The sequence below is a fragment of the Thunnus albacares genome, chromosome 5, assembly GCF_914725855.1.
Source record: "Thunnus albacares chromosome 5, fThuAlb1.1, whole genome shotgun sequence".
Taxonomy (NCBI): Eukaryota; Metazoa; Chordata; class Actinopteri; order Scombriformes; family Scombridae; genus Thunnus; species Thunnus albacares.
Window position 1 is genome coordinate 21,048,144 of NC_058110.1, and position 144,179 is coordinate 21,192,322.

At 39.9% G+C, this 144,179-nt stretch overlaps 3 protein-coding genes and 1 long non-coding RNA gene across 5 annotated transcripts; 2 read left to right on the plus strand and 2 right to left on the minus strand.

The window, feature by feature from the left end:
* Window positions 1-35,384: 35,384 nt before the first annotated feature.
* On the plus strand, window positions 35,385-36,948 carry LOC122983015. The gene is made up of 2 exons (XR_006403578.1): window positions 35,385-36,796; window positions 36,918-36,948. It is a non-coding gene; the product is annotated as an uncharacterized LOC122983015 (long non-coding RNA).
* Window positions 36,949-45,694: 8,746 nt separating this feature from the next.
* Window positions 45,695-65,726, minus strand: slc9a8 (solute carrier family 9 member 8). 2 transcript variants are annotated; one of them, XR_006403464.1, is made up of 17 exons: window positions 65,371-65,726; window positions 64,453-64,634; window positions 62,987-63,067; window positions 61,745-61,803; window positions 56,635-56,718; window positions 55,790-55,891; window positions 55,493-55,527; window positions 53,522-53,665; window positions 50,931-51,072; window positions 50,731-50,836; window positions 50,512-50,628; window positions 50,341-50,423; window positions 50,127-50,238; window positions 48,590-48,810; window positions 47,773-47,919; window positions 46,613-47,041; window positions 45,695-46,579 (listed from the first exon to the last, which is right to left on the minus strand). XR_006403464.1 is itself a non-coding variant. In XM_044351853.1 (16 exons), the coding sequence occupies exons 1-16, from the start codon at window positions 65,607-65,609 to the stop codon at window positions 46,928-46,930; spliced, it is 1,968 nt and encodes a 655-aa protein (XP_044207788.1). In that variant the 5' UTR covers window positions 65,610-65,726; the 3' UTR covers window positions 45,695-46,927. The 2 variants fall into 2 exon arrangements, 1 of the variants encoding a protein (XP_044207788.1); XM_044351853.1 differs by having other exon boundaries at window positions 45,695-47,041.
* A 1,133-nt stretch (window positions 65,727-66,859) lies between these two features.
* On the plus strand, window positions 66,860-99,345 carry b4galt5 (UDP-Gal:betaGlcNAc beta 1,4- galactosyltransferase, polypeptide 5). Its single transcript, XM_044352183.1, has 9 exons — window positions 66,860-67,493; window positions 90,113-90,232; window positions 90,564-90,677; window positions 91,152-91,279; window positions 92,808-92,924; window positions 93,126-93,313; window positions 93,407-93,529; window positions 94,017-94,118; window positions 94,890-99,345. The coding sequence occupies exons 1-9, from the start codon at window positions 67,388-67,390 to the stop codon at window positions 95,035-95,037; spliced, it is 1,146 nt and encodes a 381-aa protein (XP_044208118.1). The 5' UTR covers window positions 66,860-67,387; the 3' UTR covers window positions 95,038-99,345.
* Window positions 99,346-104,037: 4,692 nt separating this feature from the next.
* LOC122983225 (EMILIN-3) lies at window positions 104,038-119,906 on the minus strand. The gene is made up of 6 exons (XM_044353011.1): window positions 119,252-119,906; window positions 108,989-109,111; window positions 107,735-108,057; window positions 107,171-107,517; window positions 106,693-107,043; window positions 104,038-105,973 (listed from the first exon to the last, which is right to left on the minus strand). Exons 1-6 carry the CDS (start codon window positions 119,434-119,436, stop codon window positions 104,828-104,830), a joined length of 2,475 nt encoding a protein of 824 aa, XP_044208946.1. The 5' UTR covers window positions 119,437-119,906; the 3' UTR covers window positions 104,038-104,827.
* Window positions 119,907-144,179: the final 24,273 nt, after the last annotated feature.

Genomic DNA, 144,179 nt, shown 5'->3' on the forward strand with positions numbered 1-144,179 from the left:
TTTTCCTACAGTTTTGCATCCATTCAAAAGTACACTGTCTTCTCCAGCCCTTGATTTGATTGGATATACTTTCCACTGGAAATATCAAAGATGCAGTGACTTTTTTCGGCGTGCAAGATTTAGTTTTGTTTTCTGTACATAAAATCATCCATTCCATAATTTCATTATCAGATTCATATTCGGGCGGAGATATAATGTCATCTATATTAGGATATAACTTATTCTCTGGTGTTGTCTTAATCATTTGTGTTTTCTCCCCTTGCACTTGTTCCGTATTCATTGTATCTTGTGTCATTGTAAGGTTAAATTTCTTCTTTTTCATTAACTTTTTTGTCATATTTGCTGGCCATTGACGACTCATCATTTCCCATGCTTTGAACACCTTTATCATATATTCTTTGTCCCAACTCGGATTAGGTACGGCAGTATTATCCATTATGTATGCTCGTATGAAGTCTAACTTACTCTTATCAAAACTACCGTCTCTGGGAAATTTATTATCTGTCCACTCGGAGATGTCTGTTAAGAATGGTTCAACGTAGTAAAATCCTATTTTAGTTTGCATCCACTCTCTAGGTGTCATCTGATTTACTGTTTTAGCTTTAACTTCTTTAAGGTGAGGGTTCGTCTTTAACAATTTCTTCATTGCTTTCCTTTCCTTTCTTGGTAGATCATGTTCTGTTTTGTGTTTTATCTCAATCTCCTCTTTACTCATTTTACTGGATTGTGACCCCATGATTAAATGTTGTTAGTATATAATACACCAAAGCATGCAGCGTCTCTGAAATAAGAACTTTCTTATGTCTCTTCCAGTCTCTTTTTTTTTTTCGTGCGGGCTGATACAACGATCAACTGTATGTCAGAACGCACCCAACCGTTATATAATCAAAATCACAATAACCTTTATTTACAAACAGCACAAGGCGCTAGACAGCCCTTGCCTGTGACACTCGTCCAGACCCACTTTCTCTCTCAAAGTGCTCTAACAGTGTCTCTGTCGGGACGGAGCGCTCTATAGCCTCTCGTCTGCACCCCTGCCCAGACCCGCCTTTCCCTCTTTTGAAAAGCGCTCTGACAGTGTGACTTATACTGTGTGTCCACTCCGGAGATTTCTCTTTTTTTTTTTTTTTTTATGTGTCTGGCCTCTCTTCGTCAGAACACCAAGGCGCGCGCTCGTAAGGCACACACAGTCCGACCCTAATGATAAATTATATGTTAAGTGCCCCTGACAACAGTTGCTCAAAACCAATCAACAATCACTATGAGAAGTGGTTTCAATAACCGTACCAATTTAATTAATAATTTGATTCAGTCCCATATAGCCAATAGAACAACATCACACCACATCATCCAAAAACCAGGTACTTCGCAGTGAGCAGTCAGGTAAGCAGTGAAATTCAAAATATCACAAACATCTGCTTACCTGATATCTCGTCACCGGCTGTTCGTGACGCCAAATGAAAGGAAGGATGTGTGATGATATCGTTCAAAGGAAGAGCTGGCGAAGTTCTTGTTTTGTAGACGTTTATTAGTCGATGGCCATCGGGTCCATTCCATATACAAAGATGGTCTGGGCAATGTACCACTGTCGATGCACAGCTTATATAGGGTTACACATCTGTATCTTATCATGTGAATAACATAGGTTTTCCATGGGCACTAGGTCAGTAGGGAGCCCTCCAATCAAGTGATTGACAACTACCTCACCACATATTATGTGTCACAACATACCACATCTGGAACAGTTCCAAACTTGACCATAAACCCATTATTTGTATTTAAAGGTCCCCCCAAGAAGGGCTCTATCATATTACCTAAAATGACATGCAAATTATGGGATATTTAGGTCCCATGTCCAACATCCAAAATCAGTGAAATACATGGGGTCAGATAAAAGTCATACTAACACTCAGGGACTGTGCAGTATCTCTGCTCATCTGTGCATGACTAGGCACCATTCAAACAGCTGTCAATGTGAAGAAGAATCAAAGACGTTATTAACTCCTAATTATTTTCCGTCACTTTGATTATGTTATTTGTCAGTCACGCAGACACTGGAAAAGACTATGCAATACCACGGAGTCCTGCCTCATGCTGTTTCGCATCTTGTATTATTGCCATCATTAGTTAGGGTAATCCATGTGGCAATGACAGATGTTGATTGAAATTGTGATCTGAACCAACAGGTTTCAGTATTCATTGTCAATACTGTTAATATACAATAACATATAATATTAATACAGTCAGTTACATTAAAAGCAATGTGCAGTGCCGAGATTGAAGGCATCATTATCGCACAATGTGATAGATGCAGTGATCCATCCTCTTGTGCTTTAACTGTTGGATATTAATAACTTTGCTGATGTAACTTTCATTATTAAGCCTCATGGACTGGCAAGAGAGAGGCTTGTGGCATGACTTAGGTGACAAGTACATTAATCTCAGTATTCATCAATGCTCACAACTATATGGGAAATATTCTATACAACAGCTATGTTGATAAGTGGAATTTACCATACCATAATATTGAGCCCATTATTTTGCAAAAAATAAAAAAAAATACTGTAATTATTTTGCTTTTTGAATGTTTAAATACAATTTTATTGCATATATATAGTTATATATACTGTATAGTAAATACAACTTTTCCAACACTGCAAATTAACAATAATAATAATGTAATTCCCTCCACTTAAGAGATATTGATATATTTTATATTCTGTATTCACAAATGTAAGCATTATAAACTTAAAAACTGTATCTAAGTATGCATTCTCGGTTTTTGTTAATGCTGTTATGTAATATGTCTCATGGAAAATTCACAACATTTGTGCATTAAAAAAAGAGTTTTGCATTACAAACATCACAATCTAATACCTTTTACCTTGACTTCGGAGTGGACCATCATGATGTGACTTGAATTAATACAGTTCTATCAAAGAGAAAAATGATTTCACATGCTGTGATGAGAACACATTTACGTAGTTCAGCAGAAAAGCAAAGTGAAGTAGAGGAATAGATGAAGCAAATGGAGGAAGGATTTAGTACAAACTGAATGTCAGTTGAGTTAGCTTTTGAGCGCAAAAGAGAGTAAGGTGTTAATAAAAGTATGCCTATTATTCAGCCTAAGGTTCCTGTTCTGGCCAATTTAATGAAATATGGTAATTTCATTAAAGAAAACACAACAGTATTACTTTTAACCTTAACTCCAGACCCGAGGTTATTCACATCCACCCTGTGTTCCTGTGTATATTAATGGGCTGCAGATTTAATTTCAGAAGTGAAGGTACAGCAACATCTGTAGTCATTGTGCTGGTGTTTGACCAAAAGGCATGATGCATTTTTAGCAGTATTTAAAAGGTCTTGACTGAGAGTTGAAATTGAATCAATCCTGCAACCATATACGTGTCGGCAGTGTAATGCATGTGTGACACAGTGATATTTCACAGGCTTTTTTCTTTCTCCATCCCCATAATTCCTTCACACTCGAAACATGCATACAAATACAGTATGCATGTTTATCACATGCATCTCTAGATGAATTCTGTCAGGCAGACGCTGCTCGGCGGCTAATCGCTGTAAGGCACCAGCTGCTGAGAGCGAAATATATAAAAAGCATGCTTGAATTGCGCCACAACCCTCTTGCAGCTCACAGAACCTTTTCACAGAGGACTCGATTTAATTACAGCACATTTTCTATTACAATCCAACCAGCTACATTATAGGAATGGCACCTATACCACCATGCTGGCACTGTATATACGTGCAGAGAATATGTGAAAATGTGAGTACATATGCACTCCTGTATACTATTATATTTGGGCCTTCAATATGATTATGGCTGATTGAAGTGACAGACACAGTGAGAATTTAGAAACCAGGACACTCTGAGGATGTGATGACCTTTAATGCTAATACAGCAACCAAGCTATAACCCACAGATGGATTGTGGGACTTTAATCAACATGTAAGAGGTTTAAAATGCTCTGGAGAATAAGGTGCCATAAGCCTTCTCAACTGCCTCAATCACTTACCTACTGCTACACCAAGCTCTGCACTGCCAACTAGTCAAATAGCTTAAGGGATACAGGTCAAGTACGTCAGCCTGTGTGTGTGCACGAGTGTATACTTGTGGGGATGGATTTCAATAGCCTAATACAGTGCAGTGTGTTCATAGGGTCAGGTTTTGTTTGTGTTACTGGGATGAATATGATATAAATAAGCTTGATGGCAGGAATGGATGAGTGATGCATTCAAACAACCTTTGTCAGCTTGTAAATTGGTTTTGCTATTGCCGAAAGAGTCCTGCAATCCCCTTCATATTGTGCATAGATATGTGTGCGGGAGAGTGAGAGTGTGTGAGATAGAGAGATGCTATGGTTGCAACCATAAAAAGAGGCATTTTGTTTAGCAGTTAATACAGAGTCTGCACCCGTCAGGAGGTAAGGGGGTATCAAATTCATGCTGGCAGGTCAACAATCACACATGCACACAGAATGTGAATTGAATCCTATTACACCGGAGATTGAAATCTATTCCTCTCAAAACTCATTCTGGCCAATACAAATGCAGATGTATGCACAAGCACATGCGGGCATGATTGACTTACAAGCATTACATGAACTGATGCCATAAAGTTCAATTGCTTTAATGTGTGATTAAAATGTGGTTTTATGTAGCTTTTGGTTTATTTTCATTTGTATTCATGTAAGATAGAAGAAAATCTGGCCCTGGAATATGAGCTTTGGTGTGTTTTGAATGGTAATGAGCGTGCCCATATATTCAAAAGTCTCCAGGGTTTGTTATTTTCAGTATTTATTTTATTCTATTTGCAGTGTAACTATTCTGTAGTTTTCCCATTTGTTTTACTTAATTAGAGGGACTGTAGACATTTTGTAATCAGCGGCTCTCCCCTATACTTGAAGATTTTCTGAGTTGTGCTCATCACAACAGTGCATTGTTGCTGTAAACTATGGTGGTCAGCATCTCCGTGCAGCAGGAAACACAACCTGTCTTTGTCCTTTAGGGACATAAAATGCAGATAAAAATCTGTTCAAACCTGCTTATATCAGCTCTCTCTGAAAAATCTGGGTATTTTTCTGTGAAAACTGTATTGTATGGGTATATATGTGTGTGTATCTTCCCAGAATTCATATTCCTGGGACTGAATACATATACAGTATATATTTTTAGTTAATTCCTAATGTCTAACAAACTATATATACAATTACAGCATTTGGCTAATAACATGATATACTATATGTAAGAATTAAAGCACAAAAAACATGCCAGATGGCAAATTAGGCAGCAAATGGTCTCATTTCTCAAGCAGAGGAAACAAATGATGACTGCTCTGCTTATGAATGGAAATGATGTGCATTTGGTTTAATGACTTTGGTGTGTGAATTATGAGTGAAGACTTTGAGTCATTCATTAAATCTTCTGTTTGGTCTTGCTGGTGGCATATACTCTCTGCCCATAACAACTTAATTATGACTGGATTATGCTGGGTGGTTGTGTGTGTGTGTGTTTGTGTGAAATGAGTGAGCTGGACTTTCTTCATTCTGCAAAGTTTTGTAACTATACTAACATTTCCCACTTTCTGGGTGGGAAACAGATTAGGTGGAGAAATATTTGGTTATCCTGACATCTCCCCAAGTTGCTAAATATCTATCCTGGAGGCAGTGTACGTGACTCAGCCCCTGACTGATAACTCAAATCAATAAACCAACATGGCAAAATCCCTATTGACAAACTCTCACCTCTGAAATACATGCTGACCCGTCTGTCTGTCCAAGCTATTGTGTGCCAAAGCAGGGGGGCCTAATTTGTCCAAACAACATTTGTACCAAAGCAGGACAGTCACAGGGGGTCTTTCATGGCTATTCCACACTCAAACACATTTTCTGTCCAAAAAAATGCTGTCCAAAACACAATTTCTTACAGTTTAGTGATTTGTGATGAGGTTTAGCATATAATTTATAGGAGCATGCATTTAATATATCAGTATAATAGACTGTAAAATGCATGGACATGATGATTCCCTTGCAGCTAAATATAAGATCCATTTTGCTTCAGTCTGTATTTTGTTCAATACATATTCAAAACAACGCACATTAAATTAAGCCGGCACTTAGTGAGATTGAACATACAGCTCTATTTTTTTTTTTTTTTAATTTGATTTATTGATTGGGACAGTGTGCAGTTTTCAACAGTAAAGATGCACTGCACCAGAGTTAGCTCCGAGCTAATTGCATCCATAGTCCCCCACAATCAAAATATCTGACAAGCGTAGTCACTTCTCCAGGTTTTCAAACCAAGCAGGCGAATTACCATGCAATGACCTAAAGAACGTGGAGGAAAAAGCAAACAAATGGCAACTGAATAAGCTGTTTGATCAACACAAAAATCAACAAGTTGACCTTTGGGCTTAATTATGTCCTTTCACTGCTTCGAAGATCATGATACACAATGGCTTTTATATGTCTATTCCGAGGAGAGAGGCACACTGCTACAGTGGAAAGACAGTGAGAAAAATAGTGCGCAGAGCTTAAATGATTATGGTTAATTGATCAATTAGTCCAACAGAAAATGAATATGTAACCAGTGTTAACCCCCTACCCCCTCCCCCCCAGCCGCTCCAAAGCAGTCAACCCATAGGAAACACTGATGTGTGTTCAATGTGTATTAAAATGTGATTATTTTCTGATTTCATTAGACTTCGATGATAGTAAAATGAACATCTTTGGGCTTTGAACTGTTTGGTTTAGTTGAGTGTGAAATCAGGATCTGGGGAATTGTGATGGACATGGTCACTACTAGTCAGCGGGGTTTAGGATGTTTTTACAGCAATAGCCTGGTGAACAACACAGAAATATGACAACATCAACACATGTACACAGTCCACACATCACAAACAGACCATTTGGGCACCAACACACTTGAGGTTTCAAGATTTTAAAGAATTCAGTGACTGCTAACACTGCCAAGATGGAGACATTTGATCTGCTGTAACCACCAGTGGTGAAGTACATTCACTTATTATCTCCATTTTATGCTTTATAGTTCTACCTTTCTACATTTCAGGGGTAATATTGTACATCCTTCTCCTCTAGACTAATTTGACACTTGTGGTAACTTTGCAGATTTTACATAAAAAATGATAATCTTGAAAATCGTTAGTCATTAATATAGATCAAATTAATCTACATAGTATTTCCCGCATATTCTTTCAACAGTGGTGCGGTGGTGCTTATAAAAATGATTTTATTTGTTTATATTAACTATTTCAAATAGTGTACATTTTCTGTGTTGGCGTATTTCACTCTATTTCAAAATACAGTAATCATGTATAAACTAGCTATTTCCATTTAAAATCAATAGGCTAACAGAATCACAATATATATATATATATATATATATATATATATACACACATAAAATAGGCTATTAAAATGCTATATCAGTCTATTATCTACAATTATTTACAATTCTTATCATTTCAGGTATAAAACAATTATCTCATTCCCTCATAACTTCAATCACGCAACATTTACATTACAATATAATCTCCCTCATTCATCCTCTCTGTTTACGCGTGACGAATGAACATGAACATGAATAAATCTATCTGGAACAATTTTACAGTAGTTTTAAGTTATTTCACTGCCAATGTGTACAAATATAGGTCCTGGCATTGTGGGCTCAGTGTGTACACAACAGCACTGCTGCTAAAAAAATTTCTGCAGGAAACACTGCTACACTATATAAACTAGTTTAAGTTAGCTCTGCTATTTGCTTTGCTATTTTTTGCCAATGCATATTTTTATTCTTGATACTTTATGTATCTGCTGATAATGCTTATCTTACTTTTACTGGTAAAATTTTGAATGTGGGACTAGTGGAGTATTTTTATATTGTAGTATTGTTACTTTTACTTAAGTATAAGATCTCAGTATTCCTTCCACCACTGACAACCTTTGTGTGTGTGTGTGTGTGGGTGTATAGGCTTACTGTAAATGTGTCCTGGCGTGTGTGTTTCTGTGGTAATGTCCATGTCCTCAGCAGGAAATCAGCACAAGCCTTGCAGGGGGATCAAACTTGGACTGTTATTAATGTAAAACAAGAGGAGCCATTATGACTCTTTCAGCCTGAAGAGATGAAAAAGATTCCAACAAAGACTTCATAAATAGTTTGGTGCTCCTCTGATCAGTATCATCAATACCAACCATTTATGATTTACTGAAAGCCTTACAGCAAATCGTGAGAGAATAAGAGGTATGATTTCCTTTTGAACAAGATGTGACATGAAAGCACTCTTTGTGACGCCAGGCAGATATAAAACCAACATTTTGACTCATTATTTTTCCTTTGATGACCGCAGCACCATCATTGAAGAATCTTGTTCCTGGAATTGGAGAGAGGCTCACATGTGATAACAAACAAACACACTAACTAAAGACAGAAAGAAAGATGCAGAAAGATTGATCTCTTCAAATTTTTTTAATTCAATATATGTATGTTGTCATGCAGCCCTTGCCAGATTTTTCATTTTATAATATGTATATATTATATATATATATATATATATATATATATATATATATATATTTCTCCCTCTGTGAACTCTTTGAACGTAGCCTCTAGGGGCTCCTATTAGTGCACCATGTGTGAGGAGAGATGAGGAGGAAAAGAGCATCAAGGTCTTCTGAAAATCACTCCTCCTCTGTTGGATCAAGGGATGGAGAAGGGAGGAGAAGACGAAAGTAGGCAGGAAGGGATAGGAGTATAAAGATGGAGGAGATCAGTTCAGAACTAAGAAGAAGAGGATTCACAAGCTTACTCTGACTAAAAACGGTACATTTTTAATGTCCAGATGCCGTGATTCCCACAGGACTTTGTGAGACTGTGGTGGGTGGACATACGACCCTCTAGGGGGATCCAGGTGTGTCATCCCCTGGAAGAAAACTTTAAAAACATTTTAAAGTTAAATGCATCAATCTGGTGCACGTTAAGAGCAAAATTATGAGGCCAGAGATCTATGAAGAACTTTGTGCTCTAGTAAACAATTTAATCATGAACACATGCATCATGTATAGATATGAATACTGATGACACAGCAAATATAATCAACTATTATAACTATTTTCTGACATTGTTTGTTCACTACTTATTTCTGCTGAAAACAGTAGGATAAAAAATTAGAGCTGTAATGATTAAGCTATTAGTTGACAACTATTTTGATAAACAAATAATATTTTTTTTAAGGAAAAATGCCAAAAATATTTTTGTTGTAGCTTCTCAAATATGAAGATTTTATATGAGAAAAAGTAGCTGTATTGGAAACAAACAGCTTATTTCTGTCTTTGTCTTTCTGTAATGTACCTTGGTCAGCTGGTACTGCACTAAATGTAGCTGTTTGGACAAAAGGTCAAAATATTTATTATATTAATTTACTGCCTATTGTATTATCTTTGTATTCTGCTTTTGCCTTGTTGCTGAAAATATATTATGCTTTGCACTTTTACAATAACTACTGGATTGTATGAATAGAGCTGTAAAGGCATATTTTGGTTTACATATTTTTGAGGTCAGCTGAAATGTTTGGTAACTTAATCCTTAATTTATGTTCAAAGTGTTTTTTTATAACTGGATTTTGCTTGCTGAAGATTTTACACAGGATACTGTGAAAAATCTTGATATAAGTTACAGCATGATAATGTTTGTTTTACTGTGGTCCTGTCAAGAAGCTGAGTGTCTTCACCTGCCAGATTATAAAATACTTTAACAAGCCTGTGGGCAGTGAAATATTATGTGCAAAGTTTCAATTCAACTGTTGTAATTTTGAGGAAGAACTTCAGAGTTGTTAAAATTCTTGTTAGTTTGGTCAAGCGAGAAGGAGTGCAGCCTGCTTTGGGAGGTGACCTCCTTGGAAGATAACCCATGACTAGATGTAGGTTTGCATCTAAGGCCTGCTTATCAGAGCATGCACTCCTTCAATTTTTCCTTATTCTCTCTCTATTTTTGCCTCTGTTCCCCCACCTCTCAAAGCCAACTATTCTATTTTTACCCCTTATTCATGTCTTTCTTCTCTCTCTTTGTTTTAAAATCCATTTCTTCTTTAATAATTTGACTCTAATGAACTGTCGGAGATCAATCTGATCAATTTACCACATTAGATAAGATTGTAATCTGGTTTATCACTGACCTTACAATTATAATTTATAATTTAATACTTTCAACATTTTACTGTCATTTTGTTATTCATGGTATAAGTATTGATATATAAATACATGTGATTAATAGTAACATGGACAAATTAATGATAGCATTTGTTTTCATGTGGCAAATCTGAGAAAATAACTCAAAAGAAATCTGCATCTTACCACAATAAACAAGACAACAACAATAACAACAACAATTCTTGTGTAAGATTTTTTTTGTGTTGATTTGCATTCTGATGTATGTGTTCATGTGTGTATACAGTGTGTACATATGTGTCAGTATGCCTTGACTCACACACACACACACACACATAGTATGCGTGTGTGTGTGTGTGTGTGTCTGTGCGTGCGCTTGTTGCATATTTGTGTATGTTGATGTCACTATAAGTCACATCTCTATGTTCTTGTGAACAGAGTTATATAATCAAAACCCCAGCAGAGGGATAAAAAAGAAGGGAAAAACATTACAGAAGTCATTATGAGATAAGGCTCATTCTCCTCCTGGCTCAGACCCCTGACAAGGCTATGAGTTACTTAAAATAGCCCCATGTGTTGTTATTCACATTAGACAGTCAACAACATCACACAGTGGATCGAGCTTAAGAGAGAGAGACAGAGAAATCAGTAATCTGATGTGGGACATTCAGATTAGTTCTAGGCAAGATGCCAGGTTGTATAACTGTGAGTGTTTACAGTGTGTGTGTGAAATTATGAAGGTGATTAGAGCTAGGTATCAAATCCTGATATTTTGATCAATCTGTAGCACAGAGTATCATGAACTGTCAAAAACCAAACGTATTTTCCAAAATGTTAACCATTCCTTTAAGATTCAATGTTTTATTGAATAACAAAGGACTTTAAATAAGCTAAGAGTCACGCTAACAGTTCTGTGAGGCTGTACTTGGGCAGAGCGGTGCTTTGAGCTAAACGCTAAAATCAGCATGCTAACATGGTCACAATGACAATACTAACATGGTGCTAAGCAGGTGTAATGTTTCCAATGATCACCATCTTAGTTTATCTTAGTTTTCTCATTTTCTATTTAATACAAAACACAAAGCACAGGCTTATGGGAACATCATTAGTTTTGCAAGTAGGTAGTCAAACCAGAATATTGGCCAAATTACATTTCTGACCTGATGATGGCATTGATGAAAAGTGAAGGGATACAATTAATCTTCAGGGGAATATGAATGTTTTGTACCAAAGTTTATGGTAATCCATCTAATAGCTGTTGAGATATTTCACTTAAAACCACAAATTTCAACCTCATTGCGACGCCAGAGGAAAAATCAGGAAACCTCCAAAGCCTCATCCTCTGGGAACCATAAACATAAAAAAAATACAAAATTTTATGACAATCCATCCAATAGTTGTTGAGATATTTCAGTCGGGAAGAAAGTGGTGGACTGACTGACCGACACTGACATCCATAGAGCAATGCCACATGCATGGCTAAAAATATATAATAATTGGTATTGGTTCCCAGGACTTGAGGTAAGAATTTCAAACAAGACCAAGCCCTGAATATATATGGGATGAAAAATAATGTAAGTCAATGGAAGAAATGTGTAATGCCAGTACTGGGGCACAGTAATAAAACAGAGGGGTGGGGAGGTGAAGCCACACAGAGGAGAGAGAAATCACAGAGCAGAGCAGTCCTTGTTCTGCCTGATATCCGCCTCTGTGACACCTTCTCCCTCAGGGTATTGTGACATCCAGAGGACATGTCCAAGCAACTCTTATCAGCCTTTGCAACACACACACACACACACAGACGCACACAAATACACACAGGATGATCCTTACTCAGGTCCCAGCTTGAGGAGAGTATGCACTGTGTAGGTGTGTGATGACAACAGTTCTGGGTGATTTATTTGACATCTTACCCTTTCAGTACTGATCCATTACTGTTATGGTCTTTGACATAAGCTCATAGTCTCTCTTCAATTCCAACAGACAATTAACTAAGAAAGATAATGACTGTTATGTGAGCTTTATACGACCCATGCAGACATGCATATGTGCACTGCATCATTAGGAGCCCTTTCTATCTTCAGACCTCCAGTACGCCAGGCACTGTTCATGGTTCATTTAAAGAGGGACTATTTCTGTCCTGCACATCATGCGGAAAGCCCTTCAGTAACATGTATGAGGGGACACTTCACACGTGTGGCCATCATGTGCTCGGTACATGACACTTAAATTACATGGCACTATGGGGAATGTAAGTGGCTGAAGCTGATGTGCAGATAAACGTCAGCACAGTTTTAGGCAGCCTGCCATGTGGGCCTGTAAGAGGTGAAGACAAGGTGATAAGTAAAAGGGGTGGGGTATTTCTTGTTGTTGTTGTTGTTGTTGGAAGCACTGGGGTGTTTGTGGTTAGGGGGAAGGAAGTGATTATAGTCCATAAATAGCAGCAGCAGCTCAGTGTGTGTGTGTGTGTGTGTGTGTGTGTGTGTGTGTGTGTGTGTGTGTGTGTGTGAGTGTGTGAGTGTGTGAGTGTGTGAGTGAGTCATTGCACCATCCAGAATTCTCAGAAAGTTTCATCTGAAACTGTTAATCTTGGAGACCTTTAGTGATAAGCAGGTATTTCTGTGGTGTGTAAAAGGAGAGGTCTTATTTCTGCCATGGTGAGTCATGAGTTGTTCAGGGTGACTGGATGAAGTCCCCTGTATTAAGCTTTGTGTAGAGGAAGGAAGGCTTGTCAAAAACATTGTCCCTGTTTCTGCTAGTTGGTCAGGGAACAGGAATCGTGCCAGCTTATTACATTGGAGAGCTTAAGCAGAAAGAGATTCCCACACTGCTCTGACACACTGAGATGGTCAAGTCAAAGCAGCATTACCTTAATTACCTTAATGTAAAAACACTCTGTTACAAGTCCTGCATTCAAAATCTTACTTAATTTAAAGTACATAAATATTTTAAGCAAAATTTACTTAAAGTATTAAATGCTGAGGTACTTATTATTACATTAAATTACACAGACACTTTTGTACAAAGTAACAAACAGAGAGTTTAAGTGTCAAAATGTCCAATCAAAAATAGAAATGCAACCCTCCCAAATAAACAACTGTCTTCAAAGAGCTACATTACAAGTGCTGTTTTCCTTTTCTTAAATAAATAAGACATAATCAAGTGTCAACGAGTCAAGGTAATTATGCAGGAGGGCTAATTATATATATACATATATATAGTACCAGTCAAAGGCTTGGACACACTTTCTCATTCAAGTGAATGGGAAGGTGTGTCCAAACTTTTAACTGGCACCATATATATGTACACACACACACACACAGTGAGTCATTGTATTAGTAAAATCTGAATCTGCAAAGTCATTAATAACTACTTATGTCAAATAAATGTAATGGAATAAAAAGTACAATACAGTATTTCTGAAATGCAGTGGAGCATAAGTATCAGTATAGCATGAGATGAAAACACTTGAGTAAAGTACAAGTACCGTCAAATTTCCCTTAAGCACAGTGCTTGAGAAAAGTGCTTGTAGTTTGTTGTACTGCATTTTCCTGTAGGAGTTGGGCAAGTGGACCACCATGTTTACAATAGGTACCTCTGGGGGAGATATTTCACACCTGGCACCTAACCAGCACACTGTGGTGACTTACAGCAACAGATGGGGGATATTCAGCTGTTGAAAGTCATGGAGAAGCTGTGGGCTATGAACAGTTTTCATTATCTTTTAAGTCCTTGCATGTCCCAGGCTTTGTTCTGACTTCTCTGTAGTTAGACAGAGAAGTCACTGTCCACTGGGACTTTGCTCTGAATAGTGTCACACAAAGCACAATATGCTAATGAGGATGAAAAATGACGTCTTTATGAACAACATCTATTTGCCTTTCATTTTGCTTTGATTCATTCACTTTGCATGTATGCCCACATCTGTGTTCAGCCACATTCTGCATACAGCTGCATTTCCAACTCCAACACTGCCAGACTTCATACTATGTGTGTGTTAATGCGAGTACAACAGCTGGAGGGAGCAGATGTTACATGGTGTCCCAGGGGTAGCAGAAGGCCAGTGCACCATCTTGTCCTGTCCCAGCGCTTACACAGACAAGCTGGCTTAGGGTGAGGACTAGACAGGCTGGGTGCTGCAGGGGGCCAAGGCAGAGAAACCCGCTCATCACTGACGCTAATTAATACTGAGAGAAGTACTGCTGCATACTGTAACACCAGCTTACCTCATTAAAAACGGTCAGATCCCGTGTCCTGTCTTGTTCCCTTCTGCTTGGTCTCTTTTATTTTTCTTTTCCTCTACAATTATCCACCTTTTTTTCCTTGAAACATTTAGCCTGAATTATCTGTCCCTTCACAGACGTCATGTTTCATTTCTGTACCATAATCAATTTGTCTCATTTACTGAGCAATTCTCTCTTTTTTTATATCTGCATGTGTCTCCCTTCAGTTCCAGGCATCTGCACCTAAGAATTTCTTGACAACATGATTCCAATAAATATTTTATACATTTTTACAATGTCTCATATCATGAATGAGGCTTTTAGTTAGTTTGTGATTTCATGGTTCTGAAATTAGACACAGTGTTAACATTAACATCCGAACAGAAAGCGGTAAATCACAGTCACAGAGGAGTCTGTTGCTGCACAGTTTCAAAGAATGGACTTCTCAGAAGTCCTAGTACTTGCCCTCTCTAGAGCTAAGTTTCTTTCTCTTCCTTTGTCTGCTTGTCTGCAAGGCGCTCTCATTCAAAGCCCAGAACAATAGTGAAAACTGTCCATTTCTTGGAAGTAGCTGCATGCATCTATCTTTCTGTCCATTTTCCCTTCCTGGTACTGTGTTGTGTCCTGCCCACTCATCTGTCCAGGCTGCTGGGGGGACGCCTGTCCACAGGGAGCCCAGGTGGAGGGGCTGGACACAGGAATTTTCAACAGACAATTGATTTCTCTCATCCACACTCCTTATAACATGCACCTCATGTAGAACGTGCGTAGGAGAGAAACCATCCACAACCACTGTGAACACACCATATGCCTAATCCGTCTCACACACACACACACACACATGTACGCACACACAAAAATAACTTCATGAAATCAATCACATATAGCACAAACCATCTCTGCTGAAGCCTAAGCTATCAAAACAATTAGCAAGTCCAAACACGCTGCAGCCATGAATCTCAGCAGCCAAGTCCTTAACACAGAGAGTGAATAGGGTGACGCGTTGATCTACACTATGCCCATTCCATATATTTTCATTAGACTGGATGACTAGCACACAACCCAACCTTGTAATGTATGAGCAACGGCTCATTTCACACTAATTTTCCCCGGGTGGTGTAGTTAAATTCATGAATAGTGATGGACAAGAGTGCTGTTCACAAATGTCTTTGCAAGTCTATCCATAATGCTAGATCTCACAGTATAGAGGCAGGATGCAACCACCTGACTTTCTGAGCACCTGACTTATAGCTCATTGTAAGTCACGTCACGCCTCATAGTACTTTAGCCAGCCAGCACTGCACTCATGGTCAATTATGATTCCTCTGCTGCTTTATGGGGTGCTGTTTGGTGGGAATGGAAGGGGTGTTTATTTTCAAGGGCAAGTCCCTGAAGAGTAAATGACACCAACACTCCACCCTGCTTTACTGTCCTCCCCTCTTCCCTCTTCATTGATCCAGAGTGGAGACAGTATAGTAAACAGTCTTACTGATTTCTCTGTGGGGTGTGCCAACTTCCAAATAGAATAAATCCTGTGGAGGATAATCTGACTTCAATGCACATATGGCCCTAAAGCAATATAACAGTCTTTATAGGTGATCCTTTTCATTTCATCAGAAAGCAGCCTTGTTATGGAAAACATTTCCACCCCATACTATTGTGGTTGGTCATCTCACACTCCTTTTGTGTGAAATTTTTTGAACAGAGACAAGACATTTCAAAATGGGAGAGAGCATGACGGACACATCTTATTGTCACTTTATGAAAGCAATGACGACAGCGTTTAGCACTTCACGAGTGCTACACATAAGCTGTCATAAATATTGTTTGTGCGCTCCCAAATCTGCCTTGATATGAAAAATCTGCTGGTACTTTTACAGCACTGTTTGATATGCATGAATGCATTCAAAGCTCCCTTCATGCATCATTTGCATTAAACTTGTTTTTGTACAGGGTAGTCTGCAGTGACAACCAGTATTCTAGGTTATTTTCCTCCTTTGAGAGAAATGTCTTACCACTTACTCTTAATTCTTGCCTTGCTGTGAGATCATAATACATGCTGGAGTACATATCATAGAAATTAAGATGACCTTGGGCAGAAAGGTGACCTTGTTAGTCAGAATATATTTTGTCTCGTGCCATTACCAGGTATGTGTCCTTTCAGAGCATGCTTCAGAAAGACACGGCAGCCTTTCCTGCTTTCCTTACAGGTAGTAATTAATTAGAGCCCTAAATTCTACATTCAATCTAAAACCCTTTCAATTTATTTTTTTTATTTTAAATGAAGAGTAGATTTGACACACCTCTCCATTCCCAACAAGCCCATGTTTATACCTTAAAACATTTAATTTACATTGCTCTGGGAGCACAAGATAAACAGAAGTAATCCCAGAACATGACCTTAGGAGCAGCAATCTTCATACCATTTGCTTTACATTCTTGTCATTTAATAACATGGATAAGTGTCCTCTTCATTCCAGTGTAATGTTCAGTTACCTGAACAAATAATAGAAAAATAGAAAAAATAGGATGCCATCCAGATGCAAATATATACAGATCTAAACTATCCAGAAAAGAGTTTGCTAGTTGCATTGAACATTTATAGGTTTTGATTGAATCGATCCAATCTTCATTCGTGGTCTATAATTACTTTTGAACAAAGGGTGTTATCAAGAAGCTCATTCAAACTGTTCAGCTTTTAGTGGCCTGTGTTAAATCTAACCATCTTTTTTTTACTGAACTGTTGCCTTGCAGCTAAGTAAAAGTGGTGAAATATTACATCCCAGATCTACAGATATGAGGTAATTGCAATAAGATTGAAGCAGTGAGCTTGCTAAGTCTTAGTACTGGCTGGTAAAGAACACTCAGATCGTGATTATGGATGTTGCAATATTTCTGAGACAACTGTACAGCTCATCAAGCAACAGATAATAGCTATAGTTTTTCAATAAAGGTTCCCTGCAGGAAGACAAAGCAATAGAGGGGATGTCAGGGTAAGGCTATATTAGCACTGAACAAAGCATAAGTGAATTTCTATAATTAAAGTCACTAGGTTGAAAAGCCCTTAGATCGACCCATAACCCTTCCCCAAGGGCATTTATGTCACATATACATGTTTACTATTGCTGTAATCTGCACTTTTTTCATGTTTATAATACCAAACAAATGTGAGACAATGTAATCATGCAGAGAACACATCATGTGACACATTGAATATGTAGACACTGACACCGTAGTTGACAATAAATTACTGTACGTCAACTTGTGACACTGACAGCTCAGAAAATCCTTCCAGTAATACAGAGTAAGGAGAAAGCAGAAAGGAGCTGAATAGAAAACAATGAGGCCCATGCATGGGGTCATTTTTCAGATTACTTACAGTACACACAATCATACACAATAAGGCTATGTGTACACTGTGGCAAAAAAAGATTAGGGCCCTATTTTTGAGCAGGACCACATCACAAGGTACAAAGTTACAATTTCCTGTGGCAGAAGAAAAGGGTTTTTTCACCTGAAAATAATTTGGTATTAATATCACATTGCAGATATCAGACCTAACTGCAGAAACCAAATAATCAAGTATTGTTTTTATAATATCACAAGTCATGGACAAAAGAAATCAACAAAAAAATAACTGGCCAGCAATAACAAAAGACAAAAGGAAAATCAAACAGCTGTCATGTAAAACATTCAATAAGTAGATATACGTCTGTTCAAGGCTAAACTGTGCTAAGTCTAGCAAAGAGTATAGCATAGTCTTTCAAAAAGGGTCCTGTTATGACCAGTGCAGACCAACAGTGCACAATGAAAACAGGTGCAGTCTGTAATTCACTAAAAAGCAGGTAATTATCACATGTCCCACTGTGAGATAACCAAGGATGGATGAGGTGCTGTGAATGTGGCCTTGGACTCAAAGCCAAATCAGCACCATGGACAGCAGCCAGGACAGCCCCTTGGCATAGCATAGAAACATCAATACAAAAGCCACATCTATGCACCAAAGTAGAAATAGAGGCATAGCAGGGAGTGTCATTGTCAGTTCAGCGGCATAGGGTCTAATTTTGGAATGAAAGATGACTACATTTTGCACCATACACCTCAACCTGCACTTTATATCACCTTTTTAATTGCCAGAGCCAGACCTAAACACAAATGTCCAAAACCACACCAAATAGTTTGATGTATGATATGCTTCACTTTGAGCTGCAACTTTTACTCGATTAATCGATTAGTCAGTCGCCAGAAAATGAATCAGAAACTATCTTGATTATCAAATAATCATGTTAGTCATTTCTTAAGCAAATATGCAAAAAATGTTTTTGCTTTTAGTTTCTCAAATGTGATGATTTCATGCTTTTCTTTGCCATACGTGATAGTAATCTTAATATCTTTTGGTTTTGGACTGTTGTTCAGACAAAATAAGACATTTACAAACATAACCTTGGACTTTGGGAAGTTATAACAGGCATTTTCACTGTTTTATAGACAAAATAATGAATCTATTAATCGAGAAAATAATCAGCATGTTAATTGATAATAAAATAATCATTAGTTGCAGCCATACTTCTCTTTGATCATACATTCCTTAACCACTAGATACTACACATCTAGATGCACAGCTAAGTATAATTTAAAATGATTATCTGCTTCCAAGTTTATGCAGCTTTGGAGATGATGACATAAGACACACAGTTCACAAGGTTCCAGTAGCAGTTCACCACCAGGGCAACAATGGGGCTAGCTGTCGGGCCAGTTAAATTGACTCTGACACTAAGCTCTAATTTTAGCAGTGGGGAAACCAAGTCATCAAAAAAATTAAGGTATAAACTAGGGAAATGTTGTACCATTTCATTGGGGTGTAATGTAGCAAACCACATTCAATTAGTAAACTTATAGACAAATTTATGTTCACATCAATCAGAAACAATGCACATATCATGTGCTTACTCAAGTTCCTTATTTATACTCTTAGCATACAAATATACAGCATTACAAAGCTTATACTCTGATGCAGGCACAGATCAAAGTTGAATGGTGGAAATGTCAAATATATGACTTACAGACTCTTATCTATGTGCTTGGCTTACAAAAATTTTACAATATTCTAGTTAGATATTAAAGCTAATGACTCATACAGCAGCGTAAAAACAAGACAAGAATAAAGAAATTCTCACAAGCAATAAACAGGCATTCAGCAAAAGCCCATTTACAAATCACGCACCATTCATATTGACTATGTAGACAGTACACTGTAAGACAGCTTCAGTGCCTAGACAAACAACCTACAGTAACCTACATATTATGATCTCCATGACATCAACAAGAGCACTAAAATTAGTTAAATACACACTAACATCCATGACAAGACGTTTAACCAGCAAACAAAGACACAGACAGACGTAGGGTGTATTTGACTCATGTTAGTTGATGTTGAAACCCATTTCTTTCACAGAGATAAAGTATGCTTGCCATGTAATGTCCAACTGCACTTGTTATTGTGACTGTTATTTGTTTTTTGTTGACAGAACTCTTACTAGTCTAACAAAAGCACGTTAGCCGATGTTATTAGCAACACTAGAAAACTAGCTAGCTTAATTCTCCCTCTTGTTTCGTTTAAATGTTAACTTTCTGTTGTTTGTTGTGAGGCCAATGAACAACTTTGCCAATAACTTCAGAGTTTCTTTTCCAGAGACCCGTCCATTATTGACATGAATCAAAACCAATCTTAAGGGTGTCTATTTCCCCTTTCTTTTTCCTTTAGTAGACTCAACAAGGTCGCCATTTATGTAAGGTAATGGTGGGGTCCGTTACCACATTTGACCTCACAGACTAGTTAACATTTACCAGCCATTACCAGAGAGGCGCGGTTTCACTCATTTGTGGAAACATGGTAAGGACAACAAAGAAGTGTATTATGTGACAAAGACAATTATATAATTGTGTATGTAATTGTGTGTAATGTAATGGATATTTTGACTCTCATGTTTATTGTCTTAAGATTATGTTATATTGTTTTATGTTATACTGTCTTACAGCTAAGTTAACATCATAATAGTTTGTCTTCTTTCGGCTCTCACGTGAACATGTCCCATTGCTGGCTCCCAACAGGTGTGGATCAGTTAATTAAAGCAAGCTGAGATTTGGCCTTCAACTTCTACTTCTCAGCAAACAGAGGCAGAGAAGAAAAATCCCTAAGGAAAAAACATAGATAACGCTATGAATTAGTAGAAGGAACATTATGCATTCATTAAAAGACACCTGTTGGGATGACGAATATGGGATGATCTGTGACGAGATGCCTATATGTACAATTACCACTCTTTGCATGTTTATAATACCAAGTAACTGTGAGACACTAAACTTCATATAGTACCACTTTTTTCAATTAAAATGACAGAGATATGTGATAGAGAGTGAGTCCTTGGTTCCTTAGAGAAACTGCATTTTAAAGGGGGGCTAGACGAATGTCCAGGCTTGTTGCCATGGTGATACATGGCCTCTCTTGACACCCCCAGACCCACAGCATACAATTAGATGTTTTCTCTGCTGTTGTCTCACAAATCTCCTCTCCTTATCTTCATCCTAAAACATCAGATTACTGAACTAAAGAATCCACGGGCATCTCCTTTCCAAAGCGAGTTAGTCAATTTTTAAGTCGAACACAAAACAGATAAAAACAAAACAAGAATAACAAAAAAATTAAATAAACAATAAAGCTCTACAACAAACTCAATAAGCAAATTCTAATAAACAACACAAATTAAATATTACATGTTCGAAAAGGAGTAGGAAAAGTATACACTACATATGTTTCAACTACTCATCCATAAACTCATATATATAATTTATAAACAACTATCCCAATTCTATGTACAACCCAAATATCCACCTGGTGTCAATAAAATAAAACTGGAAGAGCTAACACAACCCTCCCTCATCCATACACCTCTTAAATTTTTTTTTAATTTATATATATATCTTCTTGAACTGATTTATGTTTGCAATTTGTTTTAGCTCCACATTCAGACCAGTCCACAAATTCACCCCACAGATGTAAATATGCATCATACTCATCATAGTGGTGCGAACACAGAGTTTATTAAAATTATACTTTCCTCTCAAATTATAACCCCCCTCTCTGTCAAAGAACATTTTTTGTATATTAGGGTGCCTGGTAGTAGATTATTTCTTTCATTGTACATTATTTGTGCTGTGTTAAATTCTACCAGATCCATGAACTTCAATGTATATGACTTTAAAAACACTGTGTTGCTTTGCTATATCCTACATTGTTTACTATTCTTATGGCTATTTTTTGTAGAATGCATAATGGCTGTAGGGTGCTTTTGTAGGTGTTACCCCATACCACCACACAGTAACTCAGATATGGCAATACAAGTGAACAATATAGAGTGTACAACTCTTTGTGATCCAGAATGCGCCTTGTTTTTACTAGTATTACAATGCTGCTTGCCAGCTTTGCTCCCACATATCTTATATGAGGTTTCCAGCAGATTTTGTAGTCTAATATCACACCTAGAAATTTATTTTCATATACTCTTTCTATATTGACATTGTCTATCATCACTTGTACTTGATTGTTAATTTTACAATTTCCAAGCAACATAATCTTTGTTTTGTTCAGATTTAATGACAATTTGTCAATGATATCAAACCACCGTTTTAATTTTCTCACTTCTGTTGTGATCACCTCTAAAAGCTGCAATAAATTCTCCCCTGGAACAAAAAATACTTGTGTTGTCCACAAATGCAAGTGCAGCAAAGTAGAAGAAAAGTACACAATTGTATGTTTATAGCCGTGGAAAATTAATGTTTGTCCAAGAAGGGGTGGTTTCATGTGTCAACATGACAACATAGAGTATAACATTCAAGTGAACTGTAAAAGACAAGGGGCCATGACCTCAATTCAGTCTTAAATACTTGTGTTTTAGCTCCAGGATAATGGGGTTGTGATTTATTACAAATGTGCACGTCACTGTACGCCACATGACAGAAAAGAATATACTATCTCTTGCAGTGGATTCTGATGTATTGTTCAGAAAAAGAACAGCTCCATCTCAATAATGTCGGTCGTGAATATGACCGTGAGGGAACGTCACACTGCGGCCTTCAAACAAATCTCTCTCACACTCTGTTCCACTCTCTCAGTCTCATCGTGTTTTTCTTTATTCCTCATTCTGTCACTCTTCATATTCCTCTCTTCACCACCTCTGTCTCCCATTGACTCAAATAGCTCTGCTGCAATGCATACCATTGCACTTTGTCATCGTGTTAGGTGACGGCAATTTGTTGATGATGCAAATTCCAAGGTTACTTTACCTACAGATGCTTGTCAGAGGACATTTTAAATATTCAGTTGGGACACTAGAAAAAGTCAGGGATGCACGTATCTCTTAAGTTATTTACATTCCAGTAATGCTACGTATTTACACACACATTCTGTTTTATGCTGGAAGTGAGGGTTGACATGCAATCCCCAGCATTGTCAAATACTGTCTCCAGGGTAATGAAAGTTTAACATGTATTGTGAATGTGTGTGTATGCGTGATTACAAGTCTGTGCTCAACCACACACAGGGAGTTGCTGAAATTGTGCTGCTTTATTTATGTGCAACCATGTAAGCGTTGCAGCTTATAGCCATAGATAGGGGCCACTAACCTTAGGAATGCCCATGCATGCCAATCATGGATAAAATTGTTGTCTAATCAATGTCTTGCATGTGCTGCTCTATTCTCACAGAAGGACACAATAAGGGAATTACAGTAGAGGCTGGAGATTAGGTGGGGGCTGGATTTCAAAATAGAGAGCTGATGAATGCTTTCTGTCTGCCGATATTGTTGATATCTGATTACGTTAACAATAGTCTCCCACACTTATTCTCTTTTACTGCTGACATGTAAGGTTTGTATCTGTTATGTTTCTCGACCAGAAAATTGCTAATATATCCATAGTGAGACATTAACAGTGGACAGAAGATGCACTCCTACACTCTGCTATTAAGACACATTGACCAACCTGTCATTGCTTGTTGTTGTGACACACACAAAATTCTGGTCATTTGTTTTAATGTATTTTTTTTTCTCATTCATTTGATTATTCAATTCATGTGAAAATTATATGTAACTGTGAAGCATCTCTGGATTTGGTGAAGAAAAATATCTAACAATATCTAGCTACCTGCTGCTGGACTGGTGTCTCTCTCTGGGACTCTCTGAATGCGCACCAAGTCCCTAATTCTGGCATTATCCAGAAGATTTTGTGAAGAGCAGTCATGTTTCACTGCCTCATCATTTTGTCCTGTTTTCAGGTTAGCAGTGAGGATAAGAGATCTTAATTTGTACCACTAATTGTTTAGGGATTTAAATAATTCATTTGGTTTCAATCTGTGTTAAAGATTTTGATGTTTTGTGTTTATGTCTTGAAACAAAGCACCGACTGTCAAGTGTTTAGGGAAATGGTGGCGGCAGTACATTTCTTTGATGTAGACTACAACGGTATTAAGCTCCAGCACATTTTATCTTTCTAGAATAATACTCAAATCAGTTTGAATGTACGAAAGTAAACAGTGTGTGTGTGTGCTACAATGTCGGACAGTGAGAGGAAGAGCCTGGTGTGGGACAGTAGGAGGAGCCTACTCACCTTGTCAGCGCACAACCTCTTTCACATCGCCAAAACTGTGGGTCCAGTGCCAGGCAAAGGCCAGTCTATGCCATAGGAGGGAGATGACAAGGGTTGCTTCCAACATATCAGTGCGTTCACAGTGCAGACACTATTGATACTGTTATTCAGGCTCAGAATGTGACGCTAGTTGACAAAACTGTTGATGTTGATGTCAATGTTCATGTAAAACCACATGACAAAGAGGCACACACTCTGGCTCTATATGCATTTCAGATGATGTTTCAGTCATCAGGCCTTCTTCAACATCAACAATGATGATTGTTGATGTTGAAGAAGATCTTGAAGAGGGTATGAGGGCCGAAATGTCAATTGAATAAAAGAGAAATTCATATGGAGACAGAGTGTGCAACACTTTTTTCCTACTCTCAAGTCTACTTCCAGTGATCAGCGCCTCACTACAACCCTTGGTGTGCATTACTTTTCCATTACATATGAACCACATGACACACTCACTAATGTTCAACCCACTGACACGACTCATGCAGTTGCTACTAATTCAGCTAGGTCTACTCTGGTCAGTGACACAGCCAACACAACTGCAGTAAATACAAACCATGCTGCTCCAGTAGTTGAACACTGGTTTTGCTATGGCTACTTCAGTTGGTGCCATGCCAAATAGTGAGCTACAGAGCGAGAGTAAGAAAATTATGCAGTGTATTGCCACACCTACCACACAGCTAGTTTCCCCACAGCCCTCAATGACACAATCAGCTGCACAGAACAGAGACATTGCAAAATAGTGACCAGTCTGAGCCCAGTACTTACCAGCCATGTGAGAAGGTGGTCTCAGATCGATGAAGGAATCCAAGAGGGCTTTAGTGACTCAGAAATAGCCAGGGCTGTGCTTAGGATAATCAAACCAGGCAACTTTAAAGACATGCTGATGAATAAAGATGATGTGACTGTGGCGAAGCTCAAAGGATTTTTAGTCCCACTTGAGAGAAAAGAATGTCACTGAACTATTTCAGGAGTTGATGTGGCTAAACAGAACGATAATGAGACGCCACAACAATTCCTTTAGAGAGTAATTGGACTCAAACAGAGAACACTGTACATCCAGCCTTCCTGATGGAAGTATTAAGTACAGCAGAGCTACAGTCCAAGACGTTTTCTTACACACAGTGTATCAGGAACTGGGACACAGACATAATATCTGCATGGAACTAAAACCCCTTCTCTCCAAACCGAGGTAAAGGATGAGTCAATCCACATGGTGAGAATAACAAGTGAAGAGAATGAGAGACAACAGAGGTTAGGTCCAACACCCCGCCAAAAACAAACTAATGTGCGCAGTGCACAGCTTGAGGCAAATGGATTACAAGAACAAAGCGCTAAGCAACAGATCACCAAAAACACAGCCAGCCTTTTCCAAAGCCGTTACTCAGGGAAGTCCAGGAGTACATCCAGGACCTTCTGACAAAGAGGTGGATAGTGAAATCCAAGTCTCATTATTCTGCCCCAGTGGTGTGCATTCAGAAAAAGGACAGAATGCTTTGCTTTGCTATGCCTCTGTAGAGAATCGTCTGTTAAACCAAAAGACCATTCTTGATCAACATCCACAACCCAGAATCCAAGACCTGACTGATACCCTTGGTGGCTCTTCCTGGTTCAGCATCTTGGACCAGGGAAAAGCCTACTATCAAGGTTTCATCAACCAGGGATCCAGACATCCAGAGAAGCTGCCTCTCGGGTTTCAGTAGTAAAAGGTAAACACTGAAGAGTTTCGCTTCCCCTCCTTGACTTATATGGATGTGGTGAATGTAACATCACTGGTGATCTACCATGCTCCAACTCCTTTGCATCACTCCAGGAGTTAGTGGATAGCATGCCCTCCTCACTGATACCTGAGCTCACTACCCCAGAGGGATGGCGAAGGAGTCCATGGTCCCGCCCCAGAAAGTGCTCTGGCTTCTCAACCGACTCCTTGGCTTTAACCCCCAAAGCCGTTTGTCTTTGGAATAAGTAAAATTTCCTGTCACCTAGTGTAGCCAATCTGCTCTAAGTCTGCCTCCAGCTGCAATGACCACTGACCCCAGTCAAGTGCCACCACCTCCTGCCTTGCTGAGGTCAGCTACGTCTATCACCTGCAAACTCCCTTCCAACCTTGCAGTTTACACCAACGGGGGTAACTCTGTGCCTGAAATCTTGGTGTTGGGTGACACCATCATAAGATTTGTTTAACTCCCGTCTGCCATCACATATTAGAAAGGTTAAGGATTTTATTGAACTTAGTGAAACGCTCATTAACCCCTCAGTCCACACTGTAATAGTACACACCAGAATGAATGACATCATGTCCAAATGATAAGCCAAGCTGCACCAGGACACTGAATCACTATGCTGCAGAATTGAGAGTCTGGGAAAAATATGTGTAAGCTCTGGTCCTATCCCTACTCTCTCAAAGAGCTTTGAACACTTTAGTCATCTTTTTAGCCTCCCACAGTGGTTTCTTAATTTCTGTTCTGCAGCTGGATATGATGTTATCAGCAATTTTGACTATTTCTTGACTAAGCAGGACTTCTACAAAATGGACAGCCTCCACCCAAATAAGAAAGGAACCTAGCACCTAGTTTATAATTTTATCCATTTATAGCTTTTAATTCTCTCTGACACACACCACAGCATGACCCTTTCCATACTTTAACTTACCTCAGAAAAGCCTGTTTTACAACAGTCAGGGTCCTGCTGGGCTTTTCTGTGATTTTAATAGTTCCATTCCCATTGTGACCACGACAGAAGGAACAAGTTTTCACCAAGCCATCTCTCCCCGTGTATGGTCACTCCATCTAATCTCATTCACATTCCCTGCCGGCCTACTGTATGTCTCCTCCACTGCCCCATGACAAAATGCCAAATATATTCAAGACAGGGCCACTCAATGTAAGATCTCTGTTAAATAAATCATCTGTATGTAACATTTTCATTTTATCACAGAATCTGGACATTTATATGATAACGGAATAGTGGGTGCAACCTGAGGATTTTACTTAAATTGAATTGAAGCCTCTCCTTCTGGCTACTCATTTTTTCACCAACCTAGATGGGGAGGGGTAGCTGTTCTCTTCAGAAATAATTTCAATATTTCTTGTATTGACTTAGGACTGTTTTCCTCCTTCAAGGCACTTCCATTTGTATTTAAGGGGAATACCCAGTGTCTGTGCCTTCTAGCCTGCAGACCCCCCCAAATCTTCTCTTGGCTTTATAAATGCATTCTCAGAGCTCCTATCTATAATCCTACCCAGATATGACAGGACTTTAATTCAAGGTGATTTTAATATTCATGTCTGCTGCACCTCTAATAGTCTAAGTGCCAATTTTTTATCCCTGATTGATTCCTCTAATTTATCCCTCTCATCGACCGTGCCCACACACTGTCAGGGATATCATATTATCTGACTTACTCTGATCCTTGTATTTCTGATCATTATTGTATATGTTTTTAATTGTTTTAATTTGGTTTTACCCCCTTGTTTTAGCAGCTCATGTACACAGTTATGGTCCAGAGTTTTTAATTCTACCTCTGCCAACACTGCTTTTGTAAAGCTTTTAACACTATCCCTTGTGAGATAGAGCCCTTATTATCAGTGGATGAACATCTAACTCGATTCAATCTCCCATCCTTGATGAAATTGATCCATTTAAATGAATACTAAACACATGTTTCAGCCACGGAAAATGAAAACATTGGTACTATAAAATGTAAATGCCGTAAAGCAGAACATCAATGGAGGGCCTCTAACCTCCCTGGCCACCATCTTTTCACATCTCAGCAAATCAAATATTTCTAATCCCTTTTTAACACTGTAAGCCGTGCCACTGATGCTCCCCTTGTCCCCTCTGTAGACGCTATACTCCTGAAACCTGCAATGAGTTTTTAAACTTTTTACTCTTAACCCTCCTGTTCAAAATTGACCCGGGAGGACAACAGGTGTCATTCTGTGCTGTCATCAAAAAAATTGAAATGATTTTAAAACAGTATCTTGACTAAACTGTTACATATACCAGTTTGCCATAATCCATCAACATATTTTCCTCTGATCTCAACTATAGTTAAAATAATTCATAATTTCTTGGTCAGGATACTGTTTTGAAACCATTTCAGTTTTTTTGATGGCAGCACATAATGACACCTGTTGTCCTCCTGGATCAAAATTGATCCGAGGACAACAGGAGGGTTAAGATCTCCCTCATTTTTGTATTACCTCACCTGTAGATCCTGTATGAACCTCTCCTCCTGTCCTCTGGACTTTTTCCCCCTTCTATTTTGTAAAGAAGTTTTTAACACAATTTGTCCTTTTATACTGAACATTTAAAATAGCTCCCTTTCTTCTGGGACTGTGCCCCATTATTTAAACTTAAACTTGTTCAACCCCTGTTAAAGAAACCTGGACTCAGTTCAAATGATTTCAACAATTTTAGACCCATCTCTTAACTTCCTTTTTTAGCCAGAGTCCTGAAGAGGATTGTTGCAAATCAAATTTTTGGGCCAAATCCACAAAGAATGGATTGCGCCCGCTAATAGCACTGTGAATTGCACAGTATTTGCACCCGCAGTCTGCCCTGTTTTAAGGTCCTATTCACAAAATATTTTGTGCTAATGATATGCCGGCGCAAACGCCCATAAAGTTTTGCAGCTGAGTGCAATTGCCCCTGTTTTGCATCTGATTGAGTAAGCAGAGCTGTTTCCAGTGTTTCAGGCTTTTCTCCATATTTCAGCACACAGATTGGTCCATAACGAGAACTGCAGAGAGCACAGAAGCCTCAAATTGCATGTCTTAGATTAACCAAGGTGTGCACACATGGAGCTCTCCACAATCACAAACCAACTTTAATGTATTTTGCTTCTTTTACTTCTCAAGTATTTCGCATCTATAACATACTGAAAACTCCAAATATTACATACTGAAACATCAAATGTTAAAAGTTATACAGTGACTCAGTCAGGTCTGAAATGTGTTAGATTAACGTCTGAATCTTACAATATGTTGTCACTGAATGTACAAGATTTCACAGAAACATCAGTACTGATGTTCATTTTGCTGCCCACAGCTGGCTGTGTGTCACACTTGGCTGTAGCATCACACAATAGCTGAAGCGGTAGGTGCATCTCCAAACTGACAGAGAGGCTGTGCGCATTTACGCACGTGGCACAGCAGCAGTAACTTCATTAACACTGGATCGGTCAGAATCTGTGTTCTGCTACACACCTAGAGGTCCGCTGATCCACACAGATTCAGGTTCATATGGTGGAATTGTTTGTAATAAAGCAGGCCTTATGGATAAATCCTGAGCTCCATCAGCGCTGTTATTTGTATTTTTAAATCCGAGATAAGCCCACAACCCCACTTGATTCCCCCCATGTCTGAGGTAGATTTCACCCTTAATATCATTCAATATTAATTCAATGTCACTCAAGGCTCACAAGCTTGAAGATTTGAAGAGAGAGAGAGAGTCAGTGAGGAGTGAGTGTGCGCGCAGTTAAAACCAACTATCTGAAGACGCTAATAACTCCACTCTTATTGTATGTGGCAATTAGTGCTGGTCTTTGTGAATTAGACTATTTTTGCAACAAGGATTATTTGCATTGAAAGGGGCTAATTTTGCACTGAACGTATGACTATTACATAATTTACATACATGCAAATGGCACAGAAGCACCATGACGCTATTCGCTTGGCAGCACAGTTTGCGGTGCATTGCTTTGCGAATTACACGCTTTATCTTAATCAGCTTTTAGAGCTCACCAGAGTACAGAAACTGCCCTTCTTAAGGTCATGAATGACTTACTTTTAGCTCCTGACACTGGACATCCTTCCATTTTAGTACTCCCAGATCTCAGTGGCACAGTCCTTGAATGGTTTAAGTCATACCTTACAGACAGGACTTTCTGTGTTGGTATTGCTGAGTCTAGGTCTTCCATCTCTAGGGAGTATTGTGGGGTTCTTCAGGGTTCAGTGCTTGGCCCGATGTTGCCTTTGGAACATCTGCTGAAGGAGTCAGAATGACCCAAAGGACCTTGAGGCAGTGTTGTCTCTGAAAGCCAAGACACCAAAGACCGTAAATTATGTCATAAGGATCCTTGGTTTCCTGAGCTATTACCGATCATAGATCAAGATTTCTCGCGAGGCTTTTCTTGCAAAGGGTCTATATGGGCTGAAACATGTCAGGGATTCCAATACACAGAGGGAAATCCAAGGGACCCCAACTGTCCTGACTGACATGCTCACAAGCCCACGCGTGTTGGCATACCGGGCTTCAACTTACTGTTCATACTGCATACTGACGCATCAGAGCAAGGCCTCAGGGCCGTCTTTTACCGGCAGCAGGAGGGCAAGTTGAGTACAGCTTGAGAACTTTGATACCTGCGGAGAGAAACTACACAGATCTACACAGTGGGAAGCTGGAGTGTCTCGCCTTGAAATGGGTAGTGTGTGAGAAGTTTAGGGATTACCTGTACTATGCCTCACACTTCATGGTTTATACAAACAACAACCGCCTCACCTACATCATGAGCACAGTAAAGCTAAATGCTGTTGGAAATCGATGGGTAGGGGAACTTTCTGATTTCCGATTTGATGTGAAGTACTGGCCTGGGAAAATTAACGTAGGTGCAGACATCTTGTCTTGGATCCCGATGGATATCGACAGATACATGACAGCCTGCACCGAGGAGCTATTCCAAGATGTTGTGTGCACGAGTTGTGAGAGAGACAACGCAGCCTAGAGGAAAGATGTGGCCTGGATCGCAGATCTACACATTTCCTATATTGAGAAAACCAACAGCTATGCACACTCCTGCCAATAATAAGTCACAATGTGCTTGTTAGAGCACAGCAAGAAGACCCTGCCATTGGAGAGGTTGTGAGCTCAAGGAGATGAGTGCAGCACCTACCAATGAGACACAGAAAGTGGCAAATGTACTCACCAGGAAGCTTCTACATGAGTGGCACAAACTATAGCTGGAAAATGGGCTCCTGTATAGACGGACCAATGAGAGACAGCAGCTTGGCCTACCTGCAAAATACAAACTGGCGGCATTGAAATATCTTCAGGACGAGATGGGGCATGTTGGCACTGAGAGTCAACCGATGGGGTACACCTTACCATATCCTACTGACATATCCATCTGCACTGTAAATGCCACCAACATACATACCATACATTGCTCCTGTTTATTGATTTCAGTGGAGTTTTTGATTTTGAGAGGAATTTAGGCACTTTGAGAATGTGAATTTTGGGATATTTGAATTTCAGAAATGTCAGGAGCCATTTTTATTTTGTCAGGGAGCGTAGTTTAATGTATTTTTTGTCTCATTCATTTTATTGTTCAATTCATATGAATAATTATATGCAACGGTAAGCATCTCAGGATTTGGCAAAGAAAATGCCCTAAAAATATCTAGTTACCTACAGTAGGGGGCAGCATAGGACTAGTGTCTCTCTCTGGGACTCTGAATGCATGTCAAGTCCCTAATTCTGGCATTGTCCGGGAGGATTTTGTGAAGAGCAGTCACGTTTCACTGCCTAAACATTTTTGTCCTTTTTCCAGGTTAGCAGTGGGGATAAGAGAACTGAATTTGCACCACTAATTGTTTAGGGATTTAAATAATTCATTTGGTTTCAATCTGTGTTAAAGATTTTGATGGTTTGTGTCTTGAAAGCACAGTCTGTCAAGTGTTTAGGAAAATGGTGGCAGCGGTACATTTATTTGATGTAGACTACAACGGTATTAAGCTCCTGCACATTTTATTTTTGTAGAATAATGCTCAAATCAGTTTGAATGCAAGAAAGCAAACACTGTGTGTGTGTGTGTGTGTGTGTGTGTGTGTGTGTGTGCGCGCTTGTGTGTGTGCGCGCGCGCTTGTGTGTGTGTGTGTCTTAGAGATTTCTAAGAATTTGTATAATTGTTTATGAATTAAACAGGTTTGAAGCATGGCATAATTTCTATGTAAACCTTTAAATCTGGATTATATCTGTAACTACAAGTTATTAAAGTATTTTTTTTACCTGCCAAGATAGTGTACTGTCAACATAAGTGCATGGTATAAGACAAATGTGTTATATATGCCTACTGACAGACAGGCTCAGCTGGCCAGCAATGTGGTAGTGCCAGACATTTTGGGAGACTTGAGATGTCTGAGATTTTTTTTTTCATTTACCCCACTGTCATCAAATCCTCCTCCCATCTCAATTTCCTTCTTGTCTTCAGTGGACAAATATTTATACATACAGGTGTTCCTGTGAGCGCTGACCCCTACTTGTGAATATATAGTTAGGTGATAAATAGAGCCCAACCGACATATTGGTCAGCCATCATTATCGGCTGATATTGGCCTATCACAGATATATCAGGTTCAGCATATATGCTGTCTGATATGCACCGATATATATATATATTTTAATTTTTTTAAAGTTATATTGGCAACATTTTATGTATATTTGATCCCTTTCTTAATTTAAGTTTAATATATACATATATGTGTTTTTTGTTCTGTTTTTTTTATTTATAGTTATTTACAAATATTAAATTCCCAGTGAAGTTTACTGTTTTGCACTGATGTAATTTTATACAATAGTTTATTGTTAAACTGTAAAATATAATGCCTCCATTACATATCTTTGTCACAAGTGTTTGATAACCACATCTGAGGGAAAAAAAAAAAGTGAGTTTATGTATATATTCTGTATATATAAGATTATCAGCCACATCTGTCATTTCCACTGTCTCACTCTGTCGAAGCTCCTTTAAACAACAAATTTAATCTAATCAGTCAGAGGTTGGATAGTAATCTTTACACATCACTGCAATTCAGTCATTCTTTTTTCAGACTGTGTATCATGCGAACCTCCATGTCTTCAATCACCACCATGATCTTTAGATATAATCAAGACGATTGCATCATCTAGAGTGTCTTCACCAACAGCATGTATACTCATGCTGTGTTCTGACTCTCATCATAATGGCCCTGCATTATAACTACACTGCTTTTCCCTCATCAAATCTCTCTGTATCTCACTTGATAATAAATATTGTTAATTTTCAACTGATCTCTTCCTATTGATGTGGTATTTGACTAAAGGTTATTTAATTATATAGTCATTAATACATTTATATTTACAGTTGACAAACATGCAATCCTTTGCTACTGTTTGACTGTCTTTTATACATTCTGTACATTACATGCATGCAGATAATATACAAGTGGCACCGGCAATTTAACCTATTGAGCATGTTGAATTAAGAGAGAGCTGTTTGAACCTAATTAAGTACAGATTTCCTTATTTTTTGCCTCTCAATTTTCTTTTTTTATTCCACAAGGAAAAGGAAGTGCAAAGCAACAAAAAGCAAAGCAAAATTTCTTTGTGTGCTTTGTGGTTTAACCAAGCACAATAGACAAAGATGTCTTTTGTGCAGGTCTAACACTTAGTTAATTATACACACCTCACTCCAGGGTATCTGAGAGGCACAGTGGAGCCTCTTCATATATCATTCTGCCATTCAAAATGAAGCTTATACGTTAATGCTGCTCCATTGCTGCTGGGGAATGAATGAGCAGCAATCTGCCAGACGAGCAGCAAATAGTTAGCTTGTTTTTGAGAACTACTTAAAACATTTCTTAACTTGGCGCTATATGCTGCTGTTCAGAACTATTAGCATCACCTGTTGTATGTCTATATATCAATATCACTACTACCAGTCCAGTAAATATCTCATATGACCTTACGTTAGAAAATGTGAACCAATTTTTGAAAATACAATCTGTGTGGAATATCACTGCAGTGGATTTCTTCCTGCACTTAAAGGTTCCCAGTTTTGGTGAGTAATGGTGAATGTAAACATAACTTTTGTTTGTTTACAAGAAAATTCCACAGGGCGCCTTTATGTGAAGTTCAACAAAATACCCAACAGGATGTGTCATGTAAATTTGGCTTAGGCAAAGACCAGCCATATATACTATTGTGAAAATACAGCCCATAATATCTTCAGTGATCTGCTCACAAAAAATGATGTCTCATCCTAGGAAATCAGAGGTTATGGATGTGTTATTGATTCAGGTGAGGGGACTGAGATATAGATATTTCAATCCAATACACAATACACACTGTGCAGCTACTGATGTTCCATCTGGATGGATGTTCAATGAAATGTCAGTGCGGGTAGCTACCATAAGCCTCTTAGTCCTATCATCTAATTACCACCAAAACGTTAACCATCAGTCTGTACTGTGCGTTATTGATTGCTCTCATTGCCACCATTGACTTTATGCCTCTTTGTGCTGAGTGCTTAAATTCAGCCCCCTCACATTCACTCCATGCTCTGTCTGTTATAAGCAGGTTTATCAAGTGGGCACGCACACATGAACACATGTGCAAACGTGCCCAAAGTTACACACATTATAGGGTGTAACGTGTATTGGAAAAGTGTCCAGCTGACAGAACAAACACGCTTTCAGATGTCACAAAGTTGTCACCTCCAAGCCCAGGGCTATTACAGTCTCACTGAACAGTCTTCTCACAGTTTGATCACACTGTATGACCCCTGTCTTGAATACTGCAATACAAGAGTGTTACAGTACATTTACTGCTGAATGTTTGATGCAGCACAGAATTTATATCCACCATATGAACCAAATAAGTATAGTCTTATTAGTCTAATACAGTCCAATTACAGGCCACGTCTTGGTATGAACTTGGTATCATAAATTTAAAAGCCCAAGTTCAAGCTTAAAAAGCTTTGGGAGTGAGTTGTTTGTTATACAGGTGATGCTAGACAGGTTTCCCCAGCCTGTATAACCATGTAGCATATGAAGGCCCCAAATGAGAAGTGAGAGCTGGAAACAGTGCATTGACTAAGAACCCTCATTTCTACTATACAAAACTGAGATACTACAACTCCAACACCACTATACTATCTGTATTCAGCCAACATGGAGAAAAGCAACATCTGAAGAGATGAGGTAAGAATTTCTCAGCAGTTTACTTATTTGGGCTGGCCCAGGTTTTCTTATTTCTTCATCTTTTGTCTAAAGCTAGGACAAAAATTATTTTGAATATTTTTCTAGAGAAGGGATGGATTTCCAATAAACAAGCCACACTGGTAGCCTGATGCCAGATATTCTACTATGCAGTTGGGTGTTGAGGATTTTTAACTGCACTATTGAGTGACAGTAGAGAAACTATATTTTACTGTATTTTTCATTTTAGTGTACTTTGTATTATTTTAGTGTACCAACAAGAACGCCATTGTTTTGGCCAAGTCTTTGGCACATGCATTTCATGTTTTGAGTGAGTCAGATGTCTGTCAGGTGATTAATTACACTTAATATTTTGAGAATTTTAATGGAAAGAGGTAATGGATTGATGAATAAATTGATGGAAGAAAATGTATCATGTTGCATGAAAATCATTTACTTGTAGTTGTTAAGGCTTAAGATCAATATGAAGACGTTAAAGCAATGAGAAATGCTACATATACATATACTGTGCAGTGCATGTACATGCTGATTTGAGAATAATTAGTATTCAGGGTTTTTGTGGCAGAAAATAAGAACAACTGTCAAGTAATTTCTCACATAATGTCAGCTATATTCAGATATATTTTCATTTAAATTTTGTCTCAGGATACCTATTTTGTTTTGTTTTGACTACATTCCACTGTATGAATAAGTATAAAGATGAAAGACCTCTTTTTGTTTTGTGTGTATCCAATGTTAAATTCAGACAGTATTTTTAACCTGCATGTCCATTTTTGTCTGTCAGACACTTGGACAAGTGCAGCTCGAGGACTCTGCCCAATAACATGGTCTGAACCATGACAGCCCTGCTGGAATGGTGCAGGAATACCAACACACTTCCAGCAGAGTCCTGCAGGCCCTGCGATGTTTCCTTCCTAGAGCAGAAAACAAGCATCTGGCCACAGAAAATGTTGCTCTAAAGGAGCTGATGGCCAGCAAAGAGCTTAACTGGGAGCAGAAATATCAGGAACTGCTAACGTTAGATGAAAAGGACAGTTTTGCCGCAAGTCTGTGTCTGGCCAGAAAAGATATGGAAGGGATGTTGAAGGCTGCAAAAGACAGTGAAAAGCAGTTTGAGGATCAGTGCAGGGAGATAGACATGAAAATGTAAGAAAAGGAGGAGGAAGTCCACTCCTTGAAGAAAACTCTGCATCTCCAGAAACTAGAGATGGAGGAAGTCGTAAACCACTAGAAGACCAAGTGACTACATTCTGGAAGAAGGAGAATGACAGGATCTTGAAAGCCTGTGACTGAATTGAATGCAGAGTAGGAAAGCTGGTTGTTTAGACAGGGGGAGCTCCTCACTGAGCTAAAAAAACTGCAGGAAGACTTGGAGAGAAAGGTGCACCGGGTCACACTTGAAAATAATGATCTGATCACCACAATATGGGACATAAGGAAAGAACGTGTGGAGAATATGATGAAGCTGAGCAAAAAGCAACTTGCCATCAAGCAGAGTGAGACAGAGTGGAGAACAAAATAGAAAACTTTGGAAGATCGACTCACGATGGAAGTGGCAGAAAAGGAGGCAAGCGCAGAGAAAGTGCAGGAGCTGCAGAGAAAAAGCCAGCAAATGGAAGATGAGTAGCGCCATAAGTCAAGCCGAATGGAGGAGGAGATCAAGCTCCTGACTCAACAAAATGCTGAGCTTCAGGTACATCACACCAGCTGATCATTATGATTCGAATAATAACCTGTTAATCCTAACTATTTGTTTCAGATTTAATGTTTGGACATAGAAATTCCCGAATCATATGCTGTCTCTGTCTTTTCAGGAGCTGGCTGGTAAAACAGACAAGGTGAAGGCAAAAATGAGAAAGAAGGAAAAGAAGGCACAGAAAGAAATAGAGAAGAGGCTGAAGGCGGAGAGGAAAGAGAAGGAGGAGAGGAAGAAGAAAGAGAAAAAAGGAGAAATTGAAGAAAGAAAGAAAGAAAGAAAGAAAGAAAGAAAGCAGGAGGAAAGGGAGGAGAAAGAGAAAAAGGAATGTGAGAGGGAGGAGAAGGAGAAATTGAAGAAAGAAAAGAAAGAGGAGAAGGAAAAGAAAGGAAAGGAGGGAGAAAAGAGAGAGAAGAAAGAAGGGAAGGAGAGAGGATTAACATCCCAACAAAACAGCAGTCAGCACTGCAAGAAAACAAAAGAAACAACCAATTACATACTAACCAGAGCCACTAAATGGGTATTAAAGGATGATTTTACAAGTCTTGCCTCAGCAGGAACAGGCATTCACCTCTGCATAAAGAAAACATCCTGTGAAATACAGCAGGTGACTCCGTTGGGACAATACAATATCCTACATACAGTACCTTTGTCACCAGTCACAAACTACCCAGGAAGTGTTCTGGCATTCAAGGGTATATCTGGCCTACAATATTAAAACAGAAAATCAGTCAACCCTCCAAATCATATACAGGACCCCAATGCACATAGACGAAGATGAAGAATAGACCAATAAATACCTCAAATGAACTCTCACCACAGGTATAAGGAGCAGTTTCTTTCCCAGCCTGAGAATTTGCCTGGTATATATAGAGGAGCATAAGGGAGCTACACCTGAGGCCTCATTTATAAAACAGCGTGTAGGATGCAAAAAATAGTGTACGCCACAAAATAATCAGATTTATAGAACTGTGCACATGCACAAATGCATACATAAATCACAATCAACTTGACAACGTGGAATATCCTCATATCCCACCCCTTTCACTCCCACAGTTAATGTTAAATGGTCAATGCAAAAGCCCTCATGAATATTGATGTACATGTTGTTTCTGAGGAGAACAGCAGCAGTAACAGAAGAACATTTGAGAGGCTGACGGTTGCAGCAGCTGGTAAGCAGTAACTGCAACTAATGAAACAATTCCTAAAATCAAACAAAGTGGTCAGACAAGGAGGTAGATGCCAAGATGCGCATTGCTGCACACTGTCAGAGTATGGACTAGTAACAATACAATGTGCTTTAGTACAAGAAACAACTTTCGATACCAAGAGGAAAAAGATATCTGGTTTTTCACACTGCCTTCACTCCAAAATAAGGCATCAGTGATGTGTGGTATGTCTGGCTTGAACCTATATGAAGCTGCTTCAGATGAACCTCTGGGACCTCATTTCATCACAGACCTGCAGGCCAATGCTTGATACAACATCAGACTGCACTGTAAATGCGAGAGGCTAGAAAGTAGAATTATCCAGCTTCTCCCTCACTCAGTTCTTTATCTGGAAGTTAACTGCTTCTAAAGTGCTTTGTCTGTCTGTTCTAATGCTCCTGATATTCTGTATTTAAAAAACACAGATGAGGGAGTGAAATCACTAAATATAACATCTTATATGTTTTGTGAACTGTTCACATGAATAAGAGATTACATGTAGATGTAATCAGGTATGAAGAGATGGTCAAACACCTTTAGCTATCAGGTGGTTTACCCAGCATGCATTTCTCACATCGCAGGGTGAAGGTACGATAATCAGAAAGACACCCACTGTGTTGAATTTGTTAAAGACCTCAAGATGTCTTTGTAGCCTGAAGGCTGAATATGTAGTTTCTGAAAATGTTTCATGTGTGTATCTGATGTTTTCCCCCAAGCAGTAGATGTGGATAAAGAGTCAACCTTGCTGCTGCTGCAGCTGACAGACAGTAAGTTATATATTTTATTCAAGTGTGTGCATTGAAAAAGGAGCACTTTGGTGTTGTATCTGTACCCTTAGGCTACTGTAAGACTGTGTCTGTGTTGAAATCCAAATATCTCTCTCTCCATATCTCCTGGAGCTCAATGTCCAATCGAGCAACACAGTAGTTCTGCTTTGGTCATCCCAGCTCCCTGGGTGCACAGCTAGCACCCTGCTGATCCTCTGAGGACATTCACTCAGCACTCCTTTGCAGCAGCCTCTATAACTGTGACACTATACTGGGGACTTGTACTTGTCCACCCGCAATAATCTCAATTGCGTTTAGGAGTATTACTGTGTCTACAGCGTGTCAAAGCCTCACAAAGCACTCACTACAACCCCCACTAAATCCCTGCTAGCACCCCACCCCATAAGTATAGCAAAATAATATTATGCTTCTCCCTTTTTTTCCATATTGAGAGAGAGAAAAAAAATATTCTCTGAGGCTCACAAGATCAATTTCAGAAGTTAATGACAAATAAACATAAAAGACATGGCAAATTTAGAAAGTAAAGCTCTGAATTCCTATCTGCTCATTGAACCATCAATTTAAACACAAAGGATATCAGGTGGATAGCAGTGCATTCAAACACACAGCAGTCTCTGGCCTCTCATGATTCTGTAGTCCTGTGGGAATGTTGCATTGAGCACGAACTGTAAGTAATATACTCTGCTCCTAGTAGGCTTTTTTTTGTTTGTTTGTTTTTTCAATCAATGATTTGTTCTTACTTGCAAAGCTGTTGATCACCGATATTTTTCCATGTTCAGAATGTCAGAGATATGGCAACAACTTGTTTGACAAAGAATAACAGTAAGAGCTTTCTTTTTTTGTAAACATACACAATGAAAATGAAGGAAAGGGTTTTAATTGAAATTGAAAAGCTTGTGAGTTCTGATAGATTTCATTAATTTGGAATTGAATAATGTTAGCATGTGATAAAGTTTCTGTATAGATTTTGAGATAGATAGAGAAAATAGTGTATAAATTGAACTGAATTGAATTTAAGTTGATGACCAATATTTGGTCATTACATAGAGATGGAGATTCACAATACAATAAAACATCAGACATTCTTAGCTTAGAATGAGCCTTCAACATGAATTTCACTGACTCCAACTTTCTGTATATTTCAGACAGCTTGTGGTTATAGCCAGCAAACCAGCATGAAACAGCTCCCTAAACAAGACATTGTATTGAAATCCTACTGTGCCTCCAGGGGAAGTGACTGTCGGCAGTATCCCACAAAAAAAAAAAAAAACTTAACACTGACCTGAAGTCAGTTCCCATGGCAACTCATTGGACTAAAATCAGGAGAAGTAAAGTCTTTCACATCTCTGGCCTCCTCTGCCCGCTAGATATATAAATGGCTTCATCTGTCTGTGGCTGTGGTGAGTTCAGCGCAGTGCTCACTCACACACAGTACGATGCGCATACTCAAGTCCTGCCTCTATGTTCCCCACTGTCATTTGACAACTGATATGATACGCTTAATGCTTACTCTACAGGATTGTCTGCCTACTTGCATTTTTCAGAACTGAGACACAGTGTTCTATGAGCTTTTGGTTGTGTTTCCTTTATTTTGTGGGAGAAGAAGAAAAACTGATTTGGTTCATGGAAACAGTCACAGAAAGATTTTCAGAATCGTCGCTTACATCTTTGATTTGTCCAACAATTGATACAGAATGAATGACATGAAACAAAATGACAAGTCGGTCAGATTATTAGGCCAGGATGTTACTTCCTTGATGCTCGATAATTAAAAGCCACTGCCAGAACTGGTTTCTGTATTTGCTTTGAGCTATAGAGTTACAGCCTCCGATTCTTATTTGGTTACAGCTATTTTCAGATGTTGATACACCGCTCACACAAACCCACACACATCTTTCACTGTCTTACAACAAACACAAACGATTGTAAGCATGTCTATGCTGTCTACAGGTACAACACATAAAGAAGGAAAGGAAACAGCAGCAGCCAGTTACAATGTTTAACGTAATAGTTGTGCTCATTTTAAATAATTGGATAAATGGATGTTTTCAGATGCATCTGTCAGATATCACCTTTGAACTAACTTGATGTACTTTGTACTGTAGCTCAGTGCAGTGCACAGCAAACCTCCCTCAGAGACTCATTTTTTGACAGATTTCTCGCAGTAGTTTCTTTAAACAAACAGTGAGTTCCCCTTGTGGCTGGACTAGAATTAGGGCATGACAATCCCTTGTTACCACATGCAAATTTTAACTTCAGCAGAATGAAATTCAAATGTCTGCTCTGCTTTAGCTGGCATTCAGCCACTTCATCAGTTTTCTCAATAGTTAAACTCCTGCTGCTTCTCACTTATTCAAACTGAAGGGCGATTCAAAGAGACAGTACCTGAAAGCAGCCTTTGAAAGGAGAGAATAAAACAAAGACAGGTGGCAAAGAGAAAGAAATGGCATTAGGAAGCTGAGTAAAGGAGTGAGTGACTTGCTGACAGAAAGAGAGAACAGGAAGGAGATTGGCTATTTCTGTATTGCTGTTGACCTTGTGGTGACCATGCTGGTAAAAAACTCAAAGATCCCCTCCAGACATGTTTTAGCATGTATATAAAATACTTTACTTTGATTAGTAATTTGCGTCTAATATGGTTTTTCCACAAAAGCAGTTCAATTATCCTGTTAAAATCTTTAAAATTACATCTTTTCCTTCTCCCTCATTAAAAATTCCAGAATACTGTATATATATATATATATATATATATAAATTTATTTCATTTCAAAAGTTTAACTGTTAGACAAAAAATGTCTCCTACTTTTCACTATAAAGTCCATTCTCAGTGTATGTATGTTTCCACACTTGTGTTAGTTGAATATTGGAGCTTGGAGCATGATTGGCTCCATACTATTTGCAATGCCACGAATCATGCTAGGATTTTCGATGAACGCAGACAAACTTTACACTTTCAGCAGATGAATGTGAAAACAGCCTTCAAACTCTGCACATATATCATTCTGCACAGTGAAGGTGAACATTTAACTGTAGGGACAAGAAGAAAAAGACCTTTAAGTCCCCCTCCACTCAAAAATGTTTGACACTGGAAGCCTGTTTTCACATTCATCTGCTGAAAGTGAAATATATTTATATATTTATATATTCTTGAATTTTTGATGAGGAAGAAGGTCAGATGTCATTTTAAGGATTTTAACAAGATGCTTTTGAGGAAAAACCATATCAGAGTATTTTAAATATTTTAAATAATTAATCAAAGTATTTTATACATATCTTAAAACATGTCTGGAGGGAATCTTTAACTTTTTAAGATAACTTTCATTTTAAAGATCATGCGTTTGGTCGTGTGTGTGTATGTGTCCGTGTGTGTATCTGTCTGCAGTTAATCTCGCATACTAGTGGATCCATCAGCCTAATAATTTTTGTGCACATTTATGGCTCTATGCTCAAGGACCTATTGTGGTTGCGGTGATCCACAATTCGACTGCTGACTCCTAACTCCTAACTCCTTTTAGCAGGCTGTTAGAGGCTACAAGTGATCAACAATTTCCTTCAGTTTGGAATCTTGTTTCTGCTAGGGACTACCAATCATGCCTTGTTGCCACGTTAGATCAATCAGTGCCAAATTTCATTACATTGAGTTGTGAATTCAAATAAATATTGATAAGATTCCTCATGAGCCTGAAGCTTAGACTTTCATCTTTTCAGTAGTCCTCGCCATTTTACAATATGCGTTGTGACATGGCAAAAGGCCTCTAAAAAGCTAGGCTAAGGCCACATTTTGGCTTTTGTTGTGGCTCAAAAACTGTCATCCATAGAAAAGTTTGGTCTCATCTTGAACTGGAGTATCTGCAGAATAATTATGTTATGTTCCACTAAAGTTTGGCACAATACAAAATGAATAAATCTCTGTTTTTTTATCTTTGCTGCCATCTTGACTGTACACACCTGGGGGAAATCTGCACTCTACTTAGTGCACTCTTCTAGTTTAAGTATATTTATGTGTTGTAGATGTTTGATGACCCTCTCAGCTCTCCTGCTGGCTGTTTCAGTCGTATATCTGGAGTAGCCTGTGAGCTGGAACATGTACAGTGTAGTTTCAGGACATATGTTTCGCTGACGTGCAGAACTAACTACTGTATCAGATACTACATCTTCCATACTTCATGTATGACGACAAACAGGACGCCAATTATTTCTGATCTTTAGGGATGGATGTGACATAGAGGGCAAAGAATCTACAAGTGTTCATTTCAACTGGTCAGTAGCCTCTGAATTCATAGAGGAGTTTCTTATCTCTGATTCAAGGCATGTTTATCAGTGAAATCCTCTGCTGTAGTCCACAGGCCTGATGTTAACTAAAAACTCCACCACACATGCATATTTGCATACATGTACATGATCACAATCAGTAGCTGTCAGCATGCCAGTGTGAGATATTAATCTCTCACCTGTGCAAACTGCTGTAGCATGGTAATTGTCTTTTCTCATTTATTCAGCCAACTCCTTTTCATTTTTATTTGGCAGGGGATCTGTCTGGATTCACTTGCTGAGTGCTCCTTAATCTTTCAGCTAATCTACACAACAACAACAACAAAAACATTGTAAATTGTGAACAAGACTATGATATCTTGTGGTGCAACATGTTCCCTATAGGTGTAGATGATTTGGCTCAGGTGAAGGACAATGGATAGATCATACAGGACTTTTTACATTCCACAAACATGATAAAATATCTATACTGCTGGTGTTGATGTGTCTGTATTGTACACAGAGAAAGAAAAACATCTGAGCTTGGAGATTATATTTACATATACCATCATACACCACAATATACAAATTAAATTAATTAAATGTTTTTTGTAAGTCGTTTTTTGTACTATAATTTTATGAGAAACTCCAGATACATGTTTGGAAAAATGGTCAAGGTGTCTGCAGTGTATGTTTATTGTTTAACAAATGTACCACATAGTATTCTAGTAATTTACATAGTAATATAGTATACATCAAGCAATAACATTTCTTAATTTCTTAATTTGTTCAAAGTGAATGAAAGCTGAGCTGAAAATGTTCTGTACTTTCATCAGTTCACCATAGACAGTGACAGAGTTCAGGAAGTACAATTAGTTCCAGTGGAATTATGTATAATATACAGTGGAGGGGTACTTGGGCACAATGGGTAATGAAAAGTAAATAATAAGTAAGCAAATAATGTAACACTGTCATCCACTGTTACGTTGTATTATTATTTTTTATGGAGCAATGTTGTGGATTTAGACCCCCCCTACTGGTTGTAAACTCTTATTACAAAAATGTAAGAAGGCAAATTCACTCTTTGAATATAATCTTTGAATAGCCTATAATTTCGTCAAATTATTGCACATATTTAACACAAAGTGCATCATAAAAACAAGAGAAAAAGCTAAACAATATTTAAAGCAAAGGCCTCTTTGTGTATTCAAACAGTTTTTAGAGACTGATGTCTCATCAATATGACCTGGTTAGAAGTGGTAATATGACACTGTCTGTAGTGGAAGCAGCTGAATTTTTCAATTAACTGATGTTCAGATTAAAAATGTTTTCATGCCTTACAGAGTGGCAAAGCATGCATTAGAGTCTACTCACCTTACATAGACTTGCTCGCTCCTGATCCAATGTGGAGCCAACATTAATTACACTGCTGACTTGGACATTGTGATATGATTTCTTCCTCTCGTTTAACACTGTTGTCTTCTCATCAATATGCCTAATGAGATCCCATGAGACGTTTCAAGGGGACATCAGTCTGGTGTTCCTCATGGTTGGACACATGAGCTTTGCCTGCAGGTTAACAGGATATTGTCCCCAGCAAGACCACACTTTAACCTTTTTATGTATTCTAATTATACTAAGGACTGGTCTGGCTCCCTGTCTAGTTGAGGCCCACTACAATCTTCACTTCCCAATCTACGGACTAATTAGCACATGCTGCTTATGAAACGACTAGTGAAAGGGAACTCCAGTGGCATAATGCAATTATCACTGAATTATTTATTGAAATATGGAAATGTTGTCCCAAACATCTTTTCATAAGATATATGAGGTGTTGAAGGTGACACTGAGGTTTGTTTTTTGGTTTTGTACATTTTCCCTGGTGATTTCAGTATCCTGAATTAAGAAATCACTACGAACTACTACTACTAACAGCAAATATATAAAATAAATAACACTCCCTTGTGTAGCAGCCAATAAAATAAATATATTTTTACCCATACCACAAAATACCTGCCATGTATTTTTTGGTGTTTCATAAAACACCAAAAAATATGGTATCTTTAAGTCATAAAATATCAAAGATACATGAGGTTTTGAAGGTGGAATTGAGAGGTTTTGTTTTGTGAGAATTTTGCACATTTTTCCCCAATGATGAAAGTATCTTGTTCTATAAGGGGCGTGCTAAGAAATTTCTACCCATACCACAAAATATCTGCAGTGTATTTTTGGATATTTCTAATATTTCACAATTTTCTCTCCATACTTCAGTGCTTTTATGTGGTTTGGCATACTTTAAAATGTTCTACATTGAGTCCAAGTACTTGTATATTTATAAGATTAGACTTATTTGTTTAACTGATTTTCAGTTTTTCCTCTTTACTATACGCTATTCCAATACACTTCCAAATTAGCTTTATCAAAAATATATTACAGTAATTCATGTACTCCTTTATAAGTCCTCCAATGTTGGAAGTGATTTAAAGACTGCAGGACCCAGATCCTAAATGTATACTACTGTCTCCTTCACAGAGATCTCAAAAAGTAGGACCTATTTAATGTTTTACAATTCATCTCTGGAAATTAGCAAAAAGACAAAAGAATCTTTTGGAGGTGAAGCTCATAAATGTAGCAGTCGATACAACATATAGGATATTGATATGATTTATTATAGATTTTCTTTTTAGAATCCTGCTGTGCTCATAGAGCTCGTATAAAAGCCTTTATCCCCAAAACGGCACATAAACATTTGATAAATAAATAGAAAAAAAATACATAGACAACCACAAGACATTATTCCTAGTTAATCACACATTCATTGGTGTCTATCTTCATTAGAAACCCATAGTGAAAAACCACAACAGCAACATTTCCAAGTTATACACAGTGTAGTGGCAGGATCCTTGCCAGGGAATGAAAATAAACACAAAAAAGTTCATTTCTGGGAATCAAACTGTAGACATTCTCAGAAATAAAAGCATTTTCCAACTTCCTTGAGCGTTATTATTCTCCTGTAAGCTAGGTGTTTGAATGTTTTGAAAATGATTAGTTTTGCCCAACAAGTTTCACTAGTTTTAACACTCCCATATTTCTCTTTGTTGCCTTGTAGCTGGAAGGTGCAGTAGTAGCTCATACGTCACTTTTTGTATTTTATTGTCATTAAATATGTATGTATATATGTTTTTTATACATAACCTGTGAATCATCAATGGGGTGCATACAAACATGGAAACCCAGAGAGAATTAAATCTAAATTAACAGTTCAAAGCAGCGATCTGCAGCTTTTTACAATTTCCACTTTTAAAACGGAGCCTGACAATTTGTTGCATCATTCCCCTGAAACAAAGTAAAACTTCAAGCTAGTGCCACACAGCAATGAACAATACAAACGTGAAAAGGTGCTCTAGTATTGCTTTACATAGAAAATTTCCCTCCAAGCTTCCTTTCAGATCAAACATTTATAAATGAAACACATGGGAAAGGTTTCCAGGATCAACCAACTTTCTCATGTGCTGCTCAAACAGATTAGTGACCTGGCTCACAAACTTTTTCGTTTAGCTAGTAACAATATGGCATTCATATGGCGGAACGTCATTTTTCACATATTTGTTTTCCTCTCATCCAGTTTTTCTGAGGTTCCTCTGATTTTACACGTTCCAGCAGAGTGGGCACTGACTGAGACTCTTCTGTCACATAAATTTGGTGGCAGGTGAACAAACAAGGAGTGCATGTGACTGACACTGAAAAGAGTGCTTGTCTTCTGTCTCTAACACACACACACTCTTTCTCTCTATCTCTCACACACACACACACACTCCCTCAATCCAGGACACACAATGTCCATTCATTGTTTTCTTATGAACTGAAAGTGTTTGTTCAGTTCACAGAAGTTCCGCTTCATCCTCATCATCCTCTGAGCCTGAGGGCCCCTGGCGAACTTCTTCGTACCACTTGTTGGTTAGGGTTTTCATCTGGATCCGGCCATGTAATAGGTCCTGTTAGACACACATTACATACAGAACTTCAGCACATATAAGAATGAACACAGAAATATTCACTTGAACAGTCAGAGGGGAGGACAAAATAACACATCTTACAATACAACAGCCCTGGAGAAAAATCCAATTTGCTGAATCTCTTGACGCTCTGTTTATGTGACGAGGTTTTGATTTAACATAAATTATCTTGTTGAGTTTCTTTTTGGCAGAGCTTGAAACTTTCCACTTTGTCAAATTACATACTTTTACACTGTTTATCACAATTAAACTGGCTGCTACACAAGGGAGTGTTGTTGAGCTGACTAACAATTGGCACTATGTGTCTCCTTCAACAGAATTAGCACAAGCTACAAAAAGCCACTTGACAAGATAATTGCTACATTTGCAAAACTAGAAACTAAATTATGAGAGAATTGAATCACTGCATCTGACAATCCAAACAAAAAAACTATGAGCTTCGATTAAATCGCTATTTACTGCAGGGTTGTTGTACTATGAGACAATTCTGCTTGTTCCCTCTTCTGTTAATACTCTAGCCTGCAAACAGGCATCATACACACAAACATGTATGCATACACTATACAAAAACAGGGCATCAAATACACAAATTGAGTGCAAACCAATATGCCTTGAAAACAATGAAATATGTTTAAGTGATTGTGGGCAATATCATGCGGCCTCCCAGATGACACAAAAGATTTCTGTCTCTCTCTCTCTCTCTCTCTTACCTCTTGTGTGAGCCTCCGAGTGAAGAAAGGGTTAAGGTACTTAGCATCAAGCCACATAAAGCCCTTCAGATCCTGTCTCTGGTAGATCTGAGCCTCATATTCCTCCTCTGTCAGCTCCGACAGGTGCTCCGACTCAATAGTATTACCCTGTAGAGAAAAGATAAATAGATAGAAAGAAATTAAAGAAGAGGGGCCAACAAATGAGGCAGAGGTGAAAATGATGGAGAAGAAGGTGAGTGCAGGGGGAAAAAAAAGTCAAAATGACAGGACAGCAGTGATGGTGCTCCCAGTGTGGACGAAGAAGAGGGAGGAAGAGCAGTGAGAGGAAATTATATCCAAGAGGGCATTAGAGGAAAAATGGAAGGTCAACAGATCTAGTAGCTGGCACCACTGGGTGTAACACTGAGCTTCAAAAGACATCAAACATGCAAATACTGCACACACAAGACATTCAAAACACATGCCACAACCCAGCAATGACCTCAGCGGTAGGATGTACTTCAAAAGAATGACCCATTATCTAGAGGAGCTAACTGAAATATTAAACACAGTGGCTTGTATTCTGGTGTGTCAGGGAAATTGTATTAATGCCAATAGTTAGGGTTTATTTGTACTTGTAAGTGTGTGATGAGAGTAGTTTGCTCCCCGCTGAGCTAGTGTCCTTCATGCAAACCACAATCAACCCTTTGATGTTTTTCCCTCTGAAGAGAAGAGTAAAAGTCTGATGGCAGCTAGTATCTACGCAGCCAACAAACTGTGTGTGTGTGTGTGTGTGTGTGTGCAGATCTAAGTGAAATCAAAGCACTTCATTCATTACCATTTTCTCTGTCTTGCTGAGATTGATGTCTTTTTTGTTCTTCCGCCGTGACTGGCTCTCCTCAATGTCCATGATGCGGATGAGTGGCATGGTCCCGCCTCCCATGAGGAGGATGGTAAAAAGCACAATGATGATGGTGGTGGTGCCAATTAGCTGGCGCTTCTCAATGGGTTCCAGGCCCAGATGAAGGCTCAAAGCGTAGGGGATAGCTCCTCGCAAGCCTACCAGACGGAGGAAAGAAACAGTCAAACGGCTACCTATGTGAGAACAAATTATCTTTTCATCCTCATAAAAATACATGATAAATATTATTCTTATTCTACTATTATCTTAACTGTTCTTTCTTTCTATTTACAGGCTGGTCAGCAATGCAGTTTATAAATTAACTCAGAGGTTAATGTATAGCAGCACCGTGGGACAATTTTGTTGAGCTGACGCTGGACCGAGATGGAACATGCACCTGTTTTTCTACTTGCGTTGTTGTTGAAAAGGCCTGCTGCGAGCTGGTAATAAAACTATTCAGGTGGTTCAAAATGCTGCAGCTAAAATTTTAACTAAAACAAGAAAATTCAACCATATTAAATCAATTTTAGCTTCCCTTCATTGACTCCCTATTTACGTTAGATCTGACTTGTTGACCTGTCGAGCCCCCTTTCTCTGGAATAATCTTCCTGCTGACATCGAACAGTCTGACTCTGTTGAGTCCTTTAGATCTAAACTTAAAGCTCATCTTTTTGCTTTCAATTCTAATTAGTTGCTTATTGTTTGATAACTTCAAGCTCTTCTACCTGTTACTATGAATCGCCTGGCAGGTCTCAGTCTCATTGAATTTATGAAGCCTTACCAAGTCCGTGTCTGTCCGACTGCAAGATTACTGTAAACTTTCTGCTAACCATTGAGCATCCTAGCTGTGTGCCTATCTCTCTCTCTCTCTGTTCTTCTCCCTCTCTGTACTGGACCACCGGCCATCCTGGGATCGCTCTCTCTCCCTTAGCTGTTGATGCCTCATTTCTAGATGCTTTGGATCTGGATCTTCGTCCTCCAGGAGACTCCACCTCACCTCCTGTCTCTGTCTTTCCCTTGTTTGTGCATGGTTTTCTTCTCTCTCTTCCATATGTGTGAATGGTGTGCCTGAGTTTTACCTCTTGTCCGTATTTGTATGAGGTTTCTTTTTTTTCCCTTTTATTTATGATTTGTGATATTGGGCTAGATACATTAAATTGACTTGACTTGAGAACTGCCAAGCAGTTTTTGATTTTTTCAGAATAATAAACTTTGAATGAGAACACATTCTGTATGGGCTGGCCGCTTGCTCGCACTCTGCTTGAGCTAGATGCCAAAGCCATATCAAGGTAAACCCCAAACAACCCACTGCCAATTGGGATTTTCTGTCTTGTCATTATTTTGTAAACACTGTAATGTTGGTGTAATCATCCTCAGGCTCTGAGGATGATGAGGCAATGACAGCCAAGACACTATTAAGGGCCAACTCCCTGTTTTTCTTGTAACACACACAAGGTTCACTGTGTCATCTCACCGCTAAACCACATGATGAACATCATCTTAGGTGTGATCTTGTGGTCTCTGAAAAAGTTAAGTAGGAATGACAGAGGGAAGATGTTCACGGCGCGGCCGAGAAGAACAAGGACCTGCAGAGAGAACAGCAGCTGTCAGACTGACAATGATGGGAAGGACCAAAAACACCAGGAATGTGGTTAAATTGGTGTCAATACTCAGATAACTTCACTTACTATGCACCAGATGACAAAGGATATTTCAAAGTTATGAGGGAAGCTGAAGATGGAGAGACCAAGGAAGGCAAACACACATGTTTCTGAAGAGAAAAGTTAAAAATAATGTTCAGTACACCTGTTTAATTAGAACAGACAGGAAATTGAGTGGATAGGAGGAAATTTACTGACCACACATGAAGGCCATGGTGCGCAGTGTCTGCTGCATGAGGATCTGGGTGACAGGAGACAAGTTGTGATGGGTGTAATGAGACATCACAATTCCCGCAAACAGGATGGACATAATACCTGTAGGTGGAGAGAAACAGGTGGGATTAAAAAAAATGATAGTGGTTTACAAAAAATTATACATACAAAATTCTTGTCAGTCAGGCACAAGTGTGCACCTACCAGACAATTTGATGCCCTCTGCCAGGCCATAAGGCAGGTACGCAAAGATGATCATCATGCCAAACTCCAGTGAAGGAGTCTTCCTCAAGTCAAAGTGTTTAAGAAACTGGTCAGTGAGTTAAGGAATTTAAATGCTGTAAGACTTAAAAGTTAACACAGGAATATAAATTCACAGAGACACAAACACAAAGTCTGGATACAAGAGCCGAGATGAGTCCAGTGAGAGTTCCCAGAGCAGCAGAACCAAAAAACATTTTGAGGAAATAACCCAACGCTTGCACAAAAGTCTCCCAGCCTGTTACCATGGAGTTGTCTGAGCGGGAAAAGAAGCCCTCTGCTGTGCTGAAAGACCAAAGAAAAAAAGAGGAAAATTACTAATACAGCCACAATATCACTTGTAATACCTCCATCTCACATTAGAGGGCAGAGTCACTCCACCGTTTGATCCTACAAACTTGAATCTGAGCTTGTTAGGATTTGGGTGTATACACAGTTTGTAATCCCACCAACAAAAGAAACCTTTAGCCAAACAGAGGTCAGCTGTATCATATCATCCCTTCAATGATTTAACAGGAGTAGTAATTTGAAGGAATTTATTGTGACATTTTGCCAGACACAGAATGTATCTGGTTACTATCTAAACCACAATAATGAGTTTTTCAATGTCAAATGTAAGTTTTATTACATCTTCAATAGTAGTGTCACTTTAAAGCATATCTACAACCCAAACCATAAAGCAACAATAAACTATAATGACATTAATGCTCTACAACATCTGTGAGGTTTCTCAACAAATACAGCTGTCATTCCAGTCAGCTTCCAAAGTCTCCCATTTGATTTATTCTTAAAACTTAAATTTTATTGTGTGAGAAGGATTTATCATCAAATTTGCATATGAAAAATATCACTTTGGATGTTTTATTATTATGATGTGGTTGTGACACCACGGTGACTGTTTAAATCCTTTTTATAATTAATAATTATCCAGACAAACAAGCTTATTAACAAGCTCCCAGGCGGAAGCGATAGCTGCATGGCAGTAATGAAAGACTGGGCCAAATTGTAAAGTAGTATTCTAAGAAAGCCAGGGGACGAGGTGCTAACAACAAGCAAACTGCCAGGGCTGTTCAACCTATCTATTATTCATGCGTTCATTTACTCTACGGGGGTATGCAGACACTTGAGATCACTTTGCACATTTAGCTGGTTGTGAGTAGGAGAGATAAGGCAGCATAAAGTGAGTACAGAGACAGTAGATAGGATGACACAGATGCATACAGTACAAACAAGGGAATCCTGCCAACTGTACTGTTTGCGTCATACTTGTCCATCAGGATTTTGTTTTTGTGTTGTTTGTCGACAGAGTACAATCTTGATAAACAATTCTGGGAGTGTGATACTCTAAATAGACTATCCTCTATGTCTGCAAAAAGTGCCATTACACTTGTACCGGAACACATGGGCATAAAAGGGACTTTTTTTTGGTCTCATTACTGGAAACCTGACTTTCTGGTTTGAAACATATCTGCAACACATTCATAAGATAAGAGTCCTAGCTATTGGACATTACATTTAAGAGAATTTGACGAAAATGTACCCACATCCTCTGTTGATGAAACCAATAAAATAGGTCACTGGTTATATTCTCCTCCTCACTTCCTGTACACAGCGTAGTCAACAAATGGCAGGTGGGGTTCAAAGGTTGGAAAATGTCTGACTACACTTCCGCTGACATTTACAATGGTGGCAAACTGCGACACTGCTACTTTTACTGCATCAAGTAAGATAATTGAACCCTGAGGGTAATTTAAGTCCTCATAGCAGCAAATTATAAAATAAATATAGCCACACGCGGCAATTCGCAGGTTCAAATCTTTTTGCGCTCAACTGCAGGAATCAGCTCAATTGGCCAAAATTAGAGCTGTGAACAATAAGAAGCAGTTTTCAAGCGTCACAAAGTTTCACAGCTAGTTTAATTCTGTTTAAAGAAGGAGTGAGACCAATCACATACTTGTTTCACCATCACAAAGCCTGCAGGACTTGAATAATTGCGCACTCAAAGTTCCACCATTTGTCCCCCCTTCATCAGATTTGAATGAAACTCGGTGTGTAAGTTCAGGACATAGTGCAGGACGTCTCCAGTGAGTTTAATCAGGATAACTCAAAGGCAATTTTAGTATGTGATAGGCCATGCCCACTTACACCGATCAATATGGCGCTTCAGATTTTAATTAATACTCGCCCCAAGAGCATACACACCAGCTGGACTTGTGCGTCAAATTTCAAGTCAGTCGGACTTATGGTGTGAGGGGCGTAGCCTTTTGAAAATTGAATTTTTGAGCATTAATTACAGTGCCACCATCTGGCGGATTGGGCTCATATTTCTTGTGACACAAGCACATCATTTCCAGTTATTGTGCCAAGTTTCATGGTTTTAGCCCGTTCCAGCTCATGGCAATTTAAGCTGCATTGGTAGACAAATAATGACGATAAACCAGCACAAACTAAAAATCTAACTCACTGAATAGAGCTGACAAACGTATGTTGATGCCTCACAGATGCATCTTAGCCTTCTTCCACAAATGACATTTAATATGCATGTATCTATGACTTTGGGAGTGTGTCTGTGTACGGCACTCTACATCTGAGCCTTTCATAACATCTGCAGCTGACATTATCTTTACAGTTGCTTTGGTGAAAAGCTGTGTAAACATCACACATGGGCAAATGTTATATGCCACTGTGTGCCCTAGAGAGTAAACACACCACGAGGGAGTGGATAAAGACTTACTTGGTAAGGACAATAGAGACAGCGTCGTTGAGGATGCTCTCACCAAACACCAACATGTTGAGGACCGGGTCCACATTGAGGGCGTTAAAGATGGCGATGGTAGCGACAGGGTCCACAGCTGAGATCAGCGAGCCAAAGGCAAAGCTACAGCAGGGCAGAAGGGAGTGAGACTGAGTGGAGGGTAACAGTGAAACTGTGGTCAAAAGACACTTCTACTGGGATGAATGCAACTTAACGTACTTAAAAAGATATAAGCCAAAAAAGACATTTAATTTGTGTATGTCTGACTGTCTGAAGGAGGCAGACAGAAAATGCATTAAAAACACACTCACTCACTAGAGTAGTTAAAATACTGTTTTGAAAGAAAAATAAATAAAATTGCGGAGAATCTGAGGGGGGAAATGGGTGGATAGATATAATATGTGTTGGACCAAGAAGTCCTAAGGAAAAAAAAGAAAAAATAAACGGACACATCGTGGGATTTTCCCTACCAAAATCTTATCAATTCTAATCAGTGTCTTGTGTCCTGAATTCCCCCAAAATGTCATTAAAATCTGTTCAGCAGTTTTTGAGATATCCTGCAAACTAACACACAAAAAGACAAATGGGGCTGAAAACATATCCTCCTTGCTGAAGGTAATGAATAGGCAAAAGCCCTGAGTGATCTCAGGACACATGCACACTCACGCTGACTGTGCAACAACAACAAGGACGCACACTTCTGCGCAACAATAATCCTGAGCTTCTCTTAAAAAAACATATGGGTGTGGAGTCGCAAACTGCTTGTGTGTCAGTGATCGCTGGCACCTGGATTGTCTTACTGTTTGGAACTTCCTAATGGATATTAATAAGTTTATTTATATAGCACCTTTCAAGAGGAGACTTCACAAAATGCTTTACAATAAAAACAACAGCAACAGACATCAAATGCAGACATCCAGTTAAAAACACAAGGCAAAAACAGACATAAACAAAAGCAAGTCCAACCAAATTTGGTCTCAAGCTGCTTTTTAAAAGGTGTCCAAAGAGCTTAAGTCTAATGGGAGAGAGTTCCAAAGTTTAGGAGCTACAACCTCAAAAGCACAGTCTCCTTTTGTCTTAAGCCTCGAACAAGGGACAACCAACAAACCCTGATCCAAGGACCTCAGATTCCTACTCATATTATATGGCTGCAGTAGCTCCTTAATGTAGGCAAGTGCCTGACTATGCAAGGCTCTCAATGTGATTACAAGGATCTTGAACTGGATTCTGAATTTGATGAGAAGCCAGTGTAAAGACATCAGGATTGGTGTTATATGAGACCTTTTGGGGTCCTTGAACCACTTATCACTTGTAAGCAATGCAAGGATATCTTGCTAAGACAGGTGAAAAGGGAATTGCAATAATCAAGATGGGAGGAAATGAATGCATGTATAGTTATCTCTATCTCAGCTCTGGACACAACGGGCCTGAGTTTAGCAATATTTCTAAGTTAGTAGAAACAGAAGTGAACCAAGCAATTTACATGGAGGGTAGGTTTAACAGAAGAAGAAAAAGAGCCAAGTCACCTTCCGGACAACCATTTTTTCTAAGACTCTAGCTATAAAAGATAACATAGTTTTTTGAGAAGTAGTTGAACAGCGGCTTGTTTGAAACAAGCTGGGACATGACCAGATGTCAATGAGTTATTGATTATAGAGATCTCTCAGAATATTCTGAGATATTATGAGATATACTCAGAAGTTTCTGGGGGCTTCGTTCTTTCAAATTTCACAGTAGTGTTGAAAGCTGAAGGTGTTGGTGGGTGGTGGCACTATGAAATACTATTGTCAAATTTCCATTGACGTCATCTTTGACAGAAAAAGTGCTATTTATGTGGAAAAACCTACAATTACAGAAACGATATACCTACAGGTTTGGAGAGATTCTTTGTAATTCTTATACAGGGATACAAGAAACATACTAATGCTGATTACAGTGACTAACACTCACCTATCAGTCATGGTCATTTTATAGATCACATCAGCCTGAGAAGAAAAAGAAAAAAAAACACACCAAAACCATGACACATTGTTAAAAGTTGCAACATAGATATCTGATCATGTCAACACCCATAGAGCAGGAAATATTCTGAACAAGGAAGAATACCGGTATTTGCGATTAATTGTACTTGTGTTGTAATACAAAGACAGTCAAAGAGGAACACTTGGAAAATATTTCATCATATACAAGCACAAACCTTTCCATTGAACAGTCAGACTTGTTGACAGATACTACTACAATCCTCACCTGCCCCAGGAAATAGATACCTCCTCCGACTATGAAGGCAGAGATAGCCGTGCCGATCACAGCAAAGAGGGTGATGGAGCCAATGTTCTGGAAGAAGTTACCCTGAACATACACGGAGACAGCTTAAGTATTCATAATCTTAGTAGCATGACATTTGAAGTTACATAGTGTTATGTAACATGTTGCCAGCATTAAAATGAGAAGTAGTCATCATCTCACTGTGGGTGATGAAACAGGATATATCTTAACAAGACAGTTGCCTTTTTTAACCCTGTTTGAGATTTCGGCAAATGAGGTCAGACGAAACAGGAAGCAGTTAATGTCATTAAAGATAAAATGTGAGTCATCTTTTTGCATTTGTTGATTGATTTTAAACAATAGTTATAGTAATATATGATAATGCATGTAGATGGTAATACAGACTAGAACACATAAAAAACATAAATACAAATACTATTTAGCAATTCAAGGAAACATCAAAGCAGATCTGAGCTCCTTATGACTTTATGCTTTCATGTTATGGCCCATCTGAGGCATACAGTGAGCTAACTACAACGAGAGCCTGCTTACTAAAAAACATTTTACCAGATTATTATTTTTCTCTTTCTTTTGGTGACTTAGATTGTGGCTGATTCTTGTTTTGCACATTTGGAAATTAGTCACAAAACTGTTAGCAAACTGCTGAGGCATTAAAAAAAATAACACCTAAATGTAATGTTTAAATGTGTATGCTGGTTTCTACTTTTAGAACTTTTACATCACATTCACAATGTGCCTTAGTGTTAACTTTCAGCTAAAGATCTTGAGCTGTGTAAATTCATCTTCATGCACACATTCTGTAGTACCTTATGTAAGGAGTATCCAGATTCAAAGATGATGGGTGGCAGGAGCAAAAGGAAGAACATGTTGGGTCGGAACATTTCCTCCTCCTTTTAGAGAAAGACACATACAATCCACATTTAGAAGTGCATATAGGGGAAATGCAAAGTTCAGTCAGTGTGAAGCTGGCAGTACTTTCAGATTCAATACATTACAAATCGCTAAATTTAAAAGAGGAATGTAGCCTATAAAGTACAGCAAACATGTTTCATTAGAAAAAATGATTTGTTAGCCGACTGGGTTGTTATACATTCTGTCACGTTTGGTCATCTTTAATGAATCTACAAATGATCTTTAATCCAAACATAATTCCCAATGCTAAACAGCACCATTATATTCAGTTAATGATAAAAAACTATGATTGTGATTATTACACAATCCTCAACAAATATCTCCCACCATTCATCTGACTGATGCAAGTCGGTTCAGTACTCATCAGCTGACTTAATACTTAGTCATGCAAGGGGAAAGGGTGAGGAGCGAGGCCATGCCTGAGCTATGAGAAATAGCCCGTCATCTGACAAAACATATTTGGATGTTTACTTCAGGATGACAAACACACACACATACACACATATCAGGTGCTCGTCATGGGGGCGGGGGGGATGCCTGCCTGCCTGCCAGCCGATTCATGCATGCATTCAAACATGACCACTGACAAGACTTACACACATGCTGTAAAAAGACACGTGAGTAAGTACATATGCTTTTTCTTTTTTTGTAAATCTCTGAGTCAAACACACACCCACACACACACACACACACAGAGTATCCCAGTGACCTTAGCTCTGATTATTTCAGCGATATAATGAAATCATTGTTGCTTCTCAGCTAAATGGGCCAGCCCAGATCAGGCGTAGGCAGCATGTGCCCATGCATTACGCTCTGGCTGCCAATGTGTCTGTGCATGATGCACCATGTGTTCTTGTATTAAAGTGTGTGTGTGTGTGTGTGTGTGTGTGTGTGTGTGTGTGTGTGTGTGTGTGTGTGTGTGTGTGTGTGTGTGTGTGTGTGTGTTCTGTGCATAATCTATGTTAGTAATGTAAAAGTCAATATACGGTATGCATTAGTGAATGCTCATAGGGAAGATCTATTTCTGGGCCGTGCCTGACACTACAGTTGTGTCAGTTCTCAGTCAGAAAGATCGAAGAGGGCAGGCCCATATTTACTCCATCCAGTCAACAATCTCTCTCATTGTATTATGGAAGCCAGTCTGGGCAGCTGGCTAGAGCCTCGACCCCAACAACCCCACAAGCAGACGGAGGATGACAATTACTTCCACATTTGATGTGGGTTTCCCTAAAAGTATGTATTTCTGTAAAAACTGCAGAGAAATGATTTGCTATAGTTTACCAATGATAGGTGAGATAAGAGCATGATCTACTTTCTTGACAAGAACAATTTTAATCTACAATTATATATTATTTGACATTTCACAGTATGAGCGCTAAAATTAACTGTTCAAAAGATCACAAAGAATAGTCCTGGCAATTAATCACAAAACAAGATGACGTGACCAAATTCATATCTTCTCAGTTTATTATCTATTTTATCCCATATAACCAAATATTCATGATTAAGACACAGAAGAGGATGATGTTATAGCCAAATGAGATGAGACAACATTACAGCACATTGTTTAATTTAAGACCTGTGGCTGACAAAATGATAACTTTGACTCATGATAAATTTGCCAACATCAACCTAGACTTTTCTGACTACAAGCTGTTACAAGTAGGTCAAGCATAGGGGTAGCCTGTTGAGGATAAATGCTGGAGTAAAAGGCTATGCTCTTGCATACTTTGCCTTATTATCTATTCAAATTGTAGGAAAAGCAGACCTAAAAAGAAATGCTCCCAGGTTACAACTTTTTCTTGACATTTATCTCAGGCAGAACTCTACCATGCAGGGAAGAAAGGTCAGGAATGAATATTAAGAAGGTATGCCGCATGCACTGCAATGAGACAACATTACAGCACATTGTTTAATTTATACATCTATAGCTGTACTCCTGCATGCATGCATGCATGCATGCAGGAGTACAGCTATAGATGTCAGTGCATGCACAAGTTTCACTTCCACATATTATAAGAATGTCTGCTCGAGTGACTGAACAAGCAAAACACAGATGTTGCATACACACATCTACACAAACTTAAATAAGCAGATGTCTACAAGCTAGTACTTATGGGCTTAGACTGTAGCAACACTTGTAGTTTAAAGAGGACCTATTATGCCTTTCCTTGTTTTCAGTCATATATATGATGTTACGATGTCGGATGTTTATATTACACATGGCCATAAGTAATCCCTGTGAGCAAAAAGCACCTGAAGTTGTGCCAGAAATTTGTCAGACTTTTTCAGTCAATAAAAATGTCAGAAAATAATTTTAAAAAATGCCCATTACAATTTCCCCAAGGCCCAGTGTGACATCTTCAGATTGGTTGTTGTGTTTAGCCAACAGTCCAAAACCTAAATATATTCAATTTAAGAAAAGCAGCAAATCAGCCCACTTGCGAAGCTGAAACTAGCAAATATTTGGTATTTCTGCTTGATAAATGACTCAAATGATCAATTAATTATTACATTTGTTGGTGGTTGATTTTCTGCTGATTGACTAATTGATTCTGCCCTAGACTTTAGGTCAAAATGCAATTGATTGCATTTCGTACTCCAACTTTCCTCCTGAAAACAGGAGGAAAGTTGTGTACGGAGAAAGGGTAATGAGATTGCAGAAAGTCTGATATTGATAGACAGCAGAAAAATATATGTTGTAAGAGAAGGAAAGATGAAATGGATAAAACCAGAGAGCAGAAGATGGGCATACTCGGGGGAAGTGCTGAGACAGAGCTTGAACTAAATGAGAAAAGATGAATGCCAAAGATGAAGGGAGCACAGTTAAAAAAGGGTTGGGAGATAACAGAAAAATACGAGCAGGAATGATGGAGAGACCTTCATTCGGAGTACAGGCTCCCTAGAGGCTCCGCTTTGACACACAGTGACATCACCACATGGGAAAAAGACCCCTGAAACCACAATTAAAACTGCTCTCCCTGTGTCACTCTCTCTCCCCGGCGTGGGAGAGATCTATTAAAAGGATGCACTGCCCTTTGGGGCTTAAAAACACACCACTGTAGCCACTGAGGAAAAATGATGAGCCCAAAATTATTATCTGGAGTACACTGTAGATGCAAATATATTCGCCTATGTATCGCTCTCTGTGCTTTGCCTAAGAGACAAGTTGCTGCAAGCATTTTACTACGTAGCAGCATGCTATTCCTTCTTCAATCTATGTCAGAGCACAGGGGAGAGATGGGCAGATGAGAGAAAGGGAAAAGCAGTGAACAGTACCAGAAAAGCACATAAGGGAGAAGCTTCTCTTCAGATGACTGGAGATAGAGGGGTTGGTAGTATAAAGCACAGAAAACACATTGGTGGTAACTCAAAGCCAGTGATGACAGGATGCTGCTGCCTGAGGGGTTTCCACACTCTTGGTGGTTTGCAGGGCAGTGCTGGAAGCTTGCTAGATTAGCCAAGTGCACCAGCTTTAGAAACATGCTAGTTGGAGGAGATAACGCCAGCATTAAAGGTAGCTACAAGCACAAAGCTGCATCCAGTTCAAACCTGCAAAAGTGACTAAAAAAGAAACAGAGAGAGAGAGAGAGTCTGTGACTCCCAGTTTATCAGGGAGGACAGATGACTTCCATTAACTGTGATGGTAAAACATGGACCTTTAAGTAAGTGCACCGTATGCACAATTTCAAAAGACTTGCCGCTGAAAAAAACTGATTGTGACAAAAAGAATTTGCCACTGGCTGTGTTACTCACTGAACAGGTTTCATGGTCCATCCTACTCTTTGGGGCTCTCTCAAAAACAAATAGGTCAGACATAATGGGTTTGCATCATGGCCCGAGTCTTTTGAAGTCTCCGAGGGCCTATAAATCACTTAACATATCCATGTGCCTGCAAAAAAGCTGCTGCATATTACAGTGTAACTTTGTTACATTCTACTCAGACAGGTTTTATGAAGCTGTATAGTTGTAGTAGGCTATGAAGCCAATGCCTATAAAGAGGTCTGAAGTTACATGCAAACACAGAGATAGCAGTCTGGAGGTTCACAGCACAGTGGCAAAGGGGGGAAAGGGGCTCCAGGGGCTCTGGTTACTGGGGCCGATGACTCAGCAACACCCTAGGGCCCCCAGGCTAAAAAACAATGGGCCCCTGTGTGTAAGAAACATTGACACAACCTGTCCCTCTTTTCCTCCCTCCCCCTCACTCTGCATATCTCGCTCTCGCTCTCTCTCTCTCTCTCTCTCCCCCTCTTGTTCATTCGTTCTCTCCCTCGCTGGCAGAGGAAAAGGAATGTTAATTAAAGGCTGTGAGAACCAGGAGAATAAAAATGAGGGTTCATAGGGACACAGAGGGAAAGACAGCAAGCAAAGAACAGTGTTTGTCACCATGGACAAGTAACAGAGTAGAGAAGAAGAGATGAGATTTGTGACAAAAAGCAGCAAACAAGAAATGAATGGCTGAGCAAAAAGAAAGGCGCACAAAGAGAGATGAATAACTGCAGCACAGATATGACAGATGTTCATTGGGTTGGGGTAGAGTAGAGAGGGGGGTTTCTGGGGAATTTTCTATGGGATAAATTGCATCATACAAGAACATGGAAAAGTGGTTATACAGTCTGCTCTGCTTGATGCAGTATAGTTTCAACAAGCCAAAAGTTTAGTAATGCCAAAATTTGTCTCTGCCCCCTGTTCCAGTTAATATCAAGAATGCTGTGAGTGTAACTCTTATTAATGAATTTGAAACAAACACTTCAACTTCAAAATTCCAAGGGGTTACACTGAATGAGGTGCAATATCTACACAAAGCAGACCTGAACAAAATTTTGTTTGCGTGTGTGTGGAGGAATGTGGTTGTTTTGCTTAATGCTTAACAAATTAAAACCAAACCAAAGCACCTTCAACTGTGAATTGTGTGTTAATTGGGAACAAGATTTGCAGCCAGTAAAGTATGGCCACAAGAGAAGGCGCTGTGGAGCAAGGTGTTAACAAGGATTCAAGCTTTACCTTCCAGTTGGCCAATTCCTGGAACTCAATGATCTTGATGAAGCCTCCCATTAGAATGCCTAGAAAGAGGAAGGAGACACGAAAAACAAAACCACTTTAAATATTTTACTATATCAAAATTTCAGTGCAACCAGAGTGCAGAGTGAGAGAGTGCAAACCTGAGGCAAAATGCTATTTTTGTGGTTAAAACAAATGGGAGTCTGGCAAATGTCCACCGTAATTCAGGGATAGATTATAAACAAAGAGTGTAAAAGGTCTATTGTCTTAGTTTTGTCTTTGAGAAAGTTCCCTTGGGCCTTAGCTCTCATGTTACACAGCCCAGCAAAACACATTAATTAAAAGAGCAAGGAGGAAAACACAAAAGACATATAAAGGGCAGAGAAAGAGATAGAGATAAGATGGAAAAATAAATTAAGTATGAGCATCAAAGCATTTAGTGAATATATAGGCAGATGGAAAAGGATAACACAGAGGAAGGCAGACAATGAGTAGATGAGCGAGAGGAAGGGATGAGGAAGGAAAAACAGTTCTTCCTGATTTGTAAGCAGAGTGTTATCTCTCCTTGGCAGAGTCCTGCCATGAACACTGAGACAAACTCCGTCTCATATGCAGTGCGTACGGGATGTGAGTGGAAAAGGCCCTCAGGGTCAAGATACCTTAGATGTGTGTCACTGAGTTTGAGTGAGTGTAACTGCACAAACATGTCAAGAGGGAGACACTGGAAGGCACCGCAGGAAGCTGCGTTAACCTAAAGTGACCTCATATAAGAAGCAAAACTTATCTCTGTGAAAAGGTGCAAGGCACTTCCTGCATTTTGGTTATCCTTTGCTTCTTAAACCATCTTAAAAGGTAAATATTTGACTAAGAGTAAAAACATTTTTGTGCAGTAACCTTTCACATGTCTAGATGTTTAAGTGACTGCTGTACTGACACAAATAGGCAAGAATGTTAGGAATTTACTACGACACACAACATATTTAAGAAAGCAAAAAAGGGAAGAGATGCCAGAGTAAAATATGTTAATCATGGGAACAGGTATTTTAGTTAGAGAGCTCAATTGAATTATTCATACATGCTCTAAAAAAAAAAAAAAAAAAAAAAAAAAAAAAAAAAAAAAAAGAGCAAAAATGGAGTATTCTGGGAAACTCTAAAATTAGTTTCAACAATAGTTTGCTGTCCTCAAACAAGAACTCTTAAATACAGAAACTTTGCAGAGCAACACGTCACATACAAATTACTCACCAAGCGACACAACAGCAACACTCTCTGGAAGAAAATGCAGCTTGAACTTGATAAGCAGGTGCACCAATATGATGCAGATACCTGGGGTTAAGTGGGGAGAGCAAAGACCACAGAATGAATATTCAGGACAGATACATCCATGTCCAGACCATCATGTCACACCAGCTCAGATCAGCCCAAAAATAGCCACCACATCATATAGTGTTAAGATCTTCTTTCTGGCTGCTGTCCTTCACTATAACCTACAATAGACCGGACTGTTGTCCATGAAAAACATATCACCTAACTCTAATTTGATTTTCTTTCACTGCAAATCTTAATGGATACAACTCACACTTGAATGGACATCATATCAGTCTAATTATAAAAATATGTTATACAAATACACTTGCTTGACATACAGTAAATATGGCTACACATCAGTTGCTTGGCATAAAAAAAAAAAAATCAGTTCTGAGACTGTACAATAACAGGTAATTGCCCACAATTAAAACATGAACTTTGCTTGTGACAGTACAATGAGCAACCATATATCAATATGCTTAATCTGCGCGTATGCATATTAGCATAATTATGATGACATATATAAGGGAAAATATGATGCAGCAAATTAGAATATCTATCATAAAACACAGTTTATGCAACACTGAAACGAGCAAAGGTCAGTTCATCAGAGCTGGTTTGTTTTTCATAAGGGATTAGTAAACAAGCACAGATACTCAAACAGAGAAATGGTACACAGTGTTAATATGGTTTCAAGAAAGTGCTATGTAGGCCTAATGTGCCTTCTTAGTTCTTCTTGTATTCTTAGTTGTAATCTCACTAACTGACTCATATCCTCTTCAGTCAAACCACTGATAAGTTGATATTAACTATAGAAAACAAATATATGACTGTCTGCGCGTCTTCTCGTAGCCAATCAAATGTTTGTTACACTGAAATATTTGGTTCAAGACAAAATTAAGTGAATGAGTCTAATTGGTAACCTTATGCATGATTTATGTCATTTCCTTGGTCTGAGCCCTTACGGTTGTAAACATGTGACTTAACCTGCAGTGAACTAAAGTGCATAATGGGCACTTTGTGTGTCTGAAGAAGCACTTCATAGCATTACACATAATAATATGTAACCACATCCCTTCTGTTATCCACTTCCTTCATCCTGAATCACTGTCCACAGATTTGATTTAATGAAACACTTAAGTGGCTGTACATTTGTCCTCCATTATTAGCTGTATGAGGTCTAAGTTACGTATATTGGTTGAACCACAGTGATCATATTTCCAATTGTGGATATTTATTCCTCTCTATCCTGTAGGCTCGGAGGGACACTAGATTCTGCCTGGAAAACAAAGTGTGTGAAAGGTCTATGCTGACAGTAAACGATTTAACACCAAATGAGACAGAAAAGAGAGAGTCAGACAGATGTACTGTACAACAGTGACAGAGTAACAGAGACTACCAACCAATAACCAGCAGGCTAAAGAATATGGTCAATCCGCTGGACTGCTCTTCTTCTTGGGCTTTGACCCCTGTCTGCACAGGCAGAATGGGCTTAGGGGTTGGAGGTGCTGGGGTTGTCGGCTTGACAGTTGGTTTTGTAGAGTGGAGGGTCTCATTGGTATAGTTGTCAGTGTCATTGGATTTGCTGCAAGGAGACAGTCAGGAGAAAAAGCATGTTTGTGTGAAGCATACGATCAAAACATAGATAGATAGATAGATTATGCTCTTGATAGATCACAAATGAAAGAATTCACATCATGTTATTTTTAAATCTCTGTCGAACAATACTGTGTCATTGTTGTTGAGCAGGGGTACATCACTTTTCATAACCACCTATTGCATATCTGGTAGATGTTACAGAATTTAGTTCACAACTGCTTTAATTATTATGCCTTTTAAGCCCTGACTAAAGGGATTCAAAGTCAGGGACTTAAGAAAAGTATAGGCCTATATGTATGTATTTAGAGGTGATTAAGGCAGTTTTTAGCCATGTCAAGGCAAGGTAGTTCCTTAAAATGCTTTTAATCACCTCACCTGTTTGATTTTGTACCATTTTAAGTACTGCTTTTGCGTTGTTTCTTTTAGATTAAGCTGCTGAGAAACCAATGTTAAGGTCACTATAACTTATTAATGTCAGTAAGAATTAAGTTATTATATGAGTTTGTTCCACAATAAAAGACAAATATATGCAATACTTTTTTCTGTATTGAAAATGGAGATCAACAATTAATGTCAAGCTATTGTAACATTGGTTAACTTTTTGCATTATATTGGAAACCTGTTTAGTAACAATTTGAGTGCTAGCTAGCTAGCTAGCTTGCTAGATTGGGCTAAATTACTCCAAAGAAAGAGTACTGAAATCAATATTTATTTGCTCAAACCTGACAGACTGTCCATCCCTCTGCTGGTCGTTTAAATCGGGCCCATCGTCATTTTTATGTTGTGTTAATTTTCGATCGTTTACAGCCGGAGTAGTATCCTTATGGTTCACATTTCCTCCGTCGACATCTCTCTCAATCAGGTCCAACGAGTTTTCGCTCTCAACTCGCTCTGGCACGCATTTATTTACAAATAACAGCAATAGGGACAGCAACAAAACTTTGCAGCTAACGCCTTTCATTCTCAAACAAGCTGGTTTAAATCCGAAAGCGACGTTTTGTGATAAAAAATCACTGGCAGTTCCATGTCGACATGTATGTGTTGACGTCACTACTCCACTTCCTGCTTAAGCTTTTGTTGGGAGTTGTAGTCTTAATGTTAAAATGACGACGAGGACAGCAGAACGTGATTTGATGCAACAGTAGTTGAAAATATGTATCTGGTTTTGTTACAGAGAATATGATTACACTTTCAATAATATAAATACAGAGTCGAGTGTCGATGATTCGCAATAATTCTTGTATACTCAATTTCCCATGAGCCATTGCAATGTAGCGTCAGCCGTCCGCTCACTGTTTCACAGTTATTGTAGTTTTAATGTAGCCTGCAGCTGCAAATTAGGCCACCTGTAGATGTAAGAAACACTAAAGACACCTGCAACTTAGTAGAGTCACAGCCTACTACCTTCGTGCAAAGGGAGGCATTCATAGCTTATTTTTAAAAGTAATGTAATTAAAATGAGTGATAATATAAAAATGAATAAAATTAAAAACTATGTAAAAAAATCGGCCTGCTGATGATCATCTGCGTATACGGATTAATGAAAATCGCAAATAAGCTTTTAAAGGGCCTCACAACCTGAGCTGAGCTATTTATGAAAAAGATTTCAGAGATTTTTAAACCACAAGTAAGATATTTGTGGGGAAAATGTAAAAAAAAAAAAAAAAAAAGGTAGTCCCAGATTCCACCCAAAATCTTACACTTTTGGTCGGTCGATTAGGACAGTAGGACATGTAAGTTATAGCCTACCTTAGCCTTTTCCTAAATGTCATACACAATAATAGGTAGGCCTACACCCATATATCAAAATCCTATAAATTGTTAAATTGGTCATTTTAGAGTTTCAAGATTCACCTTTGTGATCATTTTGAATGAATAACATTTAAACTACCTGCAGTAATAATTGTTAGTTACACTACAGTAAATGAGGTGGACTATATATATCTATATATCTATATCTATATCTATATATCTCTAATCTCTCTCTCTCTCTCTCTCTCTCTCTCTCTCTCTCTCTCTCTAGAGTGTTTATGTGTGTATGTATTTAACTATATATATATATATATATATATATATATATATATATATATAGGCTACTCAACATATATCAACGCATATAATCCTGTTAAGCTAAATTCCTAACGTTATCTTATGAGGGCTTGTCATATGCCATAACGTTGTGACGACATCGTGAGGGTTATCAAAGTAGTTGCTAGGAATCTTCGGTCGCCAGGATACGTTGATTAACGTTGCGAGAACGTAGCGTGCTTGTTTGTTGGTGGCTGTTACGCCCACTTTAGGTATTGCAGAGGGGCAGCTTCATTCATAGGGCTGGTAGGAATGCAGTCAAAGCACAGGAGCAGCCGAACACCATCAGCGTCGTAGGGTGTGAGCCAAATGATGGTCTCTCACTGAAAATACCAGGCCAGGTTGCTCTGCGCTGATCATTGTCAACAGTTTCGACATCGGACATATTCTGAGCTATATCCGGACCATCCCCTGAGGAATGGATTTTGAATGTCTTGATTGAATACTGGAGCTCTTCTCCTGTGCTCGACCTGCCGCGGAAATAGACTGACTTCCTAGTCCTCGCTGCTGCCGCAGACATAACACTCTCATCGGCTCATTGAACCCAGACTGTCCGTGGACTACTGGCTCTGGCATCTTGGCACATCGGAACTGGTCTATCGTCCGTGTAGATACGAAAACGTGCCTGTGTGTGCTTTTGCTGCCTGTATAATGCCGACACATCTGCGGTTCCGGAGAAGGTCATTCCTTGGACTTTTATTCCTTTTTTCACTGTCCACCTCCGCATTGTATTTCATCTACTCCGCCCCCGGTATCGGTAAGTCAAATCAATCATGGGCTTATTTTGAATATGCTCAAACGTTTGTATGTAGGTTGTTTTTATGGGCGCGTTAGGTCATGTGTGACAGCACGGTTTGCATCGAGAGTGTGGAGCAAACGAAGGGGCCATGCGCCTTTGCTGAGCTTTCATCAGCTCCCAATCGATGATGAGACTCAGCTGGATGCTCGAACTCAATCCTATAATATCCATGTACCTTACCATGATAATAATAGTGATACTGATGAGCGTCATGGCTACTATAATCCTAGTGATGTTAGTAGGTCTAACAGCTATGATTATAATGCTACTGATGACACTGGGGCCACAACCAAAATAAGGTATGTTGGCTTGGATTTTGGGGTCATTGTTGGCATTCACAGAATAGTCAAAGTAAATGTATATGTTAGCCTATATTTATTATCAATCTGGCTGAGGTCACGTCATGAGTTATGGCCTAAAGTGACATCTGTGAGGTCCACCTGAACATAGATCACTCATACTGAAATCATTCCTTACATCATTTGCTGCCTGTAAGTCACATGCAATTGTGTAATGGCGCATGTCCTGAATCCCTCCTATCATTAATTCATTAATGTTCCTCATCATCCCCTCCCTTCTTTTCTTCTGTCACTCTTTGTCTCTCTCTTTGAATGTGTGCGAGAGCATGTGTGTCATCTCAGTCTTCTTGATTATCTGCTGTCTGACACATCCTCGGAGGCCCTCTAGCTTAGGCCATGGTCCACTCCTCTATCAGCCTAGATATGTAGGGACTCTCGTGTTTGCTATTTTTGTCATTATTATCCACGTGATGCTGAAATATCAGTGACTTTATTGTAGCTGAATGGGCAAAGCTTATCTAGATACATAACACTCATTGCATTGTAAAATTGGGACTTTCACCTGACTCTGTCCTTGACTCTGCGCAAACCAGATCTGTTCTTTTAGGTCAGAACTTTCCACTGAGTGGATTTAAGAATACTGATGAATATGAAAACGAGCATATTCTGCCATGTTGGAGAACAGCAGGGCAAACTTAATGAGGAAATATTTGAGGAAACACAAGGTGCAGTTTAAAGTTGGCTACTGGCCTACTTTTCCTATTTACTGCTTAACCCACCATCGGTTGGATATCCTGTTGTGCTTGCTGAACAATCAGTAGGTAAAGGTGTGTCTACCAATTTGGGAATCGTGTTATTGTTGGAGTTGGCAGACAATGTTATGCCATGCAAGTGCCTAGCCTTTCTAAAACATCAAAGAGAAAAGTTTGTCCCTCTCACTCCTCAAAAATGGGTATTGATCCAGTCACGCTTTTTACCGGCTGCTGTGGACAACTTGATCAATAATTGAATCAATTCTTATATGGAGGACACATTACTGACAGGAATAGCCTGTGTATGTCCCAGTAACAGAGCAATGATTCCTCTAAATGTGAAACAACCAGGATAAAAAGTAATTCTTCATTCACTTGTTCAGTATTTTTCAAGCTAAAGTATTGATGCACATGGCCATATTCATCCTCCTGGGTGTTAACTGTAGGACTGTAATGGCCACGTGATTTTACTGGGGGGGTTAGTTGAGAAACAGAACAAGAACCAGCAACACCAGTCCATTAATTATAGATGGTAACCAGGAGCAAGACTGCTTCTGCTGCTATTACTAAAAGCTACAGTTTAGTCTTTTACACTTAGGATTCCCGGGTGACATCTGGCAGGGGAAATCAAGTGTGGGTGGACCTTTTGTTTAAAGGTCCAGTGTGTAGAATTTAGTGACATCTAGCAGAACAGACATGGCAGAAATGGAATAAAATATTCATCAGTATGTTTTAATTAGTATATATCCCATGAAAATAAGAACCATTGTGTTTCTGTTACCTTAGAATGAGTCCTTTATGTCTGCATAGAGAGCAGGTCCTCTTCCACAGAGCCCACCGTGTTGCACTGCCATGTTTCTACTGTAGCCCCTACAGAGGGCCTTCTGCGTTTTTTGTGAGTTTTGCAGCCACCGTAGGTTCTGCTACATGCTTGGGGGTTGATTGCAATCTGCAACCTCACTGCTAGATGCCACTAAATCCCAAACACTGGACCTTTTTAAAAGTTTTTGACATAAAGTGGTACAAGCTACTCGCTGGTAGTGATATTGATGCATGGACATTAGCTGAGGTTTAAGATCCTGTGGTCAGAGATGCCCCAGTGAGCCAGCAGCTTGTCAGAGAGAGACAAACAGCAGCAAATGGGGCTGGTTAACAAAAACATTTTAAACCACAACACAGCATTAGAATTCAATTTAACTATCCCCAACAGAATATATCATCTTTAGCCTGTTTGCAATGCTTCAGTCTCATATGTTGGACCTATCCTACAAAGGAAATATTTCCATGATACAAAATCTGAGGGGAGAATCAAGCATCAGACATACAAGATGCTGTATTTGGTTGTGGATGTTTTGTATTGAGTATACTGTATTGATGTGGCTCCCTTTGTTGACTTCTGTTGTTGCTTACCTGACAAGCTGTGGCCTTGTTGGGACATCTCCCTTCACGTGGTCTGTAGCCCGAGCTAATGTCAATGCATCAATATTATTACAAGTAAGTACCTTAAACCACCTCATGTCTGAAAATCTACCTAACCTTGTTAAGAGCAGGTCAAGACAGAGGTCAGAGTTAGGTTCAGGGATGCCCGGGGTCCTTCTCAGCATTTCACCATAATGTAGCTTTATTCTCTATAAATAATCCCAGCAAGAGTGTATAAGAATTAATAAATCTACATTTTCCTATTTCCACTATTCTATCCTAGCATACATACATATGATGGCCGCCTTTGGTGGAGAACAGATTTGCAGAAAATTATCATATAGAATGGGACACTGCAAAGAATTAGCAGAATAATTTACAGTAAAGAGAAAAAATAGAAAAAATGGAAAGGGCAAGGGGAGGGGGAAGTGGAGAGGGAAGGATGAAAGAGATGAGCTGAGCTCCTTTCCTTCTGCTGGTTTGCACATCGGGGAACCCATAGAGCACACCTGAGCAGGGCTTCCTATGATACCCAGGTGGCTTCAGTGCAGAATGCCCCAATTCATGGCTTAGTCCATTTCTCTCTCTCTCTCCCTTCCTCCCTGTCTGCTTCTGTCTCTCTCCATCTTTCTGTCTCCATGTACTCATATGCACTGACCCCCCAGCCTCTGTGTTGCCCCTGAGCATGGATGCTGACTGATGCAGGCTGGGGATGCAGGGCACAGCTGGGCCTGATTGCAGCAGTTTATTTAATTAAAACATGAGAGGATCCCACTGGAGCGAGAGCAAGGGAAGACACAGGCTCTATTTATAGGTTTGAACACAGATGCACACACACACCTCCACATCCGGGGAGAGCAAGGAAGACAAGAAGCCAGGTGCTTTCTTTTGTCTCTAGAGAGCAGGCTCATCATCCCATCTGAGTGGATGTGTGTGTCTTGTGTATATCTATCTGTAATATATCTAAGCATGTACCAGATTCATTTCAAGGTGTGGCCTGCTGACAGGCATTTCAGTCCTCAAAGTGTCTTCAGGTTGCTACAGTGTGAAGCATTGCATGCAGTTGTCAAGTTGGCAAGGAATGCAGTGTTCCACCAAGGTTTTGATGTTGCTTTAGAGTATCAAGCATTGTTTGTCAAACTCTGCAAAGGTGAGGCAAGGCAAAACTTCAATAGAAGTGCCACCTTGGATCAAGAAGTAACAATAAAACATTTGTGTAAAGAAAGAAAAATGCTAACAGAAATGTAGACTTTGGGTGTTAATTATATTTGGCTCTCAAGCAACTATACAGTACTTTTATGGCTTTTCTTCAGTTTATTTACACATAAACATGACTCATCTACCCACCATCCTTTCTTCAGGTCTGGGGTGTGGGTGGAGACTGCCAGTAAGTGCATGTCTCGGTGGCAAATGATAGCCAGTGCCTTTAGATGTAAACACACCTTCTGCTTTTACTGCCAGGACATAATTGTAGATCAGTGTCACGCCATATAGTTGATCTGCTTTATCAGCAACTACTATACTGAGCATAAATAATAACAAACTCTGCCACCCTGAGAAATTTGTCCGGCCCTTATTTTCAGGCTTTTGAGAACATGCCTACCTCTTTATAGAATAAGACCAGTGCGAATTCTACCAGTAAAATAATAGGTGTTGACAGTATCCTATTGTATATGTCAAAGAAATATCACAAAATACAAAATGTGGGGGCAATATATGTAATATGTAATATATCCTGATACAGTCTCTGACAGTACATTACCATCAGCATAAAGACGTACTCTCTTGTGATAGTGATGCAGACGTTTATTCTTCCTTAACTAAAGACATTTTAGCTCTGAACCTGTTCTTGCTATCTGGCAGTTCGAGCTTTTTTTCAGTTTATGGCTCTCTGTCCTATTGTAAACCTGTTCAGTTCAAATGTAGTATTATATAGTTTTATAATTTGATGTTGAATTCTCTTTCTGAGTTACCTCAAGGAATTAATTTGTGGAGGCGTAGCAGACAGACCATGTTTTTGATCTGTGTTTGCACTGTGCCCTGTCATCACTTTCATGGCAGAGATATCACAGGCAACTTCTGTGCTATCACTCTGCACTCAGTCCTAATGGTGTTGTACTTGTGTTTTTTTGGTGGTTTTTTTTTTTCTCACTGCTGCTGCTAAATGTGTATCTCCCCAGTGTGTTTCATAGAAAGCTGTTTTCTCAGAGCAGTTTTTTCACATTTCCTCTGGTCACACCCATCAATCTGTGTGAGTGTGCACATATATGAATATCTTTTCACTTTTATGTGTGTTTGTTTGTGCAGCCCTTTCCTGCAAAGCAACTTTCCAACATTGACAATGATTTACCCTAGGGACATTTGAATCCTAATTTGAGTAGAAACTGGCGCTTGAGGTGGAGAGGTATTAAAGAAGGAAGGAGCTTGTAAAGATCAGGCAGATTATGTTTAGAGCTATGCAGTTTGGTGCTTTGCATTAGAGGGAAATGAAAGAGTCCATGTATAGCTATAGCCGTAGCTGTAGCATAGATTATAATGTGTTTGTGACAGCATTGTTTAGATACTAATCTGTGGCTAGGATAATAATGATAAATCATTAACTTAGTTGAGGAGGAAGACAAAGTATTCAACTTAGTGCACATTGAACTTTTGTTCGACATGCTAGATGGATTAGTTAAATCAGAACTGTCTGTTAAAACTAATAAATGAATAACATTTGATTGTATTTTCTACCCCACTGGTAGGACATATACCCTAAATCACTACTGGCTGCACTTCGAGTGCCTTTCCTGAGTCTTGTAAAGTTGCTGTTCTTCACAAGTTTATAGGCTTCACAATTTATAGTAGGCTATTGCTTGTGGTAACCATAGCACTCAGACATGGCCATACTCAATCTACTTGATGTGGTTGCAGTGGTATCTATTTTTGTGCACAGCAGTGATGAGTGTTTGTGTGTACAAATTAAGATGTCAATGTGGAAAGTGCAGGTTGGTGTCAATATGGCAATACCTGCACCCTATGTCTTTGTTAGGCATGCTGCTTGTGCTTCTGTAGTAGAGCTTCCCTGGCACTCTTAAAGCCATCCATCTCTAGTCCTTAAGGACCACTATAGTGCCCCCACCCCCACCACCCCACCTCACTTCCCACCCTTCTTCTGCTGCTTAATTGATCCATCCATTTAGCTCAATCTAGTCAACCTCCTCAGGCTAATTTCCAGAGGCTAGGGATGGCCAGGGTGAAATATTAACTTGGTGCCAAGCTGTCTCGGATAGATTTCATTGTGAATAAACAATCATGCTACGTAGTGATAAATTATGCAACTTCTCTATTTGACTTCTGTGTAGTCGTACAGCCATTTAAAATTAGTTTTTGTAATTGGTAATAATGACTAGAAAAGTGTATAAAAATAGATTGAAAGGAAAACAGAGAGCTTGATGCACAGCAGTTCAATCACTGAAATTCCTCCGGCTGGAGCACTTAAGGTCTGGTGTTTGACATTTTCACTGCAGTTGCCATGGTTCCCTGAGGGCTTGTTCCCATCCAGGACTGACTCTTTTATTTATTATTGTCACAGCAACCACAGAAACATGCCATCCTTGTTCCCATGATGATCTGGGTGACAACAAATCCCTAAGGATACAGTCATTACAATCATCTGGGACAGTGCCATGGTCTTTCTCTTTGTCTGGGACATCTGTACACTGTAAACTGGACCGTTCAGTAAAATGAATTACAACCACTATAAATAACTTAACATAATGCCAGATTTCTCTTGGTCTTTACCACTGACAGTTCAGAACAACACTTGTCCCATAATTTAAATAAACACTTCAATATTGTTATTTCTGCTTCCGCTTAGACCTTCTACACTTGTGTAAATCTTCCTGCTGTGATAGTCTGTTATGGCTCTGTATTGTAAATGTGTAAGCGCTGTCCAAGGACATGTGACTCTAATTACTCTATTAACGATGGAATTTAGTTAAACATCAATAGAGTTCATTGCACTCTGTGAGTCAGTCGGAGGCATGAGCATTCCTCTTAAAACCTTTCATTGACCGTGTGATACTCTACCCGCTATCCCTCATCACACACACACACATACACCTACACTCCAAATATGGTTCACTAGGATATGCAGGAACTCTGCATCACCCTGAAAAGGACATGGATTACATAACCATTTTGACTGTGACACGGTAAAATCTAAAACATTCCCTCCCCTGTGATCGCAGAAGAAAAGAGAGACTAAGTCATTGCTGTTTTCAGTACACCTAGCTTATTCACTTTTTCCATTGTTTTTGTATTTCATAAGACATTTCAGTGTACATTTTTGGATAAGACTCACACTGTCATATTATGCAATACAGAGTTCCATTGAGACATGATTCAGACCTGCTGCTGTATTATAATATTAATTTGGGTAAACAGCAAAGACAAGCTATGAACTTGTGTGGGAATACTGTATATCTCCTTTTACTAAAGCTACGGGGTCTATTTGGTGACCAGCTTTGTTTTGTGATACACACACTCAATACTATTGATTCACTGATTTGACACACGTCTGTATAGAAAGTTGTAGACATTGTTTACCCAGCAAAGCTAAATGCATCCAATACTTTAAGATCTTCTTGTCATGGTGTTTAGTCAGGGTGTTTCTCATTTGTTCCTAGGTTGCTGTTTGGATTTTCAATCATTGCAATTCTCTTTCACTCTGTGAAAGACCCTGTGTTCTCAACCCTTTGGGTTTTTGACCCATGAAGTGATAACTCTCAGGCATGGATAAGCAAAGGGCTGAAAAGTTAATCCACTTTCCCTCTCAGTTTCATTAATTATTATAGATGTAGAATGAAAAAAACATTCATTATTGTATTTCAGAAGAAAAAAATGCTACAAAAGAATTTTGAATCACTGCCCTTTTTATTTTTAGGATTGATTGTTGTGTGTTCACCTTCCCACAGTAAGTTCATGCTCGTTATTTATTTATTGTACAAATCCTTTTATCCAACTGGTGTTATAGTTTTTTTTTTTTTTTACAGATTTAAAATAGCTTCCTCAGATTTAATATTGTACTTGCAACCTAAACTTCCCTCAACCTAAGTTCCCATCCTTGTTATAGATACTGTAATTGTAATTGAACTCTGTTTGGCCTACCTATAGAAAGACATAGCAACCATTCAGAGGTGATCCCTACACGCATAGCAACCCTAGTCTTATGTCTCTCACTGTTGCCTGTAAGATGACTCATGTTCAACCCCTATAGTCTAGATATCTGACCACAGACAGATGGTTGGGCTGAGTGCAGTAGAGGTGAGAGGGGGTGGAGGTGTAACAATGTTTGTGTTAGTTTAGATAGAGAGTTGTGAGTCATTTCAGAGGCGGACTGAAGGTCTTGTGTTGAGGCTGTAATCATTTATGTAACCTAATCATCCCAAGGAGAATCCCAGTCTTTGTAGACCTGGTCCAGGCCTCCGTTTGTTATTGAGACTGTTACCATGGTTACTTTGGTCATGTGTTTGTGGGCAGTTAAACTGTAACTGATGATGAGCCGGTGTACAGGAGTGAGGACGCCAGGGAGGCAGAATCCAGACACATGTTTTTTAACAATGTTGATGACATGGTGTGTTCAGCTGACGGTAGAGCTGATGATTGTGATGACTCCACCTGTTTTAAAGTTTACCTACAATAAGTGTTTAATGAAAGCTATTATACTCTGTCTAAACTTAACTTCTGGGATATGCACGGGCAAATACCGCTGTGGCTTTCTCTGTGAATCCCGGGATGATTTCTTAAAGAACCAAATCAATGCTGTCAAGTGAAAACAAAAAGTAGGCCTGTGGCTACCTAAGGTTAAAGTGTGCACTTCAACCCATTGGCAAAAGAGTACCTGTTGGACAGGAGCCTTTCTAGCTGTCTAGCTGCAGAAAGACAAATGTTTGCATCCAAAGCAAATACATAAACATAAAGATTTTCTGTAAATCTCTGAACAACTTATTGAATGCAGTGTTGGTTGTGGGAAAATTCCTCTGAACCCCAGGAACCAAATTGTACTGTAATTATAATCTGAATCCCTTTTCTTCATAATGAAAGTTAATTTTGTTTCTCACCCCCTTTCAGAGATAGACGATTGTCTCCTTATCATGTTTTTTATATATTTTTGAAAATCTAATTACTATATGTTAGAAAAAAATAGTTATTCTCTGTGTTCAGATCAAAAATAGTACTGCGTTTAAAAAAAAAAAAAAAAAAAAAAATGCTAGGGGCAAGGGGTGTGATGATGAACCATTAAGTCCAGGTTGAAGGCCTACCAGATGCCTAGACACTGCACAGTAGTTTATACTCCTCTGAGACAGGAATTTTCAACTCTGTAAAGTTGTCCCAGCAGCTTCTCTGTCTCAAGGCATCCAGCAGAATCAGGCCGCTCCACAGTAGACGCTACAATGTCTGCAAACCTGCAATGTGAGCTTGCACATATGCATTGTTTGATGTGGTTGCCACTGCAAAAGTTTAGCCAGGATCTTTTTGTCTTTAGCTTATGCTTTTGCCGCAGCACCCACACGACACCAATATAGGGGTCTCTGTGAATTGACTTAGGAGGCTATAATTTGATGCGCTGTTATTGTGGGTCTGGACAGCCTAATGCTGCCCTCTAGGCATGCACGCCTACCTTATTCCCAGGTAACCAGATCAACACCTTAGGTTGGCCATGGCAGCAAATGCAAACAATTAGAACCTAACTTAGGAGATTAATTAGAGGGCTCATCTAATAAATTCTTACGAGGGCAGCTTAGTTGATTAGCAAAGCATAGCTGTAGCCAGAGCGGATTTACAGCCACTATACACAAATTCAGTGAGCGTTAATTAGCAGCTGCTTTTATTTTTATTTAGTGTGGCCGCTAACATTGGAGGCTAGATAGTGAAATAGCCAATGAAATACCATTTACTACTGCAGGTTGTCAACTGTCCAAGCTGCATAAATAGCAATAAACTAGTAGTGACTGGATGTTGGGAAAAAGCCTAAAAGCATTTCTAATGTCTTGTATTGTACAAATCTCCAAGGAAAAGAGGTAAGACTTTATTGTTTAGTATTATTTTCTCACTGAGAAAGACCTTCCTGCCTAGACTATGCTCTTATAAATTCATCCCCTGTTCTTAAATGCATGATACCAGCTACTAGTCCATATTTAGATCTCACACTACACATCAATACCTTGCTTTTCCTCTATCCTTGTATGCAAAGCAAATTTAATGTACAACATGTTTATTTATGGAGTATTAACAGAATCAGTGTTATGACCTGGATTCATGTTGGCAGAAATTAATTGGTTTGTAGCTTAAATTTGAAATTAATTAATCAATTTACTACCACTTTGAGTTGTTTACATAACCCTCAGTGCATTAAAGCAACAAATCTGGTCGTTCTCATGAAATATTAACTGCACTGACTGCAGCTACCAAGCCAGCTCAATTTCTTAATGTTTTCCAATTAATGCACATCAAATATTTAATAAATGCAGTATAATACAGTGCAGTACCAGGACATATAGTGTTTATATTACTTAGTCTGTACTATTCATTCTATACAATTTACAATGTCCTTTATCTTTTCCCAAGCATAGTCAGGTAAAGTAAGGTTTTAATTTAGCATAGGTATGATTAGCCAGATAAGCTATTGTCTCACAATGATTTTAGGTGTGTTCTCCAACCACAGTGCTGTGAACAATATACATACTTAGTGGAATACCAGAAGCATTAAGGTGCAGCACAGTCCTAAAGGTCAGAACAGAGAATTAGATGTGGAAATCCACAGGGAAAGGCATGTGTAGTGTTTCTGCATCTTGCTCAACTGTATGTAGCTACTGTGGCAGCGTGGTGTACTAGCTGCCTTCTCTGGCCCATTTGTTCAGTCAACAGGAGTAACCTCCAGCTGTGAGGAGACCTCATCTTTCTGCTGGCGGGGAATAGGAAAACAGAGCGAGCGGGAGAAAATAGGCAGAGGCAGTATGGTGTGTGTGTGTGTCATTAGGTACTTGTGTGTTTGTGTGCATGTGTACCTGTCTGTGTATGTCCTCTGTGCACCCCACACACTGTAGCAGTGTTTGAGCCACTGCAATAACACAAGAATGTTCTGGATAGCCGCCAAATATAAAAGCAGGCGGAAATGGTCTGGCAGAAGGGAGCGGCGGGGGCACTGCAGGAATGAATCACTACTCACCGGCCCGGTCCAGCCAACATTGTAGCTGTCTCATCTGCTGGAAATTCTGGGATTTGTAAAGAGTAAGGGGAGTTAACCATCATTGTGCACATTTATTTAGTAATAAACACTTTGAAATCAGAGATTGTGAAAAGGATGAGGCAGGGCTGGTTTACCAGATTAAGTCTTAGGCAAGAGAAAGTCTGAAAAGCTGCGGTGAGACAAGAAGCAAGGAGGGCACATTGAGGGAAGAGACTGAGATTAATCTTGAGTTGATTTAATGACCTGCAGTGTAGTTGCGTTTTGGCAGGAGCTGCTCTGAGTTAAAGGGTGATGAAACCTGCAGTTTTAGACCTTCTCTGCACACTCCACTAGTTAAAAATGTAATCAAACGGGCATGTAGAGCAGGGGAAGCAAGGAAAGAGGGCAGGTTAGGGAGGGTTATCACCACCTTGAGGCAAACTTAACACAGCAGCCAAGAGCCACTGAAAAACCACCTGACAGGCTCCAAAACTAAGATCCTCATTGCTTCTTATCAGTGTCCCTGTATGCACCCTTGTCCATCTATTCTGTTAAGTTTGAATGCAGAAGATTTTAATTTTTATCTATAACACTTCCCTCCAGCGGCTGTGGATTATGCAAAAAGAAACTCAAAAGCTACACGTTATTTTTCTCTTCAGCAGCTTTTCTTTCAAAGTAGCCCAGTTGGGTTGGAAACACGCAGAACGGGCAACCTGAATGTTACTACAGAGAATGATACACAGTCCTGGAGAACTTTTGTTGACATTTACAATTTTGAAAGTAGGAGTCAGGAGTAAAATTCTTCAAACTATTGAATGATGGTCACATTCTTTTGTCTTTCAATTTAGCACTTTAAACAGCTAATCAGTTGCATAAAAACAGAGGAAGTATCAATTCATCACGACTTCTCACTCTCGTTAATCTTTTTCTTCCTCAACTGACATCAAATTGTACACATCCATATAACAGCCCTCTTTCCTTCTTACCCTCTAACAACCGGTATCAAAGCAAGGACTCAGGATAAACCAGTATCTGCCAATTGCGTGAGTGAGTCATCATTTAGTGAAGTAACGCTTGAATTTCCACCTGCATACAGGCTGTTTTCCACCTTCAGATGCCGACAGCAGTAACCGAGACGATATGAGGAAATGAGCTTTTACTAGGAAAAGAAAGTGCCTTTCTCTTACACACACACACACATATATATACACAATCTGTCTGTCTTCCTCATTCAGATCTGTATTTCTGTATTTGCTTGCAACAGAGTGAAAACAAGGGGTCCTGGCACCACTGTGTCATTTATGTAAATCTTCTCGGCGCATCTTGTCCCTGTGTTTCTCTGCCATGTAGTGGCACGGCAGACACAGTGACTCAGGGGAGGATCACACACACACACACACACACACACACACACACACACACACACACACACACACACGTACACTTGGGACAGCAGAGCAGATGGAGGGGCCAGAGTGACTAGTGCAAGACCAAAAATGAACTCAAACTAGACATCACACTGTCCCTGCTGGCATGTGCTAGTGTATACTGTGTCTGAGTGTGATATGTTATTGGTGACAGGTTTTTTATCTACTACAATACCTTTTCCATTACACATAGTTTCCGATTGCAGTGCACATAATACCACATCATAACATATCTTCGGACTGTGTGTTATCAGCTCCACTCCTGTTCTTCTGTCTTTGGTATCAAGGAGTGTCGATGGGAAGAGTCAACATTCCTTACACATTACATTGTCAGGTGAATGACTGTGTTTCTCAGCTAAAATAGCAGTGCCGTTGTATCATTGTCTGGTTGATCAATTGATTAGTGTCACAGATTCACCAGACCAGTTTAAAACAGTCAAGGGTTACAGTAAAGGGGTGTGAAAACAGCATGGCCTTCTTCCTTTTTTTCTGAAACCGCAGCTGCTGCGCCTACAGCTATGAATAAATAGGTAGTGTAGAGTTGGATATAATCCTGCTGAGCTGTGGTGATTATTTAACTGTTAATGCCTTATTGCCTGAGGAAGGGAGCTCATTTTGAAAACTGGGTATTCCCTCATGTTTACACCGCTTTCTGTGCTCACAAATGATGGTTTTACTTTCATTTGTCTTCCATGAATCCGCATTTTTATACAGCAGATAATTTAAATTAGTACGTGCTTTCACCTCCATCTTTAGACTATACAGGGGTCAGTATTCTCGAAAGTACTTGTTTCCCATGGAACACTGCTAGGTTAATTATTTTAGTACTATTATATTCCAGATTCTAGATTGGAAAAAGGACTCCTGATGATGAGGTTGACAGTCATTTTTGGGATCGATTATGTTATACTGTTACTCTGTCTATATAAAATTGTCTAAAAATGTCAAATTTGCATGTTTAAATGTTGTTTATTTCCGTTCCTCTAAAGAAGCCTTTAACCTTTTTGCTGATATAGTCTCATTATTTCTGAAAGGCTTTTTTTGTTTATTTGTTGTTTTATTTTACTTTTGGCAGTGCATTGAACATTTTGTACAATGTACATAAACAGAAATTCTTTTCTTACTCAAATCTTACCTTTCACAACAGGGTGGAGTTTTGGTTGCAGTCATTTTATAGTGACGCAGTTTACCATAACTATTCATGTTTTACTTTACCTTTTACTTTTCATGTACACACACACACACACACACACACCCTGCGTGTGGATGAAATATGAAAAAGTAGTGAGGAAAATATTTCAGGGCGATGTGGTTATATACGTGCAAATCTATGTGTGTGTACGTGTGTTTAGATCAGATTAGTTTGTGGGTGGAGGCAACAAAAAATAGTTCTGACGTGAGCAGCAGCTTCTAGTGCCTAACTCAGGATATATAGGGTTTGAGGAAGTACCTTAATATTTCAAAGGTGTCTCACTGAATGATTCGTTCAGTCTGTTTCTCTGTTGACATATGGGGAGTTCCTGAGAACACACCGTAAGCAGTTAGTTACACACAGGAAGTTGCAAACAATTGTCAGTGCTAGAGTGAAAGTTTTACCGATGTCTCAACGACGATGTTCCTGTTTCAGATAACATAATAAATAATATAATTGAACCAAAGAAAATAATATAGATGGGTCTTAAGCATATACTGCTTGAACATGAGGTGCAGTTATACTTCACAAGCAGGCGTTGAGCGTCAGTACAGAGACGGGGGGAAGGCAAAGATTTGTCAGATTAATGACAATTGAATAAATAAATGAAATTGACCGGCCAAGAGGAAGTGGGAAGCAGAGAAGAGGAGAATAGGAGCACAAGTGGTTTAGATGCTCTCAGGAAGTGGGCAGGATGCCAAAGACTGTGATAAGTGCCGACGTCATATCTGTTGCAGTAAATGAAGAGTACTCAGCCTGTCAAAGAGACATCTGCTCTGAGAATCTGGCTTTCTCGCTTTTTTTTTTTTTTGCTGTCTCTCCTGTCTATTAGTCAGCCAGTCCGTTAGCGTCCTCGAGTCTGATGGAGAAATGGTTCTCTTGGGCTTTTGAATTCCTGTGCATATGACGTAGGTTTTGGTTAATGCATACACGATGGTTTTCCTGTCATTGTAGTTCCACATAGTTATTTTCAAACACTTAAGGTCTGTTGTGAAAGTGCCACTGTGTGTGTGTGTGTGTGTGTGTGTGTGTGTGTGTGTGTGTGTGTGTGTGTGTGTGTCTGTGTGTCTGTGTGTGTGTTCGCACAGTTCAGCTGTGGGTTTGGAGGAAGCCTCATGATACACTTATGACTAAATATCATGTGACCAGAACTAGCACTGGACTAATATTGTCCTCATTATCAGCAGTTTGTGTTTCATTTTGGAATGTTTCTGTAAGTTAACAATATGAAAACAAATTCAAAGAGGAGAATGACATGTAGAATGACATTTTTATTTGCTTGGGTGGTCTTGTCATAGCCGTTAAACTCCTCTTGGCCAGTGTTAGTATGTCACTCCTAATATACCCTCCCTCTTCTGCTTGCTTCTAACCATTTCTCTTGCCTTTTCTGTGGTGAACTGAAAGCTATGACTCGACAGCTGAGCTATTTTCTGACGGGAATCACAAGTCAGTCCATAGAATGTGTGCGTGTGTGTGACCTTCTCATTAACTAATTGGCAATATCAAATGACAAACAGAGAGAATGAGAGACTTTCCATCCAGTGTAAAAAACTGCAGGCTTTACATGTACCATGCAAATGACAGACAGGTGATGAATAGGTGGATGGTTATTTGAGCGAACTACCAACTGGATGTAAATTTTATGTAGATGTCTAAATAATGTGGGTCAGAGTTATGTATCCTTAGGAGCAGAGCAAACACAAGTACTGCCAAGGTTTGGGGTTTGTGATATAATAACAAAACATGAAAAATCCACATAAAATGCAAAATAACTACAAATTTTAAAGGCATCTAATTTATCGTATCTAATCTATTTAAGCACTAACTGTAACCTACATTACAAAATGAGTGTTTTTAAGACATTACTTTGTGTTATTGCAGTATGCAAACCAGCATGCTTTTCTGGCTATTCTGACCCATAATCCTCTGCGTGGCAGAAGATATGTCACATTGATTGAGCCGCCAAGAGAGCATAGACCAATGACAGCACATTGACAGTGCAATGACACAAGCCGCATTGACAGATGAAGTAGTATGTCCCAATTGTATGCATACTGCATGTATACTGCATGCAACAGTGCGTTCTTTGTAAGGGCAGCTGCAGTACATAGTAAAAATAAAAAACAGAAGTATGCAATTTGGAATGCAGAACATGTGAACAATTGTGCAAGGTAATATCAGAGATATGGCAACTCTGATGTAAAAGTTCATTTTTCCACTTTGTGATTGGGTAATCTATCTTATGTCTTATCTGTTTTTCTCTTATTTTTCCGCTAACAGCTCTGAAATAAAGTGAAATTAATTAAGTTGATGTGACAATGTGACAGCGCATGAGCCTTGTGAGATCCCAAGAATTTCACGGAACACATTTTATAGCACTACTAATAAATGATATCAAGTTGCAGCACTTTTTTCCTCATGCTGATGTGTGTAAATTTGTGAACCAAAGAGGATGCAGCAACTTGAAGCCCTTTGCATAAATGTGTCTCTCAAAGTGTCTGTCTTAAGTTACCCATGACAACAGGAATGTAAGGGGGAGGCGGAGTAGGAACTAGAAAGATATGGGAGAGAGGGAAAGATAAAGACAAAGATAATAGACAGTGAGTGAGAATGAACACAGATAAATGAAAAAGGAATTGAGAAATTTGTCCTTAGAGAGCAATGATCTTTTTTCCATGAGAGAGGGTAAGATTAGATAAATTAAGTACTTTGATGTAGGCCCTTCTGTTCCTGTCAACTGAAAATATGTAAGCAGAATACATCTGCCAATGTTACAAAATATTAACCAAAAGGAAGAAATATGGTGGAAAGCAATTCCAATATTTATAAATCCCAGAGCTATGCAGGCTTCCTGTTATAATACGGCCTTACTGTTTTTTCAAAGGAATCTACTAATAATAGTGTGGATTCATACAGAATTGCAGCTGTACTTTTTGTTAAAATACTCATGAACTCAGCCACCCTCCAGGGATCACTGTCCGACTGAAATGCTTTATAAAAACCCACAATGTATGGGATTAGTTTTTAGTTGTTAGTCACACAAGCACATGGTGAGAGGAAACTCAACGGGGTTGTGAAAATGTGTGTGTGTGTGCAAGTAAAAGATTGATGGTGGCGAACAAACATGTGAGTTGAGTTATCTCTGTGTGAACTGTATCTGAGTGACAAATTAATTGGCATAGCTATCCCCTCTGCCTCAGGAAACACAGAGTAAACTGAATTGTCCGTTTTTTTTGTTTTTTTATTCTAAAATGTATAAATTGGCTAAGCAGAAAGAACTATATAATTTCTCTATATGTTAAGACATATAGGGAACTTTAACTAACCGTGTGTGTGTGTGTGTGTGTGTGTATATCGATTCACTACAGCCTCAGGGTTTCTCAGCATCACTTACAGAGGGTCAGAAAAGGTAATAACATGCTTGTCCCTTTAGATGAGATCAATAATGGTTCAAAACGACATATTATATATTTTTAAAAAAACAACCTACATACAATCAACAATCCATAATCTTCATCTCATGCCAATCCTTAACATCCTCGTTAGATCAATACACTCAAATTACAGCAGTTGTTCCAGTTAATTGTGAGGGATTTAGCGCTAATGCTTCGAGTAATCAGCTGTTTACTTTCCAATAAGGTATTGAAATGGGCCGCTAAATCATGTGTGGCCAATTTAGAGTGTTACATTACTGATAGTGTCATTAATTCAGCTTTTACGCTGACATAATACACATTCAGCATGCACTGAGGACTGATGAATTTGCACCCATGGTGCTCTACTTGTCTTCATGTCTTTATGCATGTGCCGGTCTGTGGGTGTCACTGATACGCGGTGGCAGTAAAAATGGCCCTTTCTTAGAGTGACAGCTTTAATCCCTGAAAGCTATGGGTGCATGTATGGTGTGTGTACTTGCGTCACTGTGTGTGTGTGTGTGTGCATACAGGAAGCATATCTGCTGGGGGGGAAAAACTGCCTTTCAGCTCTTATCAGGAAGCTAGCAGAATGGGACCGATCACCTCCCACTGCTGAGCTATCAATGTGGAGTTAATTGCCTTTCAGAGGCAAAGTGTGTGTGTGTGTGTGTGTGTTGGGGGGTGGGGGGCATTTGCGCATTTCCTTTTATTTTTTTTCTTGTTTGTTGGCTTTTTCTTTTTCCATTAACCTTAGTTACATTACAATGTGGTGCATTGCCTCTGTCTGGCCCTGGACTGGTCACCGTAAGCCTGCGATCCATCATTCACATTATTTACCTAAACGATAGGAAGAAACGGAGTGGACGGAAAGTGATACAAACTACATTATACAGAGACAGCAGCACAGAGAGATGAAGAGCGGAGATAAAAGGAAGGACAGATAAGTGGAAAGAGGGAGGGATGTGGAGACGGAGAGACAGAAAGAGAGGGAGAGGTGGGCCAGGCTTGGCATGCGGACAGCGTGTTCTGTGAGAACTATAGAGGACAAGGTCGTTCAAGGTCTTCTGTCATGCTTGATGGGTAACAGTGGGTGGTTTCTGATGGGATGAGGAGACATGGGGGTGGGGTTTGAGGGGTCTTTCTGGTCTACATGTGTATAATGTAGTTGTGTATTTGTTCAATGTCCCTCGCCAATGACATATCAGAAAGCTCTGTGTATGTGTGTGTGGGTGTGTGTGTGTGTCTGTGTGCGTGTGTACACGTGCATCCCTTTGCTTATATGTCCAGCACTAATGGCCTTGTGTTGTAGCCTGCCACGTTCGCTTCCTCTAAACTCCAGGTCTCTCATGTCTAATTGCATTTGTCACAGTTTGTAGCCTTGAATACCTTGGTGCTGCCCATTACTGCAGTCTCTGGGGTGCACATTTGAGGGAGGAATCGCATGCCCACTGCTTTGTATACAGGAGATCAAGCGTTGACAGTATCCGTCTCTGTGCTTGAAGACCTTTACTTGTATTTCCAGGCAACCTGACCCTTGAGAGAACCCAGCGACTGGCTTTTTTCAAAGGGGATCCAAAAATCTTTTGACTGATATTTTCCAACAAAGACCAGACTGAGAATCTGGTTTGCTTTGTTCTGCAAGCAATGGAAAAGTGCAGTGTGTACATGTACAGTACATATGTACGATGGATTTGTCCTAGTAGAAATATGCATAGATAATATATCTCCATATGTTTGGCAGGCATGGGAACGCGATGCTAACATGTCAAATGTGTCGGTGCCTGCAGGACTGGATCACACTCCAGAAGCCTCTTAGCATTTTTCTGTCATATGGTGCCTCAGAAGGGCGTGTGTGTGTGTGTGTGTGTGTGTGTGTGTGTGTGTGTGTGTTGATCCACTTCTGCATGTGTTACAGTGAGAGTGAATAGGATCTATTCTATGTTCTTGTATTCCTTTTTATTATTATTATCCTTTGCAGATTTGCTCTAGCCACAGTGTAATATTTGCATGCTACAGAGGTAAAATGAGAACATTGATTTCAGTTACTGCATAGCCACTAGTTTCTAGTCCTGCAAGCCAGGCAGTTTGTATAGAACAAGATGAATGTGATGGAAACTGTAATACAATTACTAATGACAAATCACATCCCGTGGATTTCTAGCTCAGCAGTATCGTGCACGCGCATATCAGCACGCACACAGACACACATGTACGCGCATACACAGAGGGGAGTGGATCATACTGGGATTGCTTTAAGATAAATGTAGACTGGATTAATGGCTAGAGATTGTACAGTTGGATACAGGTTCACAGAGGCAGAGATCTGTCAGATTGGCAGTTTGGCATTGTGCTGGCATGCTGCTCCAAATACAGTAAGAGTAGTAGTAGTGTATGGGATGAATATCATGTCATTTCAAAACTGAAAAAAAAGCTTCAAAAGGTTGAAACTCACTGTTTGAAGCTTGAAATCTAATAAAGTTCTTGTTTTGTTGTCGTTTTTAAAGGTGCGGATATGTTGGAAAAAACGTTTTGAAATGTTGAAACTTGAGTTTCGAAAGGCCGAATCTTTATTTAGAAACTTTTGCGGATGTAAATTTGCACTCACATTACAGACTGTTATTTCAGAGCTGAGTTTACAACACCCACATTTTAGAGATCTGCCCACACAGTAGAGAGCTTGTGTGTTGGCTGGAGACTCTTGGGTCACTACTCGGGGAAGCCAGACAGCACAGAGAACCGTGCATCCTGTTGGCATATCCTGTGCGCTTCAGTCATTGAAGGGAAAGTCTGTCAATCCCACCTAACCTGGTACATTGCTTGGACTATTTCTGCAGAGGGCAAACAATAGGTTAAAAAAAGCCCATGCCTCCCGGATCACAGCTTTTTTTTTTTTTTTTTTTTTTTTTTTCCCCCCAGACTGTCTGTTTCAGAATTTTGGAGTTTCAGACCAGAGCTGCCAGAAATCATGTGACTCGCAAGCTCGTAACTGTGTGGGCTGAGAAATGGGTGTTGTAAACTCAGTTCTGAAAGAACAGTCTGCAATAGAAGTGTGAGTGTACATCCACAAAAGTTTCAAAATAAAGATTTGCCCTCTCAAAATCTCAAGTTTCAACGTCTCAAAATGTTTTTTCCCAACATATGTGCATATGTTTTCAGATCACCATTTACAGGGTTTCAAACCAGGAAAACAAACTAATACACAGGGAGAACAGTGACAAATTTGTTGGAGAAGCACTGTAAAAAGAGAGCTTTAATTGTGAAAAAGGAAAACTCAAATACAAATTAATGATAATGAAAATGTATGCCAGAAAAAGATGAATGAAAATTCAAATCTCAGCAAACATGAATTTTAATTTTTTTTTCAACTTATCAAAACAAGTCTTCAAAACATAGTTTCAATCTTGCAAAACTTTTATATTAGATTTCAAGCCATCAAACACTCAAACAGAGTTTCGACCTTTTGAAGCTTTTTTTTCCCCCAGTTTCGAAATATGACATGATATTCATCCTGTAGTAGTCAGATATCCTGGAAGTAATTCCAGAAGTTGTGGACAAACCATCATGACATCAGACAATAGAGGAAAAGATTAAGTTATGAGTCACTGTTCTGGTAAGTCAGGGCTACACATTCACATACTCTGTTGAGCGGGAGAGTTAACAGTTAGACCACATCCCCTCACTTTGTTCCACTTTATTGCTGTGTTTGCCAGTTGTCCTCTGTTGTGGTGTTATTTTGCTCAACCCACACTACGCGACTGGAGAGGAACTAGCTTCTCTAGTGAAGCTCATGTAAATCATGTAAATCCACTGAACAGTAATGATAAGAGATTTCCAACATGATATGAGGATTAGTCAGGTCTCATTCTTGACTGAAGGTCGATGGTGGTGGTCATTGTTTGAGATGTGCATCATGTCACGTTTCTGTGAAAGGTTACTGTGGTAACTGACACTGACACTGAAATGCAGACAGAAATTTCAAATGCTCCCTCTCCACCCGACTGCTGCCTGTTCTCTATGTCACTCTCACCCTCTTCGTGCCCTCTCGTTGTTTTTTCCCATGACAAATGAATGCATCAAAAATCATAATCGATGACCTACAGCGAGGTAGATGGCAGAAATTTGTACAGCGTAATAAGGAAAAACATTGCAACTATCATGCGTAGAAGGCAGGAACCAATCAATCATTTCAAATTCATCATCTCTGTCTCTTTCTCCTTCCTAAATGAGTTGTATCTCTATCCCTGCTCCTCCCCCATCATCACAGATTAACATTCCAATTGTTGGCATCTTTGGAATGAAAGCCTCTGGATGTGTTTTTGGGAAATCCCCTGTCATTAAGTCACCTAGGCAGATAATCAGTTTAGGCCAGATCAGGTAGAAGAGTGTGCTTAGACTAGAACAGGCATTAACCTGCCAGTGCTCCAAGTTTATCTTTCCCCAACATACAGATTGTTCTAAGTGGTTTCCAGACCTGCCAACCTGTACGCATTTTGCGTAGCAGGTATGCATTTTGACATCAAAGTGCGCTGGTACGATTTGTCACTCTAAACTACGCAAAAAGCTGGTGACGCCTGTGAGTTCAATTCATACATCCATGATTCAATTGTGCATGGATGTATGGCAGCTTGTAGCCTGCAGATGGGAAAAAAGTGAGTTCATGTGCCACAGAAATAACGTTACCTAGAAAGTTACCAGGAGGCATGTGTGTGCGCACATGTGTGTAAAAGGCAGAATGGGCCTGTGGCCTGCTCTGTGTGTGTGTGTGTGTGTGTGTGTGTGTGTGTGTGTGTGTGTGTGTGTGTGTGTGTGTGTGTGTGTGTGTGTGTGTGTGTTGGCACTGTAGTCTATAACTTTGCCTACTCCAGGAAAATTTCAAGGAAACACCCCCTCACTGCAAATTAAGTACAATATGTAAGGAGGGATGTGATTACTTCTACAGTTTTAACAGTCATGTTCATATTCAGCCTGTATTGTCATTAGGTCATCATACCATCAAGTTATAGCCCACCTATAATGAGAACTGTTGTATTAACCAGCTCTAAAATATTTATTTCATTGTAGCCACAAAATAGCCTGTTCAGGCTGGTATGGGTTTTACAGCTACATTGTTATCATCTTTTCAAATGACCTGAAAATCATATTTTCAAAGATCAAATTGGCTTAAAGTTATTATTATAAAGATTATTGCGGAGGTGTAAACAATAGAAACTATATAAATGCAGCAGTAGTGGTAGGTTAGTGTGTAGTCTGAGTGAAATTGTGTTCAGTGGTAAGCTGTGTTTAAGCAGGTGAAAGAAAAATGGACAGACAGGCATAAATGACCAACTAACAGTAGTGGCATCTGCACATTTTTTTGTAAACAATCTGTTATTGGTATCAAGAATTTTCATATCAGTGTATCCCTTACATTTTTGTCTGCTCGCTGCATGTGTGCAAATGATGTACACATGTTATGTGTATGTTTGCAAATTACTTACAGTAATTCATTGTGCGAACAGCATTGATTTGCATCTGACGCATCTAGGTCAAGGAAGCTGTGCTCAAAAAATTCGTTGGCAGGTATGGGTTTCCCACTGAGGAGGAGAAATGGAAGGAGGAAATGTTTGTCATGAGTTAAAAAATGGCGAAAAGCATAGACATCTAATTGCATCTGTTTTTATGAGAGTAATAGTTTGCATTTACGCACTATTGTGGGTTATTACCCCTGAGGAATGTATCGTTAAGTCGCTGTATTGTGTTAAGATGTTGACCCTCCCTGTTTTTAATGCCTCTTTTCAATCTGCTGGGTAGAAACACTTTTACAATGGGAACAGGAATAAAATGACTTAACTTTCTTTCCTTTTTTTTTCTCTGTTCCCAGTGAATGAGTACGTGTTCATGGTCCAAGCCAGAGGGATTCAGATCAGAGAGAATGTGAAGAACATTGGGGCTCAGGTTCTGGAGCAGGTGGTGAGAGGGGCTTACAGCGTCAATGGTACAGGTAAAAAACATACATATTGTTATATACCAAGGTGTATCAGGAATACGTAGCTCACACGTTGTCTATTATGCAATTACATGGGCACAAATGCAGTTTCCACCCTGGTTAGGTAAAGGAAGTTTAAAAAAAAAATATATATATATATATTGTAGTTGAGTCTGTCCTAGTTTTACTGTTAGTTACTCATACATAAAGACATAATCTTATTTACCAGTGAAAGATTTGAGATGAAAAGATAAAAAGCATTGATATAAAACAATAGAGCACACAGCTAGACTTTATGCAGATAAAGGCTGGATTAAGCTAATGCTGCTGATGTGTGTGACTCCAGATTACGCCTATGACTTCAACATGAGCGAGAGCGATGCTCCTCCCACTACATACCTCCCAGAGGGCTTCACCTACCTCCCCTCACAGGTTTGCCCTGAGAGGCTGCCCTCGATGAGTAAGTACATTGTTAAGGTTTCAGTTTAAAGTTTGGTTTTAATGCTTTGATTTGATCCTGGCTGATGATTCTGTGATATATGAGAAACTTCCTCAGTTGACCTAAAAAACAGTTGTCCTTCAGGTTCTCTTGGCCTTGTAAAATATTTACTCAAGTTGTTTTTTTTATTGGATTTACTTCTATTAATGAATGATGAATGCACATATGTTGTTGTGACACAGAATAGCTTTGCCCAGCAATTGATGCCCCAGATTGCTCAACTGTCACAGGCATTGGCACGTTTCCCCCCTCCTTCTTTCTTATCTAACCTGTTTCAATTACCATTAATGTTTTCCTTATCTTATTCCTTAGAGCTTTATTTCCTCATTCTTCTCTTGACCGTTTCATCTCATTCACTCCCTCTTTCTTTCTCACTGCCATGTCTCCTTCTGCCTCATTAATCTCTGCATCTTCTTTTTTCTTCCCTGCACACAGAGGGCAGGTTGCAGGTGAATATGAGTGAGGTATCTTTGGAGGAAGTGGAGAGATCCCTGCTGCAGGGAGAGCCTGTCATGGCCACAGGGGGCTTCTGGAAGCCCAAAGACTGTTTACCTCGCTGGAAGGTAAGTGTGAATGTGATATTGTTAAAAGGGTTATTCGCTGAAAAGCACTGTCAAATATACAGACGAGTGAGTGAAGAAATATAACAAATGCTCCTGCCAGTCCATTCCAATTGTTTTTGTATGATTTGCCGCAGTTTAGAGATACAAGCTGTGGTGTAAATAACACTAAAACAAAGTCACAGCAATGTCTTTTTCCAAATAAATGTCATGATTACTTATGCTGATGTGCAGACCTTGTTGTGAACAGTTTGAATAAAAGCTACTTTCTTCCAAAGTACACTCAACAACTGTCTAACTTCATTAAGTAAGAATACAAAACAAAAATCTGAATTATTATGAGTAGCCATATCATTCTCTTTAGAAACAGATATTACTGTTGAAAAAATTAAATGTATTTTTATTGCTTTAAGCTCCACAAACTAGTAAGCTACAGTTAATGTCTCCAAACCCGAGCACATAAGGTGAAGGGGAAATGTAAGTGCTGTTGAGTGAGATGTCCCTTTCGTGTGAGCTAGAAAAGTAATGACAGGGAGTGTTCAGTACTGACAGTTCACAGTCTGGTGACAAACTGCACATAACACAATAACTGGCATGTCTGACACATGTGTACAAAATGTTTCATACACACCACTCACCTGCTTTCTGTCATTCATTCTGCAAATCAGGATAATGTGGTTGTTCTGTCTGACATTCACGTGCAAAAAATGTACATATATACTCAAATGTCAAAAGTACAAAGTACAAGAAGCAGGCAAAACATGAATTCTGCCCTTTCAGTGTACTTTGCAATACTGTTTCATTCCTGAACCACACTCCTCTGGCATGTGCTCTTTTTTTTTTATCACTCTTTTTTTGTCCAACAGAGCGATCTTGCCTGCCATCTGCCTGTCTGTCTCTCGCGTTCATTTGCCTTGAGGGACTGTGTATGTTCTCACAACCAAATCTCTATTTCTCGCTCTCATTAGCCAGCAGTCTTTCTCTCATCTACCACAGTAGTCTCTCACTTTTTGTTTTGCATTTCCCATGCTTTTTGTTCCTCCCTGTGTTTGCCTTTTTTATTGCACTTCAAAAGAAACTCAAAAACGGACTTGGGAAAAAGAAAAGAAAAAAAAAACGACACACCTTTCACAGACATTTAGTATCTCAATGCTTTTATGATCGATGCGTGTCAGATCTCATTGTGGAAATAGAAGTCAGGCATGTCAAGTCAAGATGTCAAGTCTTGATAATTAACGGTTTTTGGTGCTGTTTTCACCCACACTTTCCCATTTACCTACTGCTGAGAGATCATGACTCTCAGAAACATATACACTTTGTACAAATAGTTCTGTTTACTTAGTTGCACAGATCAGACTGCTCTGTGACTCTGTCCCTGTTCAGTTACAGTATATATACAGTATCAGTCAAAAGTTTGGACACACCTTCCCATTCCCTTCAATGAGAAAGTGTTTCCAAATGTTTGACTGTTATGTTTGTACATGTATGTCATTTCATGTCTGACATATTCTACTCCATTTTGTGTCCCCAGGTGGCAATCCTAGTCCCGTTCAGGAACCGACATGAACACTTACCCATCCTCCTCAGACACCTGGTGCCAGTACTGCAGAAACAGAGACTCCAGTTTGCCTTTTATGTTGTAGAGCAGGTATGCCCACACGCATTCCCAGTTCACCCATGCAACACTTGCAGGAAGTGAGTCACCTTCTCAGGTCATAATAATGTTCATTGAAACAGTTGAACATGAAAAGCTATTGCATAACAAGTCATAAAAAAGAAATTGTCATAACATGAAAGTCTTTTTTTCTTTTCTCCCACTGCTTCCGTCCCTTGTAATCCTTCTGTCTAGGGGGGCACGGAGCCATTTAACCGAGCCATGTTGTTCAACGTGGGCTACAAGGAGGCTATGAAGGACCTGGATTGGGACTGTCTGGTCTTCCACGATGTGGACCACCTCATGGAGAACGACAGGAATTACTATGGCTGCACAGACATGCCCCGACATTTTGCGGTGAAGCTCGACAAGTACTCCTATATGTGAGTCCTGTTTCTGTCTCTATGGGGATATACAGTACAGTAAATGTATTCCTTACTTAATATGAATTTAATATGTGTAATTGTCCCTCCAAGGCTTCCATATAATGAGTTCTTCGGTGGTGTCAGTGGCCTGACGGTGAAGCAGTTCAAGAAGATTAATGGATTTCCTAATGCATTCTGGGGCTGGGGGGGAGAGGACGATGACCTCTGGAACAGGTGAAGAGAAAGCACACACACACACACACACACACACACACACAAACATTGGCCTATCTGACAGAGCTGCAGCACGAGAGATGGGTTAGGCCAGTTGGCATATAGCAGGCTTTTGTAATTTTTTTCCCCCTCCATTTGCCTTTGTGACACAGCATTGTTGTTCCTTCCCCCACCTACACAGCTCACAGGCAGCTGTACACACTCAGGGCTCTCAATACACACTGCCAATTCTTACTGTTCTTTCTGATTGAGTTGTGTATTTATATCTGTCTGTAATGACCCCATTTTTGTGCATTTACTGCAAAACCTTTTTGTCTCTCCTCTCGTATTTCTATATGTCTATATGTATGACAGTATGTAATCAGATAATGTGTCCCACAGAGTAATTATTATGCTTTCTAGGAGTATATGACAGTCCACATTGCAATGCTTGCTCTGCCTGACTGTGCATATGATGGATCATTGAACATTTAATATGTTTGTGTAGGGTGCGGTTTGCCAATTATACAGTAAGTAGACCACACAGAGAGCAGGGACGCTACATGTCAATTCCCCATCATCATCGTGGAGAAGTCCAGTTCCTGGGAAGGTTAGTCTCTATGTATGCACAGCTCATTCACACACACACACACACTTTGGTTAAAAGTGGAACCTGATAATTGGCATGAGCTTAAGCTCATGTGATGTAAGCCAGTCACATGAAAAGCCAGAGCAGTGACTTTCAGAGAATTTCAACTCTTTTAAAGACTTTGCATGTGATATGCTTGTATGCTTCAGGGCTGAATTCCAATCATGCTCTCTCTGCTCAAAATCTAAGTTACTTAAAACAGCCCAAGGAATAAATGTTTCTTTCATTGATTAAAGGTGCAGTGTGTAGGATTTAGTGGCATCTAGTGGTGAGATTGCAGATTGCACAATCTGAATCAGAGTTAATTGTAACATTTTGTTCGCCTAAAAAAGTGGTGTTCAGCATATAGTTGTACTAAAAGACCCTTTAAAAAGTCAGATGTTCGGTTTTTCTGGTAAGTCCATTTTGTTTTAATTTAATGATAATAAACCTGTTTTTCACAAACAAAAATTAGCATTAGCCATAGACTGTAAATGCACCATTCTTACCAAGCTAGCAGCTAGCATCAGGATTGGCTGCACCCTCTCGTCCAAATATGGTCACTTCTGGCTCCAAAAATAGCGACGGTCAAAATGCCAAACTCGACATCCATTATCCTTTTTTTTTTTTTTTTTTTTTTACAGTTTATGAGTGCAACACTGTTGCACTGCATTGTCTTCTTCAGTGTTGTATTTGCTTCTTTCTCTTCTTTTCTCTTCAAAAGATTTATTGATCAATTATTTGTTCTTGCAGGTATAGTCTTCTACGCCACTCAAAGGAGAGACAGAAAGTGGATGGTCTCAACAACCTAAACTACTCCCCCCTAGTGTCCAGGAGGCCTCTCTACACCAACATCACAGTCAGCTTGAGCAGAATGCTTGCACCCGTAGCTGACTACTGACGTAGGAACAGCTGGACTGCAAACCATCTGGGAATCAAAGTCCTCTTGGACATCAGCCATATCTCACCAGTTGCAGCACTGCTTAGGACTTTTTAGTTGATTGATTCTTTGCTTTGTTTCTTTTGTTTGTATGCAAAAAATGGAGACTCAAATAAGTATGTTGGATAAATCATATAAGAAAATAGGGATAAATGCTGCACTTGTTTGTGCCACAATCCATCACTTTTCTCATCTGGGCTTATCTAGTCTTCAGTCTCCACATGCCTTTTGCACCATTTTGGCCTTCAGCATCCATCCATTCATTAATTTCCTTATTCAGTTAATGATAATAAGCCTGTTTTGATTAGTTCAGCCCTTTGCTATTGTGCTTGTTTATTAAAATAGGCCATGATACACAGGTACATTTGAGTGCATGCACGCGCCACACATGCACGCACACAACCGTTCTGACTTACATGTGCTGACATGGGCCCTGAGGCTTTGATTTTTACTCTCTTACTTCTTATTTTCACAAATGCAGTAAACCTGTGAATTGCATGCACATACACAACCACACTGCAACTTTAACAGAGTAGACGCTTGCAGCTGGTTCTGCAGAAGGTATGCCAAATCTACAAGTGAAGAGAGTGAGAGAAAATGATATAAAGAGTGAGTGTTTTCAATCATCAATATGTGAAATAGTTTATCCTGAGTTTAAAGAATATTAATACCTTAATCATCAATTATATTTTGTCCTGTGAACATACCATTTAAAGACTGTGATGTTTGTGTTTGCATAGTTGCATTGGATGTCCCGGCTGCCTGAAAGGGGCTGTGTTGGAGAGCAATGCTCATCCCGTTAGCAATAAGCTGTAATATCAGACACCTGAACTTAGACCTGACTTCCTCACTATACAGATGCAATAGCACAGGTGCTAGCATACTCTTATTGGACTACCGAGAAGGAGTGACTGCGTATGCAAACTTCACATTCAACACACCTTTGCCTAAGCAAACATGCCACCCTTTTCAGAACCTGTATGTGTCTGTGTGCGTGTCTGTGTGTATATAAGTGAGGGAGAGCTATGCAAATGGCCTGTATGTATCCTGTTGTCAGTCCAAGGTCTCCAGGGTGACCTCTGGGAGACTTCACCCCTGAAACTGTGACAGACTGACTGGAGACCTCACTCTGCGTGCAATGTGTTTAAGTCCAGGCCAGGGAGAGATAAACAGATTCCGTTTTATTTTTAGATCCCACATCCTTGATGTTTACTCACCTTCATTTTTATGGAAGAGCATTGAAGGTAGAGAATACTTGATTGCTGTCACTGTCACTGGTGTTTACAGAAGCTTTTGCTTTGTTATTTTTCAGATTGTCTAGTGTTTGTAATACTGTTAGCCAGCCCTCCTCCGCTGTGAGTGCTGTGAAAACTGTATCTCTTCAACAACGTATCTAATGCCTGCCTTTATTTTTTTAACAAACTTCTTTATCTAGACTTGGATAGGGAAAAGGTCTGAATGCTCATCCAAGACGTCAGCTGATAAACCACTGATTAGCTTTGTTGACTTGTGGCCAGGCTTTTGCCAGTGAGGGTTTTTTTTGTGTGTGTGTAAATCAGACTTTGTCTCAGAGAGTTTTTGAACTCTGTGCATTGACACAGCACTCTGGCAGTACACAACGGCTGCTCAAATGTCCCTCTCTGATTTGTGTATTTTACAGTGTTTTATTTCAAGTACAATATCCCAATACTGTAAATGTAGGTCCTTTTTTTTAAAAAAAAAAAAAAAACATACAGACATTCTCTCCTCACTGTCTGTCCTCTAGTCATGCAGCTACTTCATTTCACATAAATCGCCTTGTATGCATTTCTTAAGATGTATCTTTTGGGGAAAATGTGGGTGGTTGACTAACTGATGTGTTCCCACAATGAAATAAGAAGTAAAGAGGCTGGACCTCGTTTTATTTATTTGATCTTTTATGGATTATTTTCTGTAATTGTTCGGTTTTTATGTTTCTTTTGCGGTTGATGTGATGATTTAGTAGGTGACATATGACGGACTGTGTTAGATGCACTGAAACTCGTAGTTATGTGTATTTGTGTGGGATCTTGAGGTTCAGGTCTGTGTAAACAGGGAGCTGATTCATTTCATTCAGATGGAGAGTTTTCCACTTCAGGGATGACATGAATAGCTAGTCTGGTGAAATGAAACAGAACCCCGTAGCCTGATGTGTATTAATCTGCTTAACAGACACGTTGGAGGAGGCCATTTTGTGTGACAACCACAGGAAGAGCAAGACACCTAATCAGAAAATGCTAGTAGTCAATGTCTTTCACTGAGCATCTCCTTGGTACTAATTGATAATCAATGGTGCTGACCTTTCAGAGTTCCCTTTCAGGGAGTCTCTCTCTACGTGCTTACTGGAACCAATCTTAACAACAGAAAGGCCACTATCGATGGACAAAACATCCCTGCGATTTTTTTTATGGCTCTAGCGTTTAATTGCAAGCTGCATCCTGTATAAGTGGCTGTGTTTTTTGATCCATACATTTGTAAACCTGTTGCCTTCTCATCATGCCAGGTGAAGCTAATCAGTGCATTTGTTGTTCTGGTTCATTGCCACAAGCAGAAGCACGTGTTTACCTCCTAGCCAATCACTCAGGAGGTGCTCAGTGGAGGTCATGGACAGTAGCAGCGTTTGCGTTAAGTTTTCTTTTCCACGTGTGTTTGAGTGAAATGGCTAAACCTTTCAGAGGTTTAACTGTCCTCCATTTGAGATTTGAGGTTTTTTTGTTTTTCATTTTGTTTTCCAGCACTGATAAGAAAATGATTTATAGTGATCTCGGTTGTGAACAACTTGCAGGTTCTTTTCTAGTTCTTAACACGTACATGATACACTGTATATTATCTTTTTTTTGTCATTTTGTCAATTCATCATTTCATTTTTTTTTCATTGCTTTAAATTAAAAGCTAGATGGACATATAGCAAAAGCCAAATTGTTTTAGGATGAGTGTTCAGACTCAACATAGAGGGGCTTCTCAATATAAAGAGGATGACGTAGATATTCTTAGAGTCAGTATTAGGCTCTATACTCCACAATGTAGAATGAGCAGCTTCATCAGCCAACTCCATATTCAACAAGATGGGTTTTGTTCTGTTATTACTAGACAGCTTTGTCCACTAGATAACTTAGTAACAGGGGCAAATCAGTCAGCACTCTCTTGCTTTTATCTAAAACTGAAAATAGATGTTAGGTTTGTGATAAGAGCATGCTGGCTGGTCTTGTTCCTGTTACATATACTGTAAATGGTCTCTATCCAGACCAAGACCAAACCTGCTGCTCATCGTACCATTATCTCATCCGTTCTGATCCATTCTGTGCCGGTTTAAATGAAGGGACCATTTATTGGGCATCTGACAAGACTGGCAGCCTTAAAGCTTCTTAATTTATTGCAGTGTTTTTCACTCAAGTTTTTATTTTTTTTATATGCAAAATATTTAAATGGACAAAAGTGCATACCAATATTATGATCATTGTAAATATTGTTGTGTGTAGTGTTTTAGAAATTCTATAAGGTCTTGAATCACTACAGATGCTAGCATAAAGAACAAGGCTTTGGAGGGGTTTGGCTGGGGATTTACCTGGTGCCATTTAAGTGCTAGTGAAGCTTATACAGCGACATCAATGTTTTTACATCACAGCCTTTTTTTAAAATTAAAAATATCCTTATCCCATAAAATTTTAGATTCCTCTCACAATCCTAGAGGCTGCATTCCTGAGGCCTTCCTGTGCTTAATATGCTGTAGCAGTAGAGGAGACATATGATGGCAGACATAAGCATCGATCTTCAAATGAAGTTCAATGTCTTTGTTTCTGTTCGTGATGTCTCTCTGATGGTGACAGCAGTTGGGGTAAGGTGTAGGTCAGTGGAAAGCACTGTAGGATAGCGATGTGTCAGCCAAAAACACCATATGCTTATAATGCAATGAAACACAGGCACCCAAACCAGCGACACAATCCACTCCAAAATCTACACAGATTCATTTCTTTTGTATGAAAGCTAACTATTAAAAAAAAAAAAAAGAAAAAGGATACAGATTAATAAATTTAAGATATATCTTCTCTGATTGTAAGGAGTGACGTTCTCCTTGAATTGAAGCCATTTGAAGCCACTTGTCAAAACTTGATGTCAGCCTTATGTGGATCTGTTTGTGTATCGGCATATTATCTTTTGATTATTGAAATTTGTATGATGGAGATTTTCTTTTATACCATCATTGTTATTGTCAAAGTACACCAATAAAATGAAACTTGTAAAGATACAGTATCTCTTTGTCTCTGTGTCCATGTTTGCTGACTGGAGCTGTGGGCTGTGCCCAAGCATTTCCTCACAGTGTGGTCAGTGGCTCTGTTTTAAATGTGCAGAATAATCATGTGGTTATATTGCACGCTACTGCTACACTGAATGTTAACATGCACGCAGGCATGCTTCCTGTAAAGCAAACATTTAAAGTTCACTTCATTACTTTAGCAGAAAGCAGAACACAAACTCAAAAGTTCAAGCATGAGCTGCCAGTGAAAGAGCTCAAGTGGCTGTGTTGCACTGCAACGTCAGAGTCTGTTTGAGAGTCCTCTATAAATATCTACGTGAGGATCCTTAACAAAATTTTGTTGGAATCTGAAGACTAAATGCCTGCAGGAGCACTGAAGGGCTCTACACTTTAAGCAGGGTTATAGACAGCATCATGTCTCCTCTCAAACACTCGCCCAAACAAAGGATTATTGTCTCACATCAGGGCTGTGGCTCTTGTGATTAACATTTACTAACCAAAGCATCTTGGGACAAGATTCCTCTGTTTTTAGCACACTTTTAATAGTTTCTCTTCAGACTCATGTCATTCTGACTGCTCTGCTGACACTTTGCATGTGCTTGTGTATGCTTCACAATGTGCATTAGCATGTACACATCCGGATATTCAAACAAAGATGATGCTTGTTGGGATTGTCCAGCCTGTCACCCAGAGAGAAAAAAAAAAACAGAGCAGAATGAGATGCTTTGACGAGAGGTCACTTAAGATGCATTGAATCAGAGCAGCTCCAGCCCTGTGGCATTTAGCACATTAACTGCGCATCTCCGCTAGTTAACAGAAGTGACAGCTGATAATTTAATTATGCTCTCAGAAAAGAAAATGCTAAGTGGCAGGGAAGGGATATCTACATGGGAGTTTAAATGTATTCCACAGAATTTGTGCAGCGTATATGCCACTTCAAATAACGGCTTATTAATATGATGCATTTGTATATTTGAAAATATGCAAAAAATACTTTTCCATTCATCTGCACAGAGAATACTCATGCCTCTTTCCTGCTGTGTAACAGTAGCTGCAGTGTGAGAGGGAGATGCTTGGCAGAAGCACAGAGGCCTGGCTGGAGTAGCCACATCTTAATGGAGTCTGGGAAACACAAGGCTTTGGTATGCTAACGCCACTGTCGCTTAGCTGTCAGACACACACAGAGGGCAGCTCTTAAGATCTCAAGAGTCGTCTTGGCATGTGTATACAACACAAGCCAGCAAACACACACACATCCGTTATTAATTCATCCACATGCAGCCCCTCGAGTCTTGTGCCACTCAAAGGCTTTGATGTCATCTGTGGCGCCTTTGCCTTTGTACGCTGCTCGCGTGTCTGTTTCACTCCACTTCTCCCCACAGAGTGTCTTAAACTGGAATCTGCATCAGGAAATAGCTGAATAACTGAATTTGTGGCCTTCAGTGGTGCAGAAGGGCGTTGCTCTCTTCATCCACACTTCATCCACCACTCCGTGCTCCCGTAGTTGTGTGTGTGTGTGTGTGTGTGTGTATGTACGTGCCTCCTCTTGTAGCACTGCAAAGCAACCAGAGAGACGTGCCCTTTAGCTTTACGCAATTTTTAGCTTTGTGTGTACCTTCTATATGATATATGTACTGACATCATGCATTAAAGGGCTCGTACTCTCATATCTGGTTAAATCAGATGTTTGAGTAATAGAGAACAACAGTGCCTTACGGGATGCTGTGTGTGTGTGTGTGTGTGTGTGTGTGTATGTGTGTGTGTGTGCGTGCACATGTGGTGAGTATACATTGTCTCATGCATGTGCTAAAACAAGAACTGGAGGAAGAGAAGCCACAGTTCCCATGTGCGGATATGAATTTGTAACATTGCATGGTATTACATACAATTTGTCATGGTATCAGGTATGAGCATTACCCAGCATTACAGCACCACTCAACCTGCCCCCCGCCCCAACTATCTCTCTCTCTCTCTCTCTCTCTCTCTGATGTTATTTTCTCTCATCACCCTCCCCCTTCAGCTGTGTCTTCTCCAGGTCACCAATAGGACAGTCCTCTGTGTAGTGCTGCTTCCCAAGGGATGGCAGAGCATCCAGCTGCTGTCAGGCCCTGGGGTTTAAACTTACACTGCTGCTGCTGTAACAGCGTGCTGTTGGTGTTTTAGGAGGCTCATGCGTAGGCGAGTATTTTCTCCAGCTTCAAGAGCCTTATTGTGACTCCAGCCTGCTTTCCTGTCAGGGATACAAGGCATGCAGCTGAGGGACGAGAAAGTTGTAAACACATCTGTTTCCGCTTTCCATGTTCTTCTTCCTCCTTGAGACTGCTGCACTCTCTGCCGCAGTGTCCATTTCCTGCCCTGACCTTGTCACATCCCTGTCTATCAGCTTGAACATTCGTCTTCAGCAAACCAGGCTCATCCTCTTCAGCGAGCTTCCTCCTCACACCGACTGTCACAGCCATACTCATCCATTGTCTCTGCTCATTTGTTCTCTCTGATGCCATCTCACTATACTATCTTTTAAAATGTCTCATTACATCCATCCTACTTTTTTTGTCCTGTGTCATGATCATCTCACTATCATTCATCTCCTCCTCGTCCATCAGCCAGCTGTCTTCTCATGCAGCATGTACATATTTGCCTTTGCCTGTGACCTCCACCCTCTCCATCCGCTCTATATTGCCCCTCCAGCGGTTTTATTTTTATGTCCAGCCTCTGGTTTTCATTATGCCGGGATTGCTTCATCCTGTTCTGGTTACAGAGAGATGTTGTCTTTGAAAAAACTATGTGCTGATGCTGTACAGAGGACCGGCTGACGTTGCATTAGTGGTGCAAAGTCAACTAATTTTTACAGCTCATTTCACTCAGCTTCATTCATTATCATTGAGTCTCACCTGACCTCTGACTCTACAAACACTTTAATATCCTCCACACTTTCACCTAATGACCTCACTTTATCATCTGACCACACCGTGTGACCACAGTCCTGTGAGTTGGTTTGTTTTGCAAACTAAGTAAATGCTCTCATGCTGTTTGAATCACATTTTTATCAAATGAGCACAGTTTACTCAATGTACCAATTTGGTGCAAAGTTAGGCATTTTGAACAAAAATGATTCTCTGTATCAAAACTGCTTACTCTGTGTGGTCACATCTCACATTCCTCCAGCCAATAGGCAGTGCAGCATATATTAATGATACATTTCTCTTCCCCATTACATGCTGACAGCTATTTAATCTGTGAGAGCTGTTGCTGTCTTAAACCGTGTGCTGAAACCTGCAGACAGTGCAACCTGACTACAGGCATAGTCATAATTCAAACCATCCCAATTCTGTTATAACAGATATTGAGGGCAATAAATGTGATGAAGCTTTTTAAAAACTGCTTTCAATAGTTAATTATTCTCAGGTTGACTTTGTGACTTCTCATTTGTCAATTGTGCATCAACATGGGGATCGTAGTGGGTGTGTTTTTTAGCATCAGCTACTTATTGTCAGGCTTGTCCAGCAAAGAGTTTTACCTTCTTCAAAAACTCTTTTCAAGTCATTGCAGTTTTTTCTTTGTCATTTTGATTAATCATTAATTGAGTCTTGTGATGTTTTTCTTTTATTCGCTGTTTCCACAGCCTGTCAATGAAGGACAGAAACAGTCTGAAAAATGTTAAGATCTATTCAAAGATTACTGGAGTGAAACAAAGGAATCTGAGTTCTTTTTGTGACCAACAAAGGACACTGATGAGCATATTGTACCTACCTGACACATCTTAGTGAGTGAATATTCATTGCTCCCCTCAGGACACCGGTGTGCTTTAGCCGCCTGTAAAAATAGTTGTTACTGTGGTGTTATACCAAATTTTTTGACCCTTTAGAATCTGTCACTAAGAATTTCAGCTTGCCACCCAAAAGCTGTTATTGCACATGGTGCCTCCATAGTATCTAGATATGTATTACAAATTTAGATAGATTTGATGTACTGAAATCTTTGATGCTAGAGGAATAACTACAGGACCAAATATTGGTGGGTGAGGTGGTAGTGCTTAACAGGAAGACACTACTGTTTCTACTATCACACCCATCATTGGTGACTCATTCTGTTTCTGTGAAGTCAAATTGTTTTCTTTACCGCTATCAAAATGTGTGACCCTGCTTAAACACTATGAAGGCACTGCCTTTGGTAAAAGCTGCTATCAAAATAATGTATGTGATAAAATATGATAAAAACGTCTGTGGTGGCAATATACTGTGGCTGACATCCACAATTGGGTCACAGAATCTAATGGGTCAAATTGTCGAACGGTATCCCCTCTCAAATTTTCATAGAGAATCTTTTATGGTTTTGTACAGCTTTATCATTTCTGTGTTTTAAGATTTTTTTATTTATTAATATATCTATAATGAGTTACATATATAGTTTTGAGCCTATAGACTTTGATAGCTTTAGCTTTGTATTTAACAGTGTTTTTCTTCTCCTATTTATTGTGTGTATTATGTCTACCTGGGTGAGTTAATATTGTCCATCAATAAAAGCACACACAAAAAAACATTCAACAACAATAACGCCAAAATAATAACAACTCCATAATAAATGCCATATGAACTTCAGGGGTGAGCTGCTGTACAATTTCAGGGATAAATAAAGTTGTGTTGAATTGAATGAATAACACAGATTTTTTTCTTTTTTGCAGATTACAATTATCCTCATGAATTTTTTAAAAAGGCTTCCATTGCCAAAATATGTCTGAAAAGTACAACCCTTGAGTGTTTTACATTTTATTTCTCTTCCATCTACCATGCCATTTAATGTGTTGTCGCTGTCCCCCAGTGGTGAATTTCGGAACTTCTCTGCAACCTGGAGCAATGCGGCAGGAGACAAACACAGCTGTCAAAGCAGAAATACATGTCTTTTTTTTAACCATGTGTACAAACAAATCTTTACAAAAATGTAAATAGCACCAGGTTGACATACAGTATTTTTTAAAAAGACCAGACAAGTGTCCACACAGAGGATGTTGAGTGTGCTTGTCAGTAGAAACCCGTAGCAGCGTATTAGTCCCACATCATTCACTTTTTTTGTTATCATTTTTTGCACCATGTCTAATACAGTTTAACATCATAACAATGCAGTCACTTCATATAAGTTAAAAAAAGATAAAATGTGAAAACAAAACAATCATGATCAGAGAAAAAACAAAACAAATGCCCCATAGAATAAAATCTCAAGGGAAAATATTGCCCAGCTATACAACCATAGGTGTGTCTTTGTATTCTGTGTCTACCTCTCCTCACTTCACTAAACTAAATACCCAGGACATCTGGAGGCACTGGGAGGGGGGGCTTATGGGAAATGACTCTCACCACTTCAGTTAATTTGCATTTATGCAGATGGTGTTTGAAAAAGGGAGAAGAGAAGCAGAGGAAGTCACTTGAGTCTAATGAGAAGCACACACAAGTCTCTTTTTTTTAAACTTCTGTAGCTCAGATGCTACTGGTCTCCTTTTTGGTTGGCTGCTTCCTTGGCCACACTGTCTTTGACCTCTCCTTTCAGCTCAGCTAGCTGTTCTGAATGGGTGTCCAGGCTGCCATTCACCTGAGCCAGGTAGGAGTCTGAGTGTCTCTCAAGCTCGGCCCTGATCCTCTCCAGGTGCTCTGCCAGTTCCCCCAGGCTGCTGCACTGGCCCTCTACCAGGCTCACCCTGCTATCAACGTCCTTCACCTCCCTCTGCACTTCCATCGCTGTGCTCCGGCAGCCTTGAAGCTCCCCAGCCAGCCGTCTCTTCAAGGCAGCCAGTTCTCCCTTCAGCTGGGCCAGTCGCCTCTCCCCGGCCCCCAGGAGCGAGGCTTGATGGCCCACTAGTTTGGTGATTCCTTGCATCTGGTTGACTAGCTGGTGCTCTCTCTGCTCCCAGGTGGAGTTAGCATGGCCCACTTCACTTGCAATGAAGTGAATAGAGTCCTTTAGGCCCTTCAGAGTGCGGTTCACAGAGTTAATGTTGACCTTCAGAAGAGTGATCTCTCCGTGGACTGAGCCCTCCGAGTCCTCCTGGGCGATACGGAAAAGCAGGTTCTGAAGGGTGTTGTTTAGACGGTCCAGCTGGTCTGAATGGGAGTCCAGACGGTCAGTCATTTTCTTCTCCATCCCCTCCCACTCCTCCTCCACTCCAGTGACACTGACATCCTCTGCTGGAGAGGTAGAGGGTGTGCAGGAGGAGGTGCAGAGGAGCTCCAGGTCTATTAGCTGTTTCTGAATGCCGCCCAGGTCCCCCTCTACTCTCCTCCTCACAGATTCGATCTCCGTCTCCAGCGCAGGGACCACCTGGCCCTCCAGCAGTGCTGGGGCAGTGGCATTACTGAGCTCCTCAACAGCTACAGACACTCTCTCCTCCAGGGTTTTAAACTTGTCCTCTAGCATGTTCTTGAAGCCATCGAGACCACCAGGGAGCCCTGCCACTCCATCAGGTCCACCCTCAGTGGAATTGAGGCGGCTCTCTATGTCCACCAGGCGGGTCTCAATCAACGTCTCCACATGGATGCTCTGGTCAGTGAGGGCCGTCTGGAGCTGTCTTTGAGATTCTGTGAGACCTTTAACTGACTCCTCCAGCAACAGTACACGCTTGGACAGGCTGTTTACCTGCAATAATCAATAAATTATTAGTTCAATAAGAAATAGTTAAGCATTTTGAGAAATACGCTTATTCGCTTTCTTACAAAGAGTTAGATTAGAAGATTGAGACCACTGTCCTGTGTGCATGTCAAATATGAAGCCTCAACCAACAGCTAGTTAGCTTAGCCTAGCATAAAGACTAGAAACAGGGGGAAACAGCTTGCCTGGCTCAGTCCAAAGTTGACAAAATCCGCCTACCAGCACCATCAAAGATCTCTAATTAACACGTCATATCTTGTTTCTTTAATTCTTATAAAAGCCAAGTGTTAAGTGAGACTATTTCTTGGTTAGGTGCAGTGACTTCCTGGGGTCTCACTTCTCTAACAACTTCACAGTTTGCATGGTTAGTTGAAAAAACACAGATGGTCTCTTGTACAGATTAAACAGGAGATATAATGTGTTTATTGGTGAGGCATATTTTGTTACCTGCAGACAGAGCCATCCCAGCTGTTTCGCATTTCCAGTCTTTATGCCAAGCTAAACTAACCTTCTCCTGGCTGTAGTTTCATATTTATTGTACATACATGAAAGTCCTCTCATCTAACTCTAAGCAAACAATTCCTTCTGGTGGAGTCACATCAAAATCCCATGAATGAATGTAAGGGCTGTTCACAAATTTTGTTTTGTAGACGAATTGGATGTATTTACTGCATGCTGGTCATATTGCGATCACACCTATGTCATACCTGTCCACAGCAGCTTTCGGTGAGAGTTAGGCCCTGGATCTGAGCTTGCAAAGAGCCCAACTCCTCCCTGAGCCCGGTCTCTCTTCCATCCAGAGACTGCTGCATCTGCTCCTGGCCATCCATGTGCTCCCTTTGGCACTGCTTCTGCACCGCCCCAATCTTCTCATCACAGTGGCTCTCCAGACCAGTCATACGGCGCTCAAAACCATCCAGGATCTCAGCCCTCACATCAGCCAACTTGGCATCCAGGATCTCGTCCAGTTGAAAAGTGGAGCCAGAACCAGGGATGGGCCTGCCTCTAGCTCCTTCCAACAGCCTCTTCAACTGGCCATCGTGACCCAGAACCATTCCCTGTAGACACACACAGGTAAGAAGTAGAAAAGGACTAGCATTTAATAAAGGAAGGAGAAAGGCTTGATTTGATCACGCTGTATAGATATGTTCAACAGATTTTGGTGCAAGCATAGTGGCACAATACCTGAATCTCCTCTAAGACATGAGTCTTGGCCCGCAGCTCATCGCTCACTTCTGTTACCTTCACGGCAAGGTCTCCAAATCCAGTGAAGCTTTCTCCTCCTTCCAGTCCATCAGGAGTCCCATCTGGTATCACCCCAAATCCTACTGTCGAGTCAGGCACGCGGGGAGCATTGGGCAGCAGGGACTCCAGGATTTTGTTGGTGTCTTCCCGGAGAGATGTGCGCAGTCGCTCCTCTAGGCCAGCCACCATCCCATTGAGAGTGTCTAGACCCTGGGAGAGACGGCGCAGGTCCTCCTCCATACGGTCCAAACGTTCGCCAGTCACTCCTGAAATCCCAAATTTGTTTCCTGTGTTTCCAGGGATCAAACAGAAAGGAGGAAGGAATATTTTTTGAGAAAGTCTGCAAGCACCAAAGAAGTAAAGATTAAGCACTGAGGAAATTTACAATGGTTATAACTGGATAAAATATGTGCTTGCTTAAATTCGCTTGCACTAGCATACATAAAAGCAGTGTAAATCTGAACCCCAGAGCTTTACACTAAATCAGTCAGAGTCTGTTCTCACCATAGTTTGGTCTTCCATTTCCAGCAGGCAGCTGTCCTGTGGGTATTGGTCTGCTGTCAGGTACGCTGGGGTAGGGTTTGCCTGGCTCGAGCTGGCCGCCTCCAGGCCTCTGGTCCACAGGGGGTCTAGGGCCATAGGGAAAGCCCTTCATCCCAGGGCGATGGGGAAAACCTGCTCCCTTGAAAGGTGGCATCATGACATCAGGCAGCGATGTGGGTCCATCGTAGCAGTTCTCCCCCGAGTAGCCAGGGCAACATCTCCACTCCAGCTCAGTCACTGTCTTAAAACCCACCTTGTACTTTGGCTTGTAGAATGTCCTGTACCTGGAGGAAACATAACAGAAGAGGTTAAGGCACAATAAAACTGTCATGTCAGGTTGTATCAAAAGTTCAGCATTCGCTTTTACTAATTAAGACCACAGAGCCAGGACACAGGACGGGGCGATGGGAGGCGCAGAGCAGAGATAAAGGGATAAAGTTGTTCTCTGTGGGATTAAACACGGATTAGAGGGAGATTAGGAGATTAAGATAAAGTGTAATGTAAGTGATGTGGCATCAGAGGATTGAACCAGGGTCATCACCCAACTTCACTGTTATCTTTAAGCTTGAATTTCCTTTTGATTGGGAATCAACTCTCTTGCCTTTATTCACAGACAGGCACGCACACACATGGTGATTTATCTGTCTTTTTTGAAGAGAAAATCCACTCCTTTAATTTCCCTTGTGTGGTTTGTGGGGCTACAGGGGGCTTTTGAAAAGGCATATTAAAGTGTTACTTCAGACCACAGTTTGAATCATGAGACATGAATAATAATACTATTCAGACTAGTTTATTTTATAATATCATTAATATTAGTAGGTAAGATAAGAGGATAAGAAGCAAGTATGAGCACATCTAAACCAGAGTAATTTTAATGTAATAAATCAAAATAGCTGATTGTGATATTTTATCACAATTCAAAACATTAACACCATTTCCCCCCAGTGGCGTCTCTCTATGGAAGAGCTCTGACTACAAACACAGATGTGCAAGCAGGTGGGGACCTGCACATCTTTGTATGAACAACACATCATGTGAACACTAGAGGGCAGCATTGGTACAGCGTATATTCAACATTAGGCTCCATGTTGCAGTTTGCTGAATGTAAAGTGATAATTACAGTGTTTAAGCCTTACACCAAGGACTCAGAGTCTGAGGTGGAAATTCCTCTATTTTTGGTATGGTATGTTGTTTTTTTTTGTTTGAAAAACTTACATGACAACAGGACATTTCTGACCCCAGATGCACTTGGTGGTGTATTCAGCCTTCACATAGGTGGCCACTCCATCTTGCATGGTGCATGTGATATTCTTCTGGACCACATAGGCACAATGGTTTCTGTGGGGACAAGAAAGGGACATTAGAGTTAAATAATTGTATTTTATAATATAATGATATAATATAATATAATATAATATAATAATATAATATAATAATATTGTATTGTGCTGATATATCAACACTGCAGTATCCATATCATCTAAGATAACAGCCCTTGTTTTGCTCTGTACTCGTCAAACTGTGTATTAAAGTGAGACTACACAGCTTTTGTTGAACAATCTGGCCACAGCTGACAGCGATAGTGGTAAAATCTATGATAAAATAAGGTGTAACAGTAGAACAAGCAAAGAGTCACATCCTCAAACTTACTCAGTGATGTCAGTTACACACTAGTCATTCCAGACCAAGTAAGCCTGAGTCGGTGAAACCTTGAGTGTATAAAACTGAAGTAAGGTGTGTTTTATTGCTTATCATTTAAACTTTTGAATCAGTGAAAGGAGGAATATGTTTTTTTCTTCTCTCAAGAATAGCATAGTCTCACTTTGAGCAAACACAGATGAGCACAAATAACACACAGTGATATTTCCCTTTAAAGCTCCACCTGCTGTTCCACCTCCAGCTGGGTGATGAGATTATTTCCTCCTGACAAATATGTAATTCCATTTAAACCTCCCTTGAGTTCAGTCTGTGTTAAAGCTTTACCATACTGTTTACCTGTATGCTTATTCTATCTGTTCTTTTGTTGTAGTGCTTTGCTTCCTGTATTTCTATAGTGCTCAGAAGCTTAATTTTTGCCTTCTTCGTTGTTTTTTCTTTCTTTTTCTGTTTTTATAAGGAGCATTGTTACACTTGTTTTATAAAAAGTTGTATAAACAACTTTTCTGCCTTGTGCTCTGTTATAATATCAAATTGAATTTTTTCGTTTGCAACCTGGAAACTTTGACGGGGTTTTCACAGAGGAGCTATATTGGTCAGAATGATGGCACAGGCTGACAGCTTTTTGATCTGTCTTTTGCTTTCCTCTTGTTAAATATGGTAATTCAGTAACCTCCTTACCAACTGAAATCACATTTCTAATTGACATTTTCATTGATTTATAATTAATAACACTGCGTCGCAATCATATATGAAGACAGGAAACAAGAAATACCACCGAGACTGTATGAGAGTGTTCAGATGTGTCCCGAATCCAACACAATAATTTTACTATAACTATTTTGAACAGTTGTTGCATCATGCTGGAGCTGGACCTTCTCCTCTCTTCATTGCCAGTGCAGCTATAGCAACTGCTCAATGTTCCCTTGGCCCCTGCGCAACACAGGAAATGATGATCTGCACTCTTTAGGCTCACATGAGAAGCATTTCTCCCATTCAGAGGGGAACATTTAGCAACACATGCAGCACTTAACATCGCTCCACAGCTGTTTCAGGACAAATAGAAGTGTTTGGAGGAGCAGGGAGGGCCGAGGAGGGTCTACATGGCAGGATCAGAGGGCTAACAGACAGGACAGCCTGTCAGAATCTGTGAGAAACCGTGGCGCTGCTGCTTTCTGCAAATCACTGACTGTGTTGACAGAGTTTTTATGTGTGTGTGTGTGCGTTAGTGTGTATGTGTGTGTGTGTGTGTCACCACTCTGCCTGTGTTGACATATGTTAATAGCAGTGGAAGGAAAAGGGCAGGAGTCAGAATGACAGAGCTCCTTTCATACCAGCCTGACAACCTGCTGCCAGGTCATGCGTCGTTAAGGAAGTGGCGGTTATGACCTGAACTGATGTGGTGTGATGGGAGCTCTTAAAGCACTTTAAACTTATACAGGCAATTTACTGGTCACTGCAGATGATTTTCAGCATTAAAAAAAAAACAAGGAAATGGCTGGCTGGTTGGAAAGGTTGTTTTAATGTATCAAATGTGATTAAAGGTATATAAAATGAAGACTTCAAGGTTAATCTAACATAATATGTGCAGCATCATCATTTCTGGCATATCTTAACTCTCATGAAAACTACCAACAAATAGTACTGGACTAATTCCCTGCTTAGTCTGCTGATGTCGCTGTTACAAATCTGCAAAAGAATTTTTGCTTTCATCATGCATTTTTTTCTGCCACCACCCCACCTGCAGGATCTTTTTTTTTTTCTTTACAATCCCTGAAGGGGGTTAAAACTGATCACTCCCTCTGCTCTCATCTGTTGCTCAGAGAGAGTACACGGAGCCTTTGACGCCAATATTTCATGTGAAAAGTCTGGCACACATATTATTTGTACAAATCAGATTCACGTGGTAATAGATTCAGTCTTCCAAAGAATATTACCATTACAATGAGTGATGTAATTACTTCATTGGAAATTCTAAAGAGGGTCTAATGAGTATGTTTTCCTTAAAAATAAAATGACAGATTATTGACATCAACAACAACCTTTATGATATGTTTTTTGTGTATGTGAGAATTGGGAAAAGGTCTCTATAGGCATACAAGGATTTGTGACAGCTGACAGAGAGCAGACTCTGTGCATGTGTGAGTGTATGTGTGTATACAATACAGTAAGTGTGGGACCCTTCTCACATTACGCACAGGGCTGATCAGCGGAGTGAAAAGTGACCATGTTCACCGGTTTGTTTGTCAGGTGCACATCTGGGGGGAGCCAGTGACCTTCACACTCACACACACACTGGATGAAAAGTGCAGGAATCCAGATGTACATAGGAAGAAAAAAAAAAGCTGTAGGTCTCTGTTTCTGCCTCTCTCTCTCTCTCTCCCCAGTCTACTCTTTGCCTGTTTTCACAGATCTGTCAATGTCATTTGGGTCTGTGGGTGATATTTTATCCTCAGTGTCTTATAGAGAGAGGGTGTTCTGGCTTTGTGAGAATCAAAGTCGAGTGCTGAGATAAATCCTCTCCCTTTGCAGTGTAGTGTCGGTCGGGGCAACAGCAGGTCACCTCCTCTGCTGTGTAAAAACAGATCTTTATTGGACAAAATGTTGCGTTTAAACCTAAGAGATAGGGATAGTGTGTGTGAGCTGCAGTCACACATGTGCACATTTTATGCACACAAGCAGTCAAGCAATGAAGATCTTGGTCCTTTTATCTCACATCCACAGAGACCTCAAGCTCTGCGGGATGAGGATTACACGAGCTTTATTGGCAGAAATACTAACCCATGATGTGTAAGTGCTCATGTGTGAGAAAGAAAAGTGCCGTCTTTAGTGTTTGTTATCTCAGCCACGTCCAGCTGCTGCAGAGTAGGTGAGAACTTTGTTTGGGCTGCGAGTGTGTGGGAGGATCTCCAGCCTGGAAAAGGCAGCTCTAATCTAGACACTAAAGGAATACAGAGAGGAACGAGAAAAGGAGAGAGACGTGATCTATGGCCCACTCTGAACTATTTTCACACCTCATCTCTTAACCAATGTGGCACAAGGTGACTGCAGTAAAAAAGTATAAATACTTTGTGATGTTTGTTTTAGCGCTCGTGGGTGACAGATGGAAGGGGCTAGCCACACAGGGTAACCCACTAAGTACCAGACAATGATGAATTATGAGTCACATATAAAAATAAGTAGAATTGACCACCATGCTGCTCAACTGCAACAGATAGATACAAATTTAAACATAATGAAGAGTAAAAACATAACAGATGTCGGCAATTGTTTAAAAATATGCATCATGATATTGTAGAGCTTGATCAGATCAATTGGTCAAGCAGAAATGAGCCATTTCAAACAAGATTAAAAAATGTCAATAGAGGGGGTAGGCGAACTATTCCATAACTGTGGGGCTGCAACAGCAAAGGCACGACGAACCTTTAACTTTTACTTTGCCTGTGGGACAGTCAAAAGCACCTGGTCAGAGGACCTGAGTGACCTGGAGGTAGAATAGCGAGGAAGGTCAGAGGAGTAAGAGGTTGCCAACCTACCTCATAAATCCTAAAAATCACTTACTGCTGCTGATTAGTATGCTTTCTTTGCCAGACTCTACCAATCTTATTCAGGGCCGGCCCAGACTATGTTGGGCAAGATTTTAGAATGTAGCTCCAAAAAAGGGCAACAATAGTTCCTCCAGTCCTAGAACTTCAAAACTTAACTAAAGTCAAGTGCAACAATAGTACCTCAAGCCCAGACAAAGTCCTCCTAGCCTTGCAGGCAAAAAGGCAAATGGGGGTCAAGGTGCCATTCATTGAGTGTTTGGTGGCATTGCCTGAGGTAGCACATGAAGCTTGGGTGAAAAGACCAACTAGCAAGGCTTTGAAAAATAAATCAGATGAAAACCTATGCAAGTCAAGGGGGAAAAAGAAAGGAAAGGTCCAACTACAGTGAGACCTGTAGTTGGTTGAAACGTTGAAAATAAAGAAAAGGGAGCTCTGATTCAGTGTGCGGGTAATCCTTACAGCGAATTTACTTGTTTTTAGTATCCAGCACCTACCCCACTGAAGTTTTGTGGTTGTGCACACGACTACTTTGTTTCATTGAAAATGAAAGGCAAAACATTAAGAAGGGAGAATAAGTGAAGATTTCCAAAAGCTGTATAAAAGCAAGCACACCTGTCCATAAGAAAAAACCAAAAGACAAACATGTCCTACTCATTTGGTGCCCTCTTCCTTATTTGGCACCCCAGGCGACTGCCTATGTTGCCTATGCCACAGGCCGCCCCTGACCTTATCTAATGTATCTAATATGATTACACTCCACTTGTCTGGTATGCAATAAAACAAAATTGGGCCTTGAAGAATACCTTTACTAATTGACCCAGGTCTGTCTGGCGAGTTCACTCTCTCCTGACTCATTCAATAAGATAAACTCTTTCACAGCACAGCGCAATTGGCCTCCTGCATATTGCTCTATAACTATGATAAAATGGATTTTAGATATTTCTGACTAATTTTTTTCAGGTGAAAACTCTTGTGTTATATGTGTTATATGTGTTATAAGACATTATAAGACATTATATGACATTTACAAGTTGAATCCTATTGTAAACAGCAAGAAAAAACTCCCAAAACTAAAAAAAAAAATACAGAAAATGTCTCCAGTTGATCCACACCCTCCCTGAACCACCCAACCCCAACTGACTCAGTGCTAAACCCAATACATCAGTTTACTGAACTCTCTTGTGCGCCTCCCACTCTCACCTGACCTTACTCTCTTCCATCCCAATCAATATCAAAACAGTCTTCTCCCCCTTTCACCATGACAGGAAAGCCACACACTTACTATTTCTCCTGCCTCACTTGCCTCTCTCTCTTCGAACACACTTCCCCCCATAACGCCAAAATATTGTCTTTTTTCTGTCACTGGAGCACGTCAATTTTTGACTGCTAGTCTGGTCCCACTGTAAATATTTCCAGTATAGCATTACAGTTCCTAAATCGCTTCACAGCCTCCCAGGGGGAAAGCAGAATTCCCATCTCAGATTCTCATGTGGAGCGTTTTGGCAAATATTATTGCTGCTAGACCTCCACCCTCTGCTGGGCCCAAAACAACTCACCTTTCAATCCCCTTTTTTCTCATAACCCTCCTTTCCTTTTTTCCTGTTCTTTCTGCAAAATCTGCAAACTGCAGGTAATCTCTGTTTAATTATCTAAGCATACCAGTCCAGCTCTTGCCTCTGTTTCTCATACTGTCTTTTTTTCTTCCCCTTTTTCCTCCTTTGATTTTTCATGAAGCCCCTCTGTGTTGCCTCATCATGCCCCTGACATCTCTGGCTCTCTAACCCGCCACTTTTTCCTCCATTGCTTCGCTTGTTTTGACACTGTGGCACTAAAGGGCTCACCTTCCTCATTACTGACCGCTCTCTCACCTGCAGGGTTCCTGACTGTTTGAACCCAGGCCGCTGCTGTTGCCTCTGACAGATTTATGACTGGAGTGGAAACCATGCAATCTTTAATAGGACCTTTAACAGCCGTTTCTATGGGCTAACAGCTCTCCTCCAGGGCCCATCTCTTTCCATATTTGCTTTTAATGAAACCTATTTCTAGCCAACTGGCAGTTCTTGAAGGCCCCATGGTGTAGGGTTGATTGACGTTGCTCTTGTGGCTACTGATTAGGATTAAAGAGAAGATGTGATACTCCCAGCTCTAGGACCAAGGGGATCACTCTGTCATTCATAGAGAAGGTCAGCTCCAAGCCAGCTCTGCTTATTATAGCTTAAAGGCAGACCATTATTTTTACATGTGCTTAGATTTTGGCTATTGTCCTCTAATCCTTGTTACAGCAGTAAAACTTGTAGGTATAGATACTCTATTATTTATTTTTGTTAGCTCCTATTCATTATAGATGATTTTAGTTGTTAAAATTGATAACGACATAAGCTCTCATAAGTTGCTTTATTGGACACAATCACATTCATTATGTTGTTATGCCGTATTTCCCCTTCTCTACAGTAAGAGGCTCAAACACCGGTAGTGAAAAAACATGGCAATAACTTATCCTCAGGCATTTCCCAAAGCACATAATCTTCTTTGAATAAGAATAGTGTTTCTGAAATAAAATGGTTTTCAAATGGAATTGTTAATTAGTCTCACTGTACTGTATTGTATATATGGAGTGAAATCAATCCCCGTGGGATGTGATGCTGTATTTTGGGTCTTCATATCGCTACTGAACAAACCAATGCAACACTCTTGAAAAGTAAGAGTATCAACTAGGACTGCGCAACATGGCTGAAACTAAAAATACTAAAAACATTTTTTCTGATAACCATATACACTATATGACATGGATATGGATGATATGGAAAATAAATGCAAAATCATTGCTATTTCCACTGTAGATCAGACAAAACTCTTCCAACTTAGATAAAAACGTAATGGAATAGTTTGAGTTTCTTATTGGCTTCCTAGCTGGGAGTTAGACTGCCTGCTAGCCTACCAGCTAGCAGGCACATAGTTTAAGCATAAAGACTGAAAGTAGGGGGAAAACAGCTTGCCTGGCTCTGTGAAAAAGAGATTTTTCACAAATTTGCCTAGCAGCACTTGCTAAGCTAAGCTTATCGGCTGTTAGTTGCCCAAAATGTTGATCTATGCCTTCAAAAATCACATTTTGACACTTTTCAATAACATTTCGCCTTGAGTCATTAATTTGGACAACAGGTGGATTAAAAACATGATATGATACAATAATTCAGTTACGACGGGACTCCATTAAAAGATGATAAACAACAATATTTAATTATTGTTTTTGGATTTCATGATTTTATTTTTTATTTTTATGTTGAATGTCTTGCTTTTTTGTGTTTTTTTTGTCTTTTAACATCTTGGGAGCATTTTGGAAATAAGTGTGACCACTCTAACATGTTATTCCTCAGTATCTATTGTATAGTGCATTAGCTTATTAAATGGCAAAAGCCATGTTCATTGTAATTTTACATAAAAATCCCTAATGTCTTGGCAGAAAGGTCAGTGAGGGTAAAAGTTGGATAAATATGTGTTGGAAGGGAGCTTGGGAGTTTTCTGCCCAGCCTCTGTGACCCTTAGCAGGAGACTGGCTCCATTCTTGTCCTCCACTGGACACTTAACACAAACTTACAACAGCAACCCATAACCTCTAACCTCTAACAACTCAGTGACCTTTCCCCTTTGATCTCTGTCCCATACATCATCCAAAAGCCCTCGGATATGTCTCTAATCTGATCGGTGACGACATGTGGCATCTGCTGGGATCCTAATATCCTAATTGATTTTTACAACTCACATTACCCAGTGATGGGTATATAGCTCTTGGATTATGTTTCACCTGTTGTGCACTTTGTGTTTTAGTGGCATGTTATGGTGCAACAGGGTGACAGATGCTTGTGAAATGCTAGACAGGTTTGCAAGTTTGCTCTTTTCCTTTATGACTTATACAATTATGTTGGGAAAATGTTACAAAGAATAAATTAGAGAGACAGTATGCAACAGTTTCTTATTCCTTGACAAGCATACTGACTAAAAATCACAGTTTCTCTATTTTTAATAATTTGCGCTTGAATTTGCTCTTTGAAGATGTAGAGTCAAAAACCTCAACATTACCAAGTACTGAAACGTCAATTCTTTTAGTTAATATTTGCTACTTTTCCAAAGCCTTGGACCAAAACACACTTCAGGAAATCTGAAGTCTGTAAACCACTCGTGCACAGTTTTAGCCATGGAACAATAGGAGCTTCTGTGCTTCTGTTGACAGGTATAGTATTGTAACTGTCTAAGATGTCACAGTGAGTGACTAGAGGGCTATATTTTCTCACAGCAGCAAGTGATTGCATTGAGTGCAAGGAATGACTGTGAAATCAAATGATTCACTTTGCTGCCAAAACACAGATAATAATTCAACATGAAGTTAAAAAAGTCTGTGGCGCATCAACAGCTGCAAATTTTTAAATATCTCATTGAAAACAGGCGTGTTTTGTGCACGTGACTGTGTGGTCAGTCAGAGGCACAGTTATTTACAAGATGTAAAATCACATGAGTGAAATCCTTCACAAAAACACACATACAACCACACATTTATGTACACACTCAGACATGCACTTTCACACTTCATAGCATGTGTGTTATTTTTAAGTCTCTATTTCCACTGACCAGTCAGGCCGACAACAACTGAGCTCATATATCTGTAGTGGTGGTCTGACACTGACACGTCCCCAGGGCCCACTGTGTCCAAGGTGGGTCAGCAGGTCTTGTATAAACACTATAGTTGGACTCACAAACACATGTGGGGGAATATTACCAGCTACAAGCAACAAGCAATTACTGACCCTCTGATGGGTTAGTTTCGAATAGAACAATCTATGAAGTCTGGTTAATCTATCAATCTTGGGGCTCAGGCTTTGAAATGTATCTGACATAAATTGGTGTGGGTGAATATAAATAAACCTCTTTGACACTCTTGTCAGATGCCACTGTCAGATGCCACCAGCATGCAGGAGCCAGAAATTGGATGAACAACAGAGTTCAAGTATCACATATGAGGGAAAATAAGATGCAGAGCACGCAGTAAAATTTTGAGAGGAGTAGGAAAAATATTGATTGGAAATATGGCAGCAAAATGTGATCGTAGTAAGTAAAAAAAGGTACAGGTGTTGATTTTTGCTGGAGTGAAGAAGTGCTGGTACAGTAAACAGTGCATATGATGACATGCAGGTGGGAAATGCAGAGAAACACTGAGTTGGATGGATGAAGGTTATGAAGGCTATGAAGACTGAATGCGGGTGTTGCATTCATGGGTGAGAGATGCTGAAGAGTCTTTTCCCTGGAGGTGAGAGTACATGGCAGACTTAAGCAGGGCTGGGCGATCAGCCGTATTCTGTGGCAGTTTGAGTGAAGCAGCAGGTAGCTGGGGAGCTGTCCAAAGACATAACAGCTCTCAGGGGAAGCCAAGCAAAAGAGACGGGGAAAGGGAGGAAAAACCGAAAGAGCCCTTCAGGCCAAACATCAGCCATCTCTTTCCAGGCAAAATATATCAACAAGGCTCTGTTTCAGCTCACGGCTTCATGACTTTCAAATAGCATGCATATGAAGGGATTGTTATTCAATGCTGCTCATGTGGTTTGACTGTCCTGACAATATCAGTATTTACATACATCACAGATCACTGATTAGAAACAGAAGATCCTTTACCACATCTTGTTGATACTGGAAGTAGAAAAAGAACAAGCTTTCAATAGTAATCTCAATGCAGACTGAGTTGAGACCGCTCAGTTACTGCTTTAGTATTGATTGGAGATTAGTTGTACCACTCCCTTCTGGCAGCGAGTGCCCAGCTGTGCTGTAAGTCCCCTCCTACCACACACACACACACACACACACACACACACAGTGGCTCTGAGGGATCAATACCCTTGTCATCAACTCAGCACTCCCCCCGCTGTCCCATAAATACCATAATGACTGCTTTGTTTTCATAATGCAGCGTGTCATTGTTTCTCTATGATGTTCATCCCGAGCCACAGATGCTTTTAGGTGTGAACCAAACAGAAAGGCACTGATGGTGAGTAAACAGAGAGTCAATTCAAGGATCTGCTACCAAGCCGATGCCCTAACTAAAACCATATTTCTGCAACTCACCGGTGACATGTGTTTCTCAGGGGAAATACAGTGTGAGGTGGGCCCTACTGACAACATCAAGTACTTGAGCTACTTGGAATGCTCTTTGATTTCAACAGTGTGCAGCATGGGAAGGGAAATAAAATGTGCATTAGCGCCTGTGACATGTGCAAAACGGAGCACTTACTTGTGGCGAGTCATGGGCTTGTTTGGTGTGTGGTGAGGGTTGAGTCCAGCCTTGTACAGGTTGTATCTGTTTCCATAAAAAGGATTGACATGGCCTCCATAGAAAGTTCCTTTACTGTCCACCACAGAGAGCAACACTCCTAAGAGAAAGAACTGTGCAACCAGTTGACACCACTTGGTCCTCATTGTTTTTTCTTTGTTTTTCTAAGTCTTAAAGACTTAAAACGTCTTAAAAAAAATGCAACGGACTGGTGAGGAAATTGGGTTGAAAAGTGATAGTTGTAAGTTCCTCAGGGTGCTGTGTTGAAGTTCCCCCGCGCACGTGCAGTCTTGTCTTCTTCAGTGGGCCCTGAAGGAGACATGGAGCCCAAACAGCTGTAGCATCAGCAGCATCTCGCCCTGTACGCCTTCAGCTCGCACACTCACCACACTCTGAGCACATAGGACAGAGGAGAGGGAAAACTAGTGAAGCTGAAGAGGGAGGGGAGAGGAAGAGGGGCAACAACACAAAGGTGTGCTGGAGGAGGGGAGAGGAGAAAGAGGGCAGAGGAGAGAGGAGAAACAGAGAGAGTGTGTTTATCTAGGAAAGTTCCAGCTCCATACACACACATATAAACGCGTGTGTGGGACCTGCTGACTGGGCTCGAGCCTCCAAGTCCTCTGCACTCTGCATGAGTGAGGGTGTGTGAGCAAGAAGTAGCGTGCTGCTCTGCTGCCTCTGAAGGGGCAGGCAGACAGACAGCCTGTATTTGCATATCCCACCCCAACTTCAGCCTGGCTGCTCTGCAGAAAGGGGGGACTGCTAATATGATTTGACTACTCTTTCCTTCTTTCTCTCTCTCACACATATAAATACAAATGCATCAATGAACACACACCTTTAAATTAGATTCAAAAGAAAAACAAAATGCTCCGTGACTGAAATCAGCTATGTTCATCATCTCGTCTCTGGGTCTTTCTCCCTAATCTCCAACAATATAAGTTTTTGTCTTTTTAATCCCTTAAAGATTTTTTTTATTTTTTTTTACCCTCTCCTTTTCTTCTTCCATCTGCTCTGGGAGTAGCTGTACATCAAAGCGCAGTCCCAGTGTGCAGTGCCATGTGCGTGGCTGTGGCTGCAGCCAACTAAGACGCTGCAGATCTGGACACAATGGACCTCCTCCTTGCCTCACCGCGGTCAGTCATTAAAAATCCAAGCCACAGCTTCAGTTGCGATCCACACTCCGACCCCCTGCTCATGTCCTACCGCATTTCCATGTAGTTCTTGAATTCATGCATAACTGCCTCCTGTGTCTTTCAGAAAGTTTGCTCTGGGAATTACGCAAATCAATTCAGTTTCTTTAATAAGAGAGCGTCAGTGTTTGATCAGCTTCTGAATGAATGGTTGTTGAGCTCTGAAAGATTTCTATACATCTCTACTGCAAGGGAGACTAGATTGTTGTCAACTGATGGCTTTTTTAAATTTTGACTTGTCCCAGATACACTTTTAGAAGAAACCAAAATCAAATAATTGTTACAATAATATTTAACCCCTTAAGGAACATCTTTTTTGCATTTCTGGCATTTCTGTACTTAGTTCCAGGTTACACCAGTGAGTGGCACAGTTTAAATAATTTACTCTCCTTCAATAGGTCTGAAATAGGTAGAGGTAGCTTGGTGACATAGCCACTACTTTTGTTTCATGCAGCGGCTATCATTAGTCATGGCTAGTTTTGTTTGTGCTAATAAGACACTTCCATCTTGTACTTTATAGTTTTGTCCATACCTCAAAGGTTAACTGTCAAGACTGTTCGCAATTGGTCAGTTATGCCAAATTGTGCACCAAAGTTACCCAAAGTTGAAATCTATGCAAAAACACTGTTTCCATTGAAATTATTTGAATTTTTGGCCACTGGCTGGATCACTATTTTATCTTTTCTTAGTTTTCATGTTATCAGTAAGAGGGCAATGACTGCATGGGTAGTCCAAGCATAACTTATCATTGTGTGTGACTGATTTTGAAAACCACCCTGAGAAGAAAGGCTTGGAGGAAGAAGCAGGTGTCTGAAATAGCCTCTTTGTTTGAATGGTTGGTTTGCAGTGTCTTTCTCACCTGTGTGTGGATTACGCACCATTTACCCTGCTCTATTGACTCTTCATTTACAGGTCAGTGTGAAAGAAAAACACACAGCTTCATGGTATGCAAAGAGACACCTCACATAAGTGGAAGGGTTCCCAAATATATTTCAGACTCAAGAGCGCTCAGCATATCCCAAGCACACATGGAGATGGTAGATCTATATGGAGTGTCTTCTAGCTGAGAGGAGGATGAACAAAGACCCTTCAAAGCATTTATGAGTTATGCTACTGTATATCCTTTTATCTTATCCTATAGTGTGGGATCACATTTATCCTGTTGCAGTTCCTTTCATCAGTTTTTGCTGCACAGGTTCAAAGATCTACAGCTGTGTGAAGCTGCTGAAGTGTTTAGCTTCCTGCTGAAGGTTCATCCTGTCGCTCCAGAAACTGTCACCTCACAAAAGAAACGAGACAGTGAAGAGGAAACTATTTCTAAATCTTTGTCTATTCTGGCAGACAGCTCTGCAACGAAATATTTTTCACAGAAATGACTGGCACAATTTTAAACAGATGTCTATCCCAGCACACTCTCCAGATGTTAAGGAGAAACCAGAGATATCTGTGAATCTCTTATGTTAGTTTATGAGTTTATGATAATTTAGAAAACCAAATAGAAATAGAACCATATTGGCCTTATTAATGAACAAGCAGTCTGACCATAACATTTGAAATACAAAAGGGACACCGAAAGAATCAACATTTAGTAATAATGGAATATTTACTGTGTACTGTAGTGTAGTTTTAATGATTAATTACTGCATCAAAACCGTTTCTCTTGGCTATAAGTCTCATGAGTCTGGATTTGTTCCACATGTTCTCTTCTTCTTTTTTCATGTGTTTTATCTTGAATAGATGTTAACTCTGCCAATATTGGACTCTTGTCTTTTGTGCTACATCTGTGAGTAGTTTTAGATAAGTATCCTTATCTGCTTCTCTTGACTGATTCCGCACATTGAATGGAAATATGAGATGAAATTCATTTCAACTTTTTAAAAGTCTGTAGCCTCTTGAGATTTGGCTAATATATTACTTTGGCTTTTATATTGACTACAAGTCAATGACAGTGACCAAAAATATTATACTGCATGATGTGCAATTTCCTCGTCTTTATATGGTTTGGACTCAGGATATCATATCCTGTTCCAAGTGACATACAGCCTGTGTCCAGTTTCTCCCTTTAGCCCCCAGTGCCTGATAGGAGCCATCAGTATGTAGAGTCTCCGCACACAGTCCCGCAGTGATGAGAGACAAAGTTAATGAATCCACTTTAGCGAAACAAGACACCACTCAATTAGTTTCATTGCCCTAACCCCTCCATGACCCATCTCCATCGTTTGCTATCAGTCTTCTCTGGGATTTTTACAGGACACACTTTTATTAGATTTAGTCGCAGGGGCACAGACATCATGAGGGAGACGTAGAGAAAATAGATGGATTCCAGTTTAGTGACATCAGCTACTTAGCAACGAGAAGGACACTTGATCCTTTCTTACAGTAGTGACCTGGGAAGTGACCCACACAACATAAAGAAATGAAGACAAGGTGAATGCCATTTATTCTATTATTCCCAAGGTGAGACAGGGAGAGTTGGTGCACATGTTTACACAAAATCGTCTCTAGGTGTGAAAGATATGCTAGAGCTTCTGCCAAAGAGCAAGGCAATTCATCTGTAAAGTGTAGAAAAGCAAAAACATTTTCTAAGTGCATTTCTATGTAAAACCACCACAATGAAATTAATTAATTAATTAATTAATTGCAAGTAACTGAGATTTACTTGCAATTACGCCACTTGGTGTGTTAATTCCTAGGTGGTGTGACCCTCCGTCACTTCCACCATAAAATCTGCTCGTTAACATGTGACACCAGCAGTAAAATCAGGCCTCCATCTACAACAGTTCAAGATGGATGGTGATAAATTACCAACTCTCTCCTCTCTGTGGGCATTAAAGACCCACTGGTGGTTTCCAAGTAAAGAGAGAGGAAGTATTCTGTATTGGCATGGGATAGATGGTAAGATTTCAAATGAAGTGCACAGAAAAACTGGCCTGTGCAGGAAGCCCACTATCACAGGAAATGATTAGGCAAGTAGACAGAAAAATTGGTGACTAATTTTTATCCTTGTGTTTTCCATGGAAGAAGGTTTAGATATTACATAAAAGCCTATGCTGGGGAAAAAAACACTTTTTTTTTTCAGAGCAGCCACTGTGGATTGAACCACCTCAGGCCCTCAAATAAGGGGCACAAACACAGGATTTTCACAGGGGTCAAAGGGGCCTTCCTGTGTTGGAAACAGCTTCTTTTTTCCACAATAGGACCAGGAGGATATGAACTCATAAAGATGTAGGTGTGAGAATGGCCTGGCATTTCAGAATGTACACACAAATGCACAACAGTCACATTTTCCTCTTCTCTTTGCGTCCATAGGACATCTCTGTGTCATTGTCACTCTATGTCAGGTATGTGTCAGTGTTTATTGTATGTCCAGGTCTTCAAATAAGATCGTAAGGGGGTGGATGGACCACAGAGGGAGAGAGAGGGAGGACCATATTTGTTTGAGACAGAGAGGCACCTCATTGAGACCGTGTCCGCTGCAACATCTTGGCTGTGAGAATGCGACAACTGTTGCTGCTGAGACAGAGTCCCAGTGTGAGCTGGAGATGACCCGAAAAATTCCTGGAGGTTTCATCAGGGGAGAGATGAAAAAGCTGGTCGTTTGGCATCCAATCTCTGTGGCTCTTTGTTTGAACACTAGATTTTAGTTTTTGACACTGTGCGGCAAATGAGGACAAAATATTGAGCCACTGACTGCAATGAATGGCCGACCCCTTGGATGAGGTCACTGTGTTTCCTGTTAATTTACAATTTTTGCACCTATCCTATCGCAAGACAAGAATATGAGAAATTAAAGACTCTGCACCCTGGATTATGTCCAATTCCAGCATTTTTAAAATTCTCACTTCCTACAATATCTGCACATGGCAACTATGGTATGATTAAAGATGAACTTAACACTAAGCTGAACAGCAGAATGTTACTGTGATCTTTGTTTGAAAGCTTCAAGCCTGTTTCACCTCTGACCACACCCAGCATCACTAATGGATGTGTCTGGGTGTGTTTTGTTGCATCTTTAACCACACCCAACAGTGAATTCACTGGAGTGTGACTGTATATGATACCGCAATTATACTACTACTAACAATACTGCATTAAAAAAAAACTCCATTACAAGTAAAAGTCTAGTATTGAAAATGTCATTTACAGGTAAAAGAACTAAGTATTATTAGCAATGTACTTAAAATAAAATGCAGAAAAATGACCCCTATGAGTGTTCTATCATATATTATATTCCAGATGCATTAATGTTCATTATTAACATTGTTAAAGTATGAACAGCTGTATTATTACAATACAGTACACATTATATTATCGGATTACTATTACTGATGATGTGTAAGCAACATTTTACTGTTGCAGCTGATTGAGGTGGAGCTCATTTTAACTATTGTATAAACTGTTAGTTTTATCTGTAATGATGCATCATATCTTATAAGATCATCATGTGTTTTGTACTATATGTATGTACTAGAGTGAAAAGTACAATATTTCCTTCTGACTTGTAGTGGAGTAGACGTATAAAGTAGCACAAAATCACTGGTGTACTTTCTGCTGCTGTGACTTCATTCACTGGTCGTACATCATACAGTATCAGCTGGGTGGTCATTACACTCTTCAAGGCAAAGAAAGATTTTTTCCAGTCCATGCTGTCTGCAACTTATCACCCTTAGGGCGTTTTCTTCACACAAATGCTGGAGATCACTGCTTCACCAACAATTTGCTGCCTCTGCTGACATGCATATCCTGAGTGGATGTCTTATCAGCTCAGCAGACATTTGTGTACTTGACAAAGGCTGTTTTTTGTTTTGTTTGTCCTCCGAGGGTTTTATTGCTCTCCCGCAGATTTGCTTGTGAGCGAAGCGATGGCCTGCGGACAGCACATTCCTGCTCTGTTCAAGCTGTTGCATCCCCCTATGTGCAGTTATTTGCATTGGCAAATTAAGTTGTAGTACTGTCAATTTGGAGAACCAGGACTTTTCTTAGGGGGAAAATTCAGTCGAGTGAGCTGCTGTTCTGAGCCAGACGTCCAGACCATTTTTCATTCCTTGTCCGTCCCTGGTAGTAGCTGAAGTCGTTTTTCTTTTGGATGTTGCTTGACAAATGCCTTATGATGCATTGTGACACTTTCATACTGCTGATTTGTGAAGTGGTGAAATATGAGCGCTAATATTTATACGAATGGGCTGAATTTTTCATGGATATGTTTACCCATAGTGTTCTTTGGGGGGGTTTATTGGCTCACTGCAACTCATGACTCTAGTAAAAGGTAACATTATGTATTGGCTTTATTGACTTGCACACAGCCCATTCACAGGATCATTTTCCTATACGTATTTACATTTTCTTCACACACATCATGTGCTGCTCTCCATTTGAGAAATATTTTATCCCCAAAGCATTGTATCCAAGTGACAGCCTGCTCTTAAAGTCATGATTAGAACTAAATTGCCAGCTTTCCCGCTATAAAGATGATGCTGCTGCTACAATATAGCTGCACTCATTGCTAACCTAAAGCCCATAGTCATGTACTGATCAATGTTCCAATCTGCATAAGATAATAAATAAATGCTAGTTTTGATTGCTGAGTTCATATTTATCCATTGTAATTCTCTGTACAGAATTTTTTCATCTATGGTTGGAGGTACCCAGTAGGAGAATGGCACTCGGCCCACACAGAGAAGATGGGCTTGGTCTGTTCTTGCCGTAAGTGATGAGGTCAGAGCATCAAGACACAAATATAGCAGTACATACACGGTACTGACTCTGTTTTCAAATAATGATAAATTCATTCCATGTGAGTTGGCTCACCAAATTCTCCTTTTTTCACAACTATCCTAGTTCATTCATGCCACTCTTGTTCTTTTTTTTCCATGAGTTAAAAACATCTGACCACTTGAATGAGTCTATTCTTTCTTCGCCAGCACTGTTTTCTGAAAATATAACTACAACAGGATACACCAATTTGAATAATTTGGCAAAACGGTTTAACAGATGATCTCAATGTTCTCTGCCTAGGGCAGATAGGTTGATTAGATTTTGCTAAATTGGAATTTCAGCTCATTCTTAAACGGGCGGTCTTGTTATGAAATTGCATTTAATATTTCAGATGTCTCATAACGGTGGACTTCCTGAGAAAAGTGGCTATATAATAAATCTCATCATTTCTCTACATTGGCTGAAATGTAATACATGTAGGCCTAGAGGTTTACAGGTTAAACTGAATCACCATGTTCTGAGATAGTTTATCTAACAGGGCATTTAAACGACCGTAATAATATCAGTGTTCTCCAACCTCTGAGCTCTGTGACAGCAGTGGCTGTATGCAGTCTATATGATTTATGGGTCAGTCATATGAAGCATGAGCTCATTCCAGCTAGCAAAGTATCCACGCTCTGCCAAATGTGGTTGGTGCAACGCAAAATTACATTGGATTTGTAATCAATGCTGGCGCTCTGCATGCACCAACACACACACACGCACTTACACACACACACACATAAAAACACACACACACACACACACAGGCATTGCTCTCTCTCCAGTGGGTACGATAGTCTGCATCCAGTCCACATCTGGTTTACATCCCAGCCAGACCACCACCACCCAACCCAGATCTATCATGAGACACACACACACACACACATACACATTTCAATCTTACTCATTTTTAATACCTCATCATGCACAGCACTTTCATAGTGAAACACAGAAGCACAATGTTGTACTTTATCCTCCAGCAAGCAAACTGATTTCACATTAATCCCTAGTGCTTTAACACTGTACAGCAACTTGACCTGCTGTTGGAATACATCAGCATCTAGACTCGCAGACACACATGCAAAGAGTGTCTGCATGTGAGCATGCATGCAAACACTTACTACTTTCATTTCTGGCTTTGTGTTTTATTGTAAATGCTGCAGAGCTGGTGGGGGTCAGTGGTCTGAAGAAAATATGAGGTGTGTTGAGATGAACACGCACTCACAATGAGCCCCTTGTTTCCTCGGCAATGTGTTCCCAGTTGCAAAGCAATTAAAGGCTACTTTACTAGCCAGGACTGCTCTTTTCTCTGCCTGTGACGCAATACTCCAGGTTTGCCCAGCTGAGTGATGGGCATGCACGCACACTGGCAATCGCAAACACAGACATATGTGCACATACACGCAGAGGGAGACATAAACAGGCACACGTGGACTCGTGTGTGTGTGTGTGTGCGTGCACAAGTACAAACATACACACATCACTTAAGCTTAGCCAGAGTTGGCAGACGGAAAACACTCTACGTTATTTCAGCACAAGGCATGCCCTGTATGAGAGTCTTACTTTACCAACCTTACAATGACGATAAATCTAGATGAGTGACAGAACCTTTATAGTGAAGTCACAGTCATTAATGTGTTGACTCAACATAGATTTATTGAACACAGACCCCAGTGTTAACCTTTTATTTATACAGCAAAAGATATAAATGCAAGGGTGGAGTAGTTTATATAAGTGATGTCAGCTTTCACCTGTTTAACCTGGTCAATAGAAATAGGAAAAGAAAGAGAAAGGGGCTGTGTTAAAATTCTCCCGACTTTCTCTACACTGTCTCTTGAATGAACCCTTTGCCCCCTGTTTTTATTTTAGTCAGCCTGTGAGATAAAACCGTCCATGTGATTCGCTTCCTTTATATAGTCTAAAAAGAAATGTATGCCCTTATGAAATGTTTGATTATTGATTAAATTTAAATTCTGCAAATATGTTAGGTTTTTTTTTCATCCATATTAGTCAATTAATCAATTAGGTGATCAAAAGAAAATTAATCGGCAACTATTTTGATAATGGATAAATCGTTCTGAGTAAGTCTTTAAGAAAAAATGTCCAAAATATCTGATTCCAGCTTCTCAGTGTGAATATTGATTTATTGATTCATCGAGAAAATAACTGACAGATTAATCAATAATGAAAATAACCGTTAGCAGTTGCAGTCCTACTTCTTATACCTTCATTTACAAGCACTGACGACTGGATCAGTTTTGTTCATCCAGATTTTTTCTTGGAATCAATATCAGCAAAATAATAATGAATTAGTTGCTGGTGATCATTCATCACCACCCTGAAACAAGAAAAGGTTAAACGGTGCTCAATGTTACAACAAAAGCAAATCTTTGAGAATTAATATATTGTGAGGCTAAATATTATTGGTTCACAGTCGGCCAGTATCCACGGCTCAGACTGGTATGTACTGCACAGGTTGTGTGTTTTCACAGAGAGACTACCACACCAGGCCGATGAGTCTTATGATAGCACTGCAGGGTGTGTGAACGGGCATAACTTTCTCCATGTGTGTAAGACGTGGTCTTTACCTTTTTTTTTTTTTTTCTTTTTTCCCGCTCTCTCTGAAACCTCTCCAACAGCAAAATAGACACACATGATGAAGAGGGATTATTGTTATTTGGAGAGACTTGAAACAGGGTTCCACAGTACTTGGCCCACTTGAGGTCAATGGGTTTAGGACTTTTCCTGCGGCTTAAGTGAGTGGAAGAAGTCTTGGCCATGACATTTTTTTTCTCTCTTCATTTCCACTATGCTTTAATAGAGGTAGTAAAAAAAAAATCCTACTACTGTTAGTTCAAGTCTTTCTTATCACTTCAGATTGTGTTATCACACTTAAAGGAAATAAATCAATAGAACAAATAGGCTTGAGTTATTTTTTACTGATAAGTGCTCATGTTACTTGTTCCTTATCTCTGGTAGAGGCTGGAACACACAATAGCGGCCTTGTGTTCTTGTGTTTGTTCTCTTTCCTCCAGCTTGTGGAGAACACAACAGGAATGGGCCAATCACTCTTACAACTTTGTGTGGTGCATGTGTGTGTGTGAAGATATATGTGTTTGTGTGTTTCCTCATTTTGTGCAAGTTGGAGTGTGTGTTTTTCCCACACACACTGGGGGGTTGTTAATGGTTCACGTGAGGTCAACACTTAAAAGGGTCATAAACTCACAATACTAAAGCCATCATTGCCTTTCCTTGCACATATCCTTGAATATCACTCATCTGTCTGAAAACCTGTCGGGTCTCATTCCTCATTCCTCATTCCAATCCCTTCCTCTCCTGCAACCCCAACACCACATGATTCAACACTGACTGTAATCTTTCTCTCTATTCTCAGATGCCTGCCGACTCCCCCACCCCTTCCTCTTTCATCACTCCATCATAATGGAGGAATTCAATTCTCGAGGCCGAACACTGTAGCTCTCCAGCCGCAGCTTGGCTCCCTTTCTAAGCTGATTCTGTAGTGTGTTAACTGCGATCGGTGACGGTGTCACCACCCTCTCAAACACTCGGACGCGGTCCAAACCCACCCCTTACAATGAGACCATGCACCGGGAGTCACAATCAGCTTTCACTTTTCCACAGCATCAATGACTGGTGCCAATGGGTTTCTCCTGGCCTCTTCTACTGAAAAGCCCTTTGGAGTGTCAGTCAAAAACAACAAAACTCCAAACATCCAGCCACTTACGTTCAGTTTCCAAAAACAGAAAGAGCTCAGATGATTGGTGGTAAATCGTCTCTAAATGCATAGAAAGAATGAGAGCAACAAGTCCCCAAATTGAAAACAGAAGTACAGTAGTTGATGAACAGATAAAAAAAGACATAACTGAACCTCAATGAGCCTCATGCAAGAACCACCCTAGAGGCATGTACGAGTCATTTATCAAAATTTGTAGCATTCATCAATTTTCTCGTACTTAGAATTTCCTACAAATTTTCTTGGTATGAACGAAATTCATGAGTGGTCCAGACCTGTCATACGAGTCATCAACAGTCATCTGCCTTTCTTCACAAGGGGGAGAAACACTTGTTTGATTTGGAATTATCTTAATCTGAATAAATGTGGAGTTTAAATATGATACCAAAATCAACTAAAATAAATAAAATATAGAACTTAAACAAACTTAATGCAAAATTAATATACTGTTCACCATATTTTCATCATCATGGCACACAGATTGTGTTTTTTTTTTTTTGTTTTTTTTTTAGATTTTATGATTTTTATCGGCATATTTTGTTGCAGCAACTTCTACATTACAGTAGTTGCCAGGAAACTTCTTTCACTCTGACAGTTGTCTCTGGGTCTTTCTGCAGGTCTCTGTCCAGTATCATCTTCTGTTGCAACAACAGTGTAACATCATCTACTGTAGGCTATAATATTCTCTCCTCTAATATCTCTGACTGTCACATCCCTGATTGCCTCACGTCTTGCACCGCTTCACTTGAGAAAGACATTTTTTTGTGTCTAACTCTATGTCAAACCATTCCTTCTTTTTTCTGTCACACCGCAGCACAGCTCTGATGACACGTCCAATTGTCTTGGGTCCCCTACTACTGACACTCCTAAATATGTTTTTGTCTGATTTCTGACTTGAAGCTTTGCAGTGTGAAACTCTTGTTTTTACTCTTTGGGAACATTTTTTGTTTGTTTTTGTGCATTTTTTTTTAAACTTGCCCACAAATGGAGCTGAACATGTATCTTATCTTATATGGCAATTTTAGGTTTAATTTTATTTTAATTTTTTTAGGTTTAATGTTTTGATTATGCAAATGATCAAATCTCATGAACACACACCTACTCAGCTAATGTCATTAAGGTTTGGTACTTTTAACACTCAGTCAAGTCAAGCCAAACCTAGTTTGCATAAGACATTTTATACAAGAAGAAGAACAATGAGCCTCACGTGGTTATAAGAATTGTTAGACATTTTGGAAATTATGTTTACTTGCTTTCTTGCCCAGAGTAAGATAAGAAGATTGATACCACTCTTATAGCTCTAACTGCCTATTAGCTTAGCTTAGCATAAATACTGGAAGCAGGGGGAAACAGATACTCTGGCTCTGTCCCTCTAAAGCTCACTAAGTAACACATTAAATCTCTAATCCACATCTTCCAGTCTTAACAGTCTTTCATCTAACTCCCAAGCCAGCATATTTAGCAAAACTGCCCATTAAAGTTTAAACATTCGCTCAAAACAACAACAAAAAAGAAGAAAAAAGATTTTTTGATGAAATAAACACCACCCAGAGGCCTCACAGACCATAATTTGAATAAGAACACTGAAAATAAGCTTTGGGCAATCTTCTTACACCAGTGTCAATGATTTAAGCCATGTCAAGCTAAATTTATTTGTACAGCCCTTCATCAAATTTGCAGCCTCAAAGGGCTTCACAACAATATGAAGCAATAAATAAAAACATCTCCGAACTTAAGTGCCTCAATGAGAACAAAAGAAAACACAGAGGGAAGCCTGATGAAGTAGGAGAACTGAAGAAACTTTATGAAGACTAAAGTATGGATCCCCCTCTGAGGACTGTCAGGCATGGTGCCACTGACAACTGCATGTCATACTGTAGAGATTAAGTGGTAAGTCATCCAGTGGTGGAATCAGCTGCTTTTTGCCAACTCCAGCAACATCAACAGGGAAAATGTCCTCCACAGATCTGTCTGTGTGCGGCCATGAAACAAGGGGTTCAGACAGTTTAATGCTGGTTTAGGTTTTAGCCACTAAATACTCGCATTAAAGTTTAGGAAAGGGTTTGATTAGAAATACCTCAGATAAAAAAAACACACTCATAATGGTGTGAGTGAGGCACTAAAAGCAGGTTGTTGGTTGAAGAAATATACGCACCATTTTCGCCATTCATCCTATGGGTATGAAAAGCTTCACTTAAAAACATTGTGCTTCTTTTGGGAAATTTCAGTGAAGTGAATTTGTTACTTCCACATTCAGGCACACAGGGAGCATAGTGGATACGTGTCCATAGAGCTTCAGCAGTCCTTCTTCTCTGCCTGTGTGTTGAGTTTATGATTTATAAACACCACTGACAGAGAAGATGAAAAAATAAGAGGAGAGTTTGGCAGGAGCTGCGGGCCAAGAGGGACGATTTACCGCATTTTTATCACTCTGGTGGAAATGGCATCACTGCTTGCAATCTGTTTCCCTCACCACCCACACAGGACTCCCAGGACACACACACATTTGCATGCATTGTTTAACAAAAATTATAGCAGCCTGCAGTCAGTGACATTTATGAGTTTCATAAATGACTTTTTGACTATTCACAGGAAAAACTGGATGATGAGTGGGTTTATTTTCTGTACCACAAGTCATCGCTTCAGTACACTCCTCATTAAGTAAGTGTAAAATGAGTGGAATGACTACAACACATCATCGCCTATCGGTTATTCATCTTAAACTGGAAAATACAGTCCCAACTGAGTTCATATACAGTAAACTTCAAATTTAAATGGTCAAATCATGTCTCTGAGTTTAAGCCTTGCTTTTTTCCTCCCTAATTTCCTGTGAGGGGAACACGGCAGACATGAAGCAAAGTAGGGCTCATCTGGGCTGCAGTCTCAAGCTGCAGATGCCAAGAACCCCTGGCCTGCATACCTGAGGGAGCTGGGAGAGGATAGAGGAGACAAGGGAGCAGCATCAAACACACCGCGCTTCAGTTCAAACGCTGCACCCGGCTGAGGCTCCTCACCATTGATCTTATCTTTTGTTGTGTATGTGAAAAGACAGCAAGTGTTCCTCTCCTTCTCTGAACACTGAGATGTTTAACTTCAGGCTACATTAACTGTAAACTGAGAAATAAGGAGCACAAATGGAAGGAAAATAGATACATGGAGCAATAAAGCTGTCCACTTGTTGGCTAAGGTAAACCAAGTTCATAAACCAGTTTCACATAGATCGCTCAGGGACATACAGTACATGACACAGATACTTCTGTGAAGTGGCTGCAGGCATGCAGCATGTTTGCATGTGTGAATATTTGTGTGTCTGTTTCAGTGATGAACAATAGGTTGTAATGTCAGTCGCCCAAAAACGACATATAGTTACGTGTGAGTGACAGATGCCATCTAGCGGCTGTAGTACTTATGACCTGGAACAATGAAAACGTTTACATGCACAAAATATTCTGGTTTTTGCCTTTATTCCAAAAAATACAATATTCCTACTGAGCTGTTTACATGGCTAATGAAAATGAACATTCCACTAATATTCCTGTTTACCTGGAGAGGGTTTTTCCCCTCTGCTACAGTGTGAATGGGAATCACAAGATCTACATAGGTAATAAAGTAAACTGGCAAGGTGAAAAATATTAGTGAGCTGCTGCCTGATATTTATAAGTGATATTGATATGACTGATGTTATAAATTTATAATTACAGGCACATAGAACCTAGGTTGTCCCATGATGTTTACTGCTCTGCTGAGTGTTTTTGGTGCATCACACTGAGTCGTTACCGTCAGTCAGGATAACCAATCCCCTCTGTCCCCATTGTGGCGCGCTCTGTTTTTCCAGCCCGCCCTGAACAGCTCTCCACTTTCCTCTCATTCTTCTCCTCTGTCTGCCTTCCTGCTCCAGCATATGTCATTTTGCCTGCAAAAGGGTGCGTTACACAACCAGCCCGCCATGCATCTCTACCCCAGCCTTGCAAACTGTTGGCTAGTTGGTTTGTTTACAACTCACAGAGCTGACCATAAACAGGCAAGAGGCGGTATGTCGGGAACTGCGGTAAAAACCTCTGAATGCGCTGTATACATGTCCAAAGAATGCTCCTAAGACCCAAATAGTATCGACATTTCCCACATGTCTTAATTGGAAAATGCTACAGTCGGAATAAGGCCTAATTTGGAATATCCAAACGGAATATGCTGTTTACATGACCTGTATAAAATTCAGAATATTGTAATATTTGGAATAATAGTGGAATATTAGTGTGCATGTAAACACAGTCAGTGACGCAGTTGAGATGAATTCTATATATGTCTACAAATTTCCACATTCAGAAGAGGCGGGGTGGATGGAGGCATTTACACAACAGTGGGCTTTGCCACAGGAGACCACTGTTCTTTTCTAGTTTCCAACCGCGAGTAACGAAAGTCCAATATCGAGTCGGGACAGTTTTTCAAAAACTGTCCCTAACCTTAACCCTATGGTTATTATTGTAGCCAGCTTTGAGGAAATAGTAACTTTAACCCACAACACATGTTTGTCTAATCTTAACAGTGATCATTTTAACACAAACCATGATTTTTCCCTAAATCTAACCAGACCTTTACCATAGTGTTGTCACATCATAAAACATAATTATTTCTTAACAGTGATTTGGAAAAACGGCTTTGGAAAAACAGACAAATTAGAAAATGATCCTATGTGTCGTTCTGAGGTGCATGGTCAAACAGCATATTCGGTCATTTAATTTGGAGGACTTGTCTTTTTCACAGCAGACATTTTGACTTATAATAGAGGGAAAAGCACAGGTGTAACCAAAAACAGAATTGGCTCACAAAAGGGGAAATCGATATTTCAAAAATCCATTGTAATTTGAGCGACCCTTGAATGGTGGCCTTTTACCATTTAAGTGTCCCATGCAAGTCATGCAAGCGAGCCATCGTGCACAATATCCGGCACAATATCCTGGAAGTGGCACACATAAATGGAATTCAGCCTTTATTCATGGTATTAGTTACACATCTGCTTTTCATGCTATGTCAAGTCAAAATGTATGTTATGGAAAAGGTCTAGCATCAAGTTGTGTTATGAGTTCAGTCCCATTACTACATATCAACAGGTTTTTCTTATTCATGCAATAATCCATACTATTTTCATTGCAACCAAGTTACAAGGCAGCGTGCACTAAAGTTGAAATTTACATCCTCTCTATTTACACTTACAAATACACAGGCACATAAGACAACCTGCTGCTCGACACACCTGACTGAATTATCCCAGTATATTTAATGGATCACACGTGCCACAGTCTGCATTGGCACTTGGTCCAGTCACTCTCCGCTCCCAGGGGCCAGGTCTAGTAAAAAAGGCTTCTATAAATACGGCCAACTATTTCTCTGGAGCTCATAAATCTTTGGAGAGCTGGATTTCTCTCCATTGTGGCATCTGGCGTCATTTGTCACATATGTGGTGAGCAATTAGGTATAAAAGAAAACCAGGAAACCCAGCAGAGGCCACACTGGCTGGTGCCAGCAGCCATTGCTATGTTAAACCTCCCCACAAAGAGACCATGATTCAGAGACTCTAGTGCGGTGCGAGAGAAAGCAAAAAAAAAAGGACTAAAAACCAAAGTATTGGGTCTGGGAAATGACATCATTGTTTTCTAGTGAATGATGTGGCTTAGGTTACAGCATCTTTGTTTATGTCCACCACAGGCTAACAAGCGTTTCAGGCTGAATACAGATTGCAATCAGAGTCCTTAGCTCTCATAATCTGAGGATGTTAACCTTAGATCTGCACTTTCAAACAAACTGAGAGATAAAGTGTAATTACAGGGAGGCAAACATGAGTACAAACCCATGTACACACAAAGGATGCATGCATGTCATGAAAAGTAATATTAGTCACTCAGTGATAAAAATGGCTAATGTATGGTGTCATTGTGCAGCATTTCCTGACTCTAGTCCTTGGAAGTGGAGGTATTTCTGTCCTCTTATTCAAACAGCACCATTCTGCACAAACCAAAAACTAAAATAGGGCTTCCTGTGTCACGCCCAATCACTTCCTGGTGCCAGTCACCATGCTGCAAGAGACCTACCCGAGCTGAAATTTATAAAGAACACAGACTGCACACTAAAAATACTGACATACTGGCAGGAAAACTGAAACTCAAAGACAGTTATGTGATTTTGATTACAGCCCTACTAACTTGCTACACATTCAAGCAGTCAGGGTAAAGATTTCCGCTCTGACTCCAAAGACTCTCCAGCTCTTCTTCTACCTAAACTCAATAGGAGTCTAATTGCTGCATCTGTTTCCCTTCACAATTTAACCGCAATTAGGTGGTCTCATAGCATGGGGGTCAAACAGCAGAGCTACCGTCCCAACAGAAACACCATTAGACACGTTAATTACTGTAGACAGAACAGGACACAACTCAGACCCGCCATACTGTGAGCTTTAAAAAACTTCTCCATAATCGTTAATAGAAATGTCTTCAGTCATACACTTATGTTTAAACTTTTACTGTCAGAATAAGTCTGATATGAGGCTTAAGTATGGATACTAAAACCGCTTGTAGATTCCATCTGGTGTAAATAAAGCATTCACCTCCACCTTTCACAGGTCCACAGCTTCTCTTTCATCAGTACCCCTCCTATTTCTTCTGACTTCCTGATCTGGCATCTTCAAAGTCATGGACTATGCTGCAGCATGCACCTGTGCCAATAAACATAAAAGCATAACATCAGCACGTATGTATGCACACTCAAATACACTTAGGTTGAAATAGTGAGGCAGAAGGGGTGGGAGGGTTGTTTTAAACATAAACATTGAGTTTTACTCCTAATATTAACATATGTGACACAAAAGAGCCTTGAAAGGACATACTCTATTTTTTCAGTGGTTTTTTTTATGTTTCTAAGAGTTTGCAGAAAATAGCACAACTAACTCTCCCTATGGACACACAAACTGCCTCTGTCTAGACGAGTATCAAAGTCCGAGTATGTGGAGTAGTGACAACCCAAGTGGGAGCTATCAGAGCTTGAATTGGTAGACAGAGGGACTGCAAAAGCAAATCCCCATTCTTTCTGTTACCAGGCTGCCCTTTCCACTCACTATCCCCACAACAAACACAAAATAGCAACAAAATGCTCTCTTAATGGGGCTTTGACCTTCCCAGTGGGAAAGCGCCTCTGAATACCAGAGTTAGAATAGGGGGACGAGTGTGTGTGGACTGAGAGCGGAGTGGGATCAGTGATGCATATCGAGTTATCAGACCCAAACCCGTCAACCCTTCAACTGCTCAGTCTCATCGTTCTCCAAAGCCTCTCATCCCCTCCCTCCGCCATCCCTGTCTATGACATTCTTTCACCTTCCACCCCACACTTTGCCTCTCTTTCTATACCTCTTTCATTCATGCTCTCGCTTTCTCCTCCTCTCTAGATCATGCAGCAAAGAGTGGGGGCAGATTTCAGTTCATTGATGGCGGAATGCCATTCATAGCTTCTTCCTGTGCTTTAAGGATTGAGTGTGGTATCTTTTTCATACTAAAACCCAGCCTGAGATGTGTAGCTTTGACTGAGATCTGCACAGATCCTAGCAGTCAGTGGAGGTTGAACCTTTTCACATGTTAAATAAGTCCCATGTCTGTTGGAGATTTCCGAGTCGTTACTTATGACCAAACCTCAAAGTTCAAATGTCATATCCTCATGTTAAGAAACTTCAGCACTGACCTTTGACTCCTTTCTATTAGACAGAAGCTGTGATAGCAAGTTCAAAGGGTTACAGGACATAGCTGAGGCATTACTGGCATTACCACTATATGAGGGATTACTTTGTGTTTGTGTATGTGTACACAAAAGCACATTTATGCACACATGCACACTACATTGCATGCCGATATTAGCCTACTGACATTTCACTCCAAGTGATGGTAACAATTCAGTGAGTGCTGCGAGCCAACATTTGGAGCTCCTGGGTCACAAAACAGAACATAATGCACCTAATTTAGACAAAGCACAATGCAGCTTCTGTTGTTACAGTGAAACTCGCCCCTCTCTGTCCCCAACACACATCTGCAAAATCATTAACAGATGTCTAAAGAGCCTCCTTCGGCCAGCGTATCACAAACACGCGCTCTACCTCACTATATTATTACATTTTCTCTGTCGCCATGCCTGGCTCCATTCCTCTGCATTTCCTCAATTCCATCCCCACTACTCACGTGCTGATGCACTCAGGCCACAAACACATGCAAACACTCACAAAGCAAAACACAAAATGTGCAGGAAGAACTTGCATCCTCACACATACTCACCTCTGGGCTCAGGGTCTTCCTCCCTTGTGAGGCTTATTATCCCTTTCCCACAAAACCATCATCACCAGAAACACATACTTTTCTCATGTTCTTTGTGTCTTTTTGTGCGACCCCTTCAGAGAATATGAATCTGTATCACTGTTTATTATTTCACAACATCAAAGCACTCTTTTTTGGGAGTATCATATGTAATTTCTATTTTGTAACAAAATGTGGAAAAATATTTATAAAAATACCCTCAAAAGTCTCTTAAGTCTGTGAAACACATTGAGCGTTTCTGTGCTCATTAAGCTGCATGGCTTTCGAGGGAAATGGATGGCAGAGGAGCCCTTCTTCCTTCACCGCAACCAGCACACCCTTCATCAGCTGTACTTAATAAGTGTCACCTCATAATTGAAGTGGACCTGGTTTCACGAGCCAAACAAAAAGTGTGAAAGGTGTGCCAGGGCAAGTACTTGCCAGGCAGTTGAGCTGGGGGAGGCAAAATCTGGTGGGGTGAAGAAAAAACTGGATGGAGTCCACTGTGAGACACAACGCACTCAGGAATTTACAATTGGTCTCATAAAGCCAATGAAAAGCAGAACTCTAAAACAGCCGTCAGTAGTCATCTGAAGGAAAACACTGGGAGGAAGAAAGACATGAGCCAGTTAAATGTTCTGAATGGACAAAAACAAGCAGAGAGACAGAAACCCAGAGAGAGACAGAACATCACACAGTGTTGTTCAGTTATCTTTGATAACAAAGTATTACAAAGTTAACACCTGTAGATTTGTCCTTGCTAATAATTAACTATACCATGAAAAGTAAAACATGTAAAATGACTGGTGTGGACCACTACTTGGCAGCAGGATCAGAGCAGCCGGGTTTAATTAAATGGCGTGTGGTTTTCAGAGTAAAGTGATAATATCTATTAGGGCTTACAGGATTAGTCTCGCTTACAGGCGAATTCTGGAATGTAGACTGAGTGTGGTTACTCTCGTCGATCAGTGCAAATCCACAAGGCATTAGTCTGGTCACAGATCTAGAGGTTAGTGAACCAATATTGCTGGTCAGAGCTGGAACACAGTGGCCTCATTTGGGCCAAAACTAATGGAGTGCCTCCACAGACTGCCTCATAACCAGGTTTTGGCTTGGTTACACTGGCACTGGATTAGTTGTGTGTGTGTGTAAGAGAAAAAGTGAAAGAGAGAGCAAGGATGCAAGGCCAGGCCATGGACTATTAACCACCATATAGCAGCTGTTCTGGTGCTTGTGGAACCACACATTCATCACTGTGTCCTTGTGTTAAATTGTGTGACTGTTTTTGTGTGTGCAAGTCCTAAGAGGGTATAAATAGGTAAAAATGAGAAACATGGGTTCATGTCCAAATCGCTCCCAAAGCTCTCTGAAATATAGTAAATGGAGGGGAAAGGGGGAATGAAACCCTGCATGGACAAGAAAATCAAATGGTTTGGAGCCAAATGATCCTGAATGAATATGTAAACAAAGTTGAGCTGGATTTCCATCAGACATCTGAATGAACTTCTGGTTGCTGCTGGTGCTGGCCTCCCACTTCATGTTCCACTGTTAAATTAGCACACTAGCCACTGAGGTTTTCCAGGGGACATGAGGAGATAGAGTAAAGGAGAAAGAGAGATAGAAGAGAAAGATGCTCATTACAGAGATAGTATAGGCGCTCTTTGCCTGTTTTGCTTTTGTTTGTTTGGCATTTGGCTTGTGTTTACCATTAGCGCGTAGGGTCAACATTCAGACCCTGCCCGTTAGGCTTTCTCTCAGGGTAGCACACAACAAAAGCAGGAGTCTGCTTGTCTGCACATAGAGGCCTCTAGTCATGCCAAACAGGGGCCCGGGGTCACCTCATCTGTGCCCTCTGCCCATGTATGACCACCAAGGACAAACCAGGGCAAATATGCAAACCTCATGTGTATATGTATACATGATTGGATGGTGTGTGCGGGATGACTGTGTGTGTTGGCAGAGGAATAATTAAGGACATTCTGCAGCAACAACAACATACATGATGGGAACATTCACCGCTTAAAACATCTGATGAGGCGTTCATTCAACTTTAGTTTGATGAACAAGTATATTTAGAAGATTGACCAGTAAGAGATTATCACTGAACTGTCCCTTTTGTGAATATAGAGTAACCACACTTAACATACAGTAAGCCCCTTTTTAGACATGCACCACATTGAGCAAATGTGCCAGCAATTTTACATGTTGGTCTCATGTTTGAATAATTCACTGGCATTCTTACTACAGTAGGTTGGAAGCTATGCACTTTTGTAAGACTATGAACACAGCTCAAGTCTGAATTGAATGTTGTTACATTAGTGGAGAAGCTACAGCACATAAAAAAGTTCAGTTAAAAGAGAGAAATGTCTTGTTGCGCCTTCTTAGGAACATAAATTTAGCATCCAAATATCATTGTTATGCATGAAGAAAATTAGAGTGCTCTCAATCTTCCTCAGCAGATGGAGTTTGCCCAGTTGTCATGGATGTTTAAATTTTCCTTTTTCTGAGTATTTTACGGAGATTCATGTTGGCTTGAAAGTTGAGACTGAAAATTCATCCTTGACCTTGGAAACATGAGCAGCCAAATGCATTAGTTCAATCAGGAAGGACTACAAAATTAAATGAGAATTCAGATACTTTATTTAATAAAGGCCTATGTGAGCCATAGACAGGGCCTTTATACTGGTGGCATAGACTGAAATGACAGTTGAGAGACAAAACAGGTCAGCTGGTTTAAATATTTACCAGCTAAGATGATTATTGGATGATAGGAAAGCCTACAAACAAATCCCAGTATAATCATTACATAAAACATATTGACCTTTTGGTGAGATTTGGTCTAGAAACATATAATTTCATTGTTTTTCTTCCCCTTGCGGTGCAGGGCAAAAGAGGAAACACTCAGAAAACTAAAATAATGATCAGATCAGTCTCACTCACTCAATGTTCAACTTTCATCCATGCCTACTGCTTACAGTAGGAATATTCAGCAAAAATGCTTTACATAGAGCATGTGAGCAAATAGGAATTCAGTGATAGTCACAACTACTGTCTTTTTCATCTATACTTGAGCACCTTATCTGACAAATGATGAAATTTATAAATGTATTAGAGGATCCATTGTGATTGAGTTTCCCTTTTGTTTACATTTTCATTATTTAAGTCTTTAACTGCAAAATCTGCTTAAAAATCCATTGCTAATTCAGCCTGTTAGGGGACTGAGAACTCTCCATTAATCTCCATCTTCTTGTGCACCAAATGACAGATATCGCGTGAGCACTGCAGCTCTTTCTGTAATGGCCCTGTCACTTGTCATAGAGTCATTTATGCAACTGATATCTATGTTTGAAAGGCCAAAAGCCATTACTTTAACAGATAGATGAAGTCAGTAATGTTTGAAAAGGACTACACACATTTCCAATTCCACATTGCAATTCAACACTTCCTTTATACAAACACAACTCATACCCAGATGGTTGACCGGGGAGTGCTACGTCCCAGCTCAAACTTTTGGGAGCCATCAGTGTCAATAGATGACTTTTTTTTTTCATACTGCATGCTTCTCAGATTTGGAATGGTGTGTTACTGCTGAAAGCCTTTTCCTGTTTTTGAATCTTAGATCCACATCCATGCTGTGATCACACTGCACGTTGATGGAACCATATCCACTGAGGATACATGGTCTGGATGCCAAAACTTTCTCTCAGTCTAAACATTCTCATACTGGATATTGAGAGGGACACTTCCCTCAACTCTTAATGGTCAGGTATGAGATTTAAGAGACAAATCAGTGATATATCCAAACCACTCACTTGCTGAAGGAAGTAGTTACAGAAAGTCAAAGATTTGACTCTGTTTTATGTCCAAGTATGAAACAACAATTGAGGTGGTTGCTGAGAACTTGGAGAGATTTATGCAGGGTTTGAAGTGGAAAACTCCTTGTCTTGATGGGCTCTTGATGATGTTGTGGGTTGCTATAATCCGGGTGGTCAAGGATCCCAGCTGTCCCAGTTCCCTCAGCCATGCCATGCCAGCTGGATGCAGCAAGGCCCTGGGAGTCATGGGGACCACAGGGACACAAGCCAGAGAGGTGGGGGGGAACAGATTTACTGGGAGAATTGGTAGAATTAGTAGCAGAAGCATGGTTCAGAACATCCATGAGATTAGTGACATCTTTGATAGCAGCGCCTGAAGACAAAGCCAACAGTAACTGAAGACTTTGGCACCGTTTTCATGTGTGGAACAAAAACAAAAGGAGACAATGCGGTGTGAGAATGACAAAAGGAAACAAAGCTCTATGGGATCCACCGAGGATACATGTGAAATTGGCTCGCAAGTGACAGCCTTTATAAGACTTCATTGCTTTCACTTTGGATTCTAACCCACAGTGCTTTATTGGTATCTCGGGATGCCTCCACAGATTACCTCAATTACAGCAGATTGTCCCATCTGGCGCCTCCAAAGGCCCCTGAACCCCATCATTGACTGTCTGTCAATGAGTGCATACTTGTGTGTGTGTGTGTGTGTGTGTTTGTGCACGACTGCTTGTATGAGTCGTCTTCATTGTGTGTTTGTCAGGTTTTACATATCTAATGAGCGCTGTTTCACATCTCTCTGATGCTTATCTGTTCTTGACATGTGTGATTGTTCTCTGTAATATGCTCACGTGTACCTCCACCATTGCTAAATGTAGAATTGTTTGAGTATTATCTCTGTAGATGCTGAAGGGTCCACTTAAGCCAAGGAACAGGAGCTTAAGACATCAGCCGTCAAAATGCCTCAAGAAGGACAGAGCTGGACCAGGAGACGCCAGATGCCGGATCTTCAATTCAGAATTTAGTTTGTTTGTCATTACTGACATCTGGAAGGAGTGAGACGCATTCTCCAGATTTCACTCATTGTCTCCTTCTTTTAGTATATTCGATGTCCACTCCTCTACTCTGAAACAAAACTTAACATAACCATGCTGAGGCTATCAGGGTCAAACAAGGACATGAAGCTAAGACAATAGTTTTGGATCCAGTTATCTGGTCAGCTCTCCCTTCGATCTCTGCATTGTGTCAGGTTGTCAGAAAGATGTGTAGAGATAAATCCCCTCCAACAAATATTCACATCTGCTGACCAGATATACTGTACATACAAGTAAACACAAAAATATCAGGGAGAAAGGCAATGGTGACACGTTTACATTTCCTAATGCAATAATAGGGGGAGAGACAGAAAGTGAAAGTGAGAGCATGTGAAACTGTATCTTGAGGTGCCTGCAGGGTTTTATTATTGCAATCTTGCATCATATACTGGAAATAAACACGGTAAAAAAACACTGAGTTGCAATCAACCGTAAATCATCTCATTGCACAAGGCTTAGAGCATCAACATTGTGGTTGATTAGACACAGACACAGTAGTCAGTAACTTCTTCAAATGAAACACAGTGTAAAGACAGGACTTTGCAATCCTTGTTGGTGATGACAAAAGATGCTAAGTTTAATGCATTTGTCTTCTTCTATCCAATTTGTAACCATGTGAGCGCTATTGTTTGTAAATAATGCTCTATTTGTCACCACCCATTGGAGGGATTTGTATGTTTATGTGTGCATGTGATGGGGCTGTGATGGTGTGGTGCTGTATCAGTCCATCTCTTGCTTGTTTTTCTTCTTCTAATTGTCTCAAGGGGCCTCCCAATTTTATCACTTCCAGGCAGTTAGCTGGCCACCTGGGAGCTCAGGGCGTTGAGTGGTGTGCCGAGTGTATAAAAGCACAACAGAGATGAATGCAAAAAGACAAAGACATCTGCGATTTCATGACTGAACCGAGAGGGTAAGTTGAGTCCTGCAAAGAGCCGACACAATTTGACCTTTT

Coding starts and splice junctions, on each gene's coding strand:
- slc9a8 (XM_044351853.1), bottom strand. CDS start 65,609: ATGAAAGGCGTTAGCTGCAAAGTTTTGTTGCTGTCCCTATTGCTGTTA. Junction 64,635..65,370: donor AGGGATGGACAGTCTGTCAG/GTTTGAGCAAAT, acceptor GTCTCCTTGCAG/CAAATCCAATGACACTGACA. Junction 63,068..64,452: donor CTTTAGCCTGCTGGTTATTG/GTTGGTAGTCTC, acceptor ACTTAACCCCAG/GTATCTGCATCATATTGGTG.
- LOC122983225 (XM_044353011.1), bottom strand. CDS start 119,436: ATGAGGACCAAGTGGTGTCAACTGGTTGCACAGTTCTTTCTCTTAGGA. Junction 107,518..107,734: donor AAATGGAAGACCAAACTATG/GTGAGAACAGAC, acceptor CTGGAAACACAG/GAAACAAATTTGGGATTTCA. Junction 107,044..107,170: donor ATGTCTTAGAGGAGATTCAG/GTATTGTGCCAC, acceptor GTGTGTCTACAG/GGAATGGTTCTGGGTCACGA.
- b4galt5 (XM_044352183.1), top strand. CDS start 67,388: ATGCCGACACATCTGCGGTTCCGGAGAAGGTCATTCCTTGGACTTTTA. Junction 67,494..90,112: donor CTACTCCGCCCCCGGTATCG/GTAAGTCAAATC, acceptor CTCTGTTCCCAG/TGAATGAGTACGTGTTCATG. Junction 92,925..93,125: donor CCTTTTATGTTGTAGAGCAG/GTATGCCCACAC, acceptor CCTTCTGTCTAG/GGGGGCACGGAGCCATTTAA.